The sequence below is a fragment of the Pogona vitticeps genome, chromosome 2 (assembly GCF_051106095.1).
Source record: "Pogona vitticeps strain Pit_001003342236 chromosome 2, PviZW2.1, whole genome shotgun sequence".
In the NCBI taxonomy this organism is placed as follows: domain Eukaryota; kingdom Metazoa; phylum Chordata; class Lepidosauria; order Squamata; family Agamidae; genus Pogona; species Pogona vitticeps.
This window is the reverse complement of record NC_135784.1, coordinates 68,596,868-68,707,125: the sequence shown is the minus strand read 5'-3', so window position 1 is coordinate 68,707,125 and position 110,258 is coordinate 68,596,868. Positions and strand designations below refer to the sequence as shown.

The window sequence follows — 110,258 nt, the reverse complement described above, 5'->3', positions numbered from 1 at the left end:
GTTTTTTTAAAGTTTTTCCTACATGATCTGGAGTGATAGCTGAGCATGATATAGTTAGGTTTGCTAATGGCACCAGTTGTTCAGAAAAGTTACAAAACTGAAAACGGTTCCTCCCAAATGTTGCTCACCTTCCTCCTAGCTACATCCCTTTTGCAGAAGCAAATGCAGTTTGCAATATGGCTTTTCATGAGAAATACGTCAGCAGAAATAAATTGAGAAGACAAGAGCCAACAAAAACAAAAACACACCTGAGGATTAGATCATTCAACACATGCCCTGCCTATCGCCAGGAGGGTTTATAAAACACTTTAATGTTCTGCCTTTCTTGCTTTTTGCTTTTTTGCTAGCCTGGCAAATTTTTAAACATCGTATTTTAATAAACAGCATTTAAATTTAACCGCAGAATTAGGTGTTTGGCTCCTGTAAACTTTTTATTCCATGCGGTGCACATTGTGAGGCTGAATTTACCACGTGACAAATCAAACTAACACCCTTATTCTCTTTCATCTTATAAAAACGGCCTCACACTCAAATATTTAATGTGATGTGTAATCCACTATCCTGTAGTTAATTAACAAACATTTTAGTAAACCCTTATTCTGAAATTAGATTTTATTTGCTCAAACATGTAAATTCTCACACATCCTTGAACACCTTCACATGTATTCTGCTGCATGGGTGAAGGTCAGTCCACATGTCTTAGATTCAATTCAGCTCTTACTAGCCAGAGTCCTAATGTTTATAGTTTTTACTTGTGGTGTAGCTAGATAATTTCATTCCATGGTTTTGATAGTTAAGTGGGAAGGGGGCTTTAATGGCCCTGGACTTGCCTCTGTTGCCCTGATTCTAAACAGACGAGTAAGCAACATTTTGCTATAGAAAGAGATACGTAGTATCAGTATAATATATAGAAAAGGAAAGCATATGCACTCATACTGAACCCATTAAAAGCACCATTTTATATAGAAGGGAATTACATATATTGTAGAAAAACACCATTTTTGAAAATAAAGACAATGAGCTCAATGCATATCCCTAGCCAGACACTTCTTATCAATTAATTATTTTCACGTTCAAGAAATGATGCTATCTGGCATGGCTATGCCCATTCATCTGCAGCTGACAACCGTTATTGCTCTTGCCCCCATCAGCTTCTTCTCTGAGTGATCCTGTGGGGCTGGGGTAGGCTTCAGAGCCCCAAATATTGTTCTCAAAGTCAATGATTCTCAACCCAGGTGTTCTTGGATGGAAACTCCCAGCAGCCATCATCACTAGCTATGTTGGCCAGGATTCCTGGGAGTTGGCATCCAAGAACATCTGGGTTACCCAAAGCTGAGAACCCCTGCTCTAGGTCAAAACCTACCTGTACCTCTGGGTTTAAGTGGGGCTACAATGAAAGCAAGTTGTGCTGCAGCATTCTTGCAACTGAATAGGTGTGGACATTACGGGTGCCCAAGACAGTGTTGTCTAAAGCAAAGACATGTTCATACTGTGTATTGTTGCACAAAGAGGTTAGCTACAACAACACGTAGTGATGGCCATTGACCTGCACAGCTTTAAAAGGGGATTGGAATAATTCATGGAAGTTACAGCTGTTGTTGAATGCTCGTCATGGTGGATATATATTCCCTCCAGTACTAGAGGGAACATGTATCTGTGTATTAATCATTAAAGAACAGAAGAGGGAGGTTTCTACTGAGTTCATGTCTTGGTTATGGGCTTCCCATAAGTATCGAATTAGTTACGGTATAAATAAGAAGTTGGAGCAAATAGACCTTTGGTCTGATCACGCAGAAGGGTCTTTAGACATTCTGGTAGTGGATCTCTTGAGCCCAGTAGCTGCTGCTTGAGAAATAGAGGCATTTCCTTCCTGTACTCCCTCCCTTTTCTTGGGCGGATTCTTTTTCCAGTGATGCCTGAAGCAGGCCCAAGACATATCTTTCCATCCATAAGGGCCAGCATTGCTTAAAGTTTTGTAGTACCATTTAGGTATCAGTTCCTGCCTTCTTCTACCCTCCAGCACCAATGGATAACCCGAAGTACTCCAGGTTGTTCTGCTATCTGACACTTTTGAAACGCCAAGATAAGAATTCAGCATCAGCACTGTGAACAGTGCCGTGGTCTAAACTGTTTCCATTGTAACCTGGTAGCTTAAACACACCAAAAACTGTACTCTCTCATGTGCTCAGCAAAGCTGCAAAAGGAATAAAAAGAGTTTACCTGTCCAGAGTAGACATTTTCAAGTTTCATGGGCAAAGTGGAATCTATCCTACATTTTCTCTAGCAAATAAACTACAGAGGACATCATTGCAATATTAAAGCCTGAAAGTGAGCTTCTTAAAATACTAACATTAACAAATCCAGCACTTAGATATGCTTAGACTTGAGAGTACTCCAGTATGATTTGACCGTTCTCTTCTGAATATACAACTATGGAGATGGTCTCTTGGTTTACTTCCTGTAAGGATGGTGATGATTAACAGTAGAAGAAAAATAGTACAAAGATACCCTGTAAATAACATGATGATGACTAGAGTAGAGAATAGATCAAAGGGGTGGGAAACGTTTGCTTCTCCAGATGTTAGACTAATTCCCTGGCCAAGAATAAAGGACGATGAAGCTTCTATCCAGCAACATCTGGAGCGGGCACACATTCTCCAACCTTGGTCTGAAGACATTTCTGAGATTATGCATATATGAAAGCAATTGCCACCTTGATTTATAATGAATGAACATCACCCAAGATCTCATTACAGTTGATGTCAGATCATTTAGCCTAGGAAGGAATTCTGCATACAGCTTCTGGTTAAAGGGTTTCCAGATGTTAGGAGTTAAATATACCAGTGAATTCCCTTTGCATGACCTATATCCAGTGATTAATTTTGACAAGGAAAGAAGGGGTTAATATCTAACTAGAAACTACACTTCTAACCTGGAAGCCATACCGGGTCATGAGCTCCACATATGCTTGGTTACAGTTGGGTTTTGTGGTCAGTTCAAAATGGTTTGCACACAAAATGATCTGGAAGAAGCCAGAAGGAAAACAATGAGGTGGATTTGTGTGTCCTGCATATAAAAGGGATATTGTGTCTTCTTAATAGGGTCAGTAGATACCAGGTGACTAAGTGGCAAGGAGGGGGCTTGGCACTTAGATGGGATTTTGCTACTGTTGTCCCCAAAGCCAGAAACTTTAGTATCCCTTTAGGGGTCACTGGAGGCTATTCTGTAATAACGGGGGGGGGGGGAGAGTACTGTAATGAGGTGCTTTCAGACATACCCGCCTATGGTAATGCCCATAGGTGGGTATGCCTTGTGGCACAGTGGTTAAACTGCTGCACTGCAGCCAAAACTGTGCTCAGGACCTGGGGTTCAATCCCAGGTAGCGGCTCAAGGTTGACTCAGCCTTCCATCCTTCCGAGGTCGGTAAAATGAGTACCAAGCTTGCAGGGGGGAAAATGTGTAGCCTGCATAATTAACTTGTAAACCACCCAGAGAGTGCTTGAAGCACTATGGGGCAGTATATAAGCAGCACACTTTGCTTTCCCTCCCCCCATGCTAACCTATGTATGAGGTAAGAGGCTTGTCACCTGCCACTTGTGCTAAATTGAAGCCAGTGCTCGGAAAAGTGACTGTTTAAGGCTACAAACAACTCACACCCAGTATATTTGCTGGCAAATTCTGAGAGCTGCAGTCCAAACAAAGGGACATATTTCCAAGCTCCACTGAAGCAGATTGACATTCTCCCATAGACTTCTTTGAGAGTTACCGAGAGTCAAGCTCAGGCCACCTGAACAGGATTCTGGTTTCTTCTGACAGTGTAAAAGTCTAACAGAAGTCTGAGAACTGGCAGCAATCTCAGTGGCTCTGCCCTGGCATGCCAAGTATACTTGTGCCTATAGCCCTGGCACACAATAAGTCCTGCTTCCACTGAAATACATGTAGTGGCATCTATTCCTGCAGCACAGTCTTTTCCCATTGGCAGGTACATCCTGTTCTGAATCCTCATTTAATGCATTCATGCAGCAGCAAGTTGAGCAGTAAATCTCCCCTCTGGCTACCTTACGACAAAGGCTTTCTAAGAGCTACCAACATTTGCAGTAGAAACAACTTTCCCAGTTCCAGGAAAGCCCTAAATGTTTAGTAAACTTTGCAAATTAAATGAGGACAATTAAGTGCTGATCTTTTCTTTCTTCCTCCACCTCCTTAATTCTAATAATCTTTCCCACCGTCTTTGCTTACATAGCTCAGTTGAAAAACAACTAGTGCTTTATTCAAAAAAAGCCAGGGATAACATTTTGAACAGTTACCACTGAGACCATTTCAAACACGGTTTCAAAGAACTTAAAGTATTACCAGAAGCTGCATTAGATTAATTAACATAAGAAGCTCTGCAGAGGGGTGGAAGACATTTAATGACATTAATTGCTTTGTGGATCAAAATCTACACCTTTATTGTTAGACAAGAAGATGTCAATTTCTATAGGTTGGTACTGGGTTGGAATGATTTCCCATTCCCCCACTAAAAGCAGTAATCTTTGTAACGTTCTGTCATGCACAATTTAAATGGGTGAACCTTCCCCATCACTTCCTGCTTAGGACCAGGGAAATCTCCCATCAATTCTGAAGTCCAAGCAGTTGCCAAAAGCACAAGAATGCCATAGGGTGGGGAAGAATCTGGCAACCGTATTTTTGAGATGGCTGAGAATTTCCATAGAGCTCTCAAGCCGGTACACAAGCTGGTAAACCAGTTTATGTTTTGTTCCCATGTGTCTTCTACCTCTGGCAGAGGTTTTGAACAAGAATAGATATGCAGGCACAAATTTCTCTAGTTGGATTTTGGTGAGATAACATTACACATGATATTTTAATGTATAGCATCCTTCAGCTTGCTCAATTTACAAAGTAAAATGGTTTATTCAACAGTTCTGTTCCGAAAAATCAGTCTACTGTTGTATGGTAGAATTGATTAGGTGATATGCATACTGTTCATGCACCATATGCAGGATTCCTGGAAAATCATGCTGTATCATCATGTGTAAAGCAGGCCAGTGCATGTGTCTGACAATATGATTTGGGCGTAATCATCAACATGTTGCCAAAATGCTGGGTTCCCACACTAGTAAAAGGAGGATACAGTATCACAACAGTGGACTGATGGCACACAGAGAGAAAAGGGATAATGAATAATCAAGGGAGTAAGGTACATCTCTTATCACAGATACAATCAGGATCCCTGTCAGGTTCATCCATTCTCCTACTGCAAAGGAAGAAATCCACTGCTACAGGAGTACAGAAGATCAAATCATGATGGCCACAATAGGGTTGCCAGACGTCCGGCAAAAGGAGGACATGTCCTCCTTTTTAGCATAATATCCTCCATCCTGCAGGCAAAGATAAAAACCTTTAAAATGTCCAGCTTTTGTATATTTCATAATTTTGGATGGGAGGGGGAGAGGTGGAAGGACCCCTCCTCCCCCTGTCTTTCCCTGCCCCCAACCACCACCCCGTTACCTGCCGCTGGTGCCGGAGCGCAGCCCTTGCCCCCTCCTGCTGCTGTGGCAGCTGCTCAGTGATGCGCCATGCCTGCCCTACCCATGTGGAGCCCAGAAAGGCAGCGTGAGTGGAGCGCTGCCTGCCAAGCCAGGCAGAAGCAAGCAGCGCCCGAGCACATCAATGGAAAGGTGAGTGCCCAGACTGTATGTGTTCAAAGTCCCTTTTGGGGACTCCAACTCCCACACTCCCCAGCCTTGAACTTATCAGCCTCGGGGGAGGGGAGGCTGCCTTGTTCGGCTTTGCCCAGTGCCACTTTCCCCCTGCCTGTGCTGGAGCCTTGTTTGGGCCTCCAGATTAGCAAGGTTGCCTCTGAGCCTGTGCAGAGTGCAAGCAGCCAGGGGATCCCGCAGCCAGGCCAGGGTGGGTTCGGGTTTGTTTGCTTTGCTCCCAATTGGAAGCCGCTGTTTCTTGGTAGGCCCCCTTCCTTTTTTGTTAAATGAAACATTCAATACATCCTCCTCTGGCCTCTTCTTTGTCTTTCTATGTCCTCCTTTTGGTACCCATGTATCTAGCAAACCTAGGCCACAAGAAGTAGAAATGAGCAAAATTGAGAATAATGAAGAGACAGCCCAGAACAACTCTGTCCCTGGTCACATCATAAAAACATGCCCACCTCTGAAATCCAGTATTAGAAGAGTTAAATCCTGATGGTGGAAAATCAATAGGGACACCCAGTATAGTTTTATTTGCTGCTTTCCCATAAATTAGAGAAACCTATGCTTACTCTCAGATCAATGCATGAAATACATCAAAACAAGGTATGCTTTATTCAGAACATCTAACCATAAGCAATATATCCTGTTCCCAAATGACATGTGATATAACCCCTGTCTGGATTCCATAATACAGTTTGATACCTGCAATTCCTTCTTTCCCATTATTTGCTTGATACCACATGACTTTCTCTCCTTCCTTCACCAACTAATATAATGGTGAACATTTAGTCTACATATACGTGTTTATCAACATGCAAGGTGTATTTGTTTAATTAACGGGTAGACTGCTCTATACAGATCCAGTTTAAGGCCATACTTTTAACCTAAGCATGTTCGCTGAGCAATATGTCCCCTTGAACTCAGCAGTAATCATGGTTAGAATCACAGTAAACATGCATCTAAAAGGACCAAACAAATGTTTTTCAACTGTGATGCTGACCTAGGAAATATTGACATTAAAGGCAGCAAATTATAAGCCAGAATCATCCTAGATATGCAAACACATGTAGAAATCAGAGTTTTACAAAATATAAAAGAGTTGGGCAAAATCATACTGCACCTGAGCTTTAGAACGATCTATAGTTTAGAACCAACCAGTCCCCTCACTTCCATAGGGCAGCAAAATAGATTTTGTCATGGACGCCAAGTGCTCTTTATTTATGATCACTGGTCTGCTTTGCCTTTCCTCAATCTCTTTTGGTAGCACTCTTACTCCAAACAGGAGAGATAATGCTCAACAGCAAGCAAGACCCACCACTTCAGAGGAATATTAGGCTGTGTTTCAAAAAATGGCAGATTCCCAAGCCTAGAATTTGTGTCAGAGGATGCGGTTATATGATTAGCATAATAAAAGCTTGCAATGGTCCCTATGTCCAGATTGGCGTGGGTCCATGGCTAACACACCTGCATCAAACCATAATGAGCCAACACATCCATGGGGAATTCTATCTCTTGTTAGGCAGCAAATGTCTGATCTGTTAAATCCACCCACTCTTCCTTTTAAACCTACTGATAACAGTCCGGAAATTATAATATAGAACATAATCATGCTTAGCTTTTTCATATTGCATTTTGGCTGCTTAGAATTCACAGATATCATCACTGCATTCCTTACAACAACAACAACAACAACAACATCAACAACAACAACAACAACATCAACAACAACAACATCAACAGCAACAACTCGTGCTCTGGAGAGGTCACTCTAGCTTCACATACGGAGTCGAAATAACAAGGGAAGTAGGAGTTACCGGTTATATGTCTTTGCTGGATTGCCATTGAGCGTGACACAGGGGCTACTTCCGACAGTGGGAGAGGTCATTGCACCTCACTAGTTAGCTACCACCCACCTTAAACTGGGCAGCCCCCAGCCAATAAGGTGATGCCTCACCATGGTCTGTTAACCTCACGTGGTCCGTGGGGATTAGGGTGAAATTAGTGCAGGGAAAGCACCCCAGAGGGAGGCCACAATTGCGATACAAGGATATCTGCAAGCAGGATCTGAAGGCCTTAAGAATAGACCTCAACAGATGGGAAATGTTGACATCTGAGTGTTCAGCCTGGAGACAGGCGGTGCAGCATGGCCTCTCCCAATTTGAAGAGACACTTCTCCAGCAGGCTGAGGCAAAGAGGCAGTCCCAAAACCAGCAAAATCAAGGAGCTGGACAGGGGACAGATTGTATTTGTCTTCAGTGTGGAAGGGACTGTCACTCTCGAATTGGCCTCCTCAGCCACACTAGACGCTGTTCCAAGATTTCTACTGTATTCAGAGCATGTTACCATAGTCTCTCAAGACTGAAGGATGCCTACTGTCCTTACAGTATGTCTTTGGTTTAATGTTTAATGTATTTTGTTCATTTTAATCTTATTTAATTTTGAATTTGAATTTTTATAATTATATTATATATAGTTGGTATGTACACTGCCTAGGAACAACTTTGGTGACGAAAGACTGGTGCTGACATTTTAAAAATAACTATAGTGTTGTTGTTGTTGTTGTTTGTAAAAACAAACAAACAGTGCTGTTAAAATAGTTAAACAGGCTCCCACAGCAGAAAAGTTAATGCATAAAGGAATATTAAAGGACACAAAACAAATGGGTGTTTCCTAAGGATAACCTCTTCACTGCTAATACAGAACTTAATCAAAGAACTCTTAGATCATTATTTCACGCCTTTATGTTGTAATCCAACATTAATTATCTGTGAATCAGACTCCCTGAATTTAGCGGACCTTCCTTATGAGTATGCAGTTGTATAACTGTTGTTCTGCAATCCTATCCATGTTTGAAGGAAGCCCTAATGTTTCTATATTATTTCCAAAGAGGTGGCTGTGTTAGCCTGTCTCAGCATGTTGGCAAAATTTGAAAAATAGAAAAGAGAGAGGCAAAATTTTGTGGCACTTTAATGCTTAACAGATTTATTTTAGTGAGAACTTTTGTGGATCAAAATCTTTCTCCTGCCCCCAAACAGAAGTGAATTTGCAGTGCGTCTGAATAAGTGGATTTTGATCCACAAGAACTCACAGAAAAGAATTGTTACTCTTTGAAGTGCCATACTATTTTACTCTCTCTCTTCTCTCTTCTCTCTCTCTTTTATTCTTGCCAAATTCTTATGTTGTTTATTGCTCATTTGCAGCCTTAGCTGCTACATTACATTACTTTCTGTGATGCTTTCGTTTCGTTTAGTCGTTTAGTCGTGTCCGACTCTTCGTGACCCCATGGACCAGAGCAAGCCAGCCCCTCCTATCCTCCATCGCCTCCCGGAGTTGTGTCAAATTCATGTTGGTTGTTTCGATGACACTGTCCAACCATCTCATCCTCGGTCGTCCCCTTCTCCTCTTGCCTTCACACTTTCCCAACATCAAAGTCTTTTCCAAGGAGTCTTCTCTTCTCATGAGATGGCCAAAGTACTGGAGCCTCAGCTTCAGGATCTGTCCTTCCAATGAGCACTCTGGGTTGATTTCCTTCAGAATGGATAGGTTTGTTCTCCTTGCAGTCCAGGGAACTCTCAAGAGTCTCCTCCAGCACCACAATTCAAAGGCATCAATTCTTCGGCGGTCTGCTTTCTTTATGGTCCAGCTCTCACTTCCATACAACACTACAGGAAAAACCATAGCTTTGACTATGTGGACTTTTGTTGGCAAGGTGATGTCTCTGCTTTTTAAGATGCTGTCAAGGTTTGTCATTGCTTTCCTCCCAAGAAGCAGGCGTCTTTTAATTTTGGGGCTGCTGTCTCCATCTGCAGTGATCATGGAGCCCAAGAAAGTAAAATCTGTCACTGCCTCCATATCTTCCCCTTCTATTTCCCAGGAGGTGATGGGACCAGTGGCCATGATCTTAGTTTTTTTGATGTTGAGTTTCAGACCGTTTTTTGCACTCTCGTCTTTCACCCTCATTACAAGGTTCTTTAGTTCCTCCTCACTTTCCGCCCTCAGAGTGGTATAATCTGCATATCGGAGGTTGTTGATATTTCTTCCTGCAATCTTAATTCCAGTTTGGGATTCCTCCAGTCCAGCCTTCCGCATGATGTATTCTGCATATAAGTTAAATAAGCAGGGTGACAGTATACAGCCTTGTCGTACTCCTTTCCCAATTTTGAACCAATCCGTTGTTCCATATCCAGTTCTAACTGTTGCTTCCTGTCCCACATATAGGTTTCTCAGGAGATGGATAAGGTGGTCAGGCACACCCATTTCTTTTAGGACTTGCCATAGTTTGCTGTGGTCCACACAGTCAAAGGCTTTTGCATAGTCAATGAAGCAGAAGTAGATGTTTTTCTGGAACTCTCTGGCTTTCTCCATAATCCAGCGCATGTTGGCAATTTGGTCTCAAGTTCCTCTGCCCCTTCGGAATCCCGCTTGTACTTCTGGGAGTTCTCGGTCCACATACTGCTGAAGCCTACCTTGTATGATTTTGAGCATAACCTTGCTGGCGTGCGAGATGAGTGCAATTGTCCGGTAGTTGGAGCATTCTTTGGCACTGCCCTTCTTTGGTATTGGGATGTAGACTGATCTTTTCCAGTCCTCTGGCCACTGTTGAGTTTTCCAAACTTGTTGGCATATTGAATGTAGCACCTTAACAGCATCATCCTTTAAGATTTTAAATAGTTCAACTAGAATGCCATCACCTCCACTGGCCTTGTTGTTACCCCTCCCACCCCAACTGGGGGGTGTATTTTTCTTTCCCAACACTGGCAAGGGAGAGCATTCTTTATTGCACTCAAAGGTTCAGATTTGTTTAAGGGATACAAACTGGGATTCATGTGACATGATTCCTCCCACATCTTACTGTCACCTCTGAGCATCAGCCACCTGTGGCAGTGCTCTCACTCTGCCAGAGAGTAGGGCGACCCTAGGAAATGCCTCCTGCTTAACCAAAACAGAACTAGCATGCCCCATTTCCCAGTAGTACCTTTTTGAATGGGCTCTGTGCATGCGAGGGTGGGAGAGAATGATAGAATCATCTATGGGAAGTAACCTTCAGGAATTAGTTCTCCATCGGATCTCTTCCATCTCCTGCATGCTAGAAATGGTCTGCTCAGCAGAACACAGTCAGAACTGTTGGCGGAGAATTAAGCCAGTCCCACATCTGGACAAGTGTCTGTTTTGTTTAGTGTTGTTGGTGTTTTTTTTTTAATTTGATTTCAGGAAACCGGAGATTGGAAGCATCATCCAAAAAATATAATGCTTCAAAGGCTCTGCCAGGAACATAGGACTAATTGGGAAGCAGAAGAGGGTCTTGCCTGCCAGCCTGCCTGCCTGCCTATCATAATGACTGCATTTTGGCTGCCTGCCAGAGGGAGAGGTGCAGGGGGAAGGAAGGACTGGAGAGCCCAAATTCCAGATATATCTGGCTTGCCATCTGCCAGAGTGTATTGCAAGGTGGATTCTAGGGGTGCTTACTCAACAAGACAGGCACACCCCGGGCTGGGCAGGGAGGGAATGGCTTTATCTAGGAGGTGGGGAAATGTTTGATCTTCAGCTGTTCACCCCATGCAACAAACAACCCTTTTGTGTAAAGCCTTCTAAGGTACCATGCAGGGTGCACCATCCTTCTTTCCAAATCCCACCCTTTGTCTTTATTCATGTTATTTTTTCCTTATCTTCCTCAAAATTATTCCCTTTATACTGTCTTTGACTTTTAGCATTGTGAGATATAATGCAAGAGGGGAGGGTCCTGTTTGCTTGCTCATTGTAACTCCTTAGCACTCGCAAGGAAATCTTCCAATTCAATAGTTGTTTAGTGGTAGTGGTCAGAGTGCTGGGCTAGGACCTCAGACACTTGGGTTCAAATTCCCATTTGGCCTGACATTCGATGGGCTGATTGCACTCTTTTAATCTAGCCTGCCTTCTGAGATGATTGTGAGGAGAAAGTGGGGAAGAAAGTAGCCCTGTGTGCCATTTTGAGCTCACTTCCAGAGGGAGAGGTACAGGGGAGAATAATGATATCAAGCCACAAGTAGCACTTGTCGGCTAAGATGCAAAGTATTTCATATCCCTGTTTTTTCTAGGTACCTTGACCATTTGGTACCTAGGATTTCTTAAGCTTTACGTGTGAGTAACAGGATACCTCTGCCTGAATCTTTTCTCTGTGGGTCAATGAAACCGTCATGGCTGTCCAGTTAGTCGGTATCCCATGTACTTACATTTACCCCTTGAAGTATTTCTTAGGAGGCCCAGCCTGGATTATCATTCCTCAGCAGTTTAGACAGCAATAAATATTTCTCCCACATTAGAAGCCTTACATTATAAATTAATTTCTTGGTTTATGTTCTCCAGCCTCTATTAACCTGTTCACTCCTTTAATGAGGTGTGAAATAGAGACCCTCTTATGCCTGGTCTGCTTGTAGAAAGGAGAATGTTTCCTAGAGCTAACTTCCTTGATCAGATTAAGGGAGAATTAGGAAAGTAATTCAATTAATTAAAAGGCTATTTTTGCTAAACAAAGCACAGCAGGTCCAGTGCTGTTCTTCTGAATTCCAATGTCTTTAAAGGTGAAGAATAAAGGATCCACAATTAGACACACATTTTTTTAAAAAAGTGATAGCAGCAGCTTCTTCTGTTCACTTGGCACTCAGTAAACATTTTACACTTTTAAAAGTATAAAAACATTTTACACTTTAAAAAAAAGAGAGAGGATAGACTGTCTACATGATCTCCCATGAATTAAGATCTCTTTCGGGGGCCGTCTTTGGCCTTCCCCCAAAATCTGAGGTGAGCTGGGGGTGACCAAAGATACAATCTTCTCAGTTGTGGCACCCTAAACGCCACTTCCTAGATCTCTTCTAAGCGCTGGGTAAAGCCCTTTAAATTTTCCCCCAAATAGATGCCTGTACTTGTAAATATCTGCACTTCTAAGCTAATGTGAAAAGAAGCACAAATAGAAACAAGCATTTGTGCTTGGGTTTTACATAGGCATACAAGTACAGATATTCAAAGAGGGCTGTCTTCAGGCCTTAGAAATGTCTAATCACAAAGAGGGAATGGGCTTATTGGAACAGACTGGTTCTGCAGGTGGTGGTCGCCACATCATTCCAGGTATTTAAAGAGAAGCCAGAGAGCCATCTGTCAGGAAATATATAGGTGCAAGAGGCATATGGATATAGTGCTGGACTAGATGGCCTCCAAAGCCCCTAAACCACTATGATTCTGAATAAGTTCCAATATCATCCCTATGTATAACCCCAAAACAAAAACAAAAATAACCAAATACTGTCTTGTTTTCTGAGGCAAAACAGTGGCTTCAGCGAAACCACCCCCCTAGAACAAAGAGCATTGCTTTAGGACTTCAGAGACAAGGCCCTAACCACTATGCATTTGTCTACAGATGATCTACATTAGCAAAGTACTCTACCTTGTCACAGGATGCTTGTGTCATCAATACCTTGAAAGTTGCATTAGCTGTGTTATCTTTGCCATTGTCATCTCATTTCTCCCATTTTGATTGGCTCCCACAACCAAGAACAATGTGTATTTAAACCAATGGCCTAAATATTCTGCATGGAGAAGCAGATTATAATTCATGAAAGTGTACAGTGAAATACATCTGCCAAATGTAAGGTTGCCACAGTATCTCCTGTGATTAATATGCAACTACCTCTCTGAAAATTAGTACAATCTTTAGTTTAACTGTATGTTGTATGAAGAACACTTCCTTCTCTCTGTCCTGCACCTCCAGTATTTAGTTTCAGTGCAGAAACCTGGATCCTAATGTTTTGAGAGGGGAAGAATGTCTCTCTATTCATTTTCTTCATATTGTGTATAATTTTATATGTTTTAAAGCTGTTACTTTTCTTTTTTAAAGTAAAAAAAATCCCTAAGTGTTTTAAGTTTTCTTCATACAAGACTTGATAGAGAATAAGGATATATGAATACATCTGATCTGATTTGTATCCAAATACTAGTAGGCATCCTTCAGTCTCGAGAGACTATGGTAACGTGCTCTGAATAGACGTCTTGGAACAGCGTCTAGTGTGGCTGAGAAGGCCAATTGGACAGTGACAATCCCTTCCACACTGAAGACAGATACAATCTGTCCCCCGTCCAGCTCCCTGGTTTTGCTGCTTTTGTGACTTCCTCTTTGCCTCGGCCTGCTGGACAAGGGTCTCCTCAAATTGGGAAAGGCTGTGATGCAACGCCTGCCTCCAGGCTCAGATGGCAAAGTTTCCCATCTGTTGAGTTCTATTCCTAAGGCCTTCAGATCCCACTTGCAGATATACTTGTATCGCACCTGTGGTGTCCCTCTGGGGCGCTTTCCATGCACTAATTCTCCATACAGGAGATCTTTTGAACTCTGACTGCCAGCCATTCTCACGACATGCCCGAGCCAACGTAGATATCACTGTTTCAGTAATATATGCATGCTAAAATTTCCAGTTCATTCTAGGACTACTTTATTTGGAGCTTCTGTCCTGCCAGCTGATACTAAGAATGTGTCTGAGACAATGCATATGGAACATGTTCAGCTTCCTCTCTTGCCATGCACAAAGGGTCCAGGACTCACTGCAGTACAGGAGTGTACTCAGGACACAGTGTCACGTTCCCGGGGGTTACAATAGCCGAAGTCCGATAAACCAGTCCAAGGTCAGAGATACCAAGAATGCAAACCAGAGTTCCGAAACAAACTTACAGAGTGCAGTTCCAAAGTCAAAGTCCAGGGTCAGATACACAGTCAGAGTCCAGAGTTCAGAGTACGTAGTCCAGGGCCAAGGTCCAAAGTTCAATAGCAGCACAGGTCCAGGGTCAAGGTCCAGAGTTCAGGAACAAGAGACATGGATACCAGCCAAGATGTTGACTCCTTGCTTCCATGAAGTTTCTGGCTTCGCTGAAGCTTGTTTTATCCTAAAGCAGCTCCTTGAGCTGTTGGAAAGCTCTCTATTCTGCTAGTACTCAGGGCTAGCTGAACGCAGGTCCCTGTGGAAAGCCTTAGAGCGATCCTCTGCTCTTCTTGCCCTGAGTCTTTTCCGAAGCCTGCCCCAAAGCCTGTCTGCTGTGGAGGGAGAACCTGGAGGCTGCTCAGCTTTTCCGATCTCTCCACATTCTCCTCAGCCACAGTTAACCTTTCTGGGTCCAGATCTTTGGAAGCACTCATGACACACAGGCTCTATAGACCTGGACCTTGGTACATGCAGTCAGCTTCTTATTAAGCCATACTCTCTTTGTGAGTCTAGAGAACATGGTAGCTGCTTTGCTGATGTGTTTATCCAGCTCAACATCTAGAGAGTGTCAGAGATTGTTGAGCCAAGGTACACGAAGTCATGGACAACCTCCAATTTTTGTGTAGAGATGGTAATAGAGGGAGGTGAGTCCACACCCTGCCCCATGACTTGTGTTTTTTTCAGGCTGATTGTTAATCCAAACTCTTGGCAGGCCTTGCTAAAATGCTTACAGTACTTAAATTGTTTTACTTACTTACTTACTAAATTACTTACTAAATCATGTATCCAAATATTTGCCATAAAAATTGAGAGCAACCCACCCTGAGGTGATTTGGAGGCGGCCTTAACTGACTTGTTCCAGAGTTTGCGAAATCATGTATAGATACAGTATGTGTATGTTTCTCGACCAGGAAGGAGAAAAACCCTGAAAATGTGGGTAGCAAAGGGCTATGACTTGGATGGGAGACAATATGCAGTACCATCATCTTTGGGATCTAAGCAAGCAAAGCTCCTACAAACCGGCAAAGTTACTTGTTGCTTATTTACTTCTGCCCTTCCTCTTTCCCTCTACTCACCTAGGAACCCTGCACAGGGAAAGCATGTGGAAGAGGTCCCTTTAGGATCCCCCATAAGTACCCTGGCTTGCTTAACTGTACCCACTCAGTGCATAGCCCAAACCAGTGTGTTGCACATTTGTCTTCGCCTCTCTGTGGAACACACATGGGCATGCACAACAGAAAAAAAGAAATGGCTTTTTAAATAAAGGTCAGCAGCATCCACCACAAAACAAAACAAAAGAAAGGACTGTGCTGAAACAAAGCTCCTCCCATCAGAGTCATGCTTGAAATTATATAGGAGAACCCTGACTCCATCCTAACGTTTAGCCAGCCTACTGATTGTGAGTCTGGACGGAGAAGGATTAGGGCCAGGCGTAACTGAGCTCCTCCCTGGTTCCTCCTGCTCTAGTGCCCCACGTGGCCATATCTAGTTGGGTCAGCGGATCTGAAAGCATCTAGGACAAGTCAATTGTGCTGGCCCATGAGCAGTTGTGCCGGCATAACGAAAGTTGTGGTGGCACGAAAGGCTTCTGTTGATTCCAGATTTAGTATAGCTATTTACTCTGCAGCTTAGGTAGGACTGGTCTCCGCTGAATTCAAATTAAAACCTAGAGACTACACAACATAAAGGACAAGGTGTGGGTAGCTGTTGCTTTCTGCTAGTGTGATCACCAGATATGACACAACGGGGCACTTGAGGGGATGTCAGTTTCCTCAACCATGTGCCCCTAGTCTTCAGACAATTTCTTTTTATAAACGTGTTTTCAACTCAGTGCTGAAACAGGGTGTTGCTTGGGGTGCTTAGGAGAACTAAAGAAACAAAAACCCAAAGAGGTCCACATTGCCAATTAGCAACTTGTTAACACCTTAAACAACTTAAGGTTTCTGAAAATTATCATCTGGGATGGCTCTCCAGGGAAACCCAATTTGAGAAACTGCAAATGCACAGGGGATCCAGTCATATTTTCCCTGCTTCGTAGTCACATCCCACCATACACAATATAGTTTGAAACCAATTAAAACCCATTTTAAAAACAGTAGCAACAACATTCAAAACATGCCACTAAAAAGTCTTGATAAGTAGTTAAATTCTGATTAAATAAAAATGCCTGGCCTGCTGGTGGGAGAATCCTGCCTCCCTTCCATAGCCTGGGAACAAGCACCAAGAAGGCCCTTTTGTATTGTCCCCAACAAATGTGACCCTAAGAGTAGAACAGCAAAGAGAAATCCTGAAACTGGAGCAGTCTCATGTACAGAAACAGGGCATTGGATTGTTTGGACTCAAACTGCATAGGGCTTCTTATGTCATAAGCAGTTCTTTGAATTCTGCTCAGAAATAGATCAGCTCTCGGGTAAACCCCCTCGTAGTTTTTGTCAGTTATTTTTACAAGATTATACATGTCCATGGTATAAACATCATCAGATTCAATGGCATTTTACATTACATAGTCATCCTTCAGTCTCGAGAGACTATGGTAACATGCTCTGAATCGAGGAGTGTCCTCTCCAGAGCATGAAGCCCGGGTAAGGTAATATGGAGGATAGGCTGTTACCCAAGCAGCAGATCCCCCCTCTCCCCATTGCTGAAATGGTCCAATGGAAAGGCAAGAGCCAATACAACTGGTTCCAGCAATGTTGCAGGAGTTGGCAGAACGACACGTGCTGCCTTTGGGACTCCAGCTCCGGATTTTGCCTCTAGGTTAACTCCTGAAGCCTTTTCCATGAGTGGATATAGCCACAAGGCAGTGGAGGTTTGAAATCAGAGTTTTCCTTCTCCTAGATGGGCTGCCTTCCATGGCATTTATTCCCTAGTATATAGGATTCTAGAATTAATAAATGTAGTATGAAAATGATGATAAGGGGTCCTATAGACAGAGTCAGAACTGATCCTAAACTCAGTGAAGTTTATTGCTATATCCATGGATTTTACATTCCTGTGCATATCTTCTGTGATGTAAGTCCCAGTGACCAGGATCCCATTAAAAGCCTACAGCATATACTAGAAATTACAGAATTGTGATTGTAGTACCAGTTAACTGCTGCGCACTTCTACACATCTGGGTTGTGTGATCAGTCATACATCTGGAGTATGTATGATTGAGCATACATTGTCCAGAAAATTGTGAAAATTGCTTGTGTGATTTCCACTTACACATGTGGTCTTTCCCAATAAATTGAACAAAGCTTGCTCTGACTGTAAGTGCATGTAGGACTGCCCCACTTGTCTTCTTCCCACCTATGGACATTTGGAACCCATATCCAAATGCCTTTAAAACAGCTGCTCTTTTCAGTCTTTGGTTATCAGTGAGAGAGGTGGGGCTGAAGAGAGGAAGCCGAAAGGTCTACCTCCATGTTAGATATCGTGGCCATGTGTTCCTGGCTGCAGGAGTTTTGTGGTCTTAATTCATCAGGTCTTAATTTACTGTAATTTTAGCCTTGGTTACAAGCCTTACAGGAATGTGAAGTTTAATGGTGTGCGGTATCAGTACTGGTACACTGCATCATAAGGAGGTGAATAGAAAATAAACTGAAACTGAATATGTCATTCTTATAATGCCTTGATAGAAACATATTGTTGAAATTTCTGGGTGGTTACACACATTGGAGATCAAGTATGAGTACAAAAAAAACCCACACAGATCACAAGTAGATTCTCCCTTGGTCTGAACTTGTGTTTGCCAGCAGTTGAGTCATGGAAAAACTTTAAGAATGTTTAAATTAACAACACTTGAACATTTTACTTGGTATAGATTTGTGCTTGACAGACTTATAGCAGCTTCATAATAGCTTCCTTTTGCAACATGCTAATGGCAGGCAGTAGAGATGGGTGAAAACGGCTGGTTCAGTGCAGTTTGTTTCCCAGGTAAATGGCTGACGTGTGACTCAATGCACCGCCCCCTCAGCTCCTCAGCCGGGAAACAAACCACACCAAACCACCAAACCAGCAATCTGTGCCCATTTCTAGCAGCTTAGCTGAAAAACATTAGTTTTAAACAGAAAAATCTATTGCTAACAAACAAAACAAGCAGAATAAACCTTAGCTTAACTGTCACTTCTTCTGTTTGTTAAACACATATCGGCACTAGACAGAATCTGATTGGTCACAACGTTCTGTTATGTAAATAACACATCTCATCCATTCTTATCTACACATATATGCCTATATACATGCTGGGTTGCACAAATTATATATTCTAACCTGTATGGATTGCCTGTAGTTCTTGCCTCCAGTATTCTGCAATATCCTTAGAAAAGGATGTTATAGAATGAAAATTGCATGAAAGGGCAGCATGAGCAAAAGTCTGCAGCAGGGATATGCTCCAGCTTCAAAACAAAATGGTCAAACGGGGTGAATATTTGTATGTTACTACAGCTCATGATCTCATAACACATGGGCATCCCATACAAATCACTGGAGTTTGGTGTTTTGAGAAAAAAATGCTGGCATCTGAATAAAAATATTTGGTGCCAGTTGCAGGAAGAAGAAGAAAAGACAAGCCAACCCAGAAGAAGATTGACAGCTAAAGTGCCTGCGTTCTATAGACTTCTTGCTATTTCTTTCAGGTAGCTGCTATGAGTCCTTATTACACATAGGCCTGAGTGTGTGTGTGAAATACAGGAGGGGTGAGTGATTCTCTTATGTGCATTTAGATTGGGCAGGTGAAAGTGATGCTCCTGCTGGGACTATTTCTTCTCTCTCATGGCCATTTTCTCTTTTCTTTATTTTTGGCTTAGCATCAGTTCAGTTACCCATCGGCCATCTTGGCTAGTTTGGATTGGGCCTTTAGTATGATAATCTGTTTTATACTGTTGATACTGTAATTTATTGTGGCTGTGTTTTGGTTTTAATTTTTTTGTGAACCTGTTTTTAAGAGAAAAAGAAAAGAAATTAATGGATGAAGGAGCTAAAATTATTCTTTACCTTAGATTCATGTGCTAAGACTGACTGACTGACTGATATATATAAGGGCAAAATAGGGGGGAAGAACACAAAAATGTCACCCACTCCCCCAAAATAATAATTAGATTAATTTCTTAGAAGCCATCAGTGTAACAGAGGAAGAGGAGGAGAAAGTGTACAGATGAGCTTGTCATTGCTTCAAAACTCATAGCTGGAGCATTTCAAGGAAAGAGATGTACGCTTTCATTTTTAGCCTTGAGGGGGAAAACTGTTGGAGTTTTATTTTCAACCTTGCATGCTGCCTGTAGTTTGTGTGACTGGGAGGAACTTTTTTGGGGTTGGGGTGAGTGTCTAAGTATTAATGAGCTGTTCCTTCTAGTCTTTCAATTCTGTTTCTTTCCCTTTCTTTAGTTTATTGGGGGAAGTTGTTCATTTTGTTGCTCTGTTCAGTGGGTTGCTAAGGATGTGTGCCATAAAGTATACGTAAGTCTCTAATTTCAGGCAACTGTAAGTAATGAAACTTTTTAAATTCTTTCTCCTTTTAATGTCTCAGAGCGAGTTATTGAGACTTTCAGTGACAGTTAATGAGAAAGGGGTGAACTCTGAACAACTTATAGCTGTTCTCCTCTGTGGCTCTCTTTACTTCTACTTGAAGCAAAAAAGAGAATTTTACCAGAAATTCAAAACTCTGCAACAAAAACATCTAACAGCTCTGATTCCACAAACTATGGTGTCAAAGAAAAGAGGCCCAGGCCATCTGGTTAATCCCAGACAACTAGATTAAAATCCCAGAAGGGCCGGGTTTGACCCCTGAAGTTTAGCACCCTGCTCTGAGGTCTCCTGCTATGGTTTCCTTTTTTTTTTTTTTTTACATCACTTAAACCATGAAAAGAAAGAAAGAGAAAGATATCTGGGAAAATTGAATTGCAGATGTGAAAACATGAAGGAAGCCTATGTTTCAGTTTGCTTGCTTGCTTGCTTGCTTGTTTATATGCAGCTGAGCCATTTCATGTGGCCCTCACAGTGTTGCCTGCTACTGTGCAGTATACAGTATGCATGTGGTTACTCGGTCACCCATAATGCTCCACAAGGATGCTGGGAATCCACCCAGCAGGACTTCTCTAATCCCAGCATCCCAAGCAGCAAAGAGTCAGAAAGTGATAATTGAATAAGGAGGATTATATTTAATATGATAAAGAGTGGATACATTTATATAGTCTTACAGATACAACCGGCCCTTTGAGGGCAACCATAATGCCGATGAGGCCCAAGATGAAATGTGACATGAGTGTGACACCTCTGTTCCAAAGGATCCAAGGTGGCTTACAGTAGTATAAGAAATAAAGTTTTAAAAACAAATAATAAATTATTACAATATGAAAAAGGATAGAACAAATATGTTAAAACACAGTAGAAAAATACTTATTTCAGTCATGCTTCATGAGACTGCTTTAAACGTGTAAAATTTAGTCAAATCATATCTCTCACAAGATAAATACGCTTTGTCATTTTCCTATAGTGAATAGTGAAATTCCTGAATTTTGAAAACAGGCTGCATTTTCAGAATTGTCAATGACATACAGTAGTAATAAAAACAATAACAAAGCATTCACCTTAACAGTAGAATTGTCTTGACAGTATTATCATATTAACAGCAGGATAGCTTCAGTAGCAACTAAACACTATGGATTATCTGTGCGGAACTAATGCCTTTCCACAGCTGTTGTCTGAACAGATTCAGTCACGAAAAGTTCCCTTGAGCGCCATAGTGACACATACAGTGGTATGTTTGACCACATATTAACATATAAAGGAGATTTATACTAAATTAGACTATTCACCTGTCTAATCCAGTACCACCTCCTTATAATAGAAGGGTCCTCATAATGGGACATCTCAAGGCAAATGTCTTTCCTACTGAGAGGGGAAAGTGACCAGCATGAAATAGAAGAGAGCAGCAGGAATAACAAAATTCTTAATAATGAACTAGGAAGGTCACTTTTGTTTCATGTTAATGCAAGGAATATGGAATGAGGTACAGGTTGTCGTTGGCAATTTTGGTTTTGCCAAAATGCACGAATCCACATATAGTAATTATGGAATTTAGCAAAAGCAAATGAGAGCCTGCTAACTACAGTGGTGCCTCACTTAACAAAATCTTAATAAACCCTTTGTTAACCAAATTTGACTTTGTTCTGACTCCTTTTTAATTTGTTGTTGTATTTTTCCCCCATTGAGATGCATTGAATAGGTTTCAATGCATTTCAATTGGGAAACCACATTTCGCTTAGCGATGAAATCGCTTAGCAGTGATTTTTTCAGAATGAATTAACATCACTAAGCGAGGCACCACTGTATACAAATAACCTAGCAATATTATAGGTCTATCAATAACATAAACTACACATGGAACACTATTTATTATATGTAGTATCTATTCAACCTAAAGGTGAAAGGATAATATACTGAACAGATTAATTGTGCAAGCACTTAGGAAATCCAGACTCAAATAATTTGGAGAACTTGCCTATACCTAAATGGTTTTCAGTCACCCTAAGAAATAGTTTGTGAACAAAGTATTCTCAAAATGGGGAACAAAAATTAGTAGATGACTTCAAAAAAGCCTTAATGCTGCAACATTGTTCATTTGTCTTGTTGTGCTACTAAATCAGACCAATGACAGAATCATTGAGGAAAAGATGAAGTACAGAGGACATAATGCAATGGACCATCACACACCAACATGGCTGTACTTCCTTCAATTTATTAATAGTAATTTTTTAAAAAAGATTTTGGCTGAATATAATAATAATAAGCATAGACTTCTGGGGGTGGGTGAGGAACTGAGAAAGTGGACAAGCATTCTCTGTATCTCCTTCCAGGTTCTGGAATGCCTCATCAGAGTAGCTTTGCATCTAATGACAGTCTGCTGGCAGGCAAACGGTTAGTCAATTAGCTAAACTACTAAGGCTTAAACCAACTTCTCCATATGTTGAATTTGGTTTTAACTGGCTGATTTGTACTGATTTCCCTTAAGTTTTAGTGCTTTGATTTTATGATTCAATTTTGAATTTTAATTGCTGATGCATTACATGTTATATTTGTATGATCACTGATGGTTCTTTGAGCACCATCTGGTGGGGGGAAAAAGAGATTTTAAGAAAGATATCGCAGAGGCTCAGGCAATTTCCCCCTCTCAGATCACCTAACTTTTTAATGGCATCACAGAGCTGGCTGAGATGATAGAAGTTTTATCCATTCTAATGAAGGTGCAAAGCACTGGGCTAGAGGCCAGTTTCCCCACCTCAGGGCTACAGAGCTGCAGGGCAAGGGGACCCAAGGGCAGCCACAAGTGGTCATTCACAGACTGGAAACTCACAATGTGCCTGATACCAGAAGAGACTCCTCTCTTACACATGACTCTATAGATCTGGCAGGCAACTGGCCCCCACTGGAGCTGTGCTCTTGATATGGGCAATTTACTTATTCCCAGTTCGTACAAACACCACCTCTGTTCCTGAAGGTACGAGGGACTAGTCCTTCTTCTAAGCTTAAAGGAATGAGATGTAGCCATGAGCTGAGTGTTAACCCCGAAAATCGAGGCAATTCTCCGGCAGAGGCAGCAGACTAAGACACGAGACAACCAGCTGTATAGGATGCCAATTATTTATTAAATTACACAGCTAGGGCCCAATCTCTTAAAAGCAGAGAAGAGCCCCGAAGCACGGGTGCATAGATGTTTTATAGGGATACACACAAAGGGCCATAAACAGTTAGATTCTGATTGGTGTCCTGAACCCGAAACTTTGGATCTCTATGCCCATTGGCCCTAAATGTTCTGTGGGTCTGACTTATTGGCTATACCTGAATGTGCATATGATACTCATGCCCCCTTGGCCTTAAGGTTATGAATTACTCCAATGGCGACTATGTGTCTGATTTGACAGTACCCAGATATTCGTTATCTCTGCCGTTTTGTTTATTGTTACATTTCTTGTGTTTCCTGGGCTCCATGTATATGGCCTTCAAGTAACAACTCTTCCCTTGGTGTCAAAATGGAAGTGCCTTAGCTTCCTCCCTACGCATACCAAGGGTGCCAATTATCTCCTTAATTGCCCTCTGAACAGGCCTGTTGTTTTGGGAAGTGAAAGTATTATGTTCTGTTCCTTGGGGCGATATCTCTCAGCTAGCAGATGGAAGGCCATTGAGGCACTATGTGTTTTGATATGCAAGGATGTGTCTGTAAAGTTAGCACCCTGGTGTGATTGTGGCAAGGGTCAGGAGAAGAGATCCAAGTCAGGGTCAGTCTACGGTAAAAGCAGTTTCTAATACAGATCCATTCAGATACAGATACATTCAGATACATATGTATGGATAAAAGATACATAAAGTTACACAAGTATGCGTGTGCAAGACGTTACAATAATTAAGTTGTATTGAAAGTAAATACAATTGCTGTGTTGTGGAAGAAGCAATGGGAATAAAAGCGGTGTATGAAGTGAGATACAATAATAATAGAATGCTTATTTGTTAACCCCGGAATGGCCAGCCTTCATGAGCCTGAAGTAGGGATGTGCTCTCTAAGGCACCACCTCCTGCTCCACCTCCTAGTCTGAGTGGCCAGCCGCTGGAGGAGGTGGAAAAGGAAAGTCACAGGATGAGGAGGGAAGGAGCAACATCACCTGGCTGGTCAGTGGGTTAACTGTCTGGGGAGAAGGGGAGGGGAATGCACAGCAGCTGTGCTGCCACACAGACAACTTATGTCGAAGAAGCACAAAATGTACATCTCTAGTCGTAAGCAACATTACTGCATACCAGATCTTCATAAGCAGGACTCGCCCCACCTCCACCACACACAACCTTGTTAAGTTCTCCCATTTCCCCACCCATGTGAACCAGTATGTTGAAGTGAATAGGACTCAGGTGACCTGGTTTCAGATTCCTGCTTAGCAAGAAAAAAATCACTGGGGCTCTGTGGCACTGGTAAAAACCACTCCTCAAATATCTCACATAGCTTGAAGACTCTACTAGGGTTTCAGTATGTTGGATGTGACTTGGTAGCACATAACAGATGCATTTTCCCACTCAATGCACTCAGGACCATGGGCAGGTCAACTCTGGGGAGATACTGGATGGGAGAATCTGAGGAAGAAGAAAAAAAAAACAGGGATTACCCTGTAGGAATGTTCCCTTGATGCTATGTGTTCCCCCAGATCCCATACTATAGGACATCCATGCTCAACACAAGCACTGCAGATGAGACTGCTGCGAGAAATTTGCCAAAGCTGCCCTTTTACAAAGCTGCTCTAATGCCTATTATGTTTTTTTTTAGGTGAGTTGTTCTGGATTTATTTTAGTGAAATGGGATGAAAAGTTTCCACTTCACTGTAAATCTAGACCCTTGACTTTGTTCTGTGACTATCAACAGAAATGTCTTCAGAAGTATTGCCAGAACAGCAGTATCTCAGTCCCTGAGTTTCAGGGCTGCCAAAAATGCAGAGAGGGCAACAAGCTCTATTATTGCCACAAGGTCAGCCAGGGAAGAGTTGGTCCTGTGGAACCGCTAGTTTTGGCAAGTGAAGCAAAGCACCCTCCTTCCCACTTTTTTTCCCTTCTTTTTGTGCCTTACACAAAAACCCTGAATGATGCTGCAGACATGGGGATTTGTCTGGAAACCAGGGTGAGAATATCAGTTTCCTCTGACTTCAGCTGGCACTCTGAGACTTGGCCGCCCTAACTGTCGGGGTCATATCAAGGTTGTCTCTGGTGCAATGTCTCTCAATGCACACTGGAATTGCTCCGAGCAATTTCTGAAGCATATTGACACTAGTACACCATTTCCTAAAGAGCTTCTGCCTGTTTAGTCATCCCTGCCTCAAATCTACATGCGACACACCCCACCTGCTATGCCTAATTCTGCATCTTACGTTGTAGAGTGCCCTTTTCTGCTTGTTGGGGAAGGAGCAGTCCTTAAAAAGAGGAAACAGCAGATGACCAAATAAATAACTTCTCTCCTTCATCACCAACCCACATTTCAAGACATTAAAAGAAGCAGATTTCTTCTTCCTGGGATATGAACTACTGAACAGAAATTGTCTCTGACAGGTCTCAAAGTCAACCTAGCGAATTGTTCATTGCAATTCAGTGTATAAGTTGTTACAGAATCAGAATTTAGTCAAGCAACATGTAACAAAGGAACACAGCTGAGTTAATTGAGGCAGCTGTGGGACAACCAATTTGATTGGAGAAACCAAGGATAAAACTAGCCAAGCTTACAGAGACAAACTGTTGGGTAGTTGGATAGTTTGTTGTTGTGTTGCTGGTGATCGTGTTGTTGAGAGCTGTATATTCTGCATCGCTGGATGAAGAATTGCCATATTGCAAGAAGAAGGTCCTGGAGGAAGACTATTTCCGTGGTGAGAGGAGAAGACTTCGTGGATGCTGGACTATTTACATTGGTAACAATCTTTGGTTACTGAAACTGTAATTTACCATTGCTAAATGAAGAACTACTGTGAATGACCAGGACTGTGTAAAGACCAAGAGAAGTTGTATTTACCCCTGTATATATGGACTTTAATGTAAATAATACTATCAACACTACAACAGTGTCTGTTTGGTTTCATCTCTGAGCAGTTCATTTCACCATTACGCCCCCTGGTGTAGTCTGGTAACGCAGCACCTCTGTCAGTGTCTAATGCATAAGTCCAAGAGTAGGATAAACACCTTGTTTAGAAAGTTTAAAACTGGACATTCATTTATGCTTCCCTTAGATCAGTAGAAGGGGGGCAAAGCCAGCACTCAGCTTCTTAAAAACACAGTCAACACTGCCCAACCAACACAAATGGCAAAACCCTGTTAGAATGAACTCCTTTGAAAGCCAGCATATGGTCAACAAAGTGGGAGCCAACATAATTTTTCCATAGTGGGAGCAGCTACTGAGAAGGCCTTCTCTTACATCTCAACAGAAGTGCCTCACATGTTGGTGGGACTAAGAGAAGGGCCTCCCTAGAATACCAGCCTGGTCTCCAGTCACTAGGGTATGTGCTGTGTGTTTGTATTTTATTTATTTATTTATTTATTTATTTATTTATTTATTTACAATATTTTTTAGCCGCACCATTACCACTGGCTTCTGGGCGGCGTACAACATTAAAACTTAAAAACATTTTTAAAGATAATATAAAATATCATAAATTAAAATAATTCTTGAAACATTAAAATTAATAAGTCCTGCTGATCATGTGGCCAGCTAGGGAATACTGTTTAATTAAAATGCTGGCTAAACAGAAAGGTCTTTGCCTGATGCCGAAAAGCCAAGAGTGTTGGAGCCAGGCGGATCTCTATAGGGAGGGCATTCCAAAGTTGGGGGGCAACAGCCGAGAAGGCCCTATTTTGACATGCCATCCCCCTCACTTCTTTCAGGGATGGCACCTTCAGAAGGGCCTCCTGGCCTGATCTTAGAGGACGGGCAGGCTCATATGGAAGAAGGCGGTATGTGTATTTTTGAGTTCATATTAAATTTAGGAAGGAGTTCAGTAGAAGTCGGGGAGGTTACCTTTTGGAGTGACACTGCCGAGAATCCTTTTGTCATCATGCTACTGGCTGGGAAATTGCAGGAGTTATAGCTCCCCAAAAAGTCACATTTACAAGCTTTGAAATTAGCTGGGAGAATGAAGTGTTCCTTCTGTCACTGATTAATACTTTCTACAGTTAACTTGTCAGGTTAAGGAAACTTTTCTTTATTTCCATCCCAAAACCATCTGTAACTCTCTCTCTCTCTCTCTCTCTCTCTCTCTTTCTCTCTCTCTCTCTCTCTCTCTCTCTCTCTCTCTCTCTCTCTCTCTCTCTCTCTCTCTCTATATATATATATATATATATATATATATAGAGAGAGAGAGAGAGAGAGAGAGAGAGAGAGAGAGAGAGAGAGAGAGACCACGTGCCGTGGTCACGTGCCTGGTAACATGACCAATGGCACAATCCCTTGGCAATTATATATATATATATATATCGTATACTCGCTCACAGCATTTATAATCTCGGTCCTCCACGGTCTATTTCTTGAGGAAATCCCAGAGACTGTCCTCTTAAGAGTTTTTGTTAATGGGTAATCTGGATATTTGGCATATGGTCACGGTTCCATGTAAGTATTGTTTTCTTGGACACAGAATGTATCAGCTTAAACCCTTAATAGCTTAGACAAATGTTTTTGTTTTTATGTCTTGCTCCCCAAGAAGTCACCCACACAAACAGGGAACAGATTGCTAGAGTATTTTATATATGTGTCAAATCTTGACAGTCTGACACTTGTGAAATCCTACAACAAGTTTTGAAAATTCAGGTTGCCAGAATTCACAATCCTCAGGCAAAATCCAGTGGTTACGTTTGCATAACTTGTTGTAACTAGTTGCAGCTAATTGATGAGGTGCCAGGCTGTGTCGTGGTCACGTGCCTGGTAACATGACCAATGGCACAATCCCTTGGCAATTATATATATATATATATATCGTATACTCGCTCACAGCATTTATAATCTCGGTCCTCCACGGTCTATTTCTTGAGGAAATCCCAGAGACTGTCCTCTTAAGAGTTTTTGTTAATGGGTAATCTGGATATTTGGCATATGGTCACGGTTCCATGTAAGTATTGTTTTCTTGGACACAGAATGTATCAGCTTAAACCCTTAATAGCTTAGACAAATGTTTTTGTTTTTATGTCTTGCTCCCCAAGAAGTCACCCACACAAACAGGGAACAGATTGCTAGAGTATTTTATATATGTGTCAAATCTTGACAGTCTGACACTTGTGAAATCCTACAACAAGTTTTGAAAATTCAGGTTGCCAGAATTCACAATCCTCAGGCAAAATCCAGTGGTTACGTTTGCATAACTTGTTGTAACTAGTTGCAGCTAATTGATGAGGTGCCAGGCTGTGTCGTGGTCACGTGCCTGGTAACATGACCAATGGCACAATCCCTTGGCAATTAGCTGCAAATTGCCATGGCAAATAATGCAGACTTTACACAAACACCGATGGGATTCTGCTCCAACTAGAAAAAACTTAGTGAAATGAATGGAATTTGTTAGTCACAAGTAAGACAGATTTTATTTATTTCAAATAATTCAGTATAGTCTTTGATTCAGGCTAGTGATGGTTAGTGATGGTTCATCCCCATTGTGAGTGGTGAGGCAGAAGACAGAGCAAACAGTGATGGACTGAGCTGGAGCAAAAGTTGACATTCATGTACAAGCATGTGCCTCTTGCCATACAGAGGCATTGTCTCTCACTTAAAAAAAACCACATAAACAGACAAATATCCATACATGCAGACAAAGTGATGCCCTCTGGTCTCTAGCAGCAAGACAGTCAGGAATGGGATGACTGGGGACAGGCTGAGCTTTAGCCCACTTGCTCTTATGGAAAAGCCACCACTGACTTCACCCAATTATCTGCAGCTTCTTTTGTTAGGTACATACAGTGGCCAGAATTTTTCACTACTTTACAATAAATACAAGACTAATAGCACCATTTGGAGATGGGAAAAAAGCTGCTCCAAAACTGTCCTGCACTGGTTAGGATAGTCTAGAAGCTGCAGTCCAAAGCACTACCTTTTCCAATTTATTGGAGGGAGGGAGGGAGGGAGAGAGAGAGAGAGAGAGGAGAGAGGCCATAATGCACAGCACCACCTTCGGTGAATACCAAACACAGTATATCAGCACAAACACCTCATACCAACTGTCAAGCATGGTGATGGAGAGATGATGATCCACACTTGTTTTACAGACACATGGCCTGGGCACCTTGCAGTCACTGAGTCAACCATGAACTCCTCTTTATACCAAAGTCTTCTGCAGTCAGATGTGAGGCCATCTGTCCAACAGCTAAAGCTTGGCTGAAATTAGGTCATGCAACAGGCTAATGATCCCAAGCACACCAGCAAATCTACAATCAAATGGCTGAAAACAAAAAGAATCAAGGTGTTGCAATGGCCCAGTCAAGGTCTAGACCTCAACCCAATTGCAATGCTGTGGTGGGACCTTAAGAGAACTGTGCATTAAAAAAATGTCTGCAAACCTCAATGAGTGGAAGTAACGTTGCAAAGAAGAGTGGGCCAAAATTCCTCCACAACAATGTGAGAGACTGATAAAGTCATACAGAAAACAATTACTTCAAGTTGTTGCTGCTAAAGGTGGCTCTACAAGCTATTGAATCATAAGGGGCACTTAGTTTTTCACACACATCTTCTCCATTTTGGCCTTATTTTTGTTAAATAAATCATTACACAACGTAATATGTCATGTGTTGCTAATTCATCTGAGGTCATAGTTACCTAATTTTCAGACCTGCTAAGGACCAGATGATTTTTATCTATGTCCTGATACATAAAACCAAAGAATTCGGAGAGGATGTACTTTGTTTTTCACCGCTGTTGTCATAAGATAACCTCCAAGCTAATCCAAAAATGTCACACTTAGTGAATCCAAAGCAGAGACAAAGACATAAGATACCATCAGGCTTGCTGGTTTTGATTTCCTTTTGCACCTTTCTCCTTCCTCCGAGAAACATGATACTATATACCCTGAGCTGTAGGATGACAGAGAAAACTGCATTCGGTTATTTATTCTTAAGCTGAATTTGTTAAAAGAAGAAGAAGAAAAGAAACGTGAGAGGATCTCCTTGGCATGATTGCATTAGCAGAACAACTCTGGGCTGACCAGCCTGATGAGCCAGCAAGCATCCAAAGCCCTGCAGGTACGTCACTTCAGATTAGACAAAGGCTTGAGAAAAAAGGATATTTTTACTGCAGTCCGGTGAGCAGTGAGGCATCTCCGAAGCACTGCATTGGACTGCGTCGTTTAATTGTGTAATAGCAAAAGCCATGTGATTTTCAGTTCAGTTCCCTTAAAGATTCAGATTCCTCTTGGCTTGTCAGCCGAAATTTGATCAAATGATCACTGACCTTTTTGCAGGCCTTTCAAGGCACCAGTGCAAAAAAATAATAATAATAAGTCATTTGAAATCACACAGGCTTATACGCTGGAACAAGCGAGTGGATGTGCCCAAGTACTATGTGCGCAGTTTCCACATGGAATTTGGGTCATCTTTCAAGGCCATTGCACACCAGGAACTGTATTGAACGTTAGAGGATCAGATGGAAGTATTCTTGGTTGCTTTAAATTTCTGTTGCCATTTTCTTGCACACAGGAACCTTTATATGACCTAAAAATCTATTTAATAGCGCTTGAAAGACATAGTAGTCTTTTCCTTTGAGTTTCCAGAAGTTAGTGAAAACAGCTTTATTTGTTCCAGTTTTCTATCTTGAATGACTGAAAGCCCAAAACAGTCAGTGCTTTTGTTTTTGTTTTTAAAAGAAAACCTGGTTGTCTTGTATACGATCTCCTACTGCTTTCTTCTTTGTGGGAGGGTATTTTCATTTTAAATAATGTAAATATTCTATTTAATGTCACCATCATCAGTTTACTGTAGGCCACTTTGGAAATCCTCGCTAAAAATAACTCTTGAATTTTGGTAAATAATAAAAAAGTTACAATTTATAAAGTTACACATTTCAAAAAAAGAATATAAGAATTTGGGTTGGGTCCAGAATATTGATTCATATTTGGTGAAAACTCATTGAGATCAATGGATGAAGAAGAGGTGTTGATTTTGTGCCTACCAGTTCAACTGAACATACACAAGTTTCAGTGTGCACATAAAAGGTTTACTTAATATAGTCCATAATGATAGAGGAAAGTTTGGCCTTACAGGTACATTAATAAAATACTTTTGTGGAAAGTTAATTATTATTTATTTCCATTTTCCTGAATTAAATTAAATTTGATTCTGCAGTTTTAGGTAATTAAGATTACTTTACATTTATTTACAAGATTTTTTAGCCGCGCCATTACCAGTGATCTCTGAGCAGCGTACAACAATATTAAAACTTTAAAAACGTTAAAAACATCAAAAATAGGCAATATTATAATAATATCCTATATTGAAAACAGTCATTAAAACATTCATATTAAGAAGTCCTGCTGCTCATATAGCCAGCTAAAGAAAATTATTTAATTAAAATGCTAGCTAAACAGAAAGGTCTTTGCCTGGTGCCGAAAAGCCAAAAATGTTGGAGCCAGGTGGCTCTCTATAGGGAGGGTGTCCCAAAGTTGGGGGACAACAGCCACAGGATAATTATAGTAATTATAAATTATTACTTTAGAAAGGGGAAGAACATATTGGACTATCAGAGACATTGTGAAACATAATAGCATAGGAATTAATTAAGTAAACTCATGACTACTACAGTATACTATGAGCAAATTTGGCGAGATATGAAATTTAATGCTAGACAAGCACATGCAACTTATGAACTTTAGAAATGATGATGAATAATAATATTGGATGCTTTTGTTTGTGAGGCATGTATATTGAGATATCAAATACAGTATGTGTGAATTATAATAGTGACTATGTTGGCAAGATTAGACATATAATATCTTTCTGTCTGTAAGAATGGAGATTTTTTGATGAATGAACTGGCCTGTGTGGATTTTATCAGTTGATAAATAATCTTAAAGAGGAAATGAGAAATGTTTATGATGAGATTTAGATAGATGGAAATGCAGGTGAGAGAATTTATAAAATTTATTATAAACTTAGGATGTTAGACACTTAATTAGATATACAAAATTGGGATATGAAATATAACATGTGTAGATAGACACGGATATACTATGATGTAGTGTGGGAAGAAGGCACAAGATCTCCTGTAGTCAGAAATTATATAATAGATAAGTTGGTATGGGAAATACCTCCCCACTTATATGTTTTGTTGGTGTTATGTGTTCTTGATTGTCTTGTTGGTTTTTGTTTGTTCTGTAGGTATGTATGTCTCAAAAAATAATAAAATGTTAAAAAAAAACCACAGGGCAAGATGCATTGTTTTAACCAAAGAAGTCCGGGCCCCTTCCCCCTGCCTGCTCACTGTCTTGACACATATTAAAAACAAATATGTAAATCAAAGTAAATCCAAATGGAGAGTATAGTCAAGAAATCAGAAGAAGTCTGAGACTCAAAAGGTCAGCAACACAGGAACTAGAAAATATAATCAAGTGTAGGGGTAGGTCACTGGAAACCAAGACCAAGATCCTCCACGCTCTTGAATTTTCATTTCACACTGTCTGTGGGTGTGAAATCTGGACAGTTAAGCATGTCGACAGAAAAAATATTGATTTGTTTGAAATATGGCGCTGGAGGAGAGCTTTGCTGGACCACCAGAAAGATGGACAAATGGGCCCATGAGCAAATCAAGCCTGAACTGTCTCTGGAGGCCAAAATGTTGAAACTAAGCCTATCATACTCTGGGCACATCATGAGAAAGCCGGATTTTCTGGAAAAGATCATGACACTGGGAAAGATAGGAGACAACCAGAAGAAAGGAAAACCAAATAAGAGATGGCCCAAAGGAAGCCGCGGGAGTTTGCAAGAGCTGAACAGGACAGTTGAGGGCAGGACGTTTTGGAGATCACTCCTTCATAGGGTCACTCTAAGTTGAAGGGGACCTGGCAGCATGTAAGAACAGCAAACCAAAGCTGCAACTACACGGGCAAGCTGGGTTGCTCTGATTCAGATTTGCTGTGGTTTGACTCACAGCCTGCATTAGGCTGAATTTACAGTCAGTGATCACACCGGGGCTGTGGACTGATTTGTGAGTTCACTATTCACACTTGATACGATGTGATTCTCATTCCAGCCCACGGCCCCTCCTTCTTTCCTTCCTTCCTCTGGTCCCACTTTTTAAGGTTTGTTGTCATGCCGCTTGGTTTTGTATTCTGGAAAAGGTGGCAGTGTTCCAGAGTTCTTCTTAACCTGTACAGAAATGCCACAGACCACAGAAACATCTTTTATTGGGGTGGTTTCTGTTTTGCTAGTCGCAGGGGGCTTCGTGACATTCTAATGTGCCCGGGCAGAATGACTGGACACTAATGATAAAGATGTGGGTTAGATACCACCAAATGGCATTTGATTTACATTTATCCTAATGGATTTTCAATCTCCCATGCAGTGAATTTCCATGCCCAGGTGTCCTGAATCCTACTGTGACATTCTCTTCACCGTACTACGCTGGTTCTCAATGGTAAAAGTGGAACAAGTAAAAAGATATCTTTTAAAAACGACAACGCACGATTAATTCTCAACAGCTGCCAGCAGTATTCCACAAGAAACAAGGCTAAAAAGAAAAGGCTAGAATGTTTTATACTTTGGCAATGAAAAGGAATAACCAAATGGTTATAATCCCCCCCTTTCAAATTAATTTTTGTCGATAAAAATGAACAAGTTTCAAGTTTGGTTTATTGGTTTGTGGGATGTTTTCATTTATTATTCTTGTTTTTGAGTGGAGTGGGGCAGAACGGGAGAGAGGGTTTATGTAACATTGTCAGACCACCCAGATTAGTGGTTTCCACTAAGCATGTGCAGTGTAAAAATTCTGGAAATAAATAAATAAATAAATAAATAAATAAATAAATAAATAAATAAATAAATAAATAAATATCAACTGAAACATAACCACATAAAGACAAGATCCTTTTAAGTAAAATAATGAAAAGCTGCAAAGCTATCTATATCTTCTCATACCACAACAGAAAAAGCCATCTGTGATCACTTTGAGCAAGAAAACAGAAAAGAGAGGACAAGCCAGCCTTTCCCCACTTTTACTCCACTTACAGCACTATCATGTGTGTGTGTGTGCTTAGAAGAAAGCCTCATTAAGTTCAACGGGGCTTCCTCCCAGGAAAGTAGGTATAGGGAACCTGATTGCAGCCTTAAATTCACAGATTCCGGAGGACCCAACTGGCTGTGACCACAGAGATGTACTCAGGGATCCTGGTGTCTTTCCTTTTCCTTTTTCCAACAGGAAGAATGACTTTGTGCAAGCACAATGATCTGCATCAGGACCGATCACACAAACAAAAACATGTGTGCATAACTTTGGGGAGGGTTTTTATGTCTCACAGGGTAGGGAAGCCCTCAAGGTACTATTTGACTCCCGTTTGTACCACCTCCAAGCAGTGTGTCTAACGGTTGGGGCTGAGCGGACCTGTGGTTTGACAACATCTGGACGGCTCCAGTTTCCCTACCCATGTCTATGAGAGCAAATAGCAGTTTCAGGGCAAACGTTTTTGATCCGAGGGAAAGAAAGGTTAATATACACATAGCTATGCTGCCCTTCCAGTCTGGGTCAAGCCTTCCCTACAGCTGGTATGAGGGGAGGGAAGGAAATTACTAAAATCTACTGATACATCTCTTTGTCCTATGTCACTTGTCCTAATTAGGGTTCAGCCGAATCCGAAACAAATACTGTACACTTGACTTGGCATCAAGTGAACAATAGCTTACAATAGTAGACCACAAGGTGGTGATAATTGCTCACAAATTCACAAAAATGGAACATGGTAAAGAGACTGAAGGAGTTTTACTCATTGCCTTCCTTTCTTAAAGAAGCTGTAGCTTTCGCTGTGGTAACCAAAGAAACAAACAAACCAAAAAGCTTGTTCGGGCTATACATGCCTATCCCATGGAAATCAGCTCTGTGTGTGCACGCGTGCACACAATCACAGACACACACAGAGAGGATTGTTCTGCTTATGTCTTTTGCCTTGAGGTATTTACTTGAATGAGGAAGCCTCTAATATGATCAAGACAAGAAAGAGTTTGCAGAAGGGAGCAAATTGTTATTACTTATTAATTCCTTCATTTAAATATTTCTGTCCTAGGAATAGCATTAAACAAGCTAAAACAATGTGAAACAAGACTTTTTAAAAGATAAAACAATTAAAAATTAAATAGTTTAAAACAATGTGTATGAGATACATTCCATTGGAGACTGTCAGTATAATCTGCTTTCTTTAAAGAAGTATTTCTCGCTTTTATTATTGACCTATTTTCCATGTGTTTATTTCTAAAAATACAAAAGATGATTTTACAGCTGGAGGAGATGCACACTGGCCTGAACTCCTCAGAGGAAATACAGAAAGAAAATAAAAATATTCTGTAATGCCAAAACCCATAGTAGCATAATGCAAACAGTGCTTATTATGCTTTTGAATGGAGGAGACTCTTGAGAGTCCCCTGGGCTGCAAAGAGAACAAACGTATCCATTCTGAAGGAAATCAACCTCGAGTGCTCACTGGAAGGACAGAGCCTGATGCTGAGGCTTCAATACTTTGGCCATCTCATGAGAAGAGAAGACTCACTGGAAAAGACCCTGATGTTGGGAAAGTGTGAAGGCAGGAGGAGAAGGGGATGACAGAGGATGAGATGGTTGGACAGTGTCATCGAAGCAACCAACAGGAATTTGCTATGATTCTATTATTCTATGATAGAAGTACTTCCCAACCTTTTTGAGTCTTGACTTGCTTTTATAATGCCAAGTAACCTGAGACCTGCCACCACATTTGAATGCAAAGGCATTTTAATGAGGTAAAGAAAGCACATTAAAACAGATTTTATACAATGTAATTTTACCCTAATAATATCAATGTAATTATCCATAATTATGAGGGGGGGCTGTAAATCTGTCTGTTTCAGATAAAAACAGTTAATACAGTTTGAGTTTATTTTTTTTTTTTGAGTGTGGAAATGATACTCCCTGCATGTCTCCTCCTCTCAAGAAACCTTTCAGTTAAGAGCTCCTCCCCCTCAAGCCCAAATAAACATATTCCCCACAGGCCCCACCCTGTGTCCCAACCCCTCCCTGGGTTTCCTCCCTCTCCTTTTTGCCTGTCTTGCCTTCATCTTCCATGACTCCGGCGGGGCCCAGAGGCATATCTCTGCCCAGGTCCCCTTTCCCTTCACTGTACCACCATTGCCACACCCAGAAGTGCGGGGAAACTCATGTGGAGCAAACGTTGCTGCTGTCATGACAGCAGCAACTTTTCAACCCTGCCACCATCCTGGGTGTCAGCATTCCTGGCATGGGCTATGTGTCTGCCTTATTAAGGCCTCTCTGAGCTGGGCTAACACAATACAGTACTCAAGTCTAAAAGGCTGACACAGCCCTCCAAAGGTGGAGGCAGAGGAGCCGAGAGAAGCACGTGAGAGTGGCTTTTTCAGACAGGGTTGGAGTGATGTGTATACATCAAAGAAAAATCCAAACCAAAAACTCTAGTTGCCTGCAATTTTGGTTCAGATTAAAATTATCTATCTGTGGGCCAAGGGGATTGAACTAAAGCACTACTGTGTACACCATATTTATAACTCACCAATAAATTTAATATAATAAATATAAACATAATTGCAAGTAAAAATAACCATGCAACCCCCACAGGAAACACTTCACAATCCACTTGGGGATCCCAACTCCCAAACCCAACTCCCAAACTGGGAACCCATGTTCTATAGGCTGCGGAACATTTTGTTACCAGACAATCCCTCCTTTCCAAAAGGTGGGTCTGCTTCAACAAGTACAAATAGATGAAAAGGGGGAAAACGTGGAAAAACAAATAGTGACATTTGCCAAGTAGACACCAAAGGCTTGCTATTATGTTTGGCGCTGAAGCTTTGTAATCCCCATAAAGCTTCCAACTGTTTATTTCACAGTTTCCTTTGCTGGAGGCTTCGTGTATTCTTGCCATTGAATGATACAAGTTGACCTTGAATAACTGCTTCATAGTAGCCTTCAGCTATTCTATTTCTGCCATGCTCATATCTGTTTCTTCTCAAAACTAGAATCTCTCTTTTCCTGTTTGGGTTCTTTGTCTCCATCTGTGTCCATCATGTTGGCTTTAGTCTTCGTAAAAAGAAGAAATATTGCTTGTTGGTTTGTTCTGTCTATTATAATCCCATGTAACATTCAACATGGTATCATTAGGTTTTTCTTGCTGATTTCATGTTACTAAATCTCTACTTGCTAGGTAAGTCTTTTTTCCAACTGATGGGGTGAACTACAATGCCCACCATCTCCAGCCATTTAACAATAACTATGCTGCTGTTATGGGAGATAGTGCCAGAATCCTAATATTTTACACACAGCAGCACAGATATCACACAGTGTAAATTGTTGTAGCGAATTGTTTTAAGTGAAGAAGTTAAGACTTACATTTCTTGTTGTACATAGTTGCTTGACTAGCCATGCAACAAGAAATATCAGTGCTGACATCTTAACCAGCAGCAGTTCTCTGCAGTGATTTACTCTCATGCCAGACTGTCATGCTAGAGTATTTCCATGAATTACGCAATGGGACTTTCCTTCAATCCTCCTTCCATCTTTCAGTGCCTCCTGATTCTCAGCCCTCTGGAGTAGGATCTGAAGGTATGCACAGGTTCTACAGATGAGTCCATTCACACAGCCAAACAACAGAACTGGATACAGGCTCAGGTTGTAATGGCTGTGGCAGATCGTATAATATGATCAAATAACTGAGAGTACCAATTATTGGACTAAAAGTGAAAAATTAAATTCATGCTAAGAGTATTGAGAAGAATGGAAATGATATGATGATTCAGGTTCAGTCTCCCACAGCCTCTAATGTGTCAGATTACAACTTTCAGTGTGCAACAGTGATTAATGTATAACAATGTGTAGCTCTTACAGCAGAAAACCAAAACTGCATGCACTGTACCTACAGGAATACCAAGACCTGGGCACCAGGTCTGCTCCGCGTGCAGCATGTGCCCTTGTGCTTTTGTCTGCCTGTTTCTCTTTGCTGGCATTGTGAAACAAACATTGCAACCCGCTACCCAAATGGGCAGACAGCAATACCTCTTTGCATGTGAGAGAGCCCAACCCTGGCTACAAAGGCAAATTCTAATTATGTGCCAGGAGATTTTGAGCCAAGCTAAACAGACAGTACGAGCAAAGCCCAGTGTCAAGCTTTGGGCAGAAGATTTGGGGTGTCGTAGAAGGGCAGCAACACTTTCCCCACTGCATAAGAAGGGGGTTTCATGTACCCAAAGACGTTGGCTAGTCATTTTTCACATTGACATGAGTGGATAGATGGATGAAGTTGAGTGCCACCCTCTCTCAGGCAACAAGTTGTCTTCTTTTACTAGTTGTGATGCAAGTGCCCTGCAATGCAAATGTTTCCTATTTGTCATCCTGGCTACTCTTTTGAAAGATAGTATTCTGACAAAATGCATGTTGGATGACACAGAGACGGGATTAGCCAATGTGGCTACTCACTGCTTTGACGTTGCAATTGTTACCTGCTGTGAATGCCAAAGTGCTAGAAGTCATTAGGTGTGGCCTGCCAAAGAAGGCTGGGCAGGGAGGCCAGAGGGAGAGGACTGGGCGCTCAACCAAAAGACAGGCTTCCTTGCTGAACACTGGCATTTTTTTTTCTGCTATGGGATGGGGAGGAACAAGGTGTCTTATATATGAAACACAGTTTCCAAAGGCTCCCAGTGAATTATAAAGCAAACATCCTTGTGGCTTCAAGAGGAATCCAGGCTATAGTCCAAATATAGCACCATAAATTTATCAGTTCCCCAGAATGGTATTTCCTTCATGAGCAATAATACAGATTTTTAAAACACACACACACACACACACACACACACACAGAGAGAGAGAGAGAGAGAGAGAGAGAGAGAGAGAGAGAGATTTGGGACAGATGGTGAATATTCTCTCTGTGTCTGGTTTTCTAGACACCAGAAGGGCCAGAACGATTAGCCCCACACAAACGTACAACTCCAGTTCAGAGGAAGAATTTTTAAAATCTCCCAAGCCTTCAGCTTCTTAGTACTACCAGTGAGGAGGAAGTCAGATTGTCTTGAGTAAGTGCATTCTTACCACAAGCAGGAAAGGGTTCTGTTTCTTGCACATACCAGCATGTTATTATGAAACCTCTAGGTTTAAATAAAAGTAGCAAGATCCTATTGACATGTAGCTTTTGCAATTAGGAGGAAAGGCTGGGAGTAACTAATAGATCTGATAGGGTGTTTCGTAGCAGAAGGAGGAGCAGCACAAAACAGACCAGAAAGTCCAGTTTCTGAAATACATGTGATGAATTGCCTCTCTCAATTTTATATCCTCCTGTGTTGCTATTTCAAAAACCTTTTTGCTTTCTTGAGATTAGATTCTGACCAACCCCTGGAGTGTTACCTGAGAATGCAAGGCATGAAAGCCTGAGCTTTATGTTGGTAAGTGCCTTGTTTTGAGCCATATTTAATCTGAGCTAAGCACCTGATCTTTCTTTGTTTAAACACTGGCTATTTTGTCTTTAGTGAGCATTATTTGTGGGGTGATATGATTGGTGTTCTTTGTCTTAGACCCTAAATGTAATTATTGGGTTCAAGCATTTGGTTAAGAAAAGTTTTCAGAGTCATCTGTACTGTGCTCTTATGAAAGTAGCTAGCAACATAGACCTGGTCATATCTACTCAGAAGTTACTCTTATTAAGTCCCATGAAAGTCTTAAGCCCAGGTAAGCACGTATAAGATGTATTGCTATGATTTCCACAAGTTCGATAGATTAACAACTACATTTACATGATTCAGTCCTACAAACAGAACGAAATGTTTTAAGTGGCAGTAGTTGTCAACCAAAGATCAAGGAAATTGTGGTTTTTGGGAGAGAAAAGTGATAGTTGTCTTTCATGCGTAGTATCTAAAGGTCAAGGTAAACGTTCCCCTTGACAATTTGTCCAGTCATGTCCAACTCTAGGGGGTAGTGCTCATCCCTGTTTCCAAGCCATGGAGCCAACATTTGTCCATAGAAAGTTTCAGTTGTGGTCACGTAGCCAATGTTACCTTCCCACCATGGCGGTACCTATTTATCTACTTGCATTTTTACCTGCTTTCGAACTGCTAGGTTGGCAGGAGCTGGGACAAGTGACAGGAGCTCACTCCATCACATGGATTCAAACTGCTGATCTTTTGACCTTGTAGCCCTAGGCTTTTTTTTTTTTTTGGCGGTTTAACCTGCAGCGCCACTACATCCCTCTGCATAGTGTCTACCATCTTGCAAAGTTATAGTTTTAAGACTGGAAAATTAAGGCAGCAAGAATGGATCTCAGGTAGGGAAAATAATTAGACACAGAAATAAATATATGATAATAGGTCAGTCCCAAGAAGCCGGCAGATGGAACAACATTTAAAAGACTGGGATGCAGGAAGAAATCAAACATGGTGCCTTATATTACTCATGGCAATGGCAGCAGTAGCTTAGCCCCTTACATCAGGGTCCAAGCATTTCAGCAGAGACCACTGTGCTGGACACATCTGGCCATGGATTTATCTGGATAATCATCATCTGAGAGATCACTTCCATTTCAACTTCCGCCATGGAATGGCTACAATGAAGGGACATATACGAAGCACCACAGAATCTTAGAATGGAAGGAAGCTGCCTATAAGCGCAAGCTAGGGCTGCATGATTAGCCCTTGGCAACCAGGGGAGCAAGCACATGGGTGAAGTGGGAAGGGAGGATTACGTCAGGGGGACCTCTGGGAGAGCGCTTTGTAAAACTGCAAAAAAACAACAACTAAGCAGTAGGGACGTGGTGGCACTGTAGGGACGTGGAGGTGCTGTGGACTAAACCGCAGAAGCCTGTGCTGCAAGGTCAGAAGACCAAGCAGTCGTAAGATCGAATCCACGCGACGGAGTGAGCGCCCATCGCTTGTCCCAGCTCCCGCCAACCTAGCGGTTCGAAAGCATGTAAAAAATGCAAGTAGATCAATAGGGACCACCTCGGTGGGAAGGTAACAGCGTTCCGTGTCTAAGTCGCACTGGCCATGTGACCACGGAAGATTGTCTTCAGACAAAACGCTGGCTGTATGGCTTGGAAACGGGGATGAGCACCACCCCCTAGAGTCGAACACGACTGGACAAAAATTGTCAAGGGGAACCTTTACCTTTACCTTTACTAAGCAGTAATAAAGAGGCAAAACAAGCAAGGACCAAGAGCCATGATTGTAATAATAATGAATTTCAAAAAGGATGGTGCTTTCATATGATGACAGCCTTGGTGTTTAAAAACTGTTCAGATGTTGTATCTATGAATGCATATTTATCTCCTTGTACAAGCAATGGGTGTTTCTCATTTCAGTATATGAAGGTGGTCAATTTGCATATTCATTATTGCTATCAGTGCATGCTGATGCAAGAATGCTGCCCAGCTAGCTTTATTACTATTATATACTATTACTGCTAGCATTTCTACTCTACACTTTGTCCAAAGGACTCGGATTGATATATAAGGTCACTTTCGTCATATTTTGGGGTTGATAAGTAGGATGCTTGGCCCAAGGTCATCCAACACTCTGTTGACTAGACCACATTGTCTCATCACCACCACCTCTCTGCTTTCACATGATGTGCCCATTTTTGTAGAGATGTTACCTACATTTTTCCAGCCAATATATGCAACTGCCACCCCATATTTATACTGTTGATTCCACATGTGCAGTTTGATTATGTCCACACCCATCAAAGCATTTGTATGCAGGTAAACACCACATGAACGCACCTACTCTGTAGTGTCTGCTATTCACCCTATTGTGGAGGGGATATGGTACTAGACAGCACTCCCAAATTAGGCAATTTGAGGTATCAACACAGTGGAATATGGAGCTGCCTTTGAAGAGTGCTCGGACACTGCAAGTGGTCCAGAAGCTACCTGTGAGGCTACGTGATGGAACTGATGAAGCCGCCAAAATTATGGAATTGGTCAATCCCACTATCATATAAAAGTGATGATATTTATCTAGGATCAATGGATTTACATTTGATTTGGGGTACTAATCAGAGTGCTAATCATAACATTTAAACCTATGAATGACTCCTCACTGGGCTACATTAAGGGCCACCAGATTTGTCATGAATCCTTCCTGCCTCCATGTTCAGATCTGCACTGGAAGCTCTTGTTTGGTTGTTTCTACTAGGAAAGGGTGACAGGAAGGGGAAAAGCTCCTTTAACAGGGTTTTGGAAAGCTCCCTCCAGGTCTCCTTGTTTCAGACAATTTCTGGGCCAAAATATATGCTAAGGCAAACGGATCATGACAGTCGCAGGTAATGTTGATGTTCAAGAGGCTGAGTGAAGCAGTCTTTTGTGTCTGAGAAGTCAGACTTGCAAGGTAAAAACTCTGCTTCGGATCTGAAAACAAATCACAAAAACCAAACAAGCTGATTTGCAAATTACAGAAGGTGAAGAAAGCTTCTTCTGCCTTAGTCTCTCAGACACAATCAGCTCCTGAAGAAATTCCCTCCTCTACTAACAAGTTACCTGCAGGAGTTATTATTTTATTAATGTTATCTATTTTGCTTTGACATTTTGTCTTGTGAATAAATTACTTTTGGACAGGTCACTTTGAAACTAGGATAAGTAAGCTATCCTTGAATATCTTGAAGATTTGGTCAACCAGGGTAGTCATTTTGTGGATGGAGATCATAACTATTACCTGTATATTTGCAATGGCCAAGCAGTGACAATTCTTACGGTAATGGGTCTTTTTCTACTTAGGCTGGCTGGTATCCTTTTTAGAAGAATCTGCCAGGATGTATGTTTCGTTGGCATAGAATTCAGGAACTTGGCACTTCTCCATGCCACTATAAGGAGGCAGGATGATTAATTAGTTAAACAAATTAATGAAATTACTGAAAGCACAAAATGTTCCCTTTTCCTTTTCTGGCCCATTACACTTTACCTTGAGAAAGCATCCCTAATGGCCATTCTTCCCTGTTTTTCCACATGATCTGGGCTTGAACCCAGTAACAGGCAGAGTCAGAAGTTACACTTGCTTCCCATCTCCTAAGGTTCAGATAACAGGAAATAAATTCACTATATGTTTAACAATAACCAGTACCAATACCTACATCATCATATAAAATAATATCATATGCAATGTGCTTTTCATACGCATCTGCTTGTATATTTTATGAAGCTGTCTTTTTTCTTGTTGTGGTTCTCATTACTCAAGATGCTGAGATGGCTAAGTGCAAATGCAACCGCAATTGCTTGCCATCCCATCTTACTGTCCAAGAGTGTCAGGCATTAGAGATGGAGCTGCTGGCTCCATACTCCCTTCCAATTGCTTCAGAGCTCATGGCCGACTAGCCACTCATCAGCCTGGCAGGCAGGCTTGTCTTCTCTCCTTCTGCCAGGAGTGGCTAGTTGATCGTAAGCTCCGGAGCAATTGGAAGGGAGCATGGAGCCAGCAGCAGAAGCAGATGGGTGAGTGGATGGTCCAGCCCCAGGGGACCAGACCCTCGTTATGTCCACCTGTGCAGGGGTATTCGTATACAAATAACTCCCATCTGTATTAGGCATCCATTTTCCCTCTGAGACTTACGGAATCTACAGTTGTGTTGAGATACTGGGTGGTTAGTGAATGTGAGCAAAGCATAAATATAGTTATAGCTGAAGTGGTCTGAGCAGGGAACCTTAGAAAGTTTGAAGGGACATATCTGCTTAATAAGTAGGAGAATAACTGAGCAAACAGTGCTTTTAAATCTAAGTTTGTCTACACTACACAGTTACAGCAGTTTCTTACTACTAACTGCCACAGCTCCACCCAGTAGAAACCGGAGATTGTAATGTGGTGACGTATGTATTAGGGATGGGACTTTCAGGGGGGGAAAAACTTCCAGTCCCATGATTAGGCAGGAACCACTTGAGCCAAATAACAGGACTGAGCTGTCAAATGGTAGCAGGCAGAAGAGCCCTCTTACCTCCAGGCCATTCCTGCACCACTACTTCATGCCCTCTGAAAAGCACCCAGCTACAACATTGCAGATTCTCAGTGTGGTGTAATGGCCAGAGTGACAGACTAGGACTCTGGAGAAGAGGGTTCAAATCCCTGCTCAGCCACGGAAACACACTGGAGAAGTGGAACTTCCCACTCCTTAAATATCTCACTTATCTTGAAAATCCTTTTAGGATCACTGTTTCTAACTTGGTGTCACATTAAACACATTTTAACTGACCTTGAAAGGATGAAAGTCTGAGTCAAACATGAGCCAGCTATAGGATCTTGAACCTGGGTCATGAGCAGAGTTTTCACTTCAGTACTGTAGTTTCAAAAGGGGTAGCAATTTTGAACGTCGGTGATTGTTCTGTCTTTCCTTGTCCTTACCAGCAAGCCCTATTTTCAGGTGTATTTCCGTGCCTTGTGTATTGTTTCAAACATAGGTAGTGCCAATGATCTGGCTTTCCCCTATCTGCCAACTTTACTGCATGCCTGGATGTGAGGGACAGGCCTTAGTGTTCCTGGTGGTCTCCTCATAGGTTACCATGAGAACAGGTTCCCAGGCTCATTTGTCCTGTCCTCTTTTTGTTTCTAGCATTTTAAACAAGTGGTGGTCACTTTATTTGATTCTGGAAGTAACCTTCCCACTGAGATTTAGAATGTAACTCCTCTGTGTGTTGAGTTCCTTCACAAGGAAATTGATGTCTATTTCTAGACCCCGTGTAGCTCACTTGTTTAGATGCATTATCCTCACATTATAGTTGTGAAGGAAAAGTTAGGGAGGAAAAACTATGTAGTCACACAGTTAGTCATACAAAGGAAGGGCAGGACATGTTCTCAATCATCCCAGTGTAGGACACATAATAGTAGGCTCAAGCTACAGGACGTCAGATTTGGGCTGAATATCAGGAAAATCACAAACATGAATTTGACCCAACTCCGGGAGGCAGTGGAAGACAGGAGGGTCTGGCATGCTCTGGTCCATCGGGTCACGGAGAGTCGGACACGACTAAACAACAAACATCAGGAAAAATGTCTTAACTGTTTGAGCAGTATGATAATGGAACCAATTACCTCAGGAGGTGGTGAGCACTCCAGTGCTGGAGGCATTCAGAAAAAAATTGGACAACCATCTGTAAGATCCGCTTTGATTTGGATTCCTGCATTGATTGGACTCGATCACGTTATCGGCCCCTTTCAATGCAACTATTCTATTATTCTATGTAAGCCAAAAGTAAATAATAAAGCAAAGGAGGAAACCATCTAAGAAGAAATCCTTGAGGTACATATTACAGTTAGGAGACTAAGGACATCTGGTTATCCAGTGCAAAATTCCTACAGCGGACAAAGGATAAAAAGCTTTGCAAAGTGTGGCCAAGGGTGACTATGGATTAAAAATGCAGTTTTATCCAGTTTCTGTAAATGTGGCAAAATCTGGTGGGTTGAGGAGGAAGAAATCAACAAAGTTTAATTTGCAGGCGTGGATCAATAAAACATTGGGCTATGAGCTTTTACTCTTATTAGAACAATACATAGGGAAGTTGACAATGATTTTTAAAAATTATTTTGGGGGAAGGGAATGGGAAGATCTGGAACAGGGAGCCTCTGTTTCAAGAAACTTCCTGGCCCGGCCAGAAAAATACATTAATGCAATAGAAGTAGAATTAAAACATGAGATGTAGATGATGATGTTAATACCCCATATGACAAGACACAAATTTCATATTAAAACCTTTGAATTTTTATAAGGGAAAACCGGTATAAGCCAAAAATGAAAATGAAGACTACTGAAACCTGAAAAGTGCACTGAGCAGTGGAGCTTTATATTTTTCTGTATGTGAAACTTATCCATGAGAACATACAGAGAAAACAGAATGTGAGCAGTAATGTTGAGAAATGTTAGTCTTTCCATACCAAGAACTGTCCTGGCACTTTGTTCAAATTAACCAACAGAGGAGCAGTTTAAAGGTGGCAACGTGAGGGCATTTGGGGAGTGTTTAATCATCTCTGGCCATCTTTCAGGACACTCTTCCTTTTGCATCAAATCAAGGAAGCTTGCTTCTGGCAGGTAAATGCAGGAGGGGCAGGCATTATGGGGAAGGATACACATCTTGTACATTGAATAGGACCTTAAATACAGTAATTCTTACGATAGAAAGCAAGGGTTTTCCTGAAGTGTGAATGGCCAGTTCATGTTTTTAGCTACAACAAATGTTTCTGTACAGGTTTCTTGGTTAAGTTTGAACATCTTGAGCTCATATGTGCCAAGCTCCTTTTCGCTTAATCAGAGCCCAATCTCTGACAAACAGGTTTTACTCTCTCTCTCTCTCTCTCTCTCTCTCTCTCTCTCTCTCTCTCTCTCTCTCTCTCTCTCTCTCTCATTTCTCTGTCTCATATATTTTCTCTGGATATGTGCTTACATTACACTTCATGTCCCTCTCAACTCTTGTTATCTGTTTTTCATTATTCTATTCATACATTTTTGTCAAATATAAAATATTAGTACTTCTAAATATTTCTACGTGAAATCCCACTGATCTTTTCTTCCTTCCAAAGCCATGTAGACTCTTGAAGGTTGGAATTTTCCTTCTCGTCTTATTTCCACTGCCCTTCCCCCACTTCATTCAGGGCACATGCCTTCCCCTTTCCCCAGAAACCCAAACTGTATTAGCAAGTTTGAAGACTTACAAAGGCCTCAGATGTCTCTTTTCAGTGGGCTATGCCTTCTCCCCAACTTACTCCAACTATCTTCCATTCTGTTTGGAAGCTTGATCAATTGTTCTTCTTAAAAACAACTGTTTCTATGGTTATAAATACAGTACAAAGTACTGTTTATTTACATAGATATTATCTTTATAATACAAAGGAGTAACAGCATTACCACCCTTTTTCATATACTCCTAATACTGTTAAGGCCCTGTATGCAAGATAACCCCAGGATTCTAGTGACATATGGCATAAATCAGCACATACCAAACAAGTGGATGTAGCTCTTAATGAATAATGCAGGATTATTGCTGGCTGCCTGAAATTTACTTCACTGGGGAAAAAAAACTATTATTTGGCTGCCATTGTATGTTGAGAGGTGCTAGCAAATAATAAATGAAATAAGGTAATAGAGCACCAAACCCATCCACTTCCTGGACACCAATCATTGAAACAAAGATTGAACTTTTAAACTGAATGTTTTTGCCACCAGGCCCAGGTAAAATCATCACCAAGGGATACAACCTACCCTATAACCTCACTCAAACAGAGCACAATGCTATACACAGCGTCAAAAATAATCCCAACATAGTCATCAAAGGGGAAGATAAGGGTGATGCTTGTGTTGTCATGGACAAATCAAACTACACACAAGAAGCTGAGAGACAATTGTCTAAATTTCACTAACTTTCACCAGTGCCCAATTATTAAAAAAAATGCCTAGAAAAATTCCACCAGGATTTCATTAATTTCTGTCCAAATATCAACCTCATCCTGGAACATGATTTTGCCTTTTTCAAACTGAAGTAGGATGCTGAAAGAATAATTGAGAAAAATTGAGCTACTTGGATACAGGACACAGTGTTCTGTGAATGTGGAGAAATGCAATCAATGCAGCATTTAGGTGCCTGCAGTTTTTGCACCCAGTTAGTGTCTTAGCATTCAGCCAAATAAAAGTGGGTCCGGCAAAAGTAAGATCAGTTGAAACTGTAGTCGATGCTACTATGAGTCAGTCTGCCTGAGAACATTCATTTAAGATTACCTTAGACTTACTGCACCCAGCCCAGGAAGCATGAGTGACATCCTGGGTGAGACATTGTTTTATTATTAGTTGCAGACACTGTTCTGAGGAGATGTCTTCATCAATCATTCATATTTCTCTCTTTTTTCTGGACAGCACAGTTCATCTTTGAAACAGCGAGACCCTGCTCACTCAGAACCACCAAAGAGGCAATTATAAACATTAGTAACACCACACAGGTTAGTTCATTTCTTCAGTTTCTCTAGGTGCCTATGTTTCGGCAGCCATTTTACTTCATGCACGTGGCTATTTTCTTACTATTTGGAGCATCTGTGGTTTTAGGCATATTGAATAGACTGGTTTCCCATAATCACCATTTGTTTTCATCACATTGGGCATGAAATGAAGGAGATCATCTGAAGCCATCCAGTCAGGGCTGGACTGAAACATCCCTAGGCCCTCCTCACCTATGTCAATTGCCTCAGAGCATTATCCAAAATATTCTTCTAGACGGAAAGGACTCTGGGGATTCATTGGGGCAAGTAAATTGTTTCAGCAATGTTTGCTGAAACAATGAGGCACTTGATCTCTTTAGATAGTTATCTTTTCAAGAAAAATCACTTGAGTCTTGGTAGCATAGGAATGCTTGGACTTGTTGGAACTAAAACTTGTTATGTGCGGTATTCTGTTACACACACAGACACAGACACACACACCAAAGACTTTTTCCACATTTACACTCCTTCTTGATCTTCTTCCTTCTTGGGGCTTAATTACCTGTACCAGAAAGTGAAAAATCCTGCTCCCACACAAGCACCCCTTTGAAACCCTGGGTGATAATTGGTAGCCCATCCAGAAAAGAAAAAATCAGTGAATTGGATCCTTAAGTAGCATGTGTCCACAAATGCTTCCTGTTCCTGAGTACAGTGGTGCCCCGCATAGCGACAATAATCTGTTCCGGATAAATCATCGCTGTCCGGAAACGTCACTATACAGGGCAAAAAACCCCATAGGAACGCATTAAACACTATTTAATGCGTTCCTATGGGGGGAAAACTCACTGCTAAGCAGAAATCCCCATCCGGCCGCCATTTTTGCTGCCTCAGTAAGTGAGGAATCGGCACAAAAACGCTGCGGGTGGCCATTTTCTTGATGCGACAGCCATTTTGGAACCACTGAACAGCTGTTCTAAAACATCACATTGCGAAGATCAGTAAGCGAAACGCTTACCGATCATCGCAATGCAATGTTTACCCTATTTAAACATCGCTATGTGATCGCAAAAACGATCGCAAAATCTGCATCGCTATGTGGATTCGTCGTTAAACGGTGTGCTTGTTATGCGAGGCACCACTGTAATTTGCTTGCAGAAGGGGAAGGGCAGGCTATCACTTGCATTCATTCCCATCCCCGTGTGTACTTGATCAACTACCATTACTAAACAAGGTTGTCCCTTCACGAGAAAGCCAAAAGTGTGTGGTCTCTGCTATTCAAGCATTCAGCAATACATTTTATATCCGACGCAACGCAACCCCTCTCTGTCCCTCTGTCCAATCCTGGGACGAATGCACCTATGCCCATATATGTGTCCCCCCTTGCTGCACTAACTCTACACTGACTCATATTTCTTAACATTCACTTTCCACTTTTGTTTCTCAGTTCTCTATGAACTTAGAACTATTGCTTCACCTATCCGTATCAAACCCAGAATCTGCCATGGGACTTAAAAGCATCACAGTCTCCTCTTGCCTCCTGTCAAGTCAGGAAGCCACATAATAAAGATAACTTGAGTAAAAAGCCATGTTTAAAAAAGTTTCTCAAAAGGCCCAATTGTAAAGTTTCTCAAAAGACCCATCAGCTGAAATCCTGTGTTTGTGTAAACGCCACAGGACCAGCATTGCGCTACCTATTAGAGTGGGACTAAACTGTATCACAACATTCAGTTGTCTGCCTTCAAGTGAGTAAATTTCTGTAACTTTGTTGCTGAGCTCTTTAAAGACTCAGTTCCTTCCAGTTTTTTCCAAATATTTTTATTTATTTCTATAACTATAACAAAAAACAAATCATACATAAAAACATATAAACTGAAACACAATAACAGTGTTCCCCACCACCATATACGGGACCGCTTGCCATATTCTTCTTTTTCTTCTTCTTCTTCTCCTTCTTCTTCTTCTATTGTCCTCCCCTCCTTCCATTTTAATAGTGTTTTTAAAAATAATTTCATGTCATTATTTATTACAGTATTTAAAAGCAACTTATTATATTACTTGTGTTATTTTTTTTCTTTGTTACTTTTCTTTGCCTTTGTGGGGCAGGGGAATTGCTTTTTAAGATTGGGAAAAATATGTAAGTGTCCTTGAAAGTGCCCTTTAAAAATAACTTTGAAATGCTATTAGTTACAGCAGGGGGTGAACCTTGTTCTCTCTTATTGCCGTACTATTGAAATGTAACTTCATCATAATAATTTTAAACAAAAAAATTAATGCCATGCTAACTCATTACTTTCAAACTCTAGTTTATATATACATTAATAATGAAATATTTACTATTCATATTGTGCTTTTGATGAATAGGTGTTTGTTTGTAAAAGGTTGATATTGACAATAAATTTGTTGCTAGATTGTAATTTTTCTTGAATTTTGTTGATCTGAAAATATTGCAGCATGTAGGTAAATAGATACAGAAGTAGGCTGAAAATATGTGTGCTAAATCCAGTTGTTTGTCCTAGTTATTGTTATACCCATTGAAAAAGCTGGACTTCTGAAATGTTGAATGACTGAAGTACCATTAATTCAATTAGTCTGCTCAATTTGAGCAGTTGGATTTAGGCCCATATCTTTAACTCTATTACTGAGATACATTACTTAAGCCTTATTAAATTACTGAGATTTTATGGCTATTTATTCCCTTACATGTAAATAAAATAAGGCAATTAACCTTCTGTTTCTTAATGGAATTAGGTTATATTTATTTATTTTGGATATTTTTAAAAATTATCTCTCAATGTGACTTGTAGTCAATAAATTAGAGACAATAACTCAATAAAAGAATAATTGAAAAATAATTAATGATCTTAATGCCTGAATAAGAAACATAAAAATACATCACAAGTCAGCCTATCCATCAATCAGAATTACTCCAGAACCAGAGAGATAGTTATGCTGATCTTATATCAAAGGCAAATTAATCAGAAAAGTGTCTTGAAACTTAATCTGTTTCTTTAACTGTTATCACATACCATTTTATTGCTCATGTTTCTACCTATTTTAGATGGATATATTTTATCTTCTATTTAAGATATAGATTGTCTTGAATGACATCTCGCCCTGTTAGTACCATGTGAAACAATCCAACTCAATTTCCTCTTGCTCTGTGCAGGAAAAACTAATACAAAGAACAGATGCTGGAGGAGCATCATTCTCATAGTTACTTAATTCTATTCCTTGACTGCTTAGAAAGAAATAATGAAATAATGAAATTTAAATGATCTAAAATACAACTTTTAAAAAAGAAAGAAAGAAAGAAATTTGTTGGTGTGAGGCTTTATACCGTTGTGACATTAATTCTTCCATATATAAACTATTCGGTAGGGTTTTTTTGTGCCCTGCGGAGTGCAATAGATGGAACTTTCAAGGAGAAGGGCCTCTTTCAAAGTCACTGTGTGCCCTTTAATGGGTTCAGTAACCTTCTCTCTAGTGGCTCTCAAGTTTGGAAATAAGAGCCAAGGCTATGCAGTCAGACAAGCCTCTTCCATGAATACATCCAGGGCCAAAACCTATGCTGGATCCTAACAAGGGTAAACAACCCTGAATTAATGAACCAAAGTCAAGTGTACTTTCTGCTGTTTCCCTGAATCACTGATACAGAAATACATTTGTAGGATTTGTAGTGTATTGCTGGCTTAGTTCTAAACTCATGACCAAACTGATGTGTAACATTTACAAATGAAAATCCTGTCCATTTTGTTATTTAAATTTTGTTTTCCCAGCTTTTGGTCCAGTTAACTTTTACAACCCTATTAGGAGCCATTACAGTGCATTACTGTTCAAACACTATAACAAGTAACGGGAATAAATTACTTTTAATTTATTCCCTTTTTTGTTACTTTTCTTTTAATCAACCTGTGATTAAAAACAGATGTTTTATCACAAGAAGCGATTTAGAGCCCAGATTGCAAGCACTGGAAACAGAATTTCATGGATTGCAGAGTGAAATCTGCAATTGGATTCAGCAGACATATGCAGAGATCCCCAAAGGCCGTCAAAGCGACACAGAGCCAAGAGGCCTGACAGAAGCAGGCAAAGGAGTAGGAAGATGTGATCACACGGGGAAATGGACTGCAGTTTGGACTGCTTGTGGAGTGGTCTGGTTTGATCTATATACCAGCGATCACACGATGTACGGAGGAAGGCACTCCAGACCGACCCCAATCTGTGCCCCAGGGCTTCTCCTGTTTCGGGCTTTGCTGGAAGTGATTCCCTGGCAGACAGAAGGGCCTCTTTAAGGGAGACCATCCCAGTTCATGTGACCCTTTCTTGTGCAATCGGGCGGGCATTTGCAGCTGTTTGATAACACTTCCAGATTAGCAGTCACTGGACTTTTTTTTCTAAATAATACAAAGAGCTCTAAACCACATGCTAATCTCTTGGGGTCACAACCACCATTTCTGTACCTGTAAACACCAAGGTCCAAGAGGCATGAGATCTCTCTGAACTCCCAATAAGGTATATACCAAAATACTGAACAAGATAAATGAAATAAGGATATAGAACATGTTGAACACTAAACAGAGCATGGGGAAATATTAATTCCCTTTTCTTCTGGTGTTCGTGACCTTCTTAACATGAATTGCAAGCTCCCCTTTTGTTTTTATAGAAGCAGCAATGAAGCACCACAAGTCTTCTGCAGCAGATCGTACAGTAAAGCAGAAAGGTAATGCAAAATGTCACTGTGTCTGAGAAAGAGACCGATATGTTGTCCTGGATCAAACAAAACTGTTTTTATGTTGCTGAACAAGCTAATCACTGATAAGATCTTTCCTGCAATAAAATCTTTCCTGTGTACCTTGTCCTCCTGTAGCAGGCAAGCGTGATGTAATTTGTTTATTTAATTATACTAAAATGGCATTTTCCAAAGAACAGATACCAATTTCTTTATAGAGTTTTGTTTCTGCTTATTTAACCATAAGCATTTGGAGAATGACAATGAGGTACATATTTGAATGCCACTCCTAAAACAGTTTGAGACAGTTTGGCAGATTGGGTCTAAGCTTGGAACAGAATTTGTGAACTTGTGGGATCTTTGCTCGAGTTTTACCTCATTAATGTATTTTCTGAAGAGGTCACTGTATGCATAATCCAGATTTTGGCAAAGTATTTCCATAGTCTCCCATGGTATCCTTCTTGACAAAATTGAAAACTATAGACTGGACCATACACAGTTGTTGCATTTTGTGAGGTGGACAAGACTCATCACTGGCCTAGTGGACAGGCTGCAGGAAAGCTGATTAACGACTTCACATTCCGCTGGAGGGCAGTCTCTAGGTGAATGTTACGTGGCTCTGCTTTAGGCCCTGTGTTGTTCAACCCTTTTAGAGATAAAAAGGGGTGATTACAAGAGAGATTCCTGCTTGTGATACCCAAGGTTGGAAATACCCTTCCCATCAACACTGCAGATGTTTCAGTGCCATCTCAGTGCATTGCTTACCCAGACATTTTAACTGGCAGAGCCTGCAGTCTATCCTTGCTTCATTTTTGTTTTGTTTCGATGGTGCAATATGTTTTGGTGTTTCTGGTCTTTTAAGTAGTTTTATCTCTTCTGTGCATCGGCATCATTCTAGATCCATCCGGCGAAGTTGTTCCATATGGTGACACAGGTATGTAGTCTAAAACCTGGAGCTGGTTTGTTCCTGATCCTCCTTCTCTCTCTCCCCGCCCCCTTGGTACATCTTCCTCTTCCTCATCATTGCTGTCCTCATCCACTCTCTTGCCTTTCCTTGGGATGTAACTGGCGGCACCTCCTCCAGAGACAACCAGGCCTAAGGAGGTCATGGAGTGCGCAAAGGAGCAAGCGGCAAGGAGGAACCACCACCGGATCGGCAGCGGGCCTCCGAGGGGATGCCATCCCCAAGGGGCCCTCTGGGTCACAGCTGTTGGCAGCCTGTTCTTTTCCCAGGCTCTGACAGTTTGCATAAATACAACTCCGTTTTTTAAATGGAAAAAAAGGAAAAAAGAAGAAGGGAAAGGAAACAAAAGCAGTTGGAAGTACAGCTGGAAGCAGTGAAGCAGTCTGGTTTATTTTAGTCATTCTGATAGCATCCCTGGAGGGGGTGGTGGTGGTTCTGTGTGCATATTGGTCATGGTGTCAGTGGGTTTAACGGTATAATGATCCTTCTCTGTCAATTCCTGTAGCTCCTTTGGTAAAGTGCAGCATTCAGTTATAGCACCCTGCAGTGGCTATAGTACTGGGATAACATGCTATTGCTGCTCAGTTGATGCATCACCATCGGGGCGGGCAAAGTGCACTCTAAATGTGGCCATGGGGCTCCAGCAGCCCCCATAGGACTTACCACACCCCCCCCGTGTTAAAGTTTGTAATGCAAAAATGTGTGCCCTCTAGGGGATGAAGGGCATTTTTGCCATGGTTTAGACTGAGACCATGCCAGGATTTCTGGAGCCCTCCTCACACACCCTTTTGGTTTGTTTTTTTTTAAAGTAATTAACATAATATTTTGGCCATGTAAAGGCACAAGGGGATTTTTCCAGTTTAAAATAATAAGAAAAAAAGTAGAGTGTGGTCCAGAGACGGCCAAGTTGTCCATCTCTTATTAGGTACAATATTTTTAAAATGTTAGGAATTTTTGATCAAAATAATTGTGCATACTTAATCATTTATTAAGAACTGTGTTGTAAAATGTAAACTCTTCCCTTGAGGATCCATGTGCTTGAATTTGGATTTTGTTTGCCATTGCCTCTGGATTTCTTTTTCTTTTTTTAATCTTTTTCACTATTCATTTTTATTATTGTTTGTGTGATTTTTGTATGGTGGGTGGTTATGTGTTTCTAATTGTTTTTAGCACCACTAGAGGGGCAAGATTTAAATGTAACAAACAAAGAAATCAGCTGGCAGATCACCAAAATTAGTTTGATGGAGGGCTATATTGAACATTGTGATTTTCACAAGCACATACAAAAGTGATACATGTACAAGTATTTGCCATGGCATGAATCCTGCAAGAACATGTGCCAGGATACCTGGAATAACCAAAATTCTCTGCCACAGGAGCATGTGCTAGTAAAGTGTGCTGGTTTTCTATATCAAACAATATGTGATATAGCCTCAAACAAAAAGAAACAAAATATACATATTACTGAAAGAAGTTAATATATGAAACCATTTAAAGGAGGGAAATTTGAACAAGGAAGCCAGATCAATTTATGTTAGGGTTTTGTTTGTTTGTTTGTTTGTTTGTTTGTTTGTTTGTTTGTTTGTTTGTTTGGTTGGTTGGTTGGTTGGTTGGTTGGTTGGTTGGTTGGTTGGTTGGTTGGTTGGTTGGTTGGTTGGTCCAAATTTCCCAACACACCCTCTAGTGGTCATCTCAAGCCAAGGTCTTTGTGTGCGTAAGTTAATACTGTTGTTTCTGTAGGTTAAAGTCAGATAAAGCTTGGTGAACAAGGAAAGTTCTTCCCATATATCAGTCTATACCCCCAGATACATACAAATCACAGTCTTGTCATGAATATGATATTGTTGTTTAGTCGTTTCTGACTCTTCGTGACCCCATGGACCAGACCACACCAGGTCCTCCTATCTTCCACTGCCTCCCATAGTTGTGTCAAATTCATGTTGGTAACTTCAATGACACTGTCCAACCATCTCATCTTCTGTCGTCCCCTTCTCCTCTTGCCGTCACACTTTCCTAACATCAAGGTCTTTTCCAAGGAGTCTTCTCTTCTCATGAGATGGCCAAAGTACTGGAGCCTCAGTTCAGGATCTGTCCTTCCAGTGAGCACTCTGGTTTGATTTCCTTTAGAATTGATAGGTTTGTTCTCCTTGCAGTCCAGGGGACTCTCAAGAGTCTCCTCCAGCACCACAATTCAAAGACATCAATTCTTCGGCGGTCAGCTTTCTTTATGGTCCAGTTCTCACTTCCATACATAGCTACTGGAAAAACCATAGCTTTGACTATTCGGACTTTTGTTGGCAAGATGATGTCTCTGCTTTTTAAGATGCTGTCAAGGTTTGTCATCGCTTTCCTCCCAAGAAGCAGGTGTCTTTTAATTTCGTGGCTGCTGTCTCCATCTGCAGTGATCATGGAGCCCAAGAAAGCAAAATCTGTCACTGCCTCCATATCTTCCCCTTCTATTTCCATATCAATATGATATGGCTTATTTTAAAACCTTTTTTCCTATAAATTTACCTCTTAATTTTTACAAGCTGTCTTCTTGTTTTTCAGAGGTTAAAGAGACAGAGAGAGAACCTGCAGCAGGTAAATATAAATGAGAGATTTCAAAGTTTGGTGGTCCCTTTCCTCATGTAATTTTCAGCCAAACCAAAATTTGTGTCAAATATGTGGGTAAACTTAAATTTTACAGTTCCAGCCCATTGATGCAGTTGAATGGACTTGTCTGATTATTGCTTCAATTCAAATTTATTCTCCATAGTGTATGAACATGTTGACAACCACCCGCCTCGCCATCCAAGATGGTGCATACCCTACATACGAAAAGATGGTAAGATATTAACTATCATAACCATAGTCAGAATACCTGATGCCTTTTTAAAAATTCCCATTTTCCTGCCTAGGATTGTGAAGTGACAGTGAAATAGCTCACAAGAACAAACAATATGAGAGAACTGTTATACTTTACATCTTGAAAATCCAAACTAAGATTCTTTAGTAACTGGACAGTACTCTTCATAACAATCTGTGAAGATGTTCATAGCTCAGCATCTCTCTGTGCGGATACCTGAAAAAGCATGTTCCCAAATCATAAATAACGTATATTACTAAGAGGTCTGTTGATTCAGATGCTGTTCTACTTAAGGGTGGGTGCATAATTCATCTGGAAAGCAGGCATGTATTATTTATGCTGAATGTAGTGCATAATAATAGTTAATGGGCTGCTAATGAAACTGTGTGGATGACCAGAACGCTAGTGCCCATGCTCTTCTTAAACCAAAGGCTTTAACTGGTATGGAAACATGAACAAAATATACCCTCTTTTGATTCTGTGATACTTTATTCCTTTCTTGTTTCAGATGAATTCTTCCATTTTGTCATTCTTTGCTTTGCTGCTGGTGCCTCACTTGTTTGCTATTACAAATACAACAGTAAGTCAAAATTGTGATGTATTGGTTTCATTTTGGTAAACAGAGAACACCATTTGATATATTAACACTTATCTTTTTCTTTTTTTAAAAGACTGGATAGTTGCACTTGGTGTCGGTTTGATGACCTTTGCATCTTTAGAAACAACTGGAATATATTTTGGGCTCGGTATGTGTGTATCATATTGGCTTTCCTTGGTAGATAGCAAAAGTAATCTGCTTTATGTTTAGATGCAGGGCTTTGCATGATATGATATGTATTTCTACTCCCAAATGAACTCTATTGTGCATAGAACTCACATCTTCAGATCATCATCACCATTATCATCATCATCATCATCATCATCATATCTTAGAACTGCAGAGCTGCAAGGAACCCTATGGGGAGTCCGGCCCTGGTTTGATTCCTCACTTTTGATTCTGCACAGTGAGGAATCAAACTCCCAAGCATACTCAAGCTATATTATATATATGTGCCATGTTACCTTTCCACATGCTTCTGTGACTGAGTATGTAACCATATCTCTTTTGTTTTTCAATAGTATACCGCATTCGAAGCATCCTGGAAGGGTTTGTTCCCCTGCTTCAGAGAGTTCAAATGCCTGGTAATTCTCCTCATGGCCCATGTAGCTACAGGGCGTCTTGCTTCCCCTCTCCCTTGCCTCTTCATCAAGCTCCATGAAGATTCACTGGCTGAATTTTCCAGAGGTGGAAAAAGAAACACTGTTTTTTAAATTACAGCCTCAGGAATGTTAAAATCAATTTTATAGAGGCTCTCGGTCTCATCCTGAGAAAGAGATCTTGATATAGACATGAGTGACAACATGTATACCAAGACCTGCATGTTACACAGGCAAAGCTAAGGGGCCACCAAGAGCCAATATAAACTTGATGCAGCAGACTAAGTGTGTTTGGGGTGTGTGTGAAAAGGAAGAAGTAGAGAAGAGAACAATGTAGTTAGAGGTATGTATGTGTATTTTTAACCACAAAAGACTTGCAGTTGGTCCTTCTTTCCCTTTGAAGTGCTTTGAATTTTTTAAAAAGCATAATAAGACTGCATCTGGCCTAGTGTTGCACAACACACACATCCATATGTGCATTCATACACTGGTAGCTTCCTGTCTTGGCTACTGCAATGCATTCTGCAAAGGGCTGCCCTTGAAGATGACACAAATGCTGCAACAGATGTAATATGCAGCAGCTAGATTCCCGGCAGGAACACCTTTCAGAACCCGTTCCACTCCAGTTCCAAAAGACTTGCACTGGATGGTGATATGCTTCCAACTAACGTTCAAAATGATAATTACTTTTAAAGGCTTAAATGGCTTGGGACCTAGAGATTTGAGGGACTACTTCTCCCCATACATTCCTTACTGAATACTGAAATCTGCTGGGGGACCCATCCTCTCTTTCCCACCATTGAAATCATGTGGAGATGCAGCAAAGGACATTCCTAGCTGTAACACCCAATCATGGAATGTTTCTCTTCAGATGGCATAAATCTTTTGCCTTTTTACTCAAGAAATCTAAGGAAGCTTTTAAAAAGCTTTCAATCCACATTTGAGTGTCAGGCAGCATCTTATGATTGCTGATGAGTAACTTAAAGTCATTTGCCATCTTTTTTTTCTTTTTTAAAAAATCCTTGCTCCTGTTGAATGGCTATGTTCAGCGTTCATGAAATGGGCAGTGCATGCTTATATTTCCACAAACACAGATTTATGTCATGTATTAATCGATGTCTGAAAGTAATCTAATAAGATTTTTTCCCCCTCCCCATTGTATAGGTTTCAGAAAAGTTAACTAAATGGAAGGATTCAAGAAAGCCGAATAAAAATCCTGTTTGTTTACTGGACTAATATCAAGAAATGTTTTCCAGGGTTACCACGTTTAATATAAAAACATAATAACTGCAGAAGTGTAGAATTTTCTCAACTGGGGCAAAGAACTGTGCTACAGTGGCTGCCTTCTCTCTCTGGACATATGTTGTAACATATATTTCCATGTCTTAATTGTCTTCCGTGTCTTACTTCCTTTGTTTGCTCCCAGCTTCAATATTGACAACTGTATTTTTAAAATGCAATTTTGGGTTTCGTTGTGATAACAATTTTCCTTGTGCAGCAGCATAAAAGCAAAAATGAAAAAGTGAATTAAGATGTGTTTAGAAGATATTCTTTACAGATGTGCCACGTAGAATGTAACTCTGATTACCATTCATCTGGAGCAGCCCTACTAAATCTGGACAAAAGCTTTGAAATGAATCCCTTTTGCACGGACAGACATTGGACACATAGGAGAAGAGTATATATATATATTTAAATATGTTTAAAATTGGGAAGAGGAGCAAAGCCTGTAATAACCTATATATCTCTTCTATTTGTTGAGCAGTATTTCTGGTTCAATTAGTACCAATTTGCTAAAAAAGATTTCAGAAAGCAAAAATGGTTTTAATAATTATAACCTGCTGCTTCTCCTCTCTGCTGGATGTTGGCATGAATGAAGGTTGCAGATGTTAAAGATTAAATTAAGACTGTATATGAAATTGTATACTTTCTTCTTTCTTTCTTTGATTTAGAGGGTTGCAAAATTTAAAATTATGGACTTATATGAAATATAGGTAAAATTAAACAAATTAAAATGCAAAGATAATTAGACAATAAAATTGTACTATTAATGTTAATACTGGTACTTCAGATTTTATATATAGCCTTTTATAGGTGTTATGTGTTATGTGGAAGAACATGGAAGGAATTGTGCTGCATCAAATTTATGGCCTATCTAATCCAGCATATGGTTCTAACCATGGCCTGTCGGATATGTATGGAAAACCCACAAGAAAGACAGGGCCAAAACTGTACCCTCCCCCTTGTGTACCTCAACAGTTGGTGTATATATTCTATAGGCATGCTCCCTTGGATACAGAGGTGTTTCCTGGATAAAAGCCATCAGTGCCCCATTTTCCATTTCATTTTTCTGAATCGTTGTTGGTGTCCCATAACTTGTTTCGGTCGTGAACATGATTCAGAGGAAAAGGCTAAGGGCAGATGCAGAATGTTCTTTCAGTCAATTGCACACCTACTTTGCTGTAAGACCACAGAACTGAAAGGCTCTCTAAATAAACAGAGGACCAAGCTGCACCGTTTTTTCACATGAAAGGGATTTCGGTAAAGATGTTCTGTTGTGTGGTGAACTAGTTGTCTAACTTCTTTCTAAATTAATTGGAAGGGAAAGGCTCTCATCTTCAGCATCCTACATTAGCCAAGGGAAAAAGAGGTGACCTGTTAAAACCAGATCCAGCTGCCTAGGCTTTACCCAAATGCAGACATTTGGGTTAAAGGAATATGAGCTTTATAGCCAAACACCATGAGGGCAGTGCAGACCAAGCTTATAGACTATTCCACTCTTTGTACTGACGGATGAACAGAAATATGCTGAAGTTGATAAATCCGCGTAGCTCTGGGTGGGAGACCATCTGGAAACAACAACACCATGGCCTGTCGGGTATGTATGGAACTGCTCAAAGAAGAAAAACAATGAATAAATAATAAGTTCCTGTCTTCCCTTCCACTCTTTTAACCTCAGCATAGTTTCCCTATACACTTGAGACTCTATGCTCAACTTTGCTCCAAGCATAGATGGTTGAACAGGCTATTAATAGATCACAAAACTCAGAAGAGTCCAAGGACACTCCATCTGTGGGTACTTTTTTGCTCAAATGGAATGATAGCTGAGCCAGGAAGTATGTCCAGGTATTCTGGCTGAGGCCGCACCGATTTCAGGCAGGCAAGCCAAAGGAGCACAGAGATACGGCCCTTGGCCTTTTCCAAGCCAGCATAAGTTGTTGTTTTGCTTCTCCCAATATTTGCACCAGAAACATGCATGGCAGCTAGGAGTTGCTGAGGCTGACTTGTGAGTTGGAAAGGCATGTCAAAGAATAGGGGAAGAAGCAGTGGAACTAGACGGTGCATCAAGGAGGCAGACCGGGAGACAAAGTTGCACCACAAGGGTCCCTCCTTCAGCCAATAGGAAGTGGGGGGGAACCCAAACTGAGGAATACAGTGGACCCTCGACTTACAGACTTTTCGAGTTACAGACTTCTCTGGCCACAAAATTTAGGTTTGCCTTGCAGCCGGAGAATCGGCCTACAGACCAGAAAAAACCCCAAAATGGAACAAAAATCAAACAAAAACAGCCGGTTATGGGATTAATCGGTTTTCAATACATTGTAGGTAAATGGAGACTCGACCTGCAGCCACCATTCCAATACATATTAATTCCATAAGTAGAGGGTCCACTGTAAGGTAATACAACTCAAAAGGTGCCTGAATGAGCTTAACCGTGTCCAGTCACTTCATGGAGTTGGGAAAAATCACTCTCTCTTAGTCTAGCCTACCATCCCAGGATTATCTGGAGAAGAAAACAACATCCTGTTTTGGTCCACTGTGTGATGTCCTTAAATTACAGCAATTTAATATTTGGAAGGGGGACGAGGGGAGAATAGAATTTGTATGCATCAGTTGAATGCCTTGGGACACTATTTGTCTGTACAGTGGTGCCTCGTATAACGAGTGCCCCGTTTAACGACGAATTCGCATAGCGATGGCATTTTTGCCATCACTTTTGCGATCGTATAACGAAGGTGCCTATGGGGAAAAATCGCTTTGCGATGTTTTCCCCGTAAGCACCATTTTCCCCCAGCTGAGCGGCGGGAGCCTCCAAAGGAGCACTCCCGCCACTCAGCTGGGGGAAAATGCCTGCGGTGGCCTTAGAAGGACCCTTCCGAAGGGTCCTTTTGAGGCCACCGCGGGGGGAGGGCGGGGGGATGCCTGTCAGGCATCCCGGGCTTGTATCCCACCCGCCGCCGGTTACCCAGCCTTGGGTAACCGGCGGCGGGTGGGATACAAGCCCGGGATGCCTGAAAGGCATCCGGATCCCCCCGCTCTCCCACTCTCCCCCCGCCGCCTTGGATCGGACCCGCGGGGGCTAGCCCTGCCATGGCTGGACTCCCAAGAGTCCAGCCATGCCCGGGGTAGCCCCCGCAGGTCGGATCCAAGCCGGATCCAAGCCGCGGGGGGAAGGTGGGGAGACCCGATGCCTGTCAGGCATCCTGGGCTGGGCAGCGCGGGGCGGCAGGGACAGGGTGGAGGGGTCCCGAAGGTTTCCAGGCTTTTGCCTGGAAGCCTGCGGGATCCCTCCCCCACCCTGTCCCCTTCGCTGGCAGCCACCCCTCGCTGCTTTTCCCAGGCTGGATCGGGCTCCTGGGAGTCCAATCTGGGCTAGGAAAGGCAGCGCGGGGCGGCGGGGACAGGGAGGAGGAGTCCTGAAGCCTTCGGGATCCCTCCCCCACCCTGTCCCCTTCGCTGGCAGCCACCCCTCGCTGCTTTCCCCAGCCTGGATCGGGCTCCTGGGAGTCCGATCTGGGCTAGGAAAGGCAGCGCGGGGCGGCGGGGACAGGGAGGAGGAGTCCTGAAGCCTTCGGGATTCCCCCTCCTCCCTGTCCCCTTCGCTGGCAGCCACCCCTCGCTGCTTTCCCCAGCCTGGATCGGGCTCCTGGGAGTCCGATCTGGGCTAGGAAAGGCAGCGCGGGGCGGCGGGGACAGGGAGGAGGAGTCCTGAAGCCTTCGGGATCCCTCCCCCACCCTGTCCCCTTCGCTGGCAGCCACCCCTCGCTGCTTTTCCCAGCCTGGATCGGGCTCCTGGGAGTCCGATCTGGGCTAGGAAAGGCAGCGCGGGGCGGCGGGGACAGGGAGGAAGAGTCCTGAAGCCTTCGGGATTCCCCCTCCTCCCTGTCCCCTTAGCTGGCAGCCACCCCTCGCTGCTTTCCCCAGCCTGGATCGGGCTCCTGGGAGTCCGATCTCGGCTAGGAAAGGCAGCGCGGGGCGGCGGGGACAGGGTGGAGGGGTCCTGAAGGCTTCCAGGCTTTTGCCTGGAAGCCTTCGGGATCCCCCACCCACCCTGTCCCTGCCAGTTTTTAGTCAATTGGAACGCATTAACCAGGTTTTAATGCGTTTCAATGGGCTTTTTAATTTCGCTGTACGATGTTTCCGTATAGCGATGTTAATCCTGGAACGGATTAACATCGCTATACGGGGCACCACTGTATATGTATTCCCACATTATCTCATTACTGTTCAAGAAAACAGCTAGCAGGGGAAAAAAAACCCAAAAAGCATTAATTTAATCCCAAAACATTTTTATTAGAACTCTTTCATTAAAACTTCCTGCACATACTTTTAACCAGCATCTGACTGTGTAAGTACTCTCCTTTTTTCCCCCTCCACCCTTCCAACACTTCTCATGATAACTCGGTGGGGGGTATGATTCCAGCTACTCTGCATTTCTTGACTTGGACACGGCCATCTTCACTGCCTGGATGATGCCCTCCTTATCTATGCCAAACATCCTAAGCAGCTCAGCCGGCTTTCCACTTCTTGGTATGTGGGACACAGCCAAGCGAGTGACGGTGACCCCGGGCTCTCCCACCACAGCAGCAGAGACAGCTTCTCCAATGCCACCTGCAGAAAGATGATAGACAACAGGTGATAAGTCAAGACCAGGAGGCTTTATTTCTCTGTAAGCGGCTTAATGCAGCTATTTAAAAAGAAAACAACTGGACCATTCCAAGGGATCAGAATGGCTGCACAGTTGCTTGTTCCATGAGAGGCTTTTGCCTAAACAGTTTTTTTCTTCTAAGAACAAGATTAGTACTTTGGAGCCACATCGTGAGAGATGATCTCCTCCTAGGACAACAGTAGGGCAGAGGAGCCAAGGGTAAAGAAACTGCTTTCTGGTTCCAAGTGGTCAAAGATTCAGTGACTCCCTTGCCTATTTTACATGGGGACAGGTAAGTACAGTGGTGCCTCGCTAGACAGTTACCCCACATGACAGTTTTTTTGCTAGACATCGACTTTTTGCGATCGCTATAGCGATTCGCAAAACAGTGATTCCTATGGGGGAATTTCACTGGACAATGTCTGGTCCCTGCTTTGCAAACCAATTTTCGCTAGACGACGATTTTGACAACTCCCTCTGTGCTCACAAAACGAGTGTTTTCAGGACCTAAGCTTAGCAAGGCAATGATTTAAACAGCTGATCGGCGGTTCACAAAACAGCTTTCCTATGGCCGATCCTCACTAGACAACAACGATTCTTCCCCATTGGAACACATTAAACAGGTTTCAATGCATTCCAATGGGGAAATGTTTTTCGCTAGACAATGATTTTGCTAAACAGCGATTTCAATGGAACGGATTATCATCATCTAGCAAGGCACCACTGGTATGTATAAAATAGCATTTTAGGTCTCAAACCTTCTGATTATTTTGCTTCCTAAAAAGTTGTTGTTACGTAACCCCACGCACCATAGTAGGGAACATAAATGCAATGCAAAACTTGCAAGAATGCTTGCACAATCAGCACAATACTGGACTATCCCCAGGGAAGCCCAATCTCTGCCTTTATAAGTGCTGTGCCTTTTTTTATGAAGCTGGAGAACAGGCACTGGGAACGGATCAGTGGCAACCTATTGGTATCCGGCATGCCCTTCTGCCTGGTTATCAAGCCCATTGACCTACCTTCATAGTAATGGTCTTCCACAGTGATGATTCTGCCTTTGGTTGCCCTTGCATTTTCAAGTATAGTTTTCTTATCCAGAGGTTTGATAGTGAATGGGTCAATCACTCTGATGGGAACTTTTTCTGAAGAGGAAGAATGGAAAAACAGGAGGATGTAGCAAAGCATGTGATTCAAAATGTAAAGTAGAAAAAAAGATTCAACATTTTACAGAAAAAGCCCTACTAAAGCATCCACATATGTTTACTGGAAACTACTGCACATCTTTGTATAGCCACCTTACAGGCAAAACAGGTTTGCTATTAACAGAAAGCCATATTTTTCTGTTTCCTCGTTCCCTAGAATTAGAGTCTTTGTATTCCACTGCTCCCACTTCCACAGACCTTGACTTGACCAGCATGATAACCATCTACAAAGCATGGGATTTTGTTACTGCTTGTCTAAATATCCTGACATAAACACAATATTTGAGGACAAGAAATAAATCTTCCCTTCTGTTACAAAAACAATTCCAACAGGCAGTTCACTACATGGTCACCTTTCTTGAGTTGCTCGGCGGCCGCGAGCGCCTCGTGCAGAGTCACTCCTGCTCCAATCACAGTCACCTGGTCATCCTTCCCCTTGAAGACCACCTGGCAACAACAAGGAGAGACAAATAAGAGCAACTCCTAGGTGTTGCTGCTGTCTAAAATGATGAGCACCAGTCAGTGGCAATGCTTCAGGGTGGCCAAGAAAACTGTTTCCCATACGCTGAGACAGACTGTTTTTCTAGGAAATGTAGTTCAGACAGGTTAAATACATTTTTTGAGGTGATACTCACTTTGGCTTGCCCCACATGGAAGTCCTCATTGCTGCCATAAATCACAGTATTTTCTGGACGACTGGTCCTTATGAAACAAATGCCCTGTTTTCAGAAAGAAAACAACATGGATTTTAATGCAAATTGTAACCCTGGCAGTTACACTTCAGGATCAAAACGCAAATCAAAATTCAACCCAAGGGGGGGGGGGAGAGTCCTTTTTATGGGATCTGATTCTCAGTTACAAAATTCATGTACAGTATTTGGATTCCATGGTTACAGTAAATTGGGGGGGAGGCCTATTCCATGTTAGGTGGGTAATTTTGGGAAGTATAGTCCCCCAAAAGTAAAATTTCTCAGTGCTTGTTTTGGGGTCATCTTTTTTGAAAAATGTAGTCTTTGTTAATTTATGAGGCAAATATAGTGCAACACAACTGTTTTCATACAATGGCGGGATTTAGGTGATTCCTGCTTAATAAAACAAAACAGAGCTATGCACAAGCCTTTTGCTTGCATATTATATTCTTATGCCATCTTTTCTATCTTTCCTTCTTGATACTATGGATTATGCAGGAATCATAGAATCATAGAACAATGGGGTTGCATGAGGCCTATTAAGCCATCAAGTCCAATCCCCTGCTCAAAGCAGGTTGTCCAATTTTCTCTTGAATGCCTCCAGTGTTGGAGTGCTCATCACCTCCGGAGGTAACTGGTTCAATTGTTATCCTGCTCTAACAGTTCAGGGTTTTTCCTGATACTGAACCAAAATTTGGCTTCATGTAACTTCAGCTCATTATTATGTGTCCTGCACTCTGGAATGATCGAGAATGAATCCTGCCCTTCCTCTCATGACTATCTAGCAAATAGACTGTCAGGATTTGTTCTTGACAAATCTATGTTGGCTTCTAGTTACTACTGCATTGCTTTAAAAGTACTTGCGAAGTGGCTGTTTTATAATCTGCTCCAGAATGTGAAGCTAGCTAGTCCATAGGTCCCAGGATTCTCCTTCTAGCCCTTTTTGAAGATAGGGAAAAGTTAGTCCCCTTCTAGTCATTTGGCACATCACCCATCTGCCATGATTTCAGGGAAATGACAGTGGTTCTTCAGTCAGTTCCTTCAATATTTTTGGATGCAGTTTACCTAATCCTGGAGATATGAACTCAAACTTGGCTGTTTGTTTATCAGTCTCAAGTTGCAATCCTGTCCCCTTCTTGTGTACTTACATTCTATTTGTCATAGATTTTCTTTTGTGAAAAGACTGAGCTAAAATAGGAATTAAGCACTTCTGCCTTTTCCTTGTCATCTGTTAAATTTTGCTGTCTTTATTGAGTAGTTGAGCTACTATTTCTTTTCTCTGTCTTTTGCTACACATGTACCTTTTGCTACACATGTACCTTGCTAACCTCAGCTCATTCCCAGCCTTTGCCTGCCTAACAAAAGCCCCACATTTGTCTGTACTCCTCCTTCATTGCCTGGCCTTCCTCCCACTTCCTACATGTGTCCTATTTATTTTCAAATCCTCTCAGCATTTTTTTTCTGAAGTCTCATTTATCTTTTTTTGCTATCTTTCACATTTTTTTGTATGAATTATTTGTATCTGTGCCATTAGAATTTTCTTTTTAAGAATCTCCGGGTCCATCTGTGAAGGACCATCTTTTTAAGAATCTCCTTTTCCAGTTAGGATCTCCTGCCATTGGATGTTACGTATCATTGTTCTGAGTGTATTAAAACTGGCTTTCCTAAAATCCAATGTACACACATGGCTGCATTCTGCTTTAGTTTCCTTTTGAAACCAAGAGATCATGTAGGAATATGGTCACTTTCCTCCAGAATTCCCCTTACTGCTATTAAATTACCTTCAATTAGCTACAATTTCTCATTATGTCTAAACAGGCAAACTCAGGTTTCCCAGAACAGGCCAGGAATATGACTTGTTCCAAATATAGGAAACCACAGTTTCTCTATTTTGATGTAAGGGGAAACAATGGTTTACTGAATACTTTTGGTATGAATTGTGCCACGCTCTGAGGGAAGAAGAGTTTGCTACCAATAATGGAAGATCCAGATCACATGCATACAAAAAGCAGAAGGTAATCACATACTGAGGCCATACCTAGCGGCTTGCCTCAATGAACTGAGTTAAAGGAGTTAGGCCAACAAAGATAATAGTATATGCATCTTCGGCATGTAAATATGGATTGTGTTTACAAGAAGATGGAGGCAAAGGTGATTTCTCCTCAGCAATTTAACTTGGGTGCATTCACAGTAACTGGCACTCAAACAAACTGAGTTTACCATTTTCCCTTCTAGAAGACAGTCATAAATGCTGACCAGATTCAATGTTCTTTCCAACACATGTCACAACAACATCAACTAATCTTTGCATGCTCTTTTGAACAACTCTTGAAAGGCCACAATTAAGAGGGGTTGCAGACCTTTGTATTTGCAGCTAGTTCTACTGCCTTTTCAGTGGATACAGCATCACTAGGGTAAAAGACAGTTGCATTTGGAACAGCACGGAACATGCACAAGTCTTCCAGACCCATCTGTGAAGGACCATCTTCACCTAGAAAGAAAAAGTTGGACAAAGGTATCAGCACAAAGCTTAACAAATGTGTTCTCTGCACACTGCTTAAAGCAAAAGACATTGAAAAGAGGTGTAAGAGACTCACAAGATTTGGAAGACAACCTACCATCTTCTCTTTAGACATGAAATACTCTAAACGGTAAAGAAAGAAGACAGAAGAAACTAAAAAGGAAGAAAACTAGGGATATAAAGAAAGATGAATGGCAAACACCCCCATAAATAGTAACTAAGGCAGCAACAAAAACAAGAGACAAAAGAATGAAGAAATTAATAAGTATACATACAAAGGAGTACAGGATGAAGTAAATGAGAATTCACTTCTACACAGTGTAGGTGTAAGACAGAGGAATGCAGAGGGATGCATGGAATAAAAGCAGGTGCATCTCAGTCTTTTGCAGAGCATAATTCAGGAGTCCATGTGGAACATCCTCTTCTGGCTGTAGGGCTCAGAGGCATCAAATTCAAAGAAACATTGGTAGGATATTATATCTCACTCTCCAGCCAAGATTGGCTCTCAGATCAGTTTACAATTAAAATATACATACAATTAAAATATATATTCATAATTAGGAATACCTTATCACAGGTATGCATAGACATAGGATCCAGATCTATTCTCCCAAAGAATTTAGTTTTTAAAGGTATTTTTTTTAAAATTTTACTCCACCTTTCAAAAAACCTAGACCCAAGAAGACAATTAGGAAGAACTGGGCATTGGTGCTATTAATGGAAAACAGAAGAACGTCTACCAGAGTGCTTTCCTAGGTTCTATTTTGTTGAGTAGATTCACAGAATTATAGAAAAGTGAAATTGGAAGGGGCCTAACAAGGCCATCAAGTCCCCTGCTCAACGCAGGAATACAATCAAAGCAGATCTGCCAGGTGATTATCCAAGTTTAGTAACATTCCCTCCATCATAAACAAGACAAAAAGGGGTAAAAAGTGTTTAAACTGGAAATGAACTATGTGGTCCCACAGATGTTATTGGAGAATACAGTTCCTATCACCATCAGCTATGCTGAGGGAAGCTGCAGTTCAGCATCATGTGAAGGGCCACATATCTCCCACACCTGGTTTAAACAAAGTACCGTATTTTTGCACCATAAGACGCACTTTCCCCCCTCCAAAATGTGGGTGGGGAAGTCAGTGCGTCTAATGGTGTGAATGCAGCAATTTCGTCGCTGCTGGCCCCGTGGGGGGGAGCATCGCAAGGGTCCGGGTGAGCCTTCCAGGACCCTTGCGAGGCTCCCCCACGCCCCCACGGGGCCAGCACCGGCGAAATCGCCAGCTTCCAGGTGGGGGGAACGTCGCAAGGGTCCTGGGAGCTCACTCAGATCCTTGCGACGCTCCTCCCACACACGCACCGGCCAGCACTGGCAAAATCGCCAGGTTCTGGGAGTGTTTTGAGGCTTCCCAAGCCTCCAAACACTCCCAGAACCTGGCGATTTTACCCCCCCTGGTCCCATGGGGGGGTGGGTGGAGGGTGGCAAGGGTCCAAGGGAGCCTCCCAGGACCCTTGCCACCCTCCCCCCACCCCCCACGGGGCCAGCCCTGGCGAAATCGCCAGGTTCTGGGAGTGTTTGGAAGCTTGATAAGCCTCCAAACACACTCAGAAGCTGGCGATTTTAAACACCCCCCCGCTCCGTGGGGGGTGGGTGGACGGTGGCAAGGGTCCAAGGGACCCTCCCTTGGACCCATGCCACCCTCCCCCCATCCACCCCCACGTGGCTAGGGGGGGTAAAATCGCCAGCTTCTGGGAGTGTTTGGAGGCTTGGGGAGCCTCCAAACACTCCCAGAACCTGGCGATTTTACCCCCCCCTGGTCCCATGGGGGGGTGGGTGGAGGGTGGCAAGGGTCCAAGGGAGCCTCCCAGGACCCTTGCCACCCTCCCCCCACCCCCCACGGGGCCAGCCCTGGCGAAATCGCCAGGTTCTGGGAGTGTTTGGAAGCTTGATAAGCCTCCAAACACACTCAGAAGCTGGCGATTTTAAACACCCCCCCGCTCCGTGGGGGGTGGGTGGACGGTGGCAAGGGTCCAAGGGACCCTCCCCTGGACCCATGCCACCCTCTCCCCACCCACCCCCACGTGGCTAGGGGGGGTAAAATCGCCAGCTTCTGGGAGTGTTTGGAGGCTTGGGGAGCCTCCAAACACTCCCAGAACCTGGTGATTTTACCCCCCCTGGTCCCATGGGGGGGTGGGTGGAGGGTGGCAAGGGTCCAAGGGACCCTCCCTTGGACCCATGCCACCCTCCCCCCACCCACCCCCACGTGGCTAGGGGGGGTAAAATCGCCAGCTTCTGGGAGTGTTTGGAGGCTTGGGGAGCCTCCAAACACTCCCAGAAGCTGGCGATTTTACCCCCCCGGTCCCATGGGGGGGTGGAGGGTGGCAAGGGTCCAAGAGAGCCTCCCAGGACCCTTGCCACCCTCCCCCCACCCCCCACGGGGCCAGCCCTGGCGAAATCGCCAGGTTCTGGGAGTGTTTGGAAGCTTGATAAGCCTCAGAAAGGCTCAGAAAAGATCCTGGAAGCTGCCTATTTTGCCCCCTCTGTCGCCCGGGGGAGGCAGGGTGAGTCTCCAAAGGGTCCTAGGGTGTGTTCTAGGACTCTTTGGAGACTGACCCTGCCTCCCCTGGGGGCCAGAGGGGATGAAATCACCACCTTTGGGGGCTCTTCTGAGGCTTGGGAAACTTCAGAAGAGCCCCAGAAGGTGGCGATTTCACCCCCTCTCGCCCCCGAGGGAGGCAGGGGGAGGCTCCAAAGGGTCCTGGAACACACCCTAGGACCCTAGGGTGTGTTCCATAAGATGGACCTCTCCATAAGGCTCACCAAATTTTAGGAGAAGAAAGCAGATAATTTTTTCCTGTTTTCTTCTCCTAAAAATTTGGTGCGTCTTATGGAAAGGTGCGTCTTATGGAGCGAAAAATACGGTATTTTCTCCCTTTTCTCAGCGAATTGCCTAAGAACATGTAAATTTTTGACATAATTGTCACAACAAAAGAAAGAAAATCACAACTAGGTTTTGAAAGTCAGAAGAGCATGGGCTACCTAGCACTAAGCTGGATCATTACCCTACAAGCCAAGGAACCCCAGTATTCCCATAATTTAAGCATAAAGCCTCTTCTACAACTTTTTTTTAACAAAGTAAGATAGCTACAAGAATTCGACAAAAATAAAATCTCTCTACATGCAGAAACAAAGAACATGTCTCAGCTGGCATACAGCAACTGGAAGGCTTTGTCTCAGAACCCTGAAATATATAAGCACCTCCCTCTGAAATGACACATCACTGCACACTACACTAGAGAAGAAATGAATGGAAAGTGTTATTTCCTTGTGAAGAGAAGCACAAATGACAAGTGGAATTAAAAAAAAACTTGTTCCAGCTGATGATTAGGGCAAAGAATAGTAAAATACTGGAGCACTGAACGGCAAACAAACAAAGAGCATGGTGAACATTTCTGAGCTAGCACCAGGCTGGCAGTTTTCTCAGTCTACATTTCCTTTGAAAACGTTTTCATACTCCATTAAGACTTTATAGAAAGTTCCAATATGTATTCATGAAGCTTTGATTCAACTCCTTCATTTAAAGGATTTTACAATAAATCCCCAAAGATTCAATGGGCCCAATCTACTGCAACTTACTATACTAAGGATTTTTCCCATGTATGTATGTATGTGTATGTGTGTGCTCGTGTACGTACATACACATGTACAGTACCTATGTAACTACTGCTGTGCATTATACTTATCTATGTACTATAAAGAACGATTGTTGCCCCTTAGGATTTTGAGTTGGAGCCCAATATTAATTTACTTCAACACTTCTCAAACAAACAAACAGCCTATTTGTTCTCGAAGGCTTTCATGGCTGGGATCCGAAGGTTGTTGTGGGTTTTTCAGGCTGTTTGGCTGTGTTCTGCAGGTTTTTCTTCCTAACATTTCACCAGTCTCTGAGGCCAGTATCTTCAGAAGACAGGAGCTAGATCTTTGCCTGTGTTCTGGTGTGTGTGGGATTGTTGAGTATTTGTAGCTGTGGGATCAGGTTTTTGTTCTTTACAGGAGACTGAGTATTTCCTGTAATCAGGGTGTTTTTTGTTATGCGTGTTTTGTTGTGATAAGGGGGGGCATGATTACTATGATTGAGGAGTGTCGTTAGTGCAGTGATCACTGGTCCTTGTGGCTGGGTAGAGTTTATTGACCTTTTCGCAGGCTGTTTTTTTTCAGTGCTAGGAGCCAGGCTTTGTTGAGTTTTAGACTTTCTTCTTTTTTGTTGAAGTTATGCTGATGTTTGTGGATTTCAATGGCTTCCCTGTGTAGTCTGGCATAATGATTGCTTGTGTTGTCCAGTACTTCTGTGTTTTGAAATAGGATTTCATGTCCAGCTTGTTTCAGGGCATGTTCAGCTACTGCCGATTTTCCCAGTTGTTTTAGTCTACAGTGTCTTTCATGTTGAAGCCACGGTGAAGAAAAACTAATAACTAAACAGCCTATTCACATTTTTACATAGCAATAAAAGGATAAAAGCTTAAAAAAGAAAAAAAGAGCTCACTTTGCTGTTTCATTCTTGGGTAAAGCTAGAATGCCCTGCCTGTTAAAGCAATGTTAAATTGTGAGGGCCCTCTGCAATAAAATGAAAATGTACAGCAATTTCTAGTACATGCTAGAACACACTCTGATACACCTAAAACACATTTATTTATTTCCAATATAAACACCGAGTACCAACAATAGGCAGATCTCCAAATCTGTCACCTGACAAGATGTCAGTCGAATGATCAGCAAAGCACCCATTTTATTGCTCGCATTTCAAAGAGCAGAAGACCTTAATACACAGGGGATCTTGTGAATTCAACGAAAACAACAACAGCAAGCACTGTGCTCATGTTGTTAGAGGATGGGAATGCAGGTTTCAGAGCCCGGAAGTCAGAAGGAATTAAAAGGGAAAGCCAAGCAAGCTGTATGACCTTCCAAGTCATAAAGTGCCATAAGAATTGATTGCAGGGTGTTTGAAGTCAATGCAGTACTGAGTCAGAGGCTCATCTATTTCCAATTTCAGCTTTAAAGGGATATTGGGCAGCAGCTCCTACTGGTGGATTTAAAGAGATACTGGGTCACTCTGAGGCTTGAAGAGGAAGATTGTACTTCAGGTGGAATATCTGCAGCACCATAGTTGGCTGACTGGATGTGTACACAGTGAGGAAATGCTCTACACACAAAGAAACTGACAAGAGTCCAAAAGAGAGCTGGTGGGGGTGGGGAGAGGTAGCTTGTATGTGTTTATGTTTCACAAGCATTGCTCCTTTGCCCCCAGAACACTAGGAGTAAGTAGATCAGCAGCTAATTTATAGAAACAGTCTGCTTGATCCATCGATGCAACTCTTGAGCTTTACATCATAGAGGAGAATGCACCAGCTCTCCACCTTGCCAAGATTCTGTCAGCGAGGGGAATAATTACCTAGACTTACTTGGGACGTGACAACCAAACAGACCTCTCTCTCCAGCAGAGGTCACCATTGGGCCATGCAAACAAAGCACTCTGGATAATTTGTTTAATTTATTTAACATATTTTTACCTTGCTTTTGCCCTTAAAAAAGGGCCCAAGGTGTATTGCTTCGTTAAAAATACAACATTAAAAGCTTTTAAAAAAGGAAATTATTCAAATATAAAGAAGAAAAGAATAGAATTATATTAAAAAGGTTAGTTAAAAGTATTACGAACAACAGATTAAGAAGCAAGAAAATATAAGCCACCCCGTTTATTGTCTCCTAGAAAGTCCGTCGCTAAGGGCACATCACTCAAAAATGCTCTAGCTTTTATCCTTCTTTGCTGATCCTTGACTTCCCAATGCTCAGTACATTATTGAAACTAATGATGCTGTTTCTATAATGTCTCTAGAAGAAAATAGTGTTCTGGCAGGAATTCCCTATAAAATTCATTTACACAGAACTCATGATTGCTAGCTGGAAGTCAGAGAAGTCTCCTGCTATACAAACCACTAATACGTGTTCCTAACTTACTGGCTGAATCCCTGTTGCTTAGCATAGTAGGCCCATTGAATCAGTGGGATCTGTTAAGTCATCTCTTCCGTAAGTTTCTTTGATTCAATGGGACTGCTCTAGTTGCAACTCACTACACTAAACAAAAGGATTTTGGCCTTTATGTACTAAAATCAACTTACCACGTTTAAATGATGGAGAATACAGTACCAAAATTGGATAGTGCAATGAACAATATGAAACAAAAAGCTAAAAAGTTCAGTAACTAGAAAGAGAGAGAAACAGCAGGCAGGGATTTCTAGAAACACTTTGGAGTAACTTCCCCTGACATCTTTCTTTATAAATAAATGACATGAAGAACGCATCTGAATATCACCATCCTGAATATTTCTTTTAAATTCATACAGGAGCAAACATTATTCACGCATATCTTAGTTTTCTGAGTTGCATATTTTCATGCATCAGGGATGGGCTTGGTGGCACCCATCCAGATGTTTTTGGATGCAACTCCCACCCACCTATGCCAATGCAGCTGATGGTGAGGAGTGCTGCTTGTTTTAGGTCAAACATTTGAGGGGTTCCACTCTGCCCATTCCTGGTATATTCCCATTTTTAACCTCCTAGAGGACTTGCTGAGAACACTGAAAGATGCTTGCTTACCAATGGATACCCCGCAGTGAGATCCACAGAGATTAATGTTACTCTCCGAAATGGCTGCCATACGGATCTGATCATAAGCCCGGGTGTAAAATGTGGCAAAAGTGCTCGCAAAGACAATGTTTCTGTCACGGGTTGCACAACCAACTGCAACACTCACCTGTGAGGAAGAAAAGAAAAGGGGGAAGTGAAGAAAAAGCTAATTCCAGCATAATCTGCGTCATAATTTAAGTACTGCAATTATGTCACTACATTTATACTTCCACTAAATAATGCTGTACATTGTGGCTCCTCCAGTTATATGCTATCCTGACAACAACCCTGTGAAGTATTGTGCATTAGGCAGAAAGAGACAGACAGACACACAGAGAAACTCAATATTAGCTAGAGTGTTTTATAGCCAAGGGGAGATCTGCATTCTGGCCTCCATGCTCTTTGTCTAACACTCTAACCGCAACACTTCACCAACTTAACTTTTGAGTAAATGAATCAGGAAAATGTGGAAAGATTATCCATATTCATGTATTTAATTGGTTCACTGAAGCTGTCTTGCAGAACTTGAGTGCTTTTCTATCTTTAAAAAATTAATCAATCCAAAAAGTGTCATTAGTTTTCTGGTTTTTATTTTGGTTTATATGACAGCACCTGCTCTGAAAAAGTGATGCATTAGGAAATGGTGACACCACTTCCAGCTGTTCTTTAGAAGTAGCCATAACTGGCTCCTGAACTGCACTATAAGTCCAAAAAATCATTCCCTCTTACACATAACCTACTTCTTAGCACATCTACTACCTGATAAGCTTTTCTTCTATTTCTTCTTTTTTCTGTCATTGTGTGCTACTCTAATGAAACCAGAGCTTGAAAATAATGCTTTCAACAAAAAAGAATTCTGTATGACTTCATGGTTTTTTTTTTAAAAATAGTAACAAGGGGAAACTGCTTCATATTTTGCTTCTAACATAATGGGCCCATGCTCATTATATTTTTGATACAAAATGTAGTGATTTTTGACTTGCTATTTCATGATTTTGCTTCTCTTATATCTGACATCAAAGAAGCTATTTAATACCCAATTAGCTTTCGCATTAATATGAGCTTCAATGTGTAGCCCTTAAACGTTTTACATGGGTCATGGGCTCTAGCAGATCATTTGCATTTCCTTTTTAAAAGGAGTGATGAACATGACCACATAATGAATAAAAATGTTTATCAGCTAACATCAACCAAAAAAAAAATTAAATCATTGAGTTCATAAAGGATTAAGGAAATGCTTAATCATTAAAGAAAACAAAGTTTTTTACAAAAAACTAATATCCTAAGCTCTGAGTGAAAGACTCAGACTAATGCCCTGAACTAGAGTAGACCCATTCAATCAACTGCTCAGCAGTAAGTCAACACTGATGCCAATACCACTGAGTCGATGGATCTAACACCAGTTTATTCCTCTGACCTCTGAGATAAAGCAAGTGCACACTAGATAGTTAAAGAGAAGCATCAGACTGCCCAAAGCCTCAGGACAGGATCTGTAAATGGGGAGACAAGGAAATAATGACAGTGAGGCATAATGACAGGCCTCTGGGGCTGATGGCACAAAGGCATCAGGACCTTAGGGCATTTGCTTGCTGTAACAAACAACCTCAGGCACTTTATTTATAAGCAAGGCAAAAGTTTAGCCAGCAGACCTACTACTTTTCATAGTTCAGAGCCCTGTCCGTCATGCAAGAACTCACCATATTTTGTTCAGCAATGTAGCACTCAATGAAACGTCCGGGATGCTCTTTTTTGAACAACTCAGAGAAAGTAGAATTTTTGGTATCTCCATCCAAAGCAACCACACGATCACAGGCATGGCCCAGTTTGGCAAGAGCCATTCCATAAGCCTTGCGGGTAGCAACCTACAAAGAGGAAAACAATATAGACACATTGGTTTCATTGAACATGACACAGGGACACCTAAACAAGTAACTAACACCAACTTAAAAATAACCAAATCATGCTTCTGCACAGCATCCTGGGTACCTATTATCTCATTTTTTTAAAAAAAAAATGATTGATTGATTGCAATATTTGTCCTGATCTTCGGAGATGATATGAATGTTCTAAATTTATTATACTTTTAGAGGGCATTTAAAATACAGTAATGGCTGAAATTATGTAGTGCAGATATACATAATGCAAACTTTAATGGCAAATTATCTAAGAAATAAATCTTTTTCTCTGTGCTGCAAGAATTACTAGTTGTATGCTGAGTTGTGCAACCATTACCTGTAGTATGCAAGAGAAACAAATCTACTGAGATTGCTTAATTTACAGCAACTCACTTCTGAAAGTTGTGCACTTTGAATAAGGGTGCAATAGGATTTCAGCCAATGCTTGAGTCAAGGATGTGGAGATGTCATCTAATAACATTTTGAGCACACACAAGATCCACAGACCGTCTTTTTCACCTGGGTTGGAGACCCTGTGGCAGCCCTGATATTGCTGCAGGTCCTATCCTTCCTGGCTACTGGATATATTGCATGAGGCTGATAGGACCTGGAGTCTAAGACATCTGGGATCACCTCTGCCTTAGAAATGCCTCACTCTAGGATTCTGGCTTAGTCCATCAACAGTGAAGGGACCTTTCTCTTGACACTCTTCTGTACAAGATGAAACTTGGCTTTTCCTCTCCTCCCCAAGAATCTAATGATTTGAGTGGGTTTTGATTCTAAAGAATGAACTATACATCTAACTCTTTTGGACAGGCTGCAGCAGGTGCTTCAGAACACTACACAAGAGTCATTAATCCTGATTAATTAGAGCCATGGAACACACAGTCCTTACACCAGAGAGCAGCTTTTGCTTCTCTTTATCACTGTCGTGAAACTCAACAGTTGAGAAAAGCATCACTACTAGAAAAAGCCAGAGTACCTTCTCTCCCAACTTGTAGTTGGGTGGAGATGGCATCTTAACATTCCTGATGTTGACAATCGGGACATGGTCTTGTGGAAGAGCTGGAGAAAGCCTTTTCTTGTTCTGGATTCTGTCGTCAATCTCCTGAATGACCTGCTCAGCCATGTTTTTGGGAAGAGGCTTGCCATGCCAGTTTTCCTTATCCTCAATACCTGTGGATTATCATACCCATACATTCAGAAAGCAAGAGGTTAAACCACAATTCATTGAAAACAAAACACTGCTGAAACCAGCGACTTCTGAGTTAAATGATGTAACACTAATATACTGTATTGCAAATGAGATGCTCTACCAACAAGATGGCTGCTAGCAATGCCTCCATCTTTGCCACAGCCTGGCTTGTTCTTGTTATGCCATTCTCCTGTTGCCGAAAAGCCCTCCAGCCCAATAAAGCCTTACTTTATCCTTTGGGAGTCCAAATCTTTCTTTTGCTCAATCGAACTCCAACTCTGTTATTCAAGGTTGAGCAGTGACCAGAATGTTAAATGTAGAACTGAGGAGATCAGGTTTGCCCCACTCAGCCACGAAGCTCACTATGTAATTTGTAGCCTGCCACTACTTCTTAACATGGCCTACCTCCCTCAGCTGCTGGAGAGCAGAAGAGGGAGAACTAAGCCAGTGTGCCAGTATGATTAGAGTACTGGACCAGAAGGATGAAGATCCAATTTCAAAACCAGAATTTCCGTTGGATGCTCTAGGCCATCATGGGCCAGTCTTCATCAATCCCCCTAAAACTACCTCACAGGATACAAATAGAGAAAAGGGCCATGGGTCACCTTAGAGGAATGGTGAAATAGAAAAGAAGCAAAGAAATAAATATCCCAAGCTCTTTTTAACAAGTGAGGGAAACAAATTTGTTTTTAAAAAATGTCCTTCCCTCTTCTTTTCCCTTTTAGACTCCTAGTGTGAACTTCTGGTTTGCTGCCCCATAACACTCCACTAAAACTTCAATACGTGGACTCATCCCTTCCAGTTACAACACATGTATTCCTTTCTGTTACAACACTATTCTCCCTCCTTGGGCTCTCAATCTTTTTCAGAGGATGAGCTTTTTGCAACAGGAATTAATCGTATTTTCTTTCTGCAAGATGATGTCCAGCCCTGAACCCCCTTCGAACAGAGTGGGCTCTACGGCTAAATTGATGGAAAAAAAATGCAACTCAGCAAAATCAATAATCTCGACTGTTAATAATGACATGCTAGGTAGGCTGTAATTAAGGACCTGAATAAGCAGGCACTCTGTGCAAGCACGAAACGTCTCTCTGCTTCAGGAAAGAGCATCAGACAGACTGAGCTCTCACAGTAACAGGATCTAAATACGGGATTCTTTTCGCCATACAGAAGTCTCACAGAGTGGTGGCATTTGTTCCTGAAAAATGACAAATATCCTAGGTTTATTTAGCTATTTTTCAAAAGGCTGAAGCCAGCTGATGGATACACAAGATCACAAATGTAACATCATGGGGACAAGGCAAAAGGCGGTCAATGTGTGGTAGCAGAGTTCCTACCTGCCTACCCAGTCCAAATGGGCTGGCTATTCCCTGCCTTGACTGCTGAGCCCGCACTTGAGCCAAAAGGAATCCACATCCATGCACAACCCCTACCCCACCCCAATCCTCTTGCGTGCCTATGGTTTGTTTAATTTTTAATGGCCACCGACTGCCAAGAAGGCAGGGCGAGGACAAGTGTCTCCCTTCTCAGGCTAATCATGAAATATCCAGTATGCCTTGCTAGCTGTGACAGCTCCAGAGAGCAGAGCAGAAGACTCGTCATGTCTGCAGCCCGCAGAAATTAGGTAGATTACATAACATGGAGCAGTTGGGAAGAACGCAAGAGTTGTTTCAAAGACTTCATTTAATTGAAGTAGATATAGAGAGCACAGCATGTAAGGCCAATTTAACAACTGCTGTACTCATTTTTGAAAACATCTGAATTATTCTAGGAGCAGCATTCCTCTCTAATTTGAATGCGCATCCCCCTTTTTCTTATGGTGAAAAAGTGAATTATGTGAATTATAACCATTTTGTGGCAAATAAGAATAACGTACATAGGGATTCCCTGTTATACTACTTTATACTTCCCACCTCATCTTAGATTGATCTCAACAGTGAATCAACCCTTTGATTAATTCTCTACCCATTTATTCAGCTTCAAGAAAATCTTTTAGCAACATTACTGCCATTTTAGTAGCATCTTAAACAAGTGCTTCTGTACAAAGAGCTTCATAACCTGCCTTAAGAATAAGCTTTGGCTATTTCCCCTTAATATTTTCATTGCGCAATTGCCCACATAATTTGCAGGCAAGATGGTTGTTCAAGCATTGAAGTACCTCTCTGCAGGATGGTATAGCCAAGGATAAGGTTTATATACAACTTTAATGACATCTAAGGTTCATTGCAAAAGGAGAAGGCCAAGAGTTCACATCATGATATGCTCTTCTGCATCCCAATAGGGTACTGGCCATCCTGCCTTTATAGCCAACTGCAATGCAGAATTGTAAAAAGAGGCACTTCAGCTTCAGTCACACAAAACTAATTTCAAAGCATCTTTGTAAGGCAGAAATTTAGCTATTTCAGATTTAAGGATGTGGTCTTAGAACTGTTTTATGGGACAAAGGGACCATTAATCAAAGCTAAGTTTACATATATGAACTCAGAGCTGATCTAATGGAAGAAACAAGATTGAAATTATTATAATTTTATGCAGCAGGATTTTTCTTCCATTCACTTCACATTTGCAAAATGTTTCTGCTTTGAAGCAGATTTTGATGGTTCATTGTGAGGAGAGGATCCATTTCCATGGATCCAATTAACTAATAAATGCTAATGGGACATAGCCATTAGAAGACAAAGCTACAACCCAAGAAAGCAAAGCTTTAAATCTATCTTGAACTCAGTAAGTTCTAGACATACCACTGGCTCAGTCCACCCACCCTATCTGTGATATGGGGATAGCGTAGATGCATTTTACAGGGAAATTGTAAGGATTAGAAGGCAACACATACGAAAGTGCAGTGAACACTCAAAAACACTGTTATCATTGACTCCTGCTACAATTCTGTTGTTACTCAAGAGGCTAGAAACCTGGTTGGCAGAGAAGTTTGCTGCATGGCATCACCTGTGATTCCTTTGCCTTTAAAGGTCTTGGCAATAATGGCAGTTGGCTGGTGCTTGGCCTGGCCAAAGGCCTTGCAGAGTTCCTCCACGCTGTGCCCATCGACCACAATAGCATGCCAGCTAGGAATGCAAACAAAACATATATTAGCTTTGAAAAGAGTTACAGAAGTAAAGTCTCCTCTCAAGAGCTGCCGGCTAAACAAACAAGGGCAGGCACCATATTAATACATCCAACACAGTGTTTCCCAGCCTTGGGTAACCCAAATGTCCTTGGCCTGCAACTCCCAGGGATCCCAGCCAGCACACCTGGTGGTGAAGGCTTTGGGGAACTGCAATCCAAGAGCATCTGGGTTACCCAAGGTTGGGAAACACTGATCTAAACGCACTGATAAATTATGATTATGAGCCAGCAATGATTACAATTACCCTTCCCAAAGTTTTCTAAGTATAAAGGATTCAGATGTGGTTTACCACTTCCTTCTTTAGATGGCATAATGGGACCATATCAGAGGCTGATTCCTCTCCTGGAGGCATGTAGGGGAATCAAGCTCCTGACTTCTGGCTCTGCTATCCAATCAGCTGCAGTACATTAGTACAAGCTATAAATAAGTATATTTATTCATTATAAACAAACTTCGCATAACAGTGAGTTTTTTTCCTATAGGAATGCATTAAACGTGTTTTAATGTGTTCCTATGGGCTTTTTTGCTCCGCATAGCGACGAATCCGTATAGTGATGATTTTTTGGAACGGATTATCGTCGCTATGCGGGGCACCACTGTATACTATGACCTATCCAGTTTACTAAACTGTTTCAGACAAACATGTTTTATTATTGATGTTAACCAATACATTCTTCCTGAGATTTATGCAACAGTCGCATGAATTTATATCTCATATATTTCAGTGAGACTTTTTATTTGTCTATAAATGAGCAAGAAAAATTTGTCAAAAGTCACAATTTCAAACACAGTTTTAAAAGAGAGTGCTAGCACATGTTTTGGCAACAATCTAAAAGCTCAGAAGGATGACTGTCAAATTCTTACTATACAACTAAACTTCACAATCTTACCATTTGGTTCTTTTTAGTTACAGTAGAAAGGACTGTGTCGCAGAAACTAAGAGCCATCTAAATAAAATGGCCCTTATTTTATTCTCTTTATTACACTTTTATATTGGCTATCACTGCTTTGTATTTAATGATCATCCAGGCTCAACACAAGCCCTCTCTAATGATCCTAGAAATAGAGCAAATAATAAACATATATATTTTTTTAAAAAATTAGTCATTATATTTGGAACCATGAAGGGCTATTTGGCTGGTAGGGATGGGCATACAGGCACATAAAGCCCACCTACATACAACGCTCTCATTACTGGAAAGCCCTGTCTTATCAGTTGTGGGACCACTCCACTTGTGTGATTTTGCTCGCTTCTGGGGACATTGGAGGTGGGGTATCCCTACCACTCATCTAGTCCCTCTGTGGCTTCATGCAGCATAACTGTAGTGTCTCTGCACGACATACATACCCAAAGGCTTCACAACGTTTTTGGTAGATTTCAACATGATGCTGCAGAGGAGCAGGGTCACTTTGTCCCAGTCGGTTAATGTCAAGAATGGCAACTAAGTTATCCAGCTTGTAGAATCCCGCAAAGGCCATTGCCTCCCAAACGGACCCTTCAGATAATTCTCCATCCCCGAGGACACAATAAACTCGGTAGCTGTGTATCAGGCAGCAAGAAGAGAGTGTTAAATATCTAGGTCACTGAAAGAGGAAAAACTCTTTTTCATGCAGCATGCAGGGACAACACAGAAAATATCTGCTTCAGATGATACCCTCCTTCTTACATAGATGACCGCTAATACTGTGGATTCTTCTGTATCATCTTCAAAGCCCTTTTGAATTGTTTTGTTATTTATTGCATGAAACTTCCAACCTCACAGTCACAGAAATCGTTTGTTAAACTTGTAGATATTAAACCTAGCCATGCATTTCTTAAGGGAAACAAATCCTCAGGGGACATCCACTCAAACTGAATGTTGAGAGAATGAGAACAGACAAAATAAAATATTTCTTTACCCAATGTGTTGTTAGTCTTGCCACAAGATGTGGTGATGGCATCTGTCCTAGATGCCTTTAAAAGTGGATTGGACTGGAGGAAACGTCCATCACAAGTTACAAGGCATGATGGAGATATATAATCTCAAAGTTAAAGGGAAGGTACTTCAAAATGCCAGATGCAGGAGCGTAGTATCAGGAGACGGGTATCTAGTGGTCCAATGTGCTCCCAGAGGCATTTGGTGGGGCCACTGTGAGATACAGGAAGCTGGACTAGATGGGCCCTTGGCCTGATCCAGTAGGGCTCTTATGTTCTTAACCACACATACACTATTTAGGCGCTTATTTTGCCTTCATATGATTTCACAGTCACATCAGTGAGCCACATTAAAAGATATTTCCACAGGGCAAAACAGTGAAAATGACAACAGATGACTAGCGGGGGCTTCAGGACTTCTGAACTGTGGTTCCCAGACATGTTTTTGTGCTATGGTCCTCTTTGCACTATAAACTGAAATTGCTTTATACCTTACAACTTCCTATCCCAAAACATCTTGGCTTTTGTTCCTTTGAAGAAGTACTGTATCCTTACAAAGAAGTATTGCTTCATACACGAACCTATGGAATTCACTGCCACAGGAAGCTATAGGACTTTTAACATGGAAAGACACAGGTGATTACTAGTAATATGGTAGTACTTTAGGATCAAAGACAGAATGCCTCTGAATACCAGGTTGGGGGTTGGGGGTGGGGGGACAGTAAGAGAGGGGAAACTGCTTTCGTATCACTCCTGTGGGTCTTTCATTGTTGCCTGGCTAACTACTCTGAGGAAAATGGCACCAGAATGGATGGGTCCCTGGGTGTAAACCACCTTCTTAAGTTCTTGGGTCACAGAACAAAGAGGTCTTCCTCTGTCAAGATTTTTCAACATTTTTGAAGAACTAGGTTTTTTTTACAAATCCATGAGGAAAGCAATGACATCTTAAAATTGGTTTGGTTCTATAATACAAATATGTGCTCCCTTGGAGGGCATCCATTGTACGGCTTCACACACAAGTTTAATACAAAGAGAAGGAGGCCAAAAGTCATACATGATTTAGCTCTAGAGGTTAATACCAATTAATTTCAAGCTCTCCTACATAGTTCACTGAATTCATTTCCTTTCGCTGTATATTGCTGCAGATATTAAGAAGCCTCACAATGAATAATAACTGCATGCTGTCAAGTCAATTCCGACTTATGGCAACCCTTTCCAGGGTTTCCTAGCTATTGAGTACAGTATTTGGCAGCGGTTTGCCATTCTCTTCTCCTGGAGATGCTTCTGGGACTCTGTGGCATGTTGCCCATGCCACAACCTCTGGCTGTTCTCTCAGGAGGCCCAATGAGGAATCCAAGCTCTGCAGCCAGATACCTAACGCTGTAGAATGTATCAATATTTTGTCAAAAATAACCAGAGCTATGTTTTAATCCCTTCCTTTTTTTTAATAAAATACCTTGGGTCTAACACATACAGATAAATAAACAGAAGGAGGCGATGACTCATTAAGGCCAGCTATTGTTGAGCAGAAGAAAACGCCTTAGCAAAGAATCTTATGGTAAAGCCGGAACGGACGTGCCTGTGAGAACACTGTCACTGTGACTCAGCAAGATCAGTGGGAAAGCACGGCTCAGACTTACACGGCTCTTACTCTAAAAATGCCATTTACTTCCTCCCTTCAATACTACCAAATGTGTCTGCATTTCTATACAGAAGCAAGCTCGATACTTCCAACTTTTATTAAATAAAGGCGACCCCTGTTATTTAATTCAGCCAGTCAGAGAAGAAACCTTTATCAATTACCCCAAAGCCAAAGTGATACAGCAGGGAAAAGATGACAGGGAATAGGAGATGTGAAGGAATGGGGATTGTCTTTGTTAAGTCCTTGCTGGGAAGCAGGGAGAACCAATCCTATGTCAGAAAGCCTGACACTGAATGGGTGCAGTAACGCCATTACAGGGTCTCAAGGGGAAAGCATCATCAGTTGCAGGTTATTCTAACATTCACATGGAAGAGGACCAAGACGCCTCTGAACTAAAGAAACACAGAGTCCCAGATGGACTTGATGACTTTCCTCCCAGCCTTAAGATCTGATATAAATTCCAAGTGACAGGGTCTGTTTTTGCCCAATTTAGTTTTAATGCACCGCCTGCTTTCTTGAAGATTTTGCAGATGGCTGCATTATTTTGGGACACACTTCCTGTCTGTCCAAACATCAGCGTATAAATTATCTACAAGGAATTTAGGGTGGGGTGTGGGGAGACTGATATGCCAAAGTGGCAGCAGAAATGAAAAACCAATACTGATAAGGGTAGCTCATGCTACTTATCTTATCAATATAATTTGTGGTCTACTACATTTTAGTTCAGTCCTATGCTTTGGTTTTTCAGGTGTCGGGAACAAAAGGCTGGTCTGAGATGATGGAATGAAAAAAGCAGCAATGCTTTGGTTCATAAGCAGTCTCCTTGTTTAATTTTGCCCCATTTTATTTTTTATTTCCTATTTTTCTTCTTCCTCTCTCTGTGTGTACACGTGTGTGCATGTCCATAAGAAAGAGAAGCTGTGTCATTATTATTTTATTTTAAAACTTCCTAAATTTTCTCCCTGGACTAAATGTCTATCCCGACTTTTTCCTGGATCTTATACTGCCGTTTGTGGGAAGGTCCCTCCTGAGCTTCATCTGGGTTCACAGGAGTATATCTTTCAAATCAATATTGGTAACAATAGCTCATGCTACTAATATTCTGATTCCGCTTATGAATTAGAAACACAGAAGACTTTCTAATTTCTAGGGCACAGTACTATATAGCTAGGAATCCTCCTCCCACTGGAAATCCACCACAGTCAGAGTAAGTAGTAGGGTTACTATTGGGAAATACTTTTCTTATATTTCCTGAACACATTGATAATTCCATTCACTGTCCCCCACCATGGGACCAACCTACTGGCAAGTAGAGTGTGTTACTTCCACTTCTTGGCATGATCCCTTTCTCAATACCAAACCCTGAGTTAAAGGGAAAGAGAAGGAAGAAAGGAAAAATGCAAAAAAAAAAAAAAAAAAAAGAAAGAAAAAGAAAAAAGAAAGAAAAGAAAAAAGGAAAGACAATTTGCCCTAGCCATTTATAGGTTCTGAAACAAAACATGATTCTGGGGCACAGAATCACAATGCACAATGGCCACGTTCTGCATTTCACAAGGGACTTGTAAGAGTTCAGATGGAGCCAAGTAATGATGCCAACTGCTACTAATATTTTTTTTACTCTAAATTTACATCCCATTTGATGCTAGTATTGTTTCTTTGACAGTTAGTAAGCTTCAAGAAAAAATTGTAGTTGATTTTGCTTCTTCCATTTGTATGCAATTATTTTGCTTTTTTTCTCTTTAATCACTATGTGTTTCACATTTAATTGCTGCTTGTACTGCATTTTTGCCTTTGTCCTCCTCCCTATAGTTTGTCTTCTTTAATAGTTGCGATAGTGTATGCTTTATTTTGAATAATTACAGAAGCATTCATTCTCTTTGTGCTTGGAGTTTTAAAACGAATCTTTCTATTTTATTTCATTTACAAATAGCCTTGGGTTGTTTCTGTTTATAATCTAGTGCCCACTGGGGTAAACAGATAACCTCATTTGCACCACCCCTCTGCAAGTTCATTATTCAATTAGCTAAATTACAGAGTCAAAAAATGCTGGCCACTTTCCAGCATTACGTGCAAACAGTCAGCAAGCCCTGACGCTAAGCAGAGAAAGTTTTTGATGAACACCACCTGCCAGGCTGCATTAAGATCATCGGCTCACTGTACACAGAAATGCTTTCAAGCCAGTGAAGTGTGCAAAGTGAGATTACATTTACTCAGCAGCCCAGATTTCCACGCACCAATACTGTCACGTAAAATACATCAGCCTCCCCAAACACAGACATGCCTTCTGATAGCTATTATTTTTAATACTGCGTGAAGATTTTTGTGCCAGTTTCAACAGGACCCTCATTTAGGCACTGAGGGTATGGCCAAACGCTGCTCCCCTGGGGCAATCCAAGGGTTGTGCAATGGGGTATTTCTGCAGAATATTTCCTGCCGCCCACATTTGTTCAACAGCACTCTGTTTCCATAACAACCTTTGAACAAAACTCAGCTCATACCAACTAAAGATTAGGGACTGCTTTTGTGCAAGTCACCTTCCTCTATGATTAATATCAACATTATTCCTCCAGAAGGATGATTGTGTACACACACATACAAAAGCACAGAATACACAGGCATGACACTGCAAAATTCAAGGGCTGTAGAAAGGAACTGGTATGGCCTTGTTATGTGGTCATTTCACCAGCCGAAGCATATTGCTCTATTTTCACAGGACAGGTCCACAGGATTGCATCTCATGCTGGTAAGCTGAGATAGGAATCAGCTTTCTGGAAATGCATGCAGTCCCTTTGCTCCTCATTTCGTAATAAAAATGTACAAAGAAGATTCTTGTTTCATCCAGACCAGGAAACTATGGTTCATAGTTTCAAAATAGAACACAGCAGAAGCCATCGTTCAAAGTTGTTTCAAAGCCATTAACCATTTGGATGAAACATGAAACAATAGTTGAGGGAAGTTTTAGAAGAGGTAGCTGTGTTAGTCTGTGCTGAGTTATCAGACAAGAACAAAACAAAAATAAACAAGTCAAGAACATTGTGGCACCTTAAAGACTAACTACTGTATTTTAATGTGACCTTTCATGGACAAGTCCCCTTCTTCATTTAAGGGAAAATATCTGGATTTGCTCACTTTCACACAGGGGGCGCATCCATATCAAAGAAAACAAAAGAAGAGAAGATGAAGAAAAGAGGGGGGGGGGGAATAACACAGTTTACCCTTTGGCTTTCACTGAAAACTAGACAGGTGTTCTCATATTTCTCTTCTCACTGTTATTAATTGTAGCCTAACTACTGGACTATATCCAATCCAGTGCTAGAACAAACCCACTGAATTGAAAAGGGCTTGTTAATCACACATAACATAGGTTTTCTTGACTCTACTGCAATTTGGGCTAACATTTGTTTTAGTTCAATATATTCAGTCTCAGATTGGAAGCTGACTGTGGGGAAAGAAACAAATGTTTTGGGTTTTTTTTTGGATGCCAATTGTATTTCTATTTCCTACTGTTTTCTAAAGTTAAAGAAAAGTTAAAGGTCTAAAGAAAGTTACCTGGCTCTATCAAAGTACTTTCCATTGTAGGCCATACCACATGCCGCACCCAGGCCTTGACCAAGCGATCCAGTAGCTACATCAGTGAATGCTTGTTTCTAAAACAAACAGACAAACAAAAAGCAGCAATGGTATGTCATTCAAAGTATACTACATATGCTAATGCTTCAAAACAGTTGCATGCTAACATGGTAGGAAGTCCCAGTTAACTCAGCTGGGCATATTCTAAGACTGGACTGCATAAGAAGCTACTACCAATACATTTCCTGCAGCAAGGCAAAGGTCCCCAGGGGAGGTTTATGTAACCCAGCTCCCAGGTTCTTCAACCATTCAAATTGTCCAAGTCACTCCACAATGATGACTCTCAAATTCTGACACCTGAGCTTCACTTGAGGTAAGACTGAGCATTCTTAATGAACTCTTCAAGAAGTTATATGAGCTCAATGTACAACTTCATCCTACAACCATGAGAAAAAAGTCTTGCATCTCATTAGTCATGGTCCCAAAGCTCTGAAATGCAACAACTACAGTAGTAAAATCATGTGACTGCTTCTTTCAAAGAAAAACAAAACAGTCTGAAACATCAACTGAGTGCCTGCTACGCAGCGAGCTTGCCATCACACCAACATGTCCAATACATTTGTAGCCCCATTTTGTGCCTGCTGTAGCTGAGGCACTGCAACAAAGCTGGCAACCCTCCTTTTTAACGTAAGTATGCAACAAAAGCTCACTGAAGACTACACAGCCATTATCATGTTTCTCCCCTCACTGTGGTTAAGAGGATGAATACAAAGATGGAACTTCACTGCTGCTTCCATGGATTTGTGGATCCTGGACAGGCTGTGAGAGTACACCGAGATGCACTGAGAGTGTTCACGTATGTGAGTAACGCGAAGATCACCCACCCAGGGATAAAGGAGGTATGCGGGAGCTTCAGAGAAATGTGTGCATACAATATCTAACACTAGCACACAATGGCTGAATTACAGTAGTAAGTCACAACTAGACCATTGAATCAGCGAGGAGGAGGTGAGTCAGCTCCTCCATAAGTTCCATTTATTCCATTGGGCTTATTCTAATTGCAACTTACCCCTGGATTTCAGCCAATAAATTAATAACAAGGAGAGTAATATCAAAATACGGAGTTCACTTTTATTCACTTTTTGTTCTGACTGGAAAGCCATTTTTCATTTCATTTCAAAGCCACTTTTTATCAACATCAACAGCTAGCATTTGCTAACTAAACATTTCTATTTAGAGAATATAGAAATTATCATAAAATGTGGACATTGTTCTGAATTCATAAGATGAATTCATACAAACACTTACTGGCACAGGGTGGCCTTCCAAAATGGAGTCGATTTTCCTCAGGTTTAACAATTCTGACTCATGGATGAAGCCTGCCTCAGCCCATACAGCATACAAGATTGGTGCTGCATGGCCCTATTTAGAAAAAAGAAAGAAAGAAATTTTAAGATGTGTAGAATATTTTAATGATATTTTAAAGATGTGGGAAATCTGATGTCCAATGTAATATTTGGTTCCTGAGCATAACCTGCTGGATACTGACAGCAAAGTTAGGTGGGACAGAGATAACAAGGACAAGATTTGGGAGGTATGAATGAGGATAGTTAACAAATAGCAGGCGACTTCATGACACAACAGACATCTCAGAGTAAACAAGGGTAAAAAGAAATAAGGAGAGTGAAGTGCAAAAAAAGTTACCGTGGAAGAAAGAGAAATGAAGAATGGAGATTGTATCCACATTTCCAAAATGTCAAAACTCGAGGGCCCCACATGATTTCCTGATTCTGTTCCAATCATCACAAGGAACAGCAAGGGCCCAAGTGAGACACCACATTTCAGAAGTGGCCAGACGTTGTCAAGCTACAACCAGCCCTAGCCTGTGCAATCAATAGCCAGGGTTCATGGAAGTGTCAACTCAGTGTCTGGAGGGCCACAGTCGTCCACCCCTCATTTATTTAAACCCGGGATCGGGAATCCAGAGGACCACCCAATTCAATCATTCATTTTCCTCTACAATAAAAAGCATACAATCCAATACTTTTAATTAGGTGCAGAGAAATGAGGATGGGGAAAAGATAGCCCAAATCCAAAGAAAGATAGTGATCAAACATCTGTTGAAACTAACAGGACAATTAAGTTGTCCTATTGATTTTTGTAGAACTGAAGGAGGCTAACTTCCTCTGTATTTGGACTAATATCTGAACAACGGCCCTATGAATGTAAAACAAGTCCCAAAATTAAGGAGCCAGTGTAGAAAATAGGGAGAAAGGATGACAAGGGCATCATTTTCTTGTTCCTGCTACCTGAAAACTTAGCTGAGGATATATTCTTCCCCACGGCTGAGAATTATAGCAAAACTAAGTATTCAAAAATGGAACCAGTTATTGGGAGATCATCTGGGAGAACATATTGCATGGAAAGGTTCTCTCTCTTACCTTGGAAAGAACAAATCGATCATTGTTGGGATTCCTAGGATCTTGTGGTTTGTATTTCATGGTATGGAAAAATAGCACGGACATAATTTCTGCAGCACTGCAGCATGATGTCGGATGGCTGAAAATCAAAGCAAATGGAACGTTACAACTGCATCCTCATGTCAGGTCACATTTGTATTACTGAAATACACCCGTCTTCCGGCCTTTCTCTAGAAAACATGCTATTAGAGAAGCCCGGACGAGAACTCACATGATCTACTGTTATCCTAGTGTCAATTCGCTATATTCAGTGGTAAGCTCAGGATGGCATGTGACTCAGATCAAAATGGATACTAAAATGTAAGCTTAATAACAGGACAGTCTGGGCATCCTTCTCACGCCTGATGCCAGACAATGTCATGAGCTATATGCTGAAGTAGCTCTGAACCAAAACATCAGAGATCGCTTCATCTTCTCATACATATCCATGTGATTTTTAGGAACCACTAAGAACATCCTTTGAATGTTGCAACTCTGTATCACATTCCAGCAGTGATAACAAAAGAGAGACCAAGTGAATCTTAAAGAGGTGGGTTTTGACAGCATGTTGAGTTCAATCCTGGCTTTTTACATGGAAATATACGAATGCAGGATTCAAAGGATTCCATGATATCAGATCCATAATAGTAACGAACAGTATGCACAGTTATCTGCTCTACAGAAAGGGCAATGTTGCAGAACTAAGGAAGGCAACACTACTTTACATTGTTATTTATTACGGCTCTAAGATCCCATAACTGGGACCCTGATTCTCAGAATTTGGATTTAATTAAGAATGCACTATTCAACTTCCTAAATCCCCCATGCATGTTAGCACCACAAACACAAACATGATACAAAAACAGAGCAATGTCAATAGGACTTATATCCTCAAAATGCATTTATGATCAAGATGCCAATTAATACTATTCTCTAATACAAATCCCATTGGAAACCATTTTAACAGCCATTTCTTAAACACATGCAAATACTTTTGAAACACATGGGGTGAAGGTTAGCATCCATCCTTTTGTAAGTACTTGCACAATAAGAATTAAAATAATTAGATTTAAACCAGGACTCTTGACTCAAGCATACATTAGTAAATATTTATACATGGTAGTTAATCAATAAACATTACATGCTTGGTTCAGGCTTTCATTCCTTAAATCTTAATAAACTTGATACTTAACCATCTGTCTAAAGAACTGCTGCTCTGGCAGAAAAGTTTTAAGAAACCTACTGGTGAACATGTAGAAATAAAGAAAGAAAGAATTAAACAAAGAATATATCAAACACTTGGAAGAGAACACCAATCAAAGCATTTTTGCACCAAAACAAGGCAACAGAAACCACTCTCAGATCCAGCAAAAAACTCAGTGGTGCATTAAAAGGCTATCACAACCACCTAGGACTACAACTCCACCAGAGACACACGTCTATTGATCTTGTGCAGTAGCACTGGCCATTCTCCTTTATGGATAATTTGTTTAAATCAATACTTTTCTTGGTAGTTTAAAAACATCACAGCATAAAGCAGGATTCAGAATGAAAAATATTGAAAACTCAACTACTTATTCCATGAATGCAAAATACTAAATGTGCTTAATAATTAAATCAAAGTGAATTCTGACTTAGGGTGACCCTTCCCAGGGTTTTCTAGGTACAGAGTTCTCACAAGGTGGTTTACCATTCCCTTCTTCTGCACTTGTCCTGGGACTGTGCCCCTTGCACAGGGTGGTTCTTCTGGGACGCAGAGTGGGGAATCAAACTCCTAACTTCTGGTTCTGCAGCCAGATACTGAATTCTAGTTTTGGTAACTGGAAAGGAAGACCCATTAAACTGAGCAGGACAGACTTGACAGGTTTAGGATTCAATCATAAAATAGCGATGTTGCTTAAGTATCCTTCCTACGCAATTTCCACCCACATTAATGAGACTTCTGCAAAAGGCATGAAAAAAAAGCAAACTGAGATACAACAACTGCAAATGACAGAACACATTGAGGACATTTCAGGTTCCACCCATAAGTAGAATCCAATTTTCAAGCCAAGCTGTGCGCTCAAGTAGGAAATTCAGCAAGCCACATTTTCATGTTTTCTGTTAAAACTAAGCATTCTATTTATTTATTTATTTATTTATTTATTTATTTATTTATTACATTTATACCCCGCCCCTCTAGACCACGTCTACTCAGTGCGGCTTACAGCATAAAATAGATCAATATAAAAAAATGTAAAAATACAATTACAATATTAAGCATTCATATCATGAATTTAACTCTTTCCATGTAAATTTGCAAATGGCACTCTGCCTGATTTGTAAATTAAACTGAACACTGACACTCCCCATCTTCTTGACTTCATACAGATACTAACTAGAAAAATGTAGCTTTCTGAAGATTAGATATTCCAGGTCCTATAAAATTACAGTCATCAACTTCCTTTCCTCTTTTAAAATAAATAAATAAAATCTTTCTTCTACAAATGGTCAGATTAGATTAGTTCTGGTCTTGTCAAACTATTTGCATTAACACAAAAGAGCTTTTTTTACCCATGTAAAACAAATAAAGCGGCGATTCAAAGGTGCTCACTCAGCACACACAGCTGAATAAGCAAAAATGTACCAGGTGCAAGAGAAAATTGGGCAAAAGCAAAAGAAGTAAAAGAAAAGAAGGGATAGAAGGAAGAGAAAAGCAGCGCCTGAAAGCACACACTGTTGACTGAAGCTGTGAACCTATGTCAAGAGACTCTTCCAGACACTGGCAAAGGAACAACAGAGACTACACTGATAAGGAGCAGGAAAATACATTAAGGTCAAAGCAACAAGACTAAATGAGTAGGGTTTTGAGAGATACAGAGCCATCAGCCACTTGGTCTGCAGCTGTGGAAAGCACAAGGCTTCCGAAACATGCAGAGAGGTCCAAGGCAGTGGCAATCCATATGGAATGTGGTGTAATAAGCAAACCTGTCAAATCTCAAGCTCACTCAAAAACCTAACAACCTACAGCTGACACTATGAAAGCCACTGCAAGTTTTCCTTTTCTTTCTTCATTTTCTTTTTCTTTTGTGGTGCTTTACCAACTGAATTTTATTGCGTTTGCTTACACTGAACATTTCTGGAGTCAACACAATGGCCCAAATCTCAAACAGCTTGATGGTTGTTGTGGGTTTTTCGGGCTCTTTGGCTGTGTTCTGAAGGTTGTTCTTCCTAACGTTTCACCCATTTCTGAGGCTGACATCTTCAGAGGACAGGGATCAGAACTCTGTCTGGTCCTACTCTGGTTCTGACTCCTGTCCTCTGAAGATGCTGGCCACAGAGACTGGCGAAATGTTAGAAAGAACCTTCAGAACACAGCCAAAGAGCCTGAAAAACCCACAACAACCATCAGATCCCAGCTGTGAAAGCCTTCGAGAATACCTCAGCTTGTTAAGGATACTACACTCAACTGTACTGAAAACTGGTGAGAGTTAGAAACCTTAATCTTCCTAACCATGGGTCTGCACTGATGGCTAGTGACCACACTGGCAAATTTGCAGTCATTTTTACCCAGCTTAAGTTCACTTGGGCAGAAAGACAGGCAACTGTATGGAGGCTGCATAGTCAAGACCCAGTTTACCAATCTTAGATCAAGGAAAAAAGATGTGGGTGGGATCATCCAGCTACACAGCTTAGGCAGTCAGAACACAGTGTAGTCTGCATGATCTGACTATACTTTCCTGCAAGAAAATGTGGTCAAAGGACTTCTGATGTCCAAACCATTTGATGTCCAAAAGGGCAGAGCAATGGGCTGGAGGGCAAGTCTGCAGCCAGCAAGCACCGTGGATTTCCGTCTGGTTGCCAAAAGCCAAACCTGAGCCCAGATGGAAATGGAGTCCAAAGATCAGTCTAATTCATTCAAGCCCCTTTCTGCCAAATGGGACATTTGTGAACAACAATTACTATTATAGTCCCTTTGTCAAGATGTAAAATTTCGTGTGTAAAGAGTGTTACAATGATTAAAGGAAAGTATATGCAATCTTGGAAATGTATGTTATCCTAAAAATGAGATTTGAACAGCTGTTTACTAAAAGACACTGTGAAATGATTAGCTCTACAACAAGGCCTTGGAGCAAGGCCACTGAGCAATAACATTGTCTTTCAAAGCAATTATTTCCAAGGTTGACAGGTGAACATATTTGTGTTGCAATGTTAACCTGCACCCTCTGTAACTACAGTACTATGGTTTTATAGTGCTTTGGTGTATCTTATCCTTTATTTTACATACCTTTACTCCTCTAGGCTTTGCAAATTTTAGAACAAGGATGCTTATTGTTATGGTGGCAATCTGCCAGATTCTGAGTTACAAGCCCTTGTAGTGACAGAACATGCAAGGGCAAAAGGAATTCCTATTATAAAATTTCTGTTCATGCACCAGGCTCTTGTCCCTCCAGACCCAGCAGAAAGGATTGTTGATAGTTGGTGAAGGGGAGAAAATGGTTTTTGCATGGCAATTTATATGTAACCATTTGTGCCTACAGTTTTCATAACTGTAAGATTTCTGGATATTACAACATCTTTGAAGCATTTTTTGTATATGGAACACAGAAGCAACATAGATAAATAAATATTGTAGAATTAAACAAGCTGATGTTTCCTGGAATTATTGCAACAATGAAAAGACAACTCAATACCCTTGATAAAATTTAATATTGTTGTCTAATTTCATTCTGGAATTAACTTTTACCTGGAATAAATGCCAGCTATGATGAATAAAAGCTTCAGATTTTTCAATTGAGGTCTATAACATTCTATAGGGCTCTTGGGGAGGGGTTCAGGCATCAAATTCCCTGACTTGAAATTTTTGGCGAGTCAAAAAGGAGAATCAGGCAATCTGGGAGATCAGGCAGTCGTGCAGGAGAACCAGAAGATCTATGCACCAAGTTTCTCAGCCTGACATCTTGAGCCCAGAGAAGGTTTCACTAGAAGCAACCTCATAATGACAGCTTTTAGAGTCATAGATTGTCCTGTTTTGCAGTGAGGCATTACAAAACAACAGGATCTAACCAATTGGTTCCCTCCTTTTTCCTTGTGTAAGCAAAGAACTATCCATCTATTAAAATGGGCGAAATACCAGGAAACACTAGCTTCCAGTTATTGCAGAACTGGATTACTCAGAAGTCTCTTAATAGACTACAGAGGGGAGTTGGCAGAACAAAGGAATCTAAGAAAATTGGGCTTTTATATCAACCCAGTCCTTTGTGAGTGCGGAGAAGAACAGGCAATTTCACACCTATGCAGTGCATTCTGTGCCCTTCAGCAGATAACATGGGAGATTTGATGTAAGTTGCCTCAAATGCTCTAGACATTGTCCACTACTGAGCAAAAATTATCTGATAGATTTATTAATTGCACATTGGTGCCTCTACCATAAAGACATGAGGAAAAGCAAGGATTGACTGTACTCCACTTCAGCACTGCATTTGCATCTGTTCCCTCAGGTTGCAGTAACTAAAACTGTCCAATATAACAGGACGCAGCAGTTCTCAGGGCACACCCATAACCTGAATTCCAGAATTAGGGGCACTAGAGATTAAGTGTATTCAAGTGACTTTATCAGAGCATTTAGAAAAAGACCATAACAGGACAGTATTCTGCAAATTTAGCCTATAGGAGAATATTAAAAGAAAAACGTGAATATACATCTTCACATACTCCTGCAGGTCGAATCACAGGGGATCCAAAATTACTCCCAAAGCCTCTTTTGGATAATGTCACTTGGACAGAGCCTCAGGTTTACCTTTTTGCAGGTGAAAAAGAAATATAACAGGGTGCATGGGTCAGAGATTTGTGAAACAACCAGACACTATGTTCTCACATGTCATATAGGCTGATTTCCACACCAAGGAGAAAAAAGCTATAGACATGAGTCTCTTCTTCCTTATATTAGATCTTCATATTGATGTCTTCAGACCCCAAATTCTGATCTGCAAGACCACCCCTCTGTGGTCTGAGGGAGAACAGGCTCATGACAGAAAGGCGGTATGGGGGAATTATACGCTTTCCTTGTCAACTAAACAGTGCCTCAGCCAGCCCACCAAGCAGCTGCTTGGACGACTGATGGTTGTTGTGGGTATTTCGGGCTCTTTGGCCGTGTTCTGAAGGTTGTTCTTCCTGACGTTTCGCCAGTCTCTGTGGCCGGCATCTTCAGAGGACTGGAGTAGGAACTCTGTCCATGCTCTGTTGGTGTTTGTTGGATAGTATTTATAGCTGTGGGAATGGCCTTTTCCTTTTTTCAGGAGATAGGGTGATCAGCATGTTTTTGTTGTGATGGGGGCGGGGAAGAGGGAGAGATTATCTGTCACTGTGATTGATAGGTGTTGTTAGCTGGTCTTTTTTGTGTGATGATCTCTGGCCCTTGTGGCTGGATAAGAGTTGGTTGACCTTTTGCAGGTTGTATTTTTAAGAATGGGGCGCCAGGCCGTGTTTAGTTTCAGGCCTTCTTCTTTCCTGTTGAAGTTTTGTTTATGTTTATGGATTTCAATGGCTTTCCTGTGCAGTCTAACATACAGATTGCTGGTGTTGTCCAGTACTTCAGTATTTTGAAATAGAATTTGATGTCCAGCTTGTTTAAGGGCATGTTCAGCTACTGCTGATTCTTCCAGTTGCTTTAATCTGCAGTGTCTCCCATGTTCTTTGATTCTGGTGTGAATGCTGCATTTTGTGGTCCCGATATATACCTGTCCACAACTGCAAGGTATCCGGCATATTCACAACAGCAAAGGACAAAGGGACCTCCTCACCACAGTTGTGAGGGGGTCCCCTTGTCCTTTGCTGACCATAACATTTGTTGCATTTTTGTGGTGGGTCTGAATACTGTTTGTAGGTTGTGTTTCTTCAAAAGTTTCCCCATGCAGTCCGTGACCCCTTTGATGTATGGCAGAAATACCTTATTTGTGGTTGGCTGTTTTTTTTTTTTTTTCCTTTTCAGTTTGGTGTTGTTTTCTTGGTTTGATGGCTCTTTTAATTTCATTCTTGGAATAGCCATTCGCCATTCAGATGGTTGAGTTTGGTGCTGAGAAATTGAGCTTCACAGTTCCGATTTGCACGGTCTACCAGTGTTTTGATTATGCCTCTTTTCTGTCATGGGAGGTGGTTGGAGTTTTTGTGTAGGTATCAGTCTGTGTGGGTGGGTTTTCTGTAGACCTTGTGTCCCAATAGGAGGTCAGTTTTGCGTATGACCATGACATCTAAGAAAAGGAATTGGCCCTCTATTGCTTTTTCCATGGTGAATTGTATATTTGGGTGGATGCTGTTGAGATGGTTCAAAAATTCTTCCAATTTTTCTTCACCGTGGCTCAAACTTGCAAAGGTGTCATCCACATATCGGAACCAGACTGTAGGTGTGAAGGGTGCCAAAGCCAGGGCCAGTTTTTGAAATGCTCCATGTAGAAGTTTGCTATAACTGGGCTGAGGTGGCCTGAAAAACCCACAAGAACCATTAGATCCCGGCTGTGAAAGCCTTCGCGAATACATTGTTTGGAGGGCTGGTTGGCAGTGATTGGGATGGTCCACAAGTCTTCCTCCTCCTCCATACTCAGCTGACTGGTGTTAGGGAAAAGAACACACCACTATTATGAGACTGCACAAGAGTGATGCAGCATGCACAGATGGGGCATTTAAGCCTCTCCATGCCCAGAAACTGAGATTGTTGTGCCTATGAATGTCTGCATCAGGGAACAGTATGTCAGTATGTAATACAGAGTGGTGTCGCCGTATATAAGTGGAGGGGAGGAGTTGAGGGCCCCAGTCCTGGCCAAGTCTTCATCCATCACATGGATCCATGTACCATCCCCTATGCATCCCAAACACAAGACTGCTGTCCCTGGATTAAAGCTTCATGTATAGCATTTGGCTTCCTGTCAAACTTATTTGTATTTGGAAAGCTCATTTCACAGACAGGCATGTGTGAGCTGGGATCTCTTGGATTACACACTTCAGTTCACACGCCTTAATTACCTATTCTCTCACTCTGAAACAGCTGCTTTCCCATCCTTATCACCTCCTTGAGACGAAACTCCCATTTGCTTCAGTAGGAATTTACTTCAGAAAAGTAAAACAGGAACCATCTTGATGTTGTAAAAGAATAAATGCAATTATTGCTGTAACATTACCAGCAGTATGAAATGTAACTTCCTTCAAAGGGATACCATGGTTCTCCTTTATGGCTTGATGTTCTTATTTCAGCAATTTCCTCATTTTCCCCATCACCCCGTCTCTTGCAGACAGTGTCCATTAGAGCTGGGTCTGTTTATGACACAATCTCATTTATATCTACACAGGCTTTAAGAGACATGGCCAAGGTCAAACAATGCTATTGGTCTTCAACCAGTGCCACAACTGAAGGAAGGCCAGTGAATACAAGCTGCATCTACTCATTTAATATCTCTCCAGTTCATTGTTATGGGAGTGTATGTTACCCTTTTTGCAGGGGAGAAAATCAGATAAATAAGAACAGTTGCAAGAAGTTGGTTTGCAGGCCCTATACTAGTGGTTCCCAACCGTGGGATCCAGATGTTCTTGGACTAAAACTCCCAGAAGTCTCCATCACTAGATGTGATTACCAGGATTTCTGGGAGCTGGGAGTTCAAGAGCATCTGGGGACCTAAGGTTGAAAACCATTGGTCTAGACCAGTGGTTCTTAACCTTTGTTACTCAGATGCTTTTGAACTGCAACTCCCAGAAACCCCAGTCAGCACAGCTGGTGGTGAAGGCTTCTGGGAGTTGCAGTCCAAAACTCCTGAGTAACCCAAGGTTAAGAACCAGTGGTCTAGACTATGTAATCAATCAGTCAAAGTGAGTTTACAGTTTGGGAGTATTGCTGGATTATGAATTTGACAATAAATGTTTGGTTGAGGATTGTGACCAAGAGCAGTGTTTATTCATTCTTTCTACTATCTGGGAGAATCAGGATCTCACCAACATGTCTAAGTAAAGTCAATAATCACCTATGAAACAGAACTCTTTTCCAGCATTTGAAGATCATTTTGGATGGTCTAATTCAAAAAGGGCTTCTTTTTAAAATTCTTGCTGTTTTTAAGTTTGAAAATATAAACAGTTACAAAGATGTGCAACTATCCTGTGAACTACTTTGAAAATTGCAAAAACACCTGAGTAACAAAGGTTAAGAACCACTGATGTAGTTTATAGTTTGCAAACTCACTACACAACATGGCATCTGATGGTTTGCTGACCTATCACATACCATGAGTTAACCATGGCTCAGTGCAATATCTGAAGTGCGCTTAGGTGTATATTCAAGTAGGCTACTGGGAATAGTTAGAGACCTATACAGTGTATGGAGTGTTGGACTAAAACTCAGAAGACCTGAGTTTAATTCCCTGTTTGGCCATGGAAATTCTCTAAGAGGTAGCAATAGTAAACTACTCCTTGAACTTCAAAAACTATACTAGGGTCACTATGCGTCAGAAGTGAAGGGCAGAACATAACAACAGAACAGAGACAGTATGTATGGGCACATGCCTTCTCTTTTCCTGCTGTGTCTTTGCTGAACAGAGATTATGAAAAAGGATCAGAGGATTTGCATCTTTTCCTAATGTACATTGTTGAGCAACTCAGATAGATTCAAAGTGACTGTGTGGCTTCAGTTATCATACAAATGTGCTTCCGTGCAGAATAACATTTTGTTTTTCCTAACTCTCTGAATTCGACAAGACTGCTGAAGGCAAAAAGAATTGAACAATATGGAAAAATATCAAACCTGTCCAAAAAATCTATAAAGAAAAGAAATATACAAAGACAACAAGGTAACTCTTAATTTTAGACCACACAAATATTTTCCATCTCATACAGGAAAACAAAATGTCTCAGCCAAACCAATCTTTGTAAAATGATGAAAAGCAGGAGTCACTGTTTATCAATGGCCAATTAAATAGTGTAAATCAATTTATTGTTGAAAAGGGAGCTTACTTTTCACATGAAGAGACACCAAAAGGGGCTTTGTGACCCCTCCCATCAATAGAGAACCAAAGATAAACTAGCTCTGGAATCTGCAGACAACAGCATCTAAAACAAACTCTGCCCAGAAGCCTGGACAAACTGCTCATTTGAGACTGCAGGCATTTGGCAAATAATCCCACGTTGGCCAACTTGAAATTCTGCAGACAATTCGTTATGACTGATGCACACAAAATGAAAAGAATCATTTGGCCTCACATATAAATTCTTCTCTTTCTCTCTGTGTTATCAATTCCCTCTCTAGCGTATCATAATATTTATAAAGAACGAATACCATCAAGTTTTGAAGTAAGCTGTCAATGGAATAGCCTCAAGCTTTGTTAATCTTTCTCGTTCTAATTGCCCTAAATTACAGAAATTACTGAATTGACCTTCATCGTCAGTGAGACCATTTTTAAAATGCATATACGAGTAAACTCATCGGTAGGGATGCATTTATCAGGAGGGAGCCAATGTTTAAGACCATGTGCTCTTTTAGAAAGAAGCTGATAAACCAAAGCACAGGATGAAAGAGAATCATCATGCAATAAACTCCCCCCCCCAGATACAGAAAAACCAAACAAAAGTAATATTCCAGCAATAAATATACACACATCTATGTACATTCAGAAGATTTTTTTTAAAAAAAAAAATTGGATTCAACAGTAGCATATTCTCAAATGGGCAGAGACAATATGCAACAGTAGCTATTTACTTTAATCCACTGAAAAATGATATGTTGCCATCTATGGAATCTTAATGAATTCCAAAACAGCAAACAAGCACAGGTCCCCTGTCCACAATCTGGCTACAGACGAAGCAAGAGTTTTCACAGATTAGACATTTTGTCTGCATCTTTCCTTTATGTGTAGCTTTCTAACTGATTTGTTAAAACCTTCCATCAAGCGGCTACAGAAACTGTTTAAACTGACAGTGTCAGATTACCAAAGGAGGTTTGTTCATTCCAGGTGTTGTGAAACATAGTTTCAAAACTGCTTTTCAAAACCTAATCTGAAATCTAAAGGCTGCTTAAAGAAGTTTCGCAATGCCAAATGCGGGTCCTTTTACTACCAGCAACACTTGCAACCTATTTTTATTCTTTGTTGTTACTGTCTTGTTTTGATTGGTGGTTTTGTGCATATGCATTTGAAAAGAGACACTACAACTGCCGGGTACTCGTGACTAATTCAGCTACTATTGAAGGGATCACCGGCTCATTGTGGAAAATCCACAAGTCTGGTCAAGATGCACAACCACGAGTTGCTCCCCAGGGAGCGTCCTTCGCTAACACTGCAGGGCCAATTGAGCTGGGCGGAAGGCAGCTCCCTGCACGGCTCAGTAATGGATCACGCAGACAAGATCGCCCAGGGAACCATTTAACCACCTCCTGGACTGCACCCGCACGTGTGTCACCATTGAGCAAGTTCCATCCGAGGCACAAGATTTCATAAGAACGGTTGGGAAGGGAAAGACTCCCCACTCTACCTGGACCCAGATCTCCTAGATCGCCTGCAGTGTATCGGGGTGTATCGGGGCGGCTGCGTGGCGCTACTTGAAGGGAGTCGTGAAATCGAGGCTCCCGGGCAGAGGAGAGCCAGGGGAGCACCGGCAAAGTGCTCTCTGGGCTCAGGCAAAAGAGCAGCCGCTTCGCTCTTCCCACCCTCAGGACTTTGCCCACAGCTTTGATCTACCGGTAGGAAAAGGGGGGGGAGGCACCCCGGCCCCAGGGGAGCACCGCCAGCACTGTCCTTCGGAGGATCCAGGGATCAAGTGAGGGGCTGGATCCACCCGGGAAAGAAGGTGGTATCGAACCCGCAGGCCAGGCAAAAGCGCAGCAGCCTGGCTCTCTCTCCGGGTGGGCTGTGGGGATGGGGGGGGGGGAGGTGTGGAACAACCGCCGGGAACCGTCCCTCCTTTTCTTCCCCGAGCGGGACGGAGCCCAGGGTTCGGCTCGGCCGCTTCGCCGACAAGGCAAGCCTCCAGTCCAGGACGCGCGGAGGCGGCGGGGAGAGGCGAGAGTGCTTCTGAGCATGTGCAAAACGCTGCCCCTCCCGACCGGCTCCGGATGGCCAGCTAGCTCTCTGCCAGCGGGCACGCCACGCCGAGCCTCCCTCCCGGTCTTCCGCGCAGCATCCGCCGCGTCCCAGAGGGGGTGGGTGGGGGTGCGTGTCTCTCTCTCCCCCGCCCGCCCCCCCTTGCCCGCCCCCTCCTCGCTGGGGCTCACCCGGAGCCGGCCGCCGTGGTGGCCTTAATGGAGTGGATCCGGAGGCGATTCGCCGTGTCCTTGAGGGCCTGCAGCGTCTGCTGGTCGGGCTTGTGATAATCCTCCATGGCGAAAGGGGGAACGTGGCCGGCGGCAGGGTCTGGTGGCGGCGGCGGCGGCGGTGGCGGCGGGAGCGAGTGGCGCCGGGCAGCAGGCCTGGGCTCGGCGGCTGACTGAGGAAGGCAAGGCGGAGCCGCTCGACCAAGTCCCGCCAAGCCGGGGAGGGGCTTGAGGCGCCCGGGCGGAACCCGGCCAGGGGAGCGGGGGGGGGGCCGTCGGGCTTGGCCGGGAGAGCAACGCCCGCCTGGCCCTTCGCCCGCAAAGCTCCCGCCTGTCAGGAGGGCCCGAAGGTGCCTGCCTGTCGCGTTCGGGGCTGCCTACAGGTCCGGCCGCCGCCCCCCCCTCGTGCTCCCCCCTTTTCTTTCGGAGCGAGGAAAGCGAGGCGTGAACGTGGGGGCCCCGCCGCGGGGAGGACGGGCCAAAGGCACCGGCTAGGAGTAGCCCCGCTCTGGCCACAGGGCTCGGATCCTGCGTGTTCGGGGCCGCCACGTTGCGTCCCGTTCATGCTGATCCGTAACAGGGTGGGCGAGGAATTCTCAGGAATGGCTTGATCCGTTCCCACACCCTCCCAAGAACTCCCCTGGGCGAGTGAGGGCCGGAAGCCAGGGGCTCGTCGAGCCCTTTTCCCCCCTCTACCCCACGCTCTGCGACCTGTCTTTTAAGCCCCCCCCCCCCGCTTGAGCGGGGGAGGCTGGTCCATTGGGGTCAGCGCCCCACCTCATTCTTAGGCTAAGCCGCGCCTGCCCAGAGGCTGTGGGTCGGGGGCCCGCCTGGGATCGGCTTTTTCAGCTGAAACGTGCAAAGGGGATGAACAAGTGGGGTGGAGGCAAGGCAGCGGCCAGGTTAATGCTCGCCTCCCAGTGCAGCTCCTTCTTGCCGCTGGTCTGGCCTGTGGCTCAACCTGCCACCCACTCCTATAGGGTGCTCCATCCCATAGGGTGCGCCCCTAGGCTGTGTTGCAGGGAAGAGCAGAAGGGAACCCACTCAGGATGCGCCCTACTGAAAAACCACCCCTTTCTTCTAGGTATTATCCTACCCTGTTCCCCCCCCCCCCCAAAAAAATGACCTAACCTGAAAATAAGCCCTAGCATGATTTTTCAGGATGCTGGTAATATAAGCCCTACCCCAAAAATAAGCCCCCTTTACGTGAAAGCCCACCTACCACCATTGTGCACCATTGTGCAGCAAGCAGAAGATGACATGACTGTATTTGAATAAATGTAGATGGTTGTACATGAAAAAAAAAACATCCCCTGAAAATAAGCCCTAATGCGTTTTTTGGAGCAAAAATTGATATAAGACTCTGACTTATTTTCAGGGAAACATGGTACTAGTAGCCTTAAAATCCAGACTGTCAATACAGCAAACATATTTTTTAGTGTATAAACAGCATAGTGTTTCCTCTCGCTTCCTTTTTTTTTTTTTTTTTTTTTTTGTACTGTACTTCAGATCTAACAGAGGATACGTTTAGCTTGCATAAACAATCATTCATTCTCTTTATGTCTTCAGGAACCTGGTTCTTGTAACAGATAGCTATAGGTTTTCTGCTTCAATCTATAAACCAGATTACTACAAAGCCCAGAACACCCTAACCTGTAACCAGATGCCTGGTGGACGAAGTGGGAAGTTACATAAAGGGCCTAATTATTATAGCTCACTTACAGATTGTAAGTGTGATTTGTAAGAGTCAGCTTCCTCAGTTGCTTCCTCTGTGTGTGTGTGTGTGTGTGTGTCTGTCTGTCTGGTACAGTGACTTGCATGGATAAGTGGGGACTCGTTCAGCACGCTGGGCAACATGTTTATTTTGTATTTAATCGTTGCACTATATTTTCCTTGTGTGAACAAACAACAAAGTTATCAGGATAAATGTTTGATATGTCTATACATTTAATAATAGTGCTATTCAAGTGTGATAAATGCCAGGACGGTGAGTTTTTTTTTTTTTTTTTTTAAGAGTGGAGTGCCCAGCTCCTCACCACCACCACCACCACCACCACTGTTGCATTTTTCTTTGTTTCAGCCCAGGGTCTAGATTCCTGCTCATGTGTAGGATCTACATACAAGGGGAAAAAAACCTTGGGAAATAGAGTTGCTTGCTTGTATGCAGAGCCATCCACTCCATGTGAGAAGGGCCCTTTTTCCCATCTGGTGCTCAGACTCTGAATGACACGAAGGAGGAAGGGGGGGGGCAGATCAAGTCCTCCTTTTTAAGTGCATTTACAGTACTGGCATTTATAATGGTTGACTGGAGCTAGAACTGCTGGATAGCTCAGTGCTTTAGGTGTCTGGCTGTGGAGCTAGAGGTTGGGAGTTTGATTCCCCACTTGGCAGAGGCTGGACCTGATGATCCATAGGGTCCCTTCCAGTTCTGCAGTTCTAAGACAACCATAATTATTCTGATAGGAAGGAGTTAATCAGGGAAAGGTGCAAAGTAAGTGTGTGTTGGAGGCTTGGATCAGAGAAGAGAGACATTGTTTACATATACTTGCTGACTGTCTTGCAACTGTTTCTAACTGCCAGTGGGACTAGCCCTAGGAGGGCAGGTTTCAGTTACATTGAGTAGCGAAGAGGAAGGGGAAAGGTGTTCCTTTTGTTGGGTTTCCGAACATTGTAACAAAGTGGCTGTTTCTGAATCACAGGCCAAAGTGGTGGGATGGGATGCTGGTGGCTCTGTCTCTGGACGGTGCAGCAGCCCAGCTGCCCTTCAGGCTGGAAAGGGCACCACAGGGCAGAGGGAGAATTGGGGCAGCTGCTCCTCAGGAGTAACACCGGAGAGTTGCTGAAGAGCTCGGTTTGCTTGGAGCAGCCGAGATGTAGCAACAGTGACCTGAAAGCCAAAACCACTCCAGGCAAAGTTGAGGAGGGCCTGTGAAAGAGGAGAGGAAGACTCCAGGGACGGCGGGGGGGGGGGGGGCGGGGCGGGGAGGCAGCCTTCTGGGAGGGCTGGAGCTTGAGTGGCGGAAAGCAATTGTTGGACCAGAATAGGGTTGCCAGATACATTGGTACCAAAAGGAGGACATAGAAAGACAAAAAGGAGGACAAAGGAGGACATATTGAATGTTTCATTTGAATCCACATTAAACCCGCAATCAATACAATTTTATTACAATTCCTGCCAATAAACGTCTCTTAGTGAGCTGTCCAAGAAACAGTCATGTTAAAAAATAAAAATAAATTCAATGGAGGCTTTTTTCAAAATACCAAAGAATATTATTTAAACAGCTAATTGTACAACTACTACCTTGAAATACTTGCTGTTCTCAGCAGAGCTAAATGCAATGGAGATTAAATTTTGCAATGTTCATTTTTCCATGGTTTTATGAAAAAGTCAAGTCTCTCTCTGTGTGTGTATGTCTCTCCCTCTCCCTCTCCCTCCATCTGACACACAAACCCTTCCTCAATGTTCAAACAATCAGTTGCTTCAGTTCACTATGTCCATTTCCTCTCATGTCCATTTCTACCCATCCCTCCCTCGCACCTTTGAGCCGTCTCTCCCTTGCAGTCACAACCTTTTTTTCATGATTTTATAAAACTAAGTCTCTTTCTCACTCACATACATCCTCCCTCCCTCCCTAAATTTTCCCCAATCTTACTTTTAAACAAGCCTCTGTCAAGCTCTCTCGCACCTTTCTTCCCTCCTTGATTGAAGTTTCCCTTGTGCTCTCAGTCACCTCCCCCGGAAGCAGTCACTGATTGCCCCGGCTCTGTTGCACAGCGGGGGACCAATTAAACTGGCTTATCTCCGATCAGAACCATCAGAACGGAGGATTTACAAGCGCTGCCAGGAGGATTTACAAATGCCTTACAACCAAGGAGGGAGGGAGAGGTGATTTACATTTTCAGGTAGAAATGCCGGACATTTTAAAGCTTTTTAGCTTTGCCTGCCGCAGGATTTTCGCTTAAAAAGCAGGACATGTCCTCCCTTTTCCGGACGTCTGGCAACCCTAGACCAGAAGGAAGACCTGCAGGAGAATCTGCCACAAGGAAACACTGTCTGAGCGAAGATGGCAGGTCCAGCCCTCTGAGCAGAGCTGAGAGTTAATCAGAATGAAGCCTGATGTAGAAAACTGGCTATTGACTTAACGGGGGATGTAAGGAGAGCCTCCTCTCATAAAGCTCTTGTAAGATTATTTGCAAGATCATTTAGGGCAGGGGTGGGCCATGGACCACATGTGGTTTCCCAAAACCCCTCATGTCCTCCAAGCTACTCCCAGTTGCTTTAATGGTTTTTGTTTTTTTAATGGTTTTTGGTTTGGTCTCTCAATTGTAAACCATGGCTCAGAAGACATTGGGGCATGTGATTTGCCATTTGCATGTATCCCCTGCCTGCAGAACTGGTGGTGCGTTGGAGCCCTTAAAGGCCTTTTTAAAGAGAGACCCCAAGCGACTGTTGAGTGATCCAGGACATTACTGTTGGGTGGTTGTGGAGAGAGGCAGGGAGCAAAGGGGCTGGCTTTCCCCCTGTCTGAAGGAGGGCAAAAATGAGCCCAGATTTCTAGGAACTGCCCACCCTGGTTTAAGGAATATAACAGATAGATATATTAGGCGTTGCCTTATTTTTGTTTCCAGTAATTCAAATGATTTGATTAGATGATCTTTGGAATCACAAGTAATGATAATGAGTTGGTGATCCTTGATTGCCTTTGCCAATGCAGCCACACACACACACACACACACACACACACACACACACACACACACACACACACACACACACACACACACACACACACACACACACACACACACACACACACACACCACAGTCCCTTTGTAATTCTCATACAGCCTCAGTGTGGCTTCTGTCTTATAGTTTTAAGTCTGGTTTTGAGAAGGACAAAATAGTTTTCATGGGGAGATAAAATTGTTTTCGAGTCAGCACATACTTAACATAATGAACACGGGGGGGGGGGACATTGTTATTTCCCATGTATTTATTTATTTTTAAATCTGTCTTTCCACATTAGCACCACCACACTTTCCCAGTCGTGTTTTTAAGAAATGAAAATAATAAAGCACCACTGAAACGAAATACCATTATAGCACCTAGACCACTTTTCCCAGTCTGTGGCCTTCATAGGTTTTGGGCTAAACCATCCATCAGTCCCAATCCACATTTGCAGTGGCAAGCAATCGTGACAGCAGAAGTCCAAAATATTTGGTGAACACCAGGCTGTGACAGGCAAGCTGTGCTAATGTATATGCTGAAAGACAGAATAAATGAATTAAAAGAAAATCAAAATCAATTTCTATGACAGTGGTGCTGCTAAAGAGATCTTTGTCTTCTACTAGTATTATATATGTTTGGTGTATCCAGTGTAAGTCTTTTGGTAGGATGCAACAGCTTAAAGTTTTGAATGCCCACTGTGTCACTGATGTTGATCGTAATTTACTAAATGCTCCTATCTAGAATGGGATGGCTCATGTTTTATGGACACCTCTCAAGTTGCATAGAGGGAGCATGTGGACACGTTGCTTTGAAGACTGGTGCATTATACTTATTATTTGGACTCTTGCAAACTTTAAGCCAGGACTGGGTGTGTAGCTGGACTCTGAGGAAGGCAGATAACATCTCCTTGAGGAAAAGTATGATTCCTGCAGCCTAAAGCAAGTGTCAGTGAAGCCACATTTAAAGAAACATAATTTAATCCAATGGTTTCTGCTAATTATCACCCTGTGTCAAATGGCCACACATAGGCAAGCTGCTATAGTATTGGATTGCTTTCTACTCATATGGTGTTAGTTGATGTTACATTCACTCCAGACATGTTTTATACATGGTTTGGGTACAGAAACAGTGTTAGCGGACCCAGTTGATGACTAGTAAGAGATGTAGTTGTGCGGCTGGGAGGTTCGCATCAAATACTGTACTACCAACACCTTGTTTTCTTAAGGTAGCAAACATGGTGGAGTTTATTGTCTTCTGGGTGGTGGGGCCATAGTGATGCCTAGTTCAACTGGAACAAACAATATGGGACAGGTATTTTTCTGCTAATTTTAATAAAAAATTCAATTAATTGTTTAGCTATGTTACCTAGTACTGATGTCTCATAGCCTTCTTGGTATGTACTGTCAAGTTACATTTTGGCAACTCTATACAATAAAAGTTCTAATGCTGCCCACGTTCTTTCTTAACAATAACCTCTTCAACTTTTTAAATTGTAATCTATAAAGACTTTTCATTTCCCCCCCTGTTCTCTTCTATTTCTTTGCAAAGGTTCTGATAATTCTCATTGTTACTATAAACACATTGCTAAAAAGTTGTTAGTATTGTAGCCCTATTTGTATCAATTTTTTGTCTTTTAAAAACTATTTTAAGAATTTCATCAGTTATTGTGAGCCCCACTATTCCTGACTGGGTCAGTGGGGCATCCTTCTTCTGTCCTTAAATCCGTTTATGTTAGACTGGTGATGGGAGATACATACATAATATTTTATTGCTTTGTAGCTGATCAGGCTGTATGCAAGAGCATACCAATCTTAAAAACAGTATTTGAAATCGAATGTAAATGCATATAAACAATCATAAAAACATAAAATAATATAATAATAGTAATAAAATAATAAAATAGGCATTCTCAAAAGATTAACAAGATGAAGTTAGCTTGAATAACTTGTGAAGCAGGCAGTAAGTTCCATCTTTCCATGACTTGTTTAATAAACTTAGCAGTCCTAAAGGATATATAATAGTCTGTTCCAGCTAGCAGGAATGAAACTATACATAAAGGGGAAGTGTTCTTGATCCCATTTGTTAAGGGTTTAAGGCATGTATTTCCAGTCCGTGGACTGGGACCGGTCTGTGGCCTTGGCAGGACTGGGCTGCAGAGACAGATCTTCCCCACCCCGACGCACAGACACACACATCCCCTTATGCATGTCCCCCATGCACACAAATATGCATGCATGCCCTCCCATGCATGCAGAGGCACACACTCCAAACACAGAGAAACACCCCCTGCATGCATGCACGCACCCCATGCATGCATGCCCCCACAGATATACTTCTGCATGCATACACACACACACATGCTAAACCGGTCCGCGGTGTCAAAACAGTTGGGGACCACTGGTTTAAGATATCCCTCAGATCTGTATACAAGGGACATTCTGTTGGAAAATGCACCATGTAATGACAGTCAATACATCTGCAGTGACAGCAACTGGAAGAAAAACTTCTCCTCTGGTAATCATGCTGGCCTTGGCTACCTGAGTTTTCTTCTTCCAACTTTTCCTGACACTTCCTCCTCTTCTGGTGCCAACCTTGCATGTTGCTTGGCTCTCCCACCTTTCTATCTACCTTCTGCTCTCCCTACCAACAGAACGGTTGGTGAGGTGTTTTGGGATGTTTATGCTTCCCCC

At 42.0% G+C, this 110,258-nt stretch overlaps 2 protein-coding genes and 1 long non-coding RNA gene across 3 annotated transcripts; 2 read left to right on the top strand and 1 right to left on the bottom strand.

The window, feature by feature from the left end:
• The first annotated feature begins 39,375 nt into the window (after positions 1-39,375).
• Positions 39,376-52,741, top strand: LOC144586704 (uncharacterized). The gene is made up of 3 exons (XR_013541694.1): positions 39,376-39,532; positions 47,961-48,043; positions 52,683-52,741. It is a non-coding gene; the product is annotated as an uncharacterized LOC144586704 (long non-coding RNA).
• An 8-nt stretch (positions 52,742-52,749) lies between these two features.
• TMEM40 (transmembrane protein 40) lies at positions 52,750-59,676 on the top strand. The gene is made up of 8 exons (XM_078384053.1): positions 52,750-52,759; positions 53,614-53,682; positions 56,263-56,295; positions 56,471-56,539; positions 57,069-57,140; positions 57,232-57,306; positions 57,680-57,742; positions 58,922-59,676. Exons 1-8 carry the CDS (start codon positions 52,750-52,752, stop codon positions 58,939-58,941), a joined length of 411 nt encoding a protein of 136 aa, XP_078240179.1. The 3' UTR covers positions 58,942-59,676.
• A 3,634-nt stretch (positions 59,677-63,310) lies between these two features.
• Positions 63,311-103,025, bottom strand: TKT (transketolase). Its single transcript, XM_072989644.2, has 14 exons — positions 102,801-103,025; positions 90,563-90,680; positions 89,430-89,543; positions 88,101-88,198; positions 82,343-82,534; positions 80,814-80,932; positions 77,655-77,848; positions 76,475-76,639; positions 74,748-74,904; positions 67,941-68,071; positions 65,527-65,610; positions 65,245-65,338; positions 64,709-64,831; positions 63,311-63,649 (listed from the first exon to the last, which is right to left on the bottom strand). Exons 1-14 carry the CDS (start codon positions 102,905-102,907, stop codon positions 63,462-63,464), a joined length of 1,884 nt encoding a protein of 627 aa, XP_072845745.1. The 5' UTR covers positions 102,908-103,025; the 3' UTR covers positions 63,311-63,461.
• Positions 103,026-110,258: the final 7,233 nt, after the last annotated feature.

Coding starts and splice junctions, on each gene's coding strand:
- TMEM40 (XM_078384053.1), top strand. Junction 56,296..56,470: donor AGAGAGAGAACCTGCAGCAG/GTAAATATAAAT, acceptor TATTCTCCATAG/TGTATGAACATGTTGACAAC. Junction 56,540..57,068: donor ACCCTACATACGAAAAGATG/GTAAGATATTAA, acceptor TTCTTGTTTCAG/ATGAATTCTTCCATTTTGTC.
- TKT (XM_072989644.2), bottom strand. CDS start 102,907: ATGGAGGATTATCACAAGCCCGACCAGCAGACGCTGCAGGCCCTCAAG. Junction 77,849..80,813: donor TAAAGGCAAAGGAATCACAG/GTGATGCCATGC, acceptor GATAATCCACAG/GTATTGAGGATAAGGAAAAC. Junction 76,640..77,654: donor ACTACAAGTTGGGAGAGAAG/GTACTCTGGCTT, acceptor TCCTCTTTGTAG/GTTGCTACCCGCAAGGCTTA.